At 40.3% G+C, this 121,139-nt stretch overlaps 2 protein-coding genes across 3 annotated transcripts; both read right to left on the bottom strand.

Annotated features, from left to right (window-relative positions):
* Nucleotides 1-6,714: 6,714 nt before the first annotated feature.
* On the bottom strand, nucleotides 6,715-12,486 carry CFL2 (cofilin 2). The gene is made up of 4 exons (XM_074909869.1): nucleotides 12,332-12,486; nucleotides 10,531-10,838; nucleotides 10,354-10,430; nucleotides 6,715-10,262 (listed from the first exon to the last, which is right to left on the bottom strand). The coding sequence occupies exons 1-4, from the start codon at nucleotides 12,332-12,334 to the stop codon at nucleotides 10,150-10,152; spliced, it is 501 nt and encodes a 166-aa protein (XP_074765970.1). The 5' UTR covers nucleotides 12,335-12,486; the 3' UTR covers nucleotides 6,715-10,149.
* A 14,831-nt stretch (nucleotides 12,487-27,317) lies between these two features.
* On the bottom strand, nucleotides 27,318-90,779 carry BAZ1A (bromodomain adjacent to zinc finger domain 1A). 2 transcript variants are annotated; one of them, XM_074909870.1, is made up of 27 exons: nucleotides 90,666-90,779; nucleotides 89,852-89,999; nucleotides 83,063-83,341; nucleotides 71,329-71,472; nucleotides 65,333-65,434; nucleotides 63,998-64,085; nucleotides 62,032-62,166; nucleotides 61,307-61,409; nucleotides 58,528-58,694; nucleotides 57,636-57,731; nucleotides 55,653-55,791; nucleotides 55,059-55,205; nucleotides 52,593-52,688; nucleotides 52,240-52,464; nucleotides 51,397-51,562; nucleotides 51,025-51,138; nucleotides 49,738-49,862; nucleotides 47,489-48,097; nucleotides 44,830-44,993; nucleotides 44,492-44,646; nucleotides 42,018-42,166; nucleotides 34,028-34,275; nucleotides 33,685-33,911; nucleotides 31,984-32,468; nucleotides 30,753-30,898; nucleotides 28,488-28,575; nucleotides 27,318-27,943 (listed from the first exon to the last, which is right to left on the bottom strand). In XM_074909870.1, exons 2-27 carry the CDS (start codon nucleotides 89,962-89,964, stop codon nucleotides 27,753-27,755), a joined length of 4,701 nt encoding a protein of 1,566 aa, XP_074765971.1. In that variant the 5' UTR covers nucleotides 89,965-89,999; nucleotides 90,666-90,779; the 3' UTR covers nucleotides 27,318-27,752. The 2 variants fall into 2 exon arrangements, with proteins under 2 accessions (XP_074765971.1, XP_074765972.1); XM_074909871.1 differs by lacking the exon at nucleotides 52,593-52,688.
* Between the last annotated feature and the right edge of the window lie 30,360 nt (nucleotides 90,780-121,139).

Genomic DNA, 121,139 nt, shown 5'->3' on the forward strand with positions numbered 1-121,139 from the left:
TGAGATTTGCCAGCAGAGACATGTATGACTATGTCTGAATCATTCACTACCAACCAGACATAAACATCCAATGTTCTCATCTATGTTACATATATTGCAAGTGTATATACAGGCCATGTAATATATGGACAGAGAATGTCCAATTCTTCCTGGAAGAGCCGGACTTACTGTACAAGATGTATGTAATACAATAGCCTGGTGTTGCCTGGAAATGCATGGAGCAACACACAGGAGCGCAGTGGCTGTCATGAACATGAAGTAAGTTTAGCTCCTCCACAGACACCCTGCATACCATATACTGAACTACCAAGACCATGGTTATTCTCAGAAACATCTGAAACATTTCAGACATCGTGCCTTCCTAAACAAGCAAAAAAATAACCTTTCCCCAAATAAGTGAGAAGTGTAGATTCCTAAATTCCCTGCCTGGGGAGGCAGAGTTGAACACTAGTGGGAAAGAGGGGGAGCATTCAGCCCAGCTTCTGCAGAAATCCCCTTCTCATCCCACATGTGTCATTAGATGTCCTCGCTAAATTGTCAAACAGCACCCTCAGACGGTCCTACTTCACATATCTCTTCATCACAGACTTTTTTCTTTTCTTTTTAAGATCAGGAAAAGGAAATAAATCCTCATGGCAATGCTGTCAGTTTCTCAAGTCAGTGCTCAAGATCACAGAGAACAACTTGAGGAGGTGAATTAAGTGTAATACAACGTTTCAGAAAAGGAAGCAGATTAAAACTGTCAAAAGATATTATATTAATATAAAGTCTGATTATACCAAAGGCTACTTCTTGACTTTTTTTGATTTCCTGAACATGTAAATCCTTGTGATAGTTTTCTATACATTTTATAGCACAGAGATTTTCTTGATTTGACTATGAAGTCTTAACCGATGAGCCACACAATTAACTTTCAGCTGTCTATGTTGATACACAGTGTATTTCACACTATTTCTACAGCTTCAGTTTTCAGTATACATAAATTCATGCATCCCTAGCAGCTCCCCACACTGTAAGTTCTTACCACTTCTGTGGAAGTTAACAGCTGAAACCAGATGCTTTAATGATTGCAAAAAAAAGACAGTTTAAGCTTCTGACATTGAAAAAAAAAAAGCATAAAATAACCCAGTATGGCAATTCCCCATCCAAACAGTGGAGCCTTGATTTCAAAGTAAAACTCCATGAGTGGAGTGAAACTGTTCAAATATCACAAGAGATTATTTCAAACTCTGACACTTTGGCAAAATGTAGACAAGTTTATTCTTTCGGCTATTTCTTCATAAGCATAAAGCTACATATTTTTAACAAAAAATCAAAAGTGTGGGGTTTTTTTCCTTGTTTGCTCTATGTTTATTATAAAGACTAAAGCACACAAGAGGAGAATCGGAGCTAGCAGGGAGTGAAAAGGATGGTGATATTAGGAGGTAGAAGTGAGGTAACAGATAAATGGAAGGATCGGAGGAAGCGGGTGAGCAATTTCTGCAAGAAGGCCGGATGGGGGGAAAATGCTTTGGAGGTGAAGGGACACAGAAAGCAAGTCAAAGAGAGGGGAAACACTCAATTCTGTCATTTTCCTCTTTAAGGAAACAAAGACACAACAGGACACTGGGGAACAAAATATTACTCTCTATGAAAATGACAAATTCTGATCTGAGAGTATTTTTTAATTCCTTTTGTATACAGCATGACTTGTATCTTCACTACCATTAAATGCATTTAATGTCAGTGATAACAGATACTATGGCACCACAACACCCTTTCTATACACTCTTTCACACTGTGCCCAATAGATGGAAAAGCAAGCCTGATAACATTATAGCCATTCCCCAAAATAGATTAAGTGAACTTCTTACTTCTATAAACTTCACTTTAATTTTCAGCCCCATAAAAGACATTGAAGAACTACATTTACACTAGTTATGAACCATCTTTTTAAAAATATAACATAGGTGAAAACATTGAAACATTCATCACAGGTATATATATTCTATTCTATATTTATCTGGAGAGCTTCAAGTTTATAACAATGGAAAATGACCTCAGACTAATATCATAAAAAAGCTAGAATATTCATCCCTCTCAAATGCTGATGCAAGGTTGATGAGATGCTTTATGATTATTTCAGGATTAAGCACCACAATAATAATCTCATTCCCACTGAGTGCTCCTACATACTCTCACCAAACCCATTCATCCCTTTTCCTTACTGTGATCCTATCCCTGTGGGAAAGGAATAGCTCCATAAGCAAACAGTTTACTCTTTTCTACAGTAACTGTATATTTTATATACATAATACCTCCTTCCTTTGGTAAGAATTTAACTGAGTCCATATTACACTGAAACACGACGCAGTGTGGGGAAAGTGAGAACATCAAAACCAAGCAACTAACAAACCAGACAGAACAGAACTTAATGGGCAACTTATAGCATAAAAAACTTGTTAGGAGAGAAAAATATAAGCTTTAAAAAGTTACTAATTTTTTTTACCCTGATTTTGCCCTTTGGTAATTGAAGGTTTTCATCTCATAGCTCAGAAACTTGTTCATGTTCGTATGAATACTGTAAAATGTGACTTACAAAAATCCTATGTTCTTGTTCATTAACCACTGAAGGTGGTCCAAACACTATTTTAAGAAGAAACTGAGAGGTTCTGTATTTGCACATGTAAGATGCTGATGATGATTTGCATATGTAAGATGCTGATGCAAAGTGAAATAACTCATCTTCCCAGTTTGCTATTACAGTGGAAAAACTGGTTATTAACACTTCCTAAAAAAAAATAAAAATAAAAATAAAAGAAGTAGTAAAAGCAGGCAATTCCAGGTTCTTTAAATATCTATACAAATAATATTTAAAGCATAAACATGAAAAGATGTTATATTTAAAACATAAACATGAAAAGATGTTACTGCATTTCCTGGATATTAATTACTAAACCTTTGGAAAAATCTTATCCTCACTATTTTCCAAAGAAAACAGCTGTTAAATTAAAGCAAGATTCTGAATTACTATCGGTGTAATATCCTGAAGATATCTTGAGCTGTTAGTCACTCTGACTTCTGAAGTAGGATAGAGCAGCAAAGTATGATTCCTAAAAGAGAAATTCCAGAGTAGGCATAGCCTCACGATGTTACAGAGACGTTGCAGGGACAGAGCTAGAGTGCCAGATATTTAGACTCTCACCACATCTTTTTTTTCTGGAGTCTACCAAGACATGTGCACAACTCAATTTTGGCAAGGTCAATTTTTGTACCTGCTACAACAGCCATGATAGCTGAAAACAGTTATGATGCCTGCATGTAATTCCAGTGCTGTATTTTGGCCTTGTGCTGCACAGTGCTATGAGAAGCATTCTTTTCTCCTTCTGGTAATCAGAAAAAAATAAAATTCATAGTTGAGATGGTTAACTGTCCTACCATAAGAAAGAGCTGTAATTGCAGTCTCTTCGTTCTATTCAGAATTTAAAAGGAGGTGAAATGCTTTAGACATTGATACCACAGTAACCTCAACATATCCCAGGATAGGAAATTTATCCAGCTATGCAAGAAAGCAAAGCAAACTGCTCTGGTGTGAATGCTACAACACTTCTTCAACCCTGTCATGAAGATCTATGGCAGGTGTTCAGTCAGGAGCTCACTGGAAGACCACTTGACTTTTAAGGCAGTTGTCATCCTCCTTGCAAAACAGACCAGACTATAGATATAAAATTGATTTAAATTATTACTAATCTTGATGATGATAACTTTTAAATGCTGTTTATGCTGTGTTGTGATCATTATATTGGCAATGCTGAACTGCAGGCAGTTAAAACTATAATGGAGTTGACGTGACTGAATCAAAATAATAATGAGACCAAAGCAAATACCAGAATTATCGAAAGGTTAAATATCTAAATATAGCTTGTCCTGAAGATACTTCCAACCATTACACCCATCAAAGTAAATCTATAAAACTGGCTAGAATCAAAGTGAGGTGGTTTTGTCTGAACAGGTAAAAATTTTTTTTAAAAGTGGTTATCACTGTGACCCTGATAGCTGTTTCACTCAGCCTTACCAGTGAACAAGGCATTCAGCCAGCTTGCAGTCTTTATCTGAGAAAAATTAAGACATTCTTCTCTGTTTCCACAAATTCTCTGGGTGGGGCTGTTGCACAGAAACCTGAAGGGGCCCAACAGTCAGAGATGGCACACAGGGCCAAACATGTCCAGTGGCCACGCAGTCTAATGCCATGCATTTGTTTCCTATGGGTGTTCTACAAGATGCCTTTCTACTTTAGTCACACAGAATAAATATTGTTTAGGAATTCTGGTTACTTGGAAGGAGAGTTCTGGGAACTGATTTTGAAGTGTGGATGCAGAGAAATAACGTAGCATTACAAAGGGAATTCACCAACGCAGAAGAATAAAAACCTTCAGGTGACAGATTCTGCATCAGTATAGTCAACGAAGAGCTAAAATTATGCTACTGCTTCTTAAAAGAATTTACACAGGCAATGAATTCTGTGGCCCAGGAAGTGTTTCATCTCTAAGTCACGCTTAAATAACAGGGCTAAGATCATCTAAAATATGACCATAAATTATATTTGTCACTTGTAGTCACCTAATTAAGAACTATACCCGTTCATCCTCACTCCCAATGTAATAAGCTTAATTACTGTATTTGGTGTAATCAAAAAATACACATTCTTAAAGGGTTGTTCAAATGTGGCTTAGGTCTATCACCTATATGATATTGCTAACCAAGACCCCCATTATAGCATGGCTTCATGTTTGCAGGAGTAAAACAAATTCCACTGATACAGTGCTGTATCTTCACATGTCATTGCTTAAAAGAATTTAGACAGTTGAGACTGGGAAATCAGCATGTTCAGGCAGGGCGAAAGATAACGTAAGCTCAGTCTTTACAGCTGCAAGCTCATGCTGAAATTAAAAGGAAACAAACCTTCTGCTGTAACCCTTCTCTCCTCACCCCACACCCCCAGATGTACAGGTCTCTATGAAAAACTGCTTCTTCTAAACCTTCCTCTGCTGCTCTGCACCTTGTTTGCTACACACACATTCAATTTTCTGTTGAAACAGCCAAAATGGAAGAAAAGCTTAGCTCTCACATTAGCCTTAACAGAAGGTCACAGATGAAAGCAGTGCTGCCACTAAGAGGAAGCAGACACAAATAAGGCTCTCTAAACTGGTTCTCAAAATCACATCTCTTTTTTCAAGCCAATGTATACCCTGCAGCTGTGCTCACCAGAGAGTAACCGATGCTTTTAACTTCCTGCATAATAGAAAAGCTTTTGAGGAGCATAATATTACAGTGTTTAGTTTTTCTAAATCAACCCCCTACAATCACAAACAAGAGAGGGGAAAAATAGATACTAAAAGGTACAAGTGGAGATTGTCCGTAAAGCGTTACAGAAGATGGCGGGCAGATGGTAGGGATTTGCAGTGACACAGCTGTTTTTAAAAATAAAGAGGTGGAAGAGGAGAGGCATGTTTACAGCTACACACACATTCCTAAGCCTGTTCACACAAGAGTAAAAATTAAGCTACCAGCGAGAAATTGAAGTTTGGGTTGTTTTCTTTTTAATAATCTGAATTGATATTTAAGAAACTTCTAAAAATAATCAGCGGCAACTTCAAGTTTTTTTTCCAATCATGAGTTTTCTAAGTAGCTACAAACCTGACAACAGGAATATTTACCTACAATGAGAGATAAAAAAAGACATCGAAATTACTTCGAGTGCCTTCAAATAGCACACATTATTGCTGTAAGCCTTACAATATAAAAAGATAATTCTATCAAATCATCAAATAAACAACATCAATTGTGTTATCTGTTTGAATTTCCTGTGAAAGGCTTTTTCACTTTAGGTTTGGGGTTTTTTTCCCAGATGTTATTAGTAGATTGCATAGATAAGCATGCAAGGAGTAGTAAGATGTACAGGGGGTTACTGCAGATTTAATGAGTGTCGGAGGTGAGGCAAGGAAGTGCCCAAATTCAATAGTATCCAGTATCAAGCACTGCATATACAGTAAGAACATTTTTTTAATTAAGCAGTAATTTGCATAAGAATACTTAATTTCATAGAGACCTTTCACTCATTTTTCATGCATATTCTCATGTATGTCCCCTACAGCCACACAGAAAGCTTATGTTAAGTAAACACCAAAAAGATGGTTAATCTACAGCGTAAAAGCCTTCTCTAAAGAATCCAAGGAAGCTGTTTCTTGACAGCATTGTTAACAAAGTTAACTCTTCCAGTTAAGCTATTCCTAGATCTAAGAAATTTTACATGAAGAGGAGAGATACCACTGATACCAGAAGGATAATCTTTCGATCATGTCCCATGGAGTCACCTTTTTCACATTGCATCAGCTCACTTTCGAGTATTCAAAATGGCTTGTCAGCGTAAACATACTTTTTGCTATCTTTTTAAAAAAGAAAGTCTAATTTTCTGTACGTACGCTGGGACGCAACACAAGAAAAAGGTTATCCAGTACCAACCCACTAAAAATTGCTACCTATCTCCAGAGCCAATGCTGCTGGCTTTTGCTACAGCTGGGTATTGAACTGAATGGGCTGTTAGGTGAAACCCATCACAAAAATGCATGTATTCCACACATCTCTCCTTTCAGTGGCTGGGCTCCCAATTCAAAGACAACAGCAAAGTGATTCATGTAGGGGCTGCCTAGCAGACAAAAACCCTCAACATCTGAAGACATTTAAATTAATTTTATTTATACCAGGTTTTCAAAATCAGAAATATTTCAAAGAAATTCAATACTTATAGACAGGTGCTACATTGATGATCTTTCATCCACCATTAGTGCCATGTTTTCACTCTACAATCATTAATTCGCCACCACAAACTAAGGGGAACTTACGGAAGTTTATAAAAAATAGGCAGACATGAAAATTTGGTTTATACTGGAATTGGCATAAGAGAATAAAGCTTGTTATCGAATTGTGGCAATTGCTGTATTCCATCACTTGTTCTGAGGGAATGGTACAGCAGAAAAAGGCTCTTCCACTTTACAAAACACTTTGGGTTTTAACTGAACATACTCAAAATCCATTTAATAATCTGATTAGGAGCGATTCTTACACTCAAGTCTGTATAAATTTAAGCTTTGCATTTCTAACATCACCACAAGCATAAACCTCACTACTCACCCTTGTCTTGGACCGATTTCCCTTTTTGGAGAAATCAAACCCGTATGTCTATGCCTCTTCCAGGATTTACCAAAACAAACAAAACAACTGCTGATTTTGATGGGGTTTTTTTAGAAGAAAAATGCCATTTCTGCACAAGCTATTCTCATGAAAATTTTATTTAACATTTCTTTATCAATAAAATAACTGAAGCCAAGATACCCAAAAGTCACATCTACACGGAGATACACAGAAGATACTCAAGAGGATTTTCCTCCACTTCTCGATCACAATGAGGCCCTCACCATTTTGCATAATGACAGAAAACAACAGCTGACAAACCATTTTGGAACAGATGCCAGCTGTCTCTCATTTGTTTTATCATTCAAACAGTAACAGTTCTGTAGCACTTTATTGAGTTTTTTTGTTTTTTAAAAGCAAGCCAACTGAATTGGACCTCACATCAGTCAGTCAGTCATTTCAAGAACAAACTGAAGGCAGGCTGATCCTTTCGGATCCAAAACTTGTTTTGGTAGGAATCTTAACATAAATACAGTTTGTGCTTCATTTTTATACCTACTTGGACTGAGTGAATATACACCTAAGCTAATTTTTTTTTTAAAAAAAAAAAGTAACCTTTAATATTCAACTTAGAAGCCACAGACATCTTTCCAGACTGTTTGCAGCAGAGACAAACAATAAATTTAAACACAGTACTGCTTAAAAAAGTTACTGTCTAAAATGAAATTCAAATGGTTTATTAAAATTTAACATTTTCAGGTTTGGCTTTTTCTAAAGAAACCATTTATACCTTGTGAAAAATCAGTTAAAAGATCATTTCATTATACTGTACTGAACTCAAGTCAAACATAAAGCACAAAGTAGATCTTTACATTAAACTGGGCTTTGCACACAACATGAATAATCAGAAATAGACTATTTTGAGGAATAAAAAGATTTTTTTTTTTAATCTAGACAACATGCATACCATCAGTTACTTCTCAACCTTAAAAGGTACCTGAAAGGAGAGTTTTGTAGAACAAAACCAAGACTCATTAATACACTTAGTAAGTCAGTGGTCATCATGCCTTTTTAGTTAAATGCTAGTAAAGTTTAGTCTACATAGAACAGCTAACACAATGAGGTGTGCAAGTCATAGGGATAGCCAGAAGCCTGAAACAAAGTCTTAAAGTTCTACAGGACAAGAGAGCCTAAACATAGTACCACGAGGTTATTTAAACTATTAAAAAGAAAAAAAGATTTTGATTATTATCTGTTTCTTTGTTGAAAAAGGGCTATGCACTGAACATAAAGGACCCATATTTAAAAGCTCCACAGTTCTACTCTACCAACTTTTTAAAGTAAGGTAATGCTAAAGAGCATTCCTTCTAGCAGCATGTACAGTTCAGCTGCAAGTGGCTCCCTAACTGCTCTTTTATGCATACCAGGAGAATCATGTCCAGTTTTGCCATTTGTGGAGAACGATGACAAGATACAAAAGCATGTGTTTGCCATAAATAGCTCTGGCTAACGGAGGATTGCTCACACAGAGCAGATCAAATTCTCTATAAGGAGAGCATTATTTGGCTCCCAGCCAAAACATGTCCCCAGTGCAAGCCTTGGTAGTGGCAAACACTTTCCAGTTCTATTTACATAGAAGCTAACAAGTAGAACGGTTCATTTAGGCTATTTCTTGTACCAAGTCTGTCTTAACTGCAACACTTAAGAAACAAAAATTATTTACCAGTTCATATTTTGCATGTCATTACACATCATCTTACCAAAAAAGATGGTGAGCCGTAAGATTTCACGCAAGGTTTTACTCTGACATGTAGAACTTTAAGAACATTCAGGTATGAAACACGCCGTGTGTTTAATTACTTTGTATTTTTACGTTTCTGATGCAAGTGTTTCATGGAACTAATGGTCTCTAGTAGTGGTAGCTTCTTCACTTTAACAGTAAACTAGGATCAGAATGATCAAATGATCAGAACAGAGCCACAAAGTATTGTAAAGCTGTGCCTAAATCATGATTAGGAATGAACAACTTGCATTATTTGAGATTAATGATTGTTTATCTTCACAATACTTTCCACAGAAGTTATCTGAAATATGCTTAAATTAAACATACTTAAAAACTATATTTTCCAATGAAAACAAGGCAACGTTCTGTAATAAGCCACAAGTTTTATTGCAGCGTGGCCATTTTTTGATCTCAAAAAACAATGTTCCATTTAAGGCTCTTTTTAATACAGAAATTGCCACTATGACTGATGTTTTACAAAACTTTAGTGTTTCAAGACTCACATGGTAAACAGGTAACTTCTACTCCTGTTCAGTAGTGTACATTCAATGGAAAACAAAAGGCATCATAACAGCTACTTCATTTATAAAGATATGCATGTAACAGGAATGAAACTGAGGTACTACAAGAATTTGATGACACAGTTACAGCAACTTAATTGGCATTCCTTTGGGGGGGCGGGTCAAACATATTACAAAAAAGTGCTTCAAATGCATAGTGTTGTGTGCTGCCATGTCACAAAAATAGGCTTGTCAAGGCAGGTGAGGTGTATGAATGCACAAGAGCCTCATGGAACTGCAATCAAGTGCAACTGTAAGTAATACTGTATAGAGTCTACCATCCGACCAGTGGACAATACTTTCAAGGCATTCAATTAGCTTACCCTTTGCTGTCTGCTAGACTATTCACATTAACTATCACATTCATTGTACATGTTGCAAGGAACGCCTGCAACGTCAGTTTTGGCTAAGAGTATGACGTGAAAGCATTCCTTGGATCCTACATAAAACTACCAGGATTAAACAGTCTAATGGCAATCACTGGTAGACTGCTTAACAATGACATCTCCTTCAGGGGCATTAGGGAAGGGACTTATTTTTTGAGGAGGGAAGGGGACGGGGAGACTAATACTATTCCAATTGAACGAGCTGCAGAAATGGAAGCTCCTTAGATCCAGATGGCACTTGTCTGTCTTTTTATAAGGGTTTTCCTTCAAGTGAAACTACCACGTTGCCTCCCAATTTCTCTCCAAGTGTTGAACGGTCCTTAATATCATCCAAACCATTTACTTGCCACTCATGTTTAATACCTGAAAGACAGACGGACAACAAGGTACCTGTGAGAACCTCAACATCTAAACAGCATTATAATCAATGAGCAAAACATTTTTAGGCCCGTACCTGTAAATTTCTTTTTAATGGCATCTTTAGAGCTTGCGTAGATCATCTTGCTTTTTAAAGGTGCACTTTCAGGAGCCCTTTAAAGGAAAGAAGAAAACCACAACAGAACAGTTAATCAGTCACCCAGTGTTAACTCCAGAACATTCAGTTTTAGCAGCAAGCTTTGCTATTACACACCAGAATATAAATACCAGGTCTTCTTTCTTAGATTCCTTTGTCTCGTATGTGGCATCATACAAAGCGTATCGGCAATCATTCAAAGGTAGCAACTTCACAAAGGCTGTATAGGGGTCCTCCACGGTATCTCCAATGTCACCAACCAATATCTGCTTTGACTCCTCTACAATTATTTGTTTTTTGTCATCACTTAAGCAGAACAGAACAGCTTTCTTTCTCTTTTTAATCTCTTCTGGGGTTGAAGATTTTCTTACTTTCATGTCATTAAAAACCTTTATGACTTCATCATTCACTGTTACTCCAGAAGCCTGTAAAATGAGATTAAAGGAATAATTTAAACAGCAAAAATTAACACTCACCAGAAGAGACGATAGCCCACAGTGCTAGATAAAGAAGTCTGCCTGCCCCCGTAAGAATAAAAATACTATACTCAACATGAACACACTATGAATTTAGTAATCTTTGCAGGATTGGAGCAGAAGATACAAAGGCGATGTAAATTCTGTACTCTCTTGTTGCAGCTCTCGGCATCTTCGCTGTGATTCTGGATAGCAGATTTTACAACGAGGCACACAACTGCACTACTCAAGCAGTTTTCCACTGCCTTATCACACATTTGGCTTATTTGAGGGGAGGGGGAGAGTAGGGAGGGTGGTAACTGAACATAGGAGAGGAGTTCATAGTTTTGGGATGGGGGGTGGTGGGGGTTTTTTTTCAGTGGAACAAATGCTACAGCAGCAGCTTACATCCAGCACTGTCATGACTCTCATTTTGCTAGGTGATGTAAGGCTCTACAAGCAGCAGAAATGTTTTCTGCATTGTGTCAGCTTCAGCACCGCGCTGTAGAAACTCCTGAATTTTACTTCGTGCTGCTGCACGAGTATTGTTTAACCGATGTTCCTTCAACACAAAAATACCAGTTACGATGTGTACAGCTCCCAGTACGGCTCTCAAGCCGTTCAAAACCCGAGCCTAAAACAGCAAGACAACAAAACACTGACAGGGCAAACGGGGAACTCACAGCAAAGAGAAAATAATTTAGCAAACCCCACTGCGAGCGAGCGAGCCCCGGATCTGCAGCGCCCTTGCTCTCGGTCCAACAATCCCCCCCGAGGAGGCGGGCGCTGCCAGAGCAGGCTGCCGGGCAAAGGCAGGTGCGCGGCTCGCTGGGAGCCGCCGGCTTTGTCCCGGGGGGAGCCCGCCTGACCCCTTTCCCCGCTTTGTTCGCGGGGTCTGCGGTCGCCTCCGGGGAACGGCCGTCCCGCCGCCCCGCGTCCTCCAGCCCCGCTCCCGGACACCCCCGCTCCGGCCCCAGCAGCGCCGGCGCCTCCAGCCGCTCGCTCCGCCGCCAGCCGGGGACACTCCTCGGCCCAGGCCCGGGGCCGGGCCCCGGCGCGGCCGCAGCAGCGGCTCCCCCGCGCCCTCACGGCCCTTCTGCCCGCGCCCGCCGGCGGCGGCCGGACCCCCGCCCCTCACAGGCGCCGACAGACAAACAGACACACGCACAGACGGGCGCCCGCCCGCCCGGGCGATGCCGCAGGGAGCGCTGCGCCGCCCGCCCGGCCCCGGCCCCCGACCCCGGCGGCCCGCCCCGCCGCCCGCTCCTGCCCCGCGGCCGCTCCCACCGCCCCTTCCCCCCGCACCCAGCTAAAATTAGACTAAAATGGCCGCCGGAGGCCGCCGGGCCGGGCCGGGCCTGCTCAGCTCAGCCCCGCGCCCCGCCGGGCCGCGCTGCCGCTGGCCCCGCGGGCCGCCGCCGCCGCCCTCCCCGCTCGGCCGCGCCGCGCCGCGCCACCCTTACCATGGCGCCGGGTCCCGGGGCGGCGGCTGCCTGCGGTGCGGGGCTGCTGCACGCAGGAGAGCGCTGCGCTGCGCTGCGCTGCGCTGGGGGCGAGGCGGGCGGGGACTCGGGCCGGGCGGGGGATGAGCCGCGGCGGCCGGGGAGGGCCGGTCACATGGGCCGCGCCGCCACCACGTGCCGCCGGGCCGCGCCGCGCCGCGCCGGGCCGCCCCCCGCGGGGCCGGGCCGGGCCGGGCCGGGCGGGGCTGGGCCTGGGCCTGGGACTGGGCCTGGGCCCGGGCCCGGGCCTGCCGGCGGCGGGGCCCGCCCGCGCGGCGCGGTGAGGCGAGGCGAGGCGCCGGCTGCGGCTGGCAGCGCGGTCGGGCCGCCGCCGCCGCCTCCCTGCGCGGCCGCCTCGGCCTGGCAGCCCTGGACGTGCCCCCTCGGCCGGCCCCAGGCCTACCCCGGCGGGCAGCGGGCAGCGGGGGGCGATGCGGCCGCTGAGCCGGGCGGGGAGCGCAGGCAGCCGGCAGTCGCGTCAGGTCGGGGCGCGACAGCGGCACGGGCGGTCCCTGCCCAGCCCCGCGCCTCCCGCCCGGCGCTGCTCCCTTTGCCAGGGCGCCTTCTGCTGCTCTAAAGCCACGATTTTGGCATCGCCGCCCCGCTCACGCCTCATGGCCCGGCGCTGTCCGTCCGTCTGCACAGGCCTGACCAGCCGGCGTCGGGGGCATTTTGTCCTGACTGTGTGCCATGGCTCCGTGTCCCCCCTGAGCAGGAGCGGGGCTGCTGCCACGGGCTGCGCAGGGAAAGGCCGGGCGGCCTGGCACAGAGGCAGCACCATTGATTTTGAAAGAGCTGCTCAGACGTGTAAGGCAGAAGTGGCAGCACTGAAGGACAGGAAGATGACTTACAGGAAAAGAAGGAGGGATAACCCTCCCAAGAGTGTGTCACTTGCCTGTGCTGAGCTGGACGGGGGTTCAGGCATGGGGCATCAAACTTGGAGCATTTTATCTCTAGCCCCTTCAAGTGGACAAAGGGATTGTCCGTGCTGTGCGGGCTTCTGCTCCCCAAACCGCTGTGTCTGAAAACCAGGAGACCCTAAACCATTCAGGATCTCAAAACAGCTGTTACGGGTGAGCACCCTGACTGTCTTGTGGCCAGTCAGCCATCTCTCCCTGAAACACCTGGATTGCTAATAGTACTGTGGTGGAAACCAGCAAAGTAGTGTTTGTCAGCATGCATGTATATATATATATACATCCATATATATACATCCATATATATACATCCATGCTGCACTGCATGAGGGATGTGGGATTTTTTTCCCCTATCCATTACTATATGCCACTATGCTGACCAGACAAGCCACTGTGTTTCCAATCTCCTTTTTGAGTTACATCCCATCCTCACTGTATGCAGAATTCAAGACTGAATTGCATTTATCAATAGTCAAAATTTGGCCCATCAGCCTCAAAATCACTAACCTGCAGCTATATTACCCCTCAGCTCCTTGCAGCCACACATCCAGGACTTGGCACTGCCACCGAGCTCAGAATGGCAAGTCTATTAGACTCAACTTTTTTCCAGCTGATGGCCACTCATTTACTGCCTGTTCAGTGCCAGTAAGGTGGGACTTGGGAAGGAGTATCTCTTGCATATTTGCATTTAAAGAGTCAGCCATTACCCAGTTCAGTTTTCAAATACCATATGTGCTGCTTTTTGATCAAACAAGTAACTAGTTAGGATAGATGAAAATTGTTATGGGAATTATTAGCACAAATCCTAAACCAGGTAACTCTCAAGACACAGTTTTTAGTTGGCTTAAACCAACATAAATCCACAAGAATATCCTGACAACCTCATTTCTGGGTATCTGCTGCTCTTGTGCAGCTTCATGGACCGGGGTGGACTTAAGCTGTTTAAGATCCTCATCGTCAGGATGGTTTAACGTATCCCAAAACAGCCTTCATGACACTGCAGCATGTCATGGCACACTGTGCGTGACACATGCCCTCCTCCGTGTCCCAAACAGAGGTCTGCGTCCCTGCAGCCATATACAATGTTGGGAGGCCACTGAGGCAAATAGCAGCATGGGGATTCCTTCACCTTTGTAAGTAGATGTAGCTGTGCACGTGTGCAGAACATCCACCGGTGCCAGTGACCGCAGTCACCACCATGGGCTCAGCAGGCTTCTTCTAACACTTGTATAATACCAGGAAACTGCTGGGTGTGAGTGCCCTGATCTCATGCCCTCGCAGCACACTGTCAGCCACCCACACAGGGCCTCTGCACCGCACATCCCAGGCTCGTAAAACAAAAGGTGAAGAAAGCATGAGCAGCTCCAGAGTTGCGTGGCCAGCTGGATGCTCCAGGGATGACAACTCCAAAACTGTGCATATCTCACCCTCCGTCTTTACTACCATGGAAACTGAATAATGAATCAGAAGTGTTTGTTACTCTCTTCACTGCGCAAGATACATACCTGAGGCACCCAGGCATGCAGGGCTGCTGCTGCACATCACCGACCTGGCAGTTGTCAGAGTACAGAAGCATGGGCTGAAGGAGTATTTTATGACTTTATAGAAATCTCTGAGAAAGAAATGAGTTTACCAGAATTGGAGAACATTTCTCAGGGATGAAAAACAGGTCGCAGGTAAATGGAAGGGGGGGTGTCTCATTTGCAAGAAAATGAATTATGGATTCCTGGTGACTGCAGCAATCAGAGAAGGGACTTGTGATAGAGCCCAGTGGTGACCTTGGAGGCCACAGAAATGGCCAGTATCCAGTCAAGAGCAATAATGACCAAGCAAATCTTGTTGCTGGAGCACACTCAGATAAAGCTGGTTCCCCAACTTGGCATCTCACTGCACTCAGGAAGCATTGAGTTTCACTATCCTTGTGCCACAAGACCTGCATCCCACCAGGCACCGCTGAAATAGCCCTATGATTCAGAGAGCCCAGCAGCAGCAGCACTAAAAGCTTTGTGAATGATACCCTATGCGGAGCGCATGCCTCTGAGGAAGCCCTCCAAGCCTCCCCTCACCCTCTGTGGATGGAAGCAATGACTCACCGTGAAGCAGAAGGCACTGTTTGTTTGGATTCAACTCCTGGATGCTCATCAGTGCAAAGTGATTATAATGGACTAAGTTGGCTTGTGCATTGAAGCTCTTTGAAATCATAGTCCTTTCCTTTCGTACGCTTATATCCCCTTTACTTCTCTGCAAACGTCATTAAACTCAGTGTTACCATTTCAGCCTCATTTCCCATGGAAGCAAGGCCTCTGCTTGGCCTCCCCGGGCATCCCCTCTCTCACTTGGGCTAGTCCTTGTCCCAGTAACTTTTTAACTTGTTATCTTATTTGAGTTAAATCTGGCAGAAGGATAGAGGTCACAAAAGTAATTAAGATCCTTAATTAAGTAATTAAGTTTCATAAAATAATTCATTTGAGATAAAAGAAAGTGGGGCTCTATGTCGACCAGTCAAACTCAGGAACTTGTTGGTTTCTGCTAGGAGACATCAGGTCTCTTATAGTGTAGCCGGATTACCTTCAGGAAGAGGACTACAGAGGGAAAGCAGAGGAAATTGCACAGGTGTACAATGAAATAACAGGAAGTCTTAATACCATTCAGTTTAAAAAATCAAACTGTCAAGAGAGAGAAATCCATAGGAAACATTTGATGAGATCTGTTGCTCAGGGCACTTCCTTTCTCCCTTTGCTCTCCTGCGTACCTCTGGAAAATGGTCGTTTCCCTCCAACAATTCTGTATTTTCAGTGGGAACGCAAAGAATGCCAGATAAAATAACTTATTGTAATGTAAGATAAAAAGAACTTCTTGTAATGTAACTTCTTGTAATGTAAGAGTGTATTAGAGAAAACCTCAGTGAAAGACAAACACTGAGTTTTTATGTCTTCCCTGCAGTATCACTGCAGATACGTTTCTTTTAAAAAATTATATGGTAAATATACTTGACTATATGTGGTAGGTCCCAGCACAATTTTGCTGCAAGTTAGCAGGACCTGCAGCATCTCCCATGTGTGCTAATCCTGGGAGCCCACAGCGAGGGGCAGAACGCGTGTGCTGGTGTGGAGCACGGATCCCCAGCAAGCCCTGCTGTTGGACCAGGAGACGCATTTCCCCCTAAGGAAAGCTCTGGCTTCACCATGCTTGGCAGTGTCATTTCTGCTGGTTTAAGCAGCCTCCTCCACCGCTGTGGTCCCAAAATCTCTCTGGGGCTCCGAGCTATCAGTCAACTTCTTAATGACTTGGGCATGGCTGAGGATGAGCGAGGTGCTGGCCACTGCTCCCTGAGGAGTCAGGCCGTGACTGCTGGCCTCTGCCCACTGCAGAGATGGGAGCGAGCTGTGCCCGTTGCGTCACCCTTGCTGGACACCCCAGCCTCCTCGTGCCAGGACATTCCTCTGGCTGAGTCACGGTCCAGGCTGCCGCCCGCTCCCGCCCTGCTCGGCGGTCCCAGCACGGCCCTGAGGGTGCTGCCTGCCTGCCAGCTGCCGCCCCAGCGTGGGAGGGCTGCTGCCTTCCCCACCGCCTTCCTCAGGGCTCCAGGAGTCCGACCCTTCGACCCTCTCGCTGCAGCGCCAAGGTACGGCTGGGCTGTAAGACGTGGGTAAGATTTCCTCGAGCTGCAATGCCGGCTTGAGTGCTGTGATACTTCAGTTGGTTCAAGCAGCCCCTTTCCCCTGCCAAGTGGAGCTGCTCTTCTGACGTGGCTGAAGAAAAGCCCCTTTGTTCTTTTTCCTTGGAAAGCTCTTCAGGCATCCGCGTTCCTTGGCTGGTCTCACCTTATGGCCAAATGCCAGGAGAGCAGGCAGAGGGAGGCAGGAGGAAGCAGCAGCGGTGTCAGCCCGGCACGGCCAGCACGGATGCTCGAGGCACAGCAGCCACATGCTTTTCAGGGCAGGGTGGAATTCCCCACTCTCCCCCTGTGACTCTCAGGGCCGTGCTGGTAAGTCACACGTGCTGGTGAATCATAACACCGGCAGCCACCAGCCTGTCATTGGACAATGGACAATAAAAGGCAGATTTAATTAAAATGTTATGTCTTGTAATGACATCATTTTAGGGATGGTATTTAACATAACAAAAAAGGAAATAAAATTTCCTCCTGTGAGAGAAACATGGAAACTAATGACAGAAAAATGGCTAAACGGAACAAAAATTTCCCCTTAAGTCAAATACAGGGAAACTTTGCTCAGCCTTTTTAATAAAAACAGAAGTTAAAAATTACTTTTAAGGAATTAGCACGTATTCTACATTCACAAAGGTCTGCATATTTATAGCACTAGAAAAGGTAACTACCATTTACCTTGCTAGACTTCATAAATACCTGTATGCCCTGTTTGCCATGAACAGTTTCTTCCCAAGTCTCTCTTCTTGCTGCCTCTTGTTCACAGCTGAGATAAATTTACACTATAACTTCAGGTAAGGAAGGATTTATAAGATCAGCCACTGACTATATCAATTATTCAATTTATTCACTTTTTTTTTTCCAGACAACTTTCACTTCTGTGGTAAAGACAGTTGGGTTTTTTTTTCACTTCTACTTGTAGCATTTTTATTCCATGGTCTCAAAGCTCTTTACTAAAATTCTTAATGAAGTATCCCTGCCTGATGAGAATTATTTACCCTGTTCGACTGGCTGCCTGGGGTCACTCAGGAAGTCTGTGGTGAGCCCAGGCACAGGGCAGGGAGGCTCGGATCCCCACCCCTGCTTTAAACCCCTGACCATCCCTCCTGCTAAGGAAGGAAATGTAGGTCAGCCAGAACAATTGTTTTCTTGAAACCTGTGTTTCAAGGAAACAGCAAAGTCAGACTTACCTTCTCAATAAGCATCCTCTGACAACATGGTTTGAGGAGTTTGATGTTGGTTGTTACCTCCAACTGCCGATGTGTCAGAGAGACACATATATCTGTACATACAGTAGAGCAGAACCCTGGCTATACAGCAGACATGGATGCAATATGGTAAATCCTATCTAAAGAGAGGAAAGGTAAAAAGCAGCATTATTTTGTGGGAGCACAGTAGTTGCTGTGCATCACAGAATAATGCTTATTACAGTGAAATGGCAAGAAGGGAGCCAATGTGACCTTTAGAAAACCAGACATATATAGCTGACCTATACGCTGGGTAAGTATATTAGGGGAATTGCTGCCAGAGTGCTTTGGAAGAATGGGCTGTAACACTAAACAAGTTATTGATTTTATTATTTAATTATTCTAATAAAACAAAAGACCAGAAATGTTCTTCAGGCAGCCAAAAAGCAATGGCATAATTTGCTAGATGTATCAATCACCTGGAAAAACCTCTTCTGGATAATCCATTCTGTCTGTGTTCTTCTTTTGTATATGTAACTTTTTCCTATAAAATGAGCTAATGGCAGGGTCCCCTAAAAGTGAAAATCTCTTACACTAAAAGCATGCCAGCTGAGAATCCAATGTGAAAAAAAACCACAACCAAATGGTTTCTGGTACTGCCAGCTTGTTTTCAGCTGAAGCACACAGCTTTAGTTTGGAATATGTTATTCTCACTACCTGTGTCTGCAGCAGCTCCTCTGCTGCACACAGGAGGGTGAGGCAGGGGAAGTCATGCCTGGGAGCTCCTATATAAGCACCTTTCCCCCAGCCCACGGCATGCTCTCACGCTGCAGACAAACTCAACAGCCTCATGCTCCTTCCAGGCACTATTCAAGGACACGCCTGGGATGCCATTAATAGTTTTGCTGGTTTCTATCAGGAATTTCTAGCAGAGCTATAAAACTAGGATGCCTAAGGTAACAGGGATGTTAATCAAAGCAACGGTCCCAGGAGGTGTTTCTTCAGTAGCAATTTCACCCCTCACTAACCTCTTCAAGTTTATGGCAAAAATTCCTGGCCTTTGCCACCAGAAAAAAGTTGTCTCTTACTGCAGTGGGTGTTCAGCACTGTTGTATGCCTTGTTCAAGCCACATGTCTCCTACTGCTGCTGTGTCCTTTTGCTATGTGCCTCAGCAGCATTCAGCAATTTTTGCTCTTTCTCTCATGTCTTACAAATCGAGTGATATTCCTTATGCTGGTGTTCTCCAAGTTTCTCCCTCCAAGCTTAGGAAGGCAAATTCTGCTGCCTCTTACACCAGGTTTTCAATAGACTTGCCACCGCTCAGAAGCAGAATTTTTTGTTTCTTTAAGAGTAGAGATAAAAATGTGTTCTGTTTTCTTACTCTGTGCTGTGGCTCATCAGTTGGTTCTTCGTTTGCTTGCAGTATGTAAAATTTAGTATATAAATATAGTAAAACTTATACAAAGAATAAGGACAACGGTAGTGTCACCAAAATAAAGTCCACATCTCCAACTTCCTTGACAGTGGTTTCATCTTGTTTAGGCTTTTGAAAACTTGTTCAGGCACAGAGCACCAACTCCTCTCAGCGGAGGAGCAGGACAGCTGGAAGGGGTAATTTCTTGAATGGCTTCAGCCTGGTTCGCAGGAGGACGACTGCCAAAAGTTAGGAAGCAGTCAGACATCTCAGCAGATGACACAATTTAAACTGGTGCACCTCCAGGAAAAGGTGGCAATGATTTCAGAAAGCTCTTTCCCTTCTAGATGCATGCAGACCTTCAAGACACTGGGGCTGGCTGGCACGTAAGGAATATAATGATTCAACTTTGTTACCCTCTTCTTTACAGAAGACCCCCCCAAAAGTGGGCCCCCTGAGACAGCCAGGGTGCATCCTTGTTTTCCTGTGGCTGGACAAGTGCAGAGCAGCGCTTTACGCAGATTGCACACAGATTTCAGGCACTAATCCCAATTTTTACAGCCTTGGCCTGATTCTGCTACTAACTTTCATTGCTCCATGCTTCCCCTCCTACTGGGGTTATGTCATCGCTTTGGAAGAGGGTCCCTGGAAAATGGACTGCTTCTAATTGTGATCAGCACTTCTATGACACTGTAGGTCTGATTTAAGGAGACATCTTTGCAATACAAAAAAAATAATCAGCAGGAAAGGATCAAATCTTCTCCAGCAGATGGAGGAAACCATTACAAAAGTGCCAAGACAGGGGACATTAATTCTGTTTAGACTGGAAGTTGCAAAGGCCAGACAAAAAGGAGGACAGACACCTTTGGTTCCAAAGTTTTAATACTATTAAAATTGCTCCAGACAGACCTAGGACTCAGTTTACAGCATTGCATCTGAAGGGAAGGAAATTCTGTTTGAGGAAGGTCAAACCCAAGGGCTGGTTCTAAGAAACCTCTTAGAAGCAAAGATGAACAACTATGGAAACAAAAGATGCACAGACTAAACGTATTCAAGCATTGCAAAGTCCCCTCACAAAGTATGTTGCTTAAAAAGTTGGTCTTGCCTTTTAGAAAGGCCAAGGTTGTGGTTTTTTTTTTTCACATAGCAATCTAAAAATAAAACATTAGCTAAGCCTAACATGCTAAATACATGAGTTGAGATCACTTTCTGGTGTTTGACGATGGGCTTTAGGATGACTGGAGCACAGGAATACTTGTAACAGTTGCTGGATCGTGGGACCTGCTGGTCAGTGCGAAAGTGTCCTCTGGTGACAGCAGCACTCTTGAGCGGTGCCAGAACTGCAGAGCCCAGCATGTGACTGATGGAGGGATCTGCACAGGAATGCTCGTGAAAGGCAACTATGAAGCCCTGATCCCACAGGCAAATCCCCATGCTGCCCGGAATAAAAGGCAGAACTGCCATCCAAACCCAAACGTTTCAACATCCTGGCTCACACTTGTGCCATTTCGAATGCGTGCTTCACAGAAGCCAAGCCACAGCACAGCCTGTCTCTTCAAAGTCCTTTCCTCTCCAAACGAATTTAATTTGTAAGGCACTTGAGAAGAAAAATCAGAAAGGACTTAGATTATTTTATATGTTCTTACAGGACTGTTAATCTAGGAAAAAGCTATACAAAGCCTAAATAAATTGGTAAGCTAAGAATAGCAAATTGAGAAAACTCAAGTTGGACTGTGTATTACCGTAGCAGAGCAGGAATACCCTCTATGAGACAACTTTGTTACAATGGAAATTATGGCACAAGCGTGCCCTTTTCAGTTCCTCCACATGGCACTGTTAAACCAGGCTGTACGCAGCGCCAGAATAATTCTGCACTGCGACACGATGATAACAATGGGTCACAGTACACAGTATACCACATGACAATGCAGTGGCACGCTGTTACTTGAATTGTTATCCTTTCTTTCGCGGTTCTTTCAAACAAATCTAAGAAAGGAAAGGCAAACGACTGTAGAGAAGAGTAAGTGAAAGCTGATCTTCTGTGAGCAGTGGCCAGCACTTTGGAGAGTATGCTGTCATCTAACATCCTTGTAGGAAACTTGGCCCAATCAAACGTTTCTATCATCAAAAGTGAGTGACCCGAACAGCTGGATATACTCTGTGAGCAGGGGGGAGGGTGCAGGAAGGGCGCCGGTACTCTCTGCCTTCTCGCCCTTCTGGCATGGGATGAGGGGAGCTCGCGTGGGGCCGAGCACCTCCCACCCCAGCCAGGCTCCCACCATGCCCAGAGCCCCCTGCGAGGCCACGGCTGATACACAGCTGTCTTTGGAGGCTCAGAAAACGGTTTTTTTTTCCTTCTTCTTTCATACCTAAAAATTTGAAAGATAGAGTTGAACCTAAAAAAAAAGTAATTTAAAATTAATTTCAGCAGTTTTCCAGAAAAGCAGCGCTACAAACCCAGAAAACTGATAGATTATGGTAGAGAAACAAATCCAAAGTTTGCCTCAGTGCACTTTTTGGCAAACATATGCAGCCTGTGACCTTCTGCCACTGGAAACATTTCAGGTGTAGTTTGTACTGATGTTTAGCAATTTAATGCACTCCAAATATTAAAAAGCACTTGTTTGGAAAAATACCTGTTTGCCAGAATGCAGCTGTGGGTGTGTCACCAAGGGTGGAGCATTTCACCACCAGCAGATCAGATTTGTTTGATTAATTAAAAAATAAAACCAAGTTTAAACACAGACCCAGCCACACTTTGTCACTGAAGCTCAGGCTTGCCTGCTGGGAGCTCAGGTGCTGCTGGGAGCAGGGGGAGGCAGGAGAAAGCGGGGCTTTGCTCCCAGCACCACTCATGGTCTCAGTAAATTAGTGTTTTACCAGCACTTCCCCAGGTATTGGAAATGAACTTTTTAAAGACATAGAAGTACAACATCGATGAGTGATAACCATTATTTTAATAGTCAGTGGCTTATAGCAGTTAAAAATACAAAACTTTGCACAAGTATATACATGTACATCCACAAATACACAGACACATTTTAGGGATGGTGCTACTTCAGCATCCCTATTAGGAATCAAGGTGATAACTTTACTCATCTGTCTTTATAATTCTTTTGATTTGCAGCATGAGTCATTTTACCTTTTGCATTGGACTTAATCCAAACATCTTCAAACCTTTGTGCCCCAAAACTTTCTTATCAGTGATAATTAAAGAGTCTTCAAGAGGGGCTGTTATACAGGCCTGAGACTGCACATATATACAATCAAGCACTTGAAGGCAAAATTTAATAGAGCACTGCTTAAGGAAGCACCGTATTAAAGGAAGTGGGTTGCTGATGAAGGGCGGGAGGAAGACGACATCACTTGGTCCAATGGTAGAGGGCTGAGAAATCTTAGAATACCCCCTTACAGCAAGCTGGGTAAAGCACAAGGAGCACTTCTGCAGAACTAGACCAAGAAGTCACTGCTGTGGATATCAAGGTGGCAGTTTAGTGGTGCTGGGGAGAGAACTGGATTACAGCAGGCAAGCCAAATGCTGTACAGAAAACCCCTGCAGTCATCTGGACACTGTTTTGTTTGGGTTTTTTTTGAGTGAGAAGGCTCTTGCAGGTAGAAATAGTCCTTGGTAGCCTCAAGAAGCATTAGCTGGAATTGTTGCAATCAGTTATGACAGTGATTTACACTAGGCAACATAACCAGTGTTAATTATTATTTATTTAAATACAAACGTATAAAACTTAGAAGATAGAAGATTGTTGTACAGTAGGTTAATTCAGTGGTTACATCAGTGATTCAAAAATCATAAACCACATGTGTAATCTCCTAAATCCTAAAGTACTAGATTACCAGTCCAGCAGCAACATGATGTTGGACAGGACTCTGGTATTGTCTGGTGTCCCTAAAGATCTGCTCCCTCCACACAACCGGAGCAGAATCTCCCATTTTTGGACTGTGATAGTTTCAGAGATTGTGGGTTGAGGCAGGTGGTGGCTACAGCAAGTTGGACTGTTCAGGGTCCTGCAATCTCTTCCTCCCCGTAATTACACATCATGCTGTTTTTTGGCTGCTTCGTGCTGGTTTCTAATGCCTGTATTTGGTAAGATTATGCTAAGGTCATCTTCCTTTACCATTAATACTAACATTTACGTGCACTCTTCTAAGATACTTAAAACTTCACCCTCCACACAGGAACCATTGAACACTGAGTGCAGGGGTGTTGGCCCCAGCCCAAACCCTTCACAAAAAGAGTGCTGGCTCACATCTGTCACACGGTCTGCCAGACCAAAGCAGCTGAAGCTTTCCAGCACCATTAAAGGGTTCCAGGAGTTAAACTTCCAGCAGGTGAATCTGACACTGGATATGCCAGTCAAGGTGATGACCTGCCTTCTAATATAGGTGAAGGGACCTGGCACAACAACTTCCCTACACTGGTGCTGCTAGCTGACACCTAAATGTGAACAGCCACTATCAGCTTGATTGCAGCCACCACACAAGGGTACATCCAGTATTTGAACAGGACTGCTCCTTCTGACCTCATCCTTCTTGAGTAGGAAGGGCAGCTTCCAATAACAGAAGCCACTACAGGGATTTGTCTTCTGCATCTTCAGCAGTCTGTGGCGGCCAGGAGGTGAGCAAGTTGTCTTTAAGGAAAGACTGAGATTTCCTGGAAGAGAGAGTCCTTTAGGTTGGAGCTTAATTCCTTCAAAGGAGCTGGGCCAAAGGTTACCAAAGAGTTACGTACAAAATGCATCAGAAGAAATTGCCTGGGGTGGTTAGTCAGTAATTCCTAGCCCTGACATGAATGAAAGGGACAGAATTTGCACAGCAGGAAAAACAGCTGGTATAGCAGTCTCTGGCTACCTGCCAGGGCTAAGGTATAGTGGACCTACCAAGAAGGGAAATACTTTCATTATTGGATCTTGTCAAAATGCTGCTTGGAGGACAGACACTAGACTTGGAGATCAAGGAGACCTACTGCCAGTTTTCCTGAAGTGTCTGGTAGAGCCTGATTAGTCAGGGCCTCTGAATCTGAGATGAAGCCGTTGACCCTATCCATTTCTGCACCTTTGTGAAACTTTGGCTTGGAGCCCCCTGCAGATACTGCCCATCCCTTACTCCGGTGTTAACAGCACACAGGATGGCTGACCTTGGTAAGACATGGGTTTGTCTGGGGGGAAAGATGGATGAAGAACACGAATATCTCAGTGTCTAAGACAAGGGCAGAGAGAAGAAGCAAGTCCCCATTTTCCAAAGGCGTATGTGTGTGGGAAATGAACAACCATAAAAATACATCTTGACATAGCTCAGAAAAAGCACAGCTGAGGTTTGAAGAAGCTGCAATGAAAGTACCAACTCAAGCAGTCTAGTGCCAGGAATAGAGGGCTTCGTTCATGCCCTGTGAGCACCACGAAAGCCAAGGACAGTCAGATCTGAACTGAACATGCAGCATATATGATTATTTTAAGCATGGCTGCTTAAAGGAGAAGTGGGTACTTTTCTGTATTTCACCCTCAGCATGCTTAAGTAAGGCCTTAGGCTGGCAAACTTAATGACAAACTGGTAACTTCCTCCAAGAAGAATACAACTTTGTAATTGTAATTTATAACTTTGTAGCACAAGCATACAAACACCACCATCACAAGCAGATATTTGGGTTAAACTGTTCCCACCTGCTCTACACAAACTCAAAATTATAGTTGTGTTGCTGAGGGGAAGCTACTGAAGGAAATAACATTGGAGAAAGAGTGATAGGAACGCACAGCTGGGAGTAGGATGGGGACAGTAACAATTTAAATCGCATCTGCCACAAATGGACTTGTTCAGCTCAGTGTGCTCCCTGCTCTGCCCCCCCCCCCCCAAAAAAAAAAAAGTATTCACATTTAAGTCAATGGGGACTACTCATGTGAACAAGAACTTGCACAACTGTTTGTGTAACCTGCTAGTCAGGATGTTGATATCCTCTTGGGACTAGACAGATGGAGGGATATCAAGTACAACCTACACCCAGCAAAGAAATCTTCTGCTGCTCATATTCCTTACAGAATTTAGCATTCTTTGTGGTGGGAACAAGAAATGCGTCTTTGATCTGGACAGGAGAGAGATATCAGCTCTGAACAAGGAAAAGCTTGCTCAGAAAACCTTAAGTATTAAGAGACATTTCTAAACAGTATTTTCCAACTGTTCTCATTCTTAGATTTTTTTTTTTTTTTTTTTTTTTTTTTTTTTTTTAAGGAAAAAACACCCAGCCAACCAAAAATCCAACACTTGAAACTGGTCAGTCTCCTACCTATCACCATGTGTTCCCTAGGCTCAAGGGAATGCCTATGCTGGCCACCTCTTAAGTCAAGGTAAGCACAACAGCAGCAAAGAAAACCCACAACTATGCAGCAAGTAATTGTTCAGGTCTGTAGCATGTCTTAATGCTACAACATAATCCAGTGCAAACAGGGAGAAAAGTTGGTGCAGCAGCAAGCCTCGTGTTTCAGTTTTTCCCACCCTCTTCACTCCTACCCTCAGACTTCTGCTCCATGCTGTTTTCTCAGAGTATCACATACCTTCAGGTTTTAAAAAGGTTTTAAAGCTATTGACTCCAACTGAGTTTAATAAACAAATAAATACTGAAAGCAAAACTATCAAGGATAGTAAGGATAGTTTAAAGAAGCTGGTGGTCAGCTAAACAAAGCTATGAGGTTTTACACTGTTAAAGGTCCTAATTAAAGAACCATACAGCTTATACACATACTTCTTACGTTACTCCTTACATACTGATGAACAATTGCATCACTCAGACCAGGTATCACACTGGCTGCAGCTGTCAAAAAGGTGCTGGTTAGGGTGTGGCAAGTGCACCCACACAATGAAAGCAGGGCTTCTTGGCTGAAGTGTAGCAGCTCCTGACTGCCTTTGCTCTCAGGGCCTCGTGGTATTTGGGGCCTTTGGCCAACGGGAGCCGCTACCGACCACAGGTCAGATTGGGCCTGGGTATCAGTGGAGGCCCCTGGGGAGCCATTTGGAGCTCGTCCCCTGGAGCAGCAGCTGCAGTCAGGACTCTCACCAAGGAAACTCCAGGTGACTTGGGTCGGGATGCTGCCCTGAGCAGGTCCTTAAGATTGAGATAGAGCATTTTGGGTTGTCATTAAACCCTAGGAAGTTGTTCTGTTCTCTCGCAGACATTCAAACCTGAAATTTGCAGAGGATGAGTTAATCATGTTGACAAATTTTTAATTTTTGGTGCTTGGTTGAGAGCCTCTGTAACACAGGGTACTCACATTGAAACCAAATTCTGCTGTGTTCTCTCCAGTAATTTAATGGGAAAGATGCTGTAGCGGTGTAACTCAAAAGGAAATGCCAGAGGCTCAAAATACTTTGAAAAATGCGTCATTTTATTTGTACACTTCCAAAGTTGTACGTAAAAACTTATAGTACAGTCCTGTAAATTTACTCATTGCTAGAAGAACTGCCAGGGACAGGGGAAAGTATTTATTCATCGATCATCAAGTTAGAGGGGAATAAACAAAAAAAAACCTGGAAAAAATTTTTAGAAGTTATGGAACTCTCTCCTTTTTTTTTTTGTTTGTAATCCCCAAGTACAAATTTTATAAATACAAAACAAATTCACAAATTACTTTGAATGCTAAATAAATATCTACTTAATAAACTCAGACTGAATACTTCCAGCCAGCACTGGTACAGTACTTAAAAGATATGCAGTTGTACTCATTCATGTGTAGTGTTGAGAAGATATGCTCAAACAAGTTTTAAACATACACACAGTTTCTTCAACTGTGCTACAGCAGAAGATTTTATCTGAGTTGATAAAGCCCTCAATACCACAGCTCCTACAAAATCTAGACAATGAAACAAGGTCATTTGGTGCAGGAAAAAACAATGTACTTCTGGAAGATATTTGGACACATGAATGTATTAAAAATGTACAAAACCTCTGTAAACCAGTACTGTATCCAGTACATCTATCAAAATTATTAGACACTGAATAAAACTGTAGCAAAGGTAATCTTTCCTACATTCTCCTGAGTGCTTAATATTACATTGAGAATATAGTGCAGGCCACACTTCAAGGTGGTTAAACGGTTGTTATTGCTTTATACACGTATGACAACTGCGTGATTTAACATTTCATTTTAATGAACATTAACAGATTCCCTCAAAAAATCCTTTGGAAGGCAGAGGTTAGATTCGTGACTTCTTTGCTGCGGGAGCAGCATGGTCCACATTACCAGATGTGATCGGAAGTCCAAGCTTTTGAGCCTGAATGTGGAAGAAAGCTTGAAGTCTGGTTCCAGCTTTTGCTTCACTTGTGTTACGAGGGTTGTATTCAAAGCAGTTCGAAAACATCAGCTCAATATCTTCAATGAATTCCGCTAGTAAATAAAAATTTAATTAATTTAGCATGTCTCAAGTCAGTATACTCAGTAGTATACTCAGCAGTATAATAAAGGAGTTTAACACCTCTAAATTCATACAATGATCCTACAGACATGCAACACAAAAGATGTCTTTACAATGTCAAGTTTATATCATTATATTAGTGAAGTGCCATGTAAACATTCTTAAATTTCTCTGTTTATTAATAAAGGAAATGCAAATCAAGCAGTAACAACAGTACCTTTCTAAATATTTCACCAGTGTCACTCACTGACATCAAGGGCTTGAGAAATTACTCCACTGCTCATTTCTTATCTATCTATACATCATATATTTTGGTAGTAAAAGAACTATGCTCAACGCATCTTATTTAAAAAAAATTAGTGAATGATGTTTTTAAAAAAAAAAAACAAAACCACACCACAAAACCCAAACCAATTACAGCTTTCTAATCCTCTGACACAGCCGTATTTTAGGACAAGAATATATTTTAAAGAGACAGACTGGAGTTCATTACCTCTTTCAATAAAAAATACTTACATGCTAACTTATATTCACATTTGTTCACTTTTTCACGGATTATGTTTAAGGCAATAGGTTTTTTGATGATATCATAGTAGTCTGGTACCTTTAAAAAAAAAAAAAAAGATTCAAAGATAAACAAATGGAAGCTTAAAATTCTACCTACGTAAAAAATTAAGCAAGTTGTGCATTAGCAGAAAGCATTTTGGGTTTGTTTCTAAATAAACAGGAGAAACCCAAGCAACCACCTCCATTTCCAGAACTGAATATTAGTTTTCAGGTATTGTTTTTCCATTTTTTATCTCATGAAAGTATCAGACCACAACAAACATTAGCCAGCAATTCAATTAATAAATCTAGTCCTAAATACACTGTGAACAACTGTAAGAAAACTGCATGAGCAGATAAGTATCATGGTGTTCCAGCCATTCCCATCTGTCAAGTGCAAAAATTATTTCCAAGATATTAAAACTTTTCATTTTCCTATAAGATATTACAATATTAAAAGCTCTTTAATCATAAGTAACAACCATTTGTACTCCACTACTATTCACCTTCTTGCAGTTTTGCAAAAGAAATGAAATCCTGAGATTCCTTTTAACTGTGTTGAAGAGAAGGTAGTGAACCCTTCTGTAGCAAGCAGGACACAGTGCACAAGTACCAGAGATAAACAGCCACTCAGAACAGTGTTTATGTGATAAAAGTGAAGTGAGGAAAAGGATTGCCTAACCCTTAAGGGCACTATCATTTGGATCACAGATTTTGAATTCCAGGTAAACACCAAGATTAGGGTTAATCTGTCTCACTCACGAAGAGGGACAGGGGGTGAAAGCATATCCAATCCAAATTTGACTTTTTTTTAAAAAAAAAAAAAAAAAAAAAAAAAACCAAGAAAAGAATAACCACATGCACCATCATCTATGTTTTAAAATCAAATTCTTGATTATGGCCTATAACTTTACTATATCAAGGGCAACCTGCAAACAAACCTAGAGAAAGAATTAGTAGAGAAATAGAATTAGATTAACACTTTTTTATTCCTTTCCCTTTAGGAGTGCTGTTTACATAAGTACTAAAAAGAAAGGTAATTTTCTCTTTCTGGCTTGCTGTGCACTGATCATTCAATGTATTCTTTACATTGTCTTAAAGGCAATGAAAAGTTTAAACCAAAATTTCTCTCACGATGGATTTTTCTTTCCTAAATATACAGAGACTATCCCTTAGTGATTGATTTAGGCAAACTAGAATGCACTGAACTCTAGCGGCTTCCTTTCAGGATCAAAACTAAGTTGAATTCTCCATCTCCCCTTAAGAGGCTTTCTTGCAATTCACCAGATTCTTGCACTTCCCAGTGTAATTCCTGTACTCTAGTAAGCAGACACTAGGCTCCATTTCATTCAAAATTCCTCTCCTCCTCCTCTGCACTTAGACCTTTCATTCATGTTTGTACATCATTCTTTTTGTCCAGATACATTAATCCTTCTAGCTATCTGTGACTCTGAATTCAGAGTTTTAAGTCGTCATTTAACAACTACCATTGTTAATTTTAATAGAGCATTTAAACGCTGAGCTCTAGATCCTGCCAGAATGCCTGTGCAGAGTTCCTCCGGAGGGTTTGGAGAGGACAGGCACTTTGTTAGGGTAGGATAGTTCCAGCAGTGCCTTACAGCTGACAAGCCAGTGCAGCCTGCAGAAAAAGCAGACACGCTTTGGGAACTTTTATTCTAATACAAGCTTCTAAAGCAGCGCTTACTTTGGGTACGTAGTTTACAATCAATTATTTTAAACAAAAGGGAAATTAAATTAAGAACTAAGCTAAGAAATAATCTTTTTACTGCATTATAGTTAACATCAGCATGAAGTTCTTCCTACATGGTTATTTTATTGCAGGTCTGTTCTCCAAATAGCTTGACATAAATTGAAAACTAATTCAACTACTTAATTAATAACCATAAGCTTATCTTTAGCAGTACTATGCTCTATTTGTTGTTGGTGTTTTGGGGGTTTTTTGTTTGTTTGTTTGTTTGTTTTTTGTTTTTTTTTTTAATCAAAGCATTTTAGTTTTAAATGCCTGATGGAAAACATATTTAAAGTTTTCCCAATAACATGTCAATTGGAAAAGTTATTTCTGGCACCAAGTATCTGAGCTGAGATGCGAGACTACTTCCGAATCCTATTGCTTAGCTGTATCCCTGTTCGGGCAATGCTGTAAAGTCCCAAGTGTTACCGGCAGCAAACAGGATTCTCAACTATTATAATTCCCTCTACAGTTCTATCAGTTACCTGGATTTTGGAAACCAGTTTCATGAAAGGCCAGCTGTCATCATGTCGTACCAGTTCCACTACGAGTTGCTCAAAAGCTGAGAGTTCATGCACTCCCCCTTGACGTCCTGAACTTCTCCTGTTCAGTGAGGTTTGAGGAGATGATTCTGGAAAAAAAACAACACCCCAGCAGATAAAAATAAAAACCTGACAAGTACAATAAAGAAAATAATAAGAAAAAAAGTGAAATATCAATATTCTTGGGTACTAAAACTGTAGTTTCAGGGTACAACTCATGTAGTTTGGCTTCAGGTCTTAACTATCCTACAGCCTTGTTATTAACCACTAAATGTCTCTTGCTGTACAAAATGCTAAGTACGAAGACTTAGCTGGGTTCCTCCTCCATTATCCTTCACTGCATTAATTTTGGAAAGGATTTTTTCACTGATTTCAATTTTAAAACAATTTGTTAAACACTTAAAGAAAAGCCCTATTAGAGGAAAACAGAATAAGCTGCCTGCTCGTAACTTTTACTTCCACAAAACCTCTATTCAGAGTGGTTTTATCTGCTTTCAAGAGTAGTCAGCAGGGTAGTTAGAGGATAAGACCAGAAACTCCCAATGGTGAAGGACAGAAACAGTGCAGAATACAAGGCTGCCACACTGGAGTGCAAGCTCTTTTACACTCTTCAGTCTCACACTGAGTCCTTTTTGTTTTTAAAAGGTTATTGTAGCTTTCCAAGTACTACCCTACCATCAAATACTTGTTAGTAGCTTAACAAACAAGGACACTGCTAGCCCTGAACCAGGTAGATGGCATTTTTCTTCTGGCAGGAGTTTCCTGTTGTCCATGTATATTCTCAGTTTCACTACCTTGCCTACATCTGTGTTCTTCACTGTTTAACTCTTTAATAAAACAAACCCATAAAAGCTGTAAGTAAACATCTGCATGGGCTAAGGCATAAATATCACTTCCACATTTTCTATCCACTTATTAGCAATTGGTCCTTATTGTGTACAAATATGAAATTTCAAATATGGATATGATAAACCTTGGAAAATTAAGTATTTGTTCTTTAGATGACAAATTTTCTTTAAGGTTCACTTCTGTCACTGCAAAAGGAGGGAACTGTCCTGCTGGAAGTCGTAAAAATGCCTTCAACCACCACTTCTAGTCTCCTTGCTCCACCACACAAATATTCTGGCAACGAACAGAACGTGTTTTTTGTTCTGGACAAACACATTTCTCTAACCTGTGGATTGTCGTTTCCTGCCTCTTCTCTTGGGTTCAGTAACAGGAAGAGAAAGCTTTGAAGCAGAAACTGGATACTTCCTAAGCCGTTCATTTGAGTCTCCGGTATCAACAATTCTAAATCCAAGAGAATTGGAGGGGCTGTTTTCCAGTGTGTTATCAGCACTCTTTCTTCCTCTTCGTCTTCTTCGAGGACTGAGTAATTCCACAAATACATCTGCTTCTAATGAACTTTGGCTCTGACGAGTGGTCCGGCTATTAAGTCTTAAAGAAGGCTTTGTCACTGATGAAGGGGCAGATTTTACCTTTCTTAAACCCCTTCTGGTAACTTTAGATGAAGATTCAGTTTGCTTAGGTGTGTTTTGCTGACTCCGAGAAGCGTATCTTGCCTGACGCTGGCTGTTCTGACTTGAGAATGGATTGTTGAGTTTGGCAGCTCTCATTTTTAGTGGAAACTTGACCTGGGGTCTTCCTTGCTTTGATGGGCTACAAAAAGTGAACAATTGTGTTTAAAGTTTATCCCAAAATTCCATTCTTCTCTTTTCCCTCATTTTTCTAATTATTTAAAAAAACCCAACCATTCAAGGTCGGACTGGCAAGCAGCTGGCTTTCAAGATGATACAGTCATTCAGTTACCATTATCTTAAACACTGCTCTGAAGTCCCTTAATCAAATATTATGCAGAGCACATACTTTAAAGAAATGCTCAGAATTCTGATCACCCTTGAAGCTTGTGCAATATGAATACACTAACTGAAGCGCCAGCTATCACTTGCTTATTTCTCACAGAAATTGTAATATTGTTCAAAAATCCTAGTAGTTATCACCTACATAAACAAACTGCTGTTCTAAAACACTAAGTATAAAAGTTATGCTCTAGACAGGGTTTGTTACTAATACTTAAGACATTCCTTCTGTTACAGGAGAGAAGGAAGATCCTAGAGATAAATTTACTTCAAGGAGATGCAAGTTCTCTCCAACTATTGAATCCCAACTGTCAGAGCTCCAAGTAATCTTGCTTCAGTCAATTCAAAATACTGTACCAAAAAGAAGAAAAATACTCAAGAGATCAGGAAAGTTTCCTTCGACTTTTAAACTCCTGGTATGTGTCAAATCCATCACTTTACTGAAATGATCACATTGGATTGTTTAGCTGTTTGGGATGGGTTTTGGTTGGTTGGTTTTGGTGGGGGGGTTCTTGGTGTGTTTTTTGTGTTTGTTTTATTTTTTATGAACAGCTACTACAAAAGTCCTCAAGTCCTCCCAGTGTCACATAGCCTCTGACAGATGACCTTGTCTTCCCTAATGTTCCAATACTTACTGTACGCACCTAGTCCCTCAAAATTCAAGACTGGACAAAAAAACCTCCAGGTTATCTCCAGAAAATCTTTACTGTTTGAAACTCTCTCCACTTTATATTCAAACAGTAGTTGTACAGACTGCAACTCTGATGGCCACCTCTCACCCATACATCCAAGGCTGGAATTTTCATCCTGAAAAGTGAGTCTAAGTCCAGTGCACCTAAATTTTGTTAATATTAAACCCATCAGTAAGAGCCAAATTAATGACAAGCTACCATTCTTTAAAATAAACATCTTTTTCAGACTGGATTTTCAAGATGTGTGCTTACATAAACAATTACTCCACCTAATAATCAAGATGATATTTCAGTAGGAAACCACTTTAACAGATATCTAGTTACCTTATCTCTTCTTCCTCTTGAGATTCATCCTCCTCATCTTGATCTTCTTCATAGTGCTCTTCCTCACTTTGTCCCATTTCATCATAGTTTGCCTCTTCTTCCCCTTCTCCTAGTCGTTCAGCAGTTTCTTCATCACTTTCCACAGAAGGTCTTTGTCTGGAGGAGAGGCGTCTAGAGCGTTGTTTTGGTCGGCACTCTGGACAAAACCAGTCTCCTTCAGGAATGACCTAGAAACAGAATTTTTAAAAAAAAAAAAAAAAGCAAGCATTAGTAATATGCAATTAAGTTATAAGAACTACTCAAGTTTTTTGTGAAAAGGAAGCACTTCTTTTTCCTCAAATACCTTCAGTTTGGGTCTGATACAGTAAGTATGATAGCCTCGATCACAGCCATCACACAGCACCATGCTTTCTGCATCACCTTTCTTTCGACACACTTTACAGCGAGCATTTAGGATGGACTTTGACCAGATGACACTTCGATCCAACGTAGACAGATGAAGGAAGATTTGCGACAAGCTGGTAGAAGAAAGAAGTGATTCTCTCCAGCGATCCAAAACTGTTTTATAGGACCGTCCACCATCACTGGCATCTTCCATGGAAGAAGAGGATTAAAACAAACAAACAAACAAACAAAGGCAGAATGATCAAACTTTTTCAAACATCCAGGTTATTCTGGACTATGAAGTAAGGTGCTTTCAAACAAACAGCAGTAGTAAGCTTAATATTATAAGCTTTGTCTTATCTCTTACAATACTTGAGTATTTCATCCTTAGTTTCCAAGCTGCTAAAGCCATAAGATTTTACTCTTCAATACCAATTCCATTTAGAACTTGCACATACATAGCACAGGAGTAAGATATAAAAGTCTTACTCAGATGTTAACCTGGAAACCTAACAATTTCATTCAATTTATAAAAGTATACATGAAGATTACTTAAGATTAAAAAAATAAAAACCACACTCCCAATATACTTTCCCTTGTAGGTACATTTTGAAATTCCGTAATATTTACATTTAAAGAAAGTACCTGCCATGAAGCAGAGATTTCACGGGAAAAAAACACCTTAAAGGACTCTTCTCATCTGCCCTTGCCTTGTATAGTTGAGCAGACAATCTGTCAGGCCTCTCCCCATGCCTCAATGCTTTTACTCCTGCCCTGCACTCTGACTTCACAAGAACCTGCACACCCGTGTGGTTAACCAGATTGTGTGACTGGTCTGGTTGAAATAAAACTAACTGTTTTCTTGATATTTTACAAGCAACGTAGCACCCATGAATCTGTGGTACACACCCAGTGGCAAGCCAAGTAAGACCTGGGATCCTAATTAAGTTATAAATAAATGGGTATGTATGTGTGTACAGAAATCATATTGTATTTTCAAACAGGTTTGGTTTGCAATCCAGGCCACTGAAGCAGCCACACAAATACCCACACAGAACAGTGCGAGGGGCGGTATGGAATGGGAATGAGCATCTGGGGGTTACAGAAGCAAATGGGCTGTTTGAGGAGCTAGAGAAAGGAGAAGGTAGAACTTGCATCCTGCACTGCTGCTACTGAGCAGAAAGGAAATTTCTTTATGAATGCTGAAAGCTATTTCTTGCATTTTAGAGCAAGAAGGTTTAAGGACAGGATGAGACAATATAGCAGTGCTTTTGATTACAGAAATATCCACAGATTTCCCTTGTAAAAGTGACAGTCCAGTTATTACTGTGTGACCTCTAGCTGATTAACAATTCACTCCAGTATAAAATACCACCTTGCCTGCTGCACTAGTCACAGTGGGCACAGGAATGGCCTACAATCCACCTGTCTGCCAAATGATTTCTCCTCAGGAATAGGAAGAGAAAATATCTAATAACAAATAAAAGAATAAAAATGAGCCTAATTGCTCTCCTGGCAAAGCCTTTGTGTCTTCTCATCAACTGGCTGCCAGGATTTGCCTAATCTTGCATACATTTGCATTAGCAGCAAGCAGTACAAGAGAAGCAATGGGAGAAGGCAGAGGATAAACAGGAAACACAGCTCCGTAAATAAAATATAGCCACTCCTGAACTGCAAATACAAATCCAGACTTCCTAAAATTTCCGGTTACATCGTCCTTGGGTTTCCTGTCTCAAGCTCCGTCTTACGAAGGATAGTGGATAAGCTCCTTTTCACAGCACTGCAGTATAACTCTCAATGTATTTTTCAAAATTCAGAAAGAAGAAAATGAAAACCACTTGTCAGGAAACCAGACTCTAATGTGAGACCCACTTAAGTTTCTACTCTAACTCTGGCAAAAGACATTTTATCTTAAGTGTATATATAGTTTGGTAAGCATTTCTTTTGCTGACAATGGCAGCTTGTACATTATTACCTTTTTTGATGGTTATTTTTAACCTGGATTGGTTCACCAATATAGCTCATCACACAACACAACAAATATTTGCACCGCAAAACTGCAATATAGACATAGAAATTGCTGACCACAACCTGCTTCAGCATGTCCTGCTGCTGAGAGAAACACACCAAATGACACCCGCTGTTTCAGGCCCCAATTTGTAAAATAAGAATAACACTTTTTTCTTCCATCCATCATCTTTCTCATTTATATTGTTAACTTGAAGGGGGAAACGGCCTCTTCTTTTGTGTCTGAGCAGCTCTACATTGCGCAGTGGGATACCCCTCTGTCAGCTAAGCCCTCCAAGCCTTGCTACAATGCAAATGAAGTTGTTTGACAGATCTATGCACTCATCTATCAATAGCTAATTGAGTTCAGGGAAGGGCTTTCCATTTTAGTATTTCTAGAAAGGATATGCAGTTGCACAATGCTGTGAAGTTTCAAAAAAACAAGGGTATTAAAAGGAAGGGGAAAAGAAAAGGATTATGTGAACATGCGGATTTCTGTTCCAAAGTGATAAAAAGAAAATTCACTTCTTTATCTCTGGTTGCAGAAAACTTAAAAAAATAACAACTATTAAAAAAAAAAAAAATCTTTGAGTTGTATTTGTTTTACTACCCATGTTTAAACCTTTGGCTAGGGTACTGCAATTCCTTCAATGTAAGGAACAGGCTACAAAATTATTGAAGTAAAAAAAACCCCAACCTGATAAGTATTCAATACACTCTAATTCTTAGCTATGCAAGTAGCATTTAAAATTTACAGTCTCTCTGACTAGTCTGGTCTTCTACACTCTACCTCTTTTTATCCCCCCAGTGGTACCTTTTATCAATCTTCTGTGTTACTGAAGACTAAACTCATAAAGTTATTTCAAATACCTTTTTGAAGCGTGGCAGATTATTTTAAAATTAATTTTTAGAATCCCTACTTGTGCAGTCTAAAAATGTAACTAGAATAGTGGTTCCCAACACGTGCACATGTAAAAATGTAGGCATGGAAGGATAAGAGAATCATGTGCATGGAGGAATTGCACATCCCAGGATTTACTTTGACTCCCACTACAAACCAAAGGCTTAAACTGAAAGCTCTTAAACCTACCCTCCTTTAACTTTCTGTCCATCTCTGGTACAAATGGCTACAGCAGCAGCTTACTGACCACAGGTTTCTCTCCCAAACTTGTCTGTTCTATGCTACCATGAACTCCCGCCATCTCAAAAATATAGTCAGTTTATGGGCACAATCCTCAAGGACGAAGAGAACTAGCTTGTTCTGTCCACATGAAACAACATACTTAAGACATTTCTGTGCATGAGTGTTCTTGAATATTAAAATGATGAAACTACTCTCCCAGGAAGTAAAGAGCTATAGTAAACCTCACCTGCTCCAAATACAAGGTACCTTCTCTGATTGTCTCCTCCGAATGATGAAGAAAAATTCTTCATCATAAAAAATGCCCAGTTCCATCTTTGCTGCCTCTGCTCACCAAACTCCACAGGGAAGTAATGAAAGCACAAGAACAAAGCATGTGTATAGACTAATCCTACCCCAGTTCACTGCTGGAAGATGCCTGATGCTATTATAAGGAGGACAATTATAAATAGAGAGGAAACAACCTTGGAGTAGAGGAAACAAAAATAATCAAAATCTAGAAAGAAAGGAATGAAATGAAGACAAGCAAAAAGGAGTGAAAAAAGTTGGGTTTTTTGTCTTAGAAGTAGTGCATGGCATGAGTTAAAAAGGAGGTAAATGGTTCCCAATATCAGCCACAAAGGTGCTCCCATGAATTAGAATCCAACCTTTCGTATGGAAATCTGAAGGATGCTTAATGACTAAAGTCCTGAAGTAGTGCAGAAGCCAAGGTTTTTTTCGTGGCTGCCTCAAACTCCAGGGCAATGAAATTGCTTATCATTTTATACCTCAATTTTCACATCTATGTAATAGAAATTATGAGACCTATGTCTCCACTGCAAAGTGTTTTGAAATGTAAGGAAAAGTAGTTTATTCCAAAAAAGCAGTAAAATCCACAATTAAAATTACATGTATTTCTTCCCCCTCAAACATAATTTTTATTTGAGAAGTAGAACTTAAAGAGTTTCCATCAGGCAGCTTTTTTTAATCTTAACTCAGAATTTTTACAGGAAAAACACGCCCTGTAAGCTGCACCCTGCTTTTTGTGATCTTCCCCAAACACTGCCTTGGGCTGAACTGAAGGAAACAAAACGAAATTTTCATAGCTAATGAGTAACGAAAGGATTTCTAAAACAGAATTCATAATTACGAAATGCACTCAGTTCAAGTCATGTTACATTTAATCACCAGACAACCAAAGATTAGCGGCCATCTAGCAGCTCTGCCAGGCAGAGGGTGCTGTTTCTGGGGTTTCTAGATCTCCTTTTGCATTGCTATCTTCTGTGTCAGCCTTTTCTTGCTTTTCCACTTGAATATTTGGTATGCACCTCAACTCTAAACTTATCAGAGTCACCAGGGAGGCTCTTGGCAGCCTGATAGAGCCTCAGAACAAAAACGGAGCGGAGGGGAGCAGCTGGTCCTTTTATTGCTGTACTGGGTCCCTTTGTCTGCTCTGCACCCTGCAGGCCGCCGGGATAAACTTGCCAGTGACTGCAGTGAATTTCACTGCGCTGTCTTTAGTACTAGAAGCTGTAAATAGAGTGAAAACTAAAAATTGTTAAGTATGCCTCCATTCCCTAGTAAGAACAGAGCACGGTGAAGGAGGGACAAAGAGGGAAAAGAAACTCCATAGTGAAGCCAACAACGGAAATTACGGCAAAGACAAAGCACGTTCAATTTGGTTTAAAGCAGAAATGCAGGCATACTCTTTTTACTAAAAGCATTCCCCTGTACTGCTTCCAAAACAGAACTCTGAACACTTGCTTGACTTCCAACGTTTTTACTTCAGTGGTAATTAAATCAGCCTAAATAGTTGGGTTTGTCAGGTTTCACATTAGAAACAGATATGCAGGCATTTTGTCTAGGGGATGGTTCCATTAAATAGTTGGAGCTACTATGAAAAAAACCTGTTATAAAAAAAAAAAAAGAGTGTATGGACACAATGATCTATATAAGAACAGGCAAACAAAACCAAAAAACCCAGTGGTTACAAACTAAAAGCTAATTTCTATCATCAGAGTACTGTTGGCCATTTTCTAGAGAGGTCAATGAAAGAAGGGAACAGTTTTGAGCACAAGGCAGTCCCCAGGCAAGCAGCAGTGTCCACTTTTTATTAAAAGGTTTATTAACACTACTAACACCTCCTTGTCAAGAACTTTTCTTTGCCTGTTACACACATGCAAGTTGCAAACTAAGAAACAGAACTTGCTGTGGTAGCATGTGAAGACATGTTTCCAACTGGGGAGCTTAAGCTGAACGTAAGACTATGCAAATGTTACACTCTTGTTTTTTTGAACATATCTGAAACATTGAAGAATTATATCCAGAAAGGGCTGCATCCAGAACTGCTGCTTGACCTCTAAAGTGCCTAAACTTGCTGGGTGCCTCTCAAACCCAAAGGTTTCCTTGACACTTCGCAGTTGCACCTTCTGGTCATGTCCAAAAGTTCCCAAATCAGCGTACCTTTCACGTAACTAGCTGCCTAGCAGTCAGAAAATTCAGCAGCGGATAGGTGTGTGTTTTAACCTTTCTTTACTAGAGCCACTCAAAGCCACAGCTCCTCCAAGAGCTCTCTAGTGACAAAACTGAAATACTGCCTTCATTCAGACTCATCTTCTGCTAAAAGTGGCCCATTACACAAACAAAAACGTGAGACACTTGGCACCAAAAAGTAAAGCAAGGAAGAGGGAACCTGACACTGCCACTTAATGTTTAGGGCAGTAAGCCAGAGCGGAGGAGACATGGGATCCTTCCTGCTCCCTCAGCTATGTAGGTTATTCTATACATTACAGTAATTTTACAGTAGTACCATTTTTCAGAGCAGAAAATATGCACAAGCACAGTATGGTAAACAAACGTAAGAGATTTAAGACATGCAAATCATGTAAGACTGCTTTCCCTATATACTTTGTCACACAGTATAAAGCATCTAAAGGAAAACAGAATTTCCAAATTAAAAACAAACAAGAAACCCACCATCACCAAAAGGTCAGGCAAAAACATGAACCGTTAGATTATGGCAGAGCTGGGACCACTGAAAAACAGACGCAGGAGGATTGCTAAAAAACTTTCTCTCCAATATTTCAGGGACACTTTTCTTCTTTTAGTCCTTTTCCTCTAAACTCAGGATGCCCGATCTCTGGCCAGAACATACTAATAGCCATGTTTCTCCCCTTAAGGGCACACTGTGGTAAGCTTACAGATGTCAGCAAGATGCTGTTGCCAAAATATTCTCAAGGGAGAGCTTGGAAATGAAGGCATATACTGAACAATGCATTTACAACCTGCACATGCAGAGTAAATATGACAAATGCTAGATGCACTGCCAATTAACTGTCCCATGCACATGCTGTCAATCTAGTCATATAGCAGGAAACAAGCTGTATCATGCCTGGCTTGGAAAGGGCAGACATACGCAAGTTGACCAAACACTTAGCCAAGGAAAGCTTTTAAACAGCTGCAGTTTACTCCTACGCTCTCCCCTTTCATCTCAATCATTTGCTGTGTTTCCCTTTTCTAGAGGTCATCACACTGATAATGAAAGCTTGTGGAAAGGAACCCATGCATGTGTGTCAGAGTCTCTGGCACAAATCTAGCTCTAAGTCATCTTCACAGGCAACCGATATCCAGACAACCAGACTCCATGCAGGAGCAGCCGAGATGCAGAAACAGTTTTAGGTCAACTGTGCCACAGAGCATTAACGCGTAGTGTTCATACAACAAAACCTGCGTTTTCCTCTTGAGCTACTGCAGCAAAATCTGCCAGAGCCTATAGATTTTTTAATTATCAATTTAATAGGAGGTGTAGCAGTTTGTGCTCTGACGGGCCCCTGGTATGTGCTGCACTGGTAAACCTTGCTGCACTCTTGCAGGCAAGAAATAAAGCAGTCCAGCTGCGCAGAGCTCATCCTCAGTGTGGCATCTGGAAGAGAAGCCTGGCCGGAACAGCTGCCTTGGGAACTACGAACCACCTTTACACAGTTCTCCAATTCAAAACCCCAGTTTTGAATTGCAAAAGGATCCTCAGGAATCCAGACCTGAGGGATCACGGGAAAACAAAGTGACTTTACACACTTTGGATCTCCTCTCTCACCCTTAGAGCACATCAGAAGAATTCAAGGAAGAAATACATGTTAAAGCCAAGCTACAATCATGCTTTGGTTTAAATGTGTCTTCCAACCTTTGATTTCTAAGTTTTGCAGCATAAACACAAATCCCAAAGATCTGAAAGTTTGCAATGTAAATCTTTACTATGTTTTACTGTAAATATTGTTATTGCCAGACAAGGTGATCCAGATAAACCAGGCCCATATTCTTTTTCACACAAACAGTATAAAAAGGAGCACACATTTTTACAGTCTAAAAAACACAGAAGAAACTCACTGTATAGTTAGTTGCATGATAAATCGGCCTCAACAGTAATACTGAATTACAGATTATTCCCCCAGAAAGCTCAATCATTTCTGCCTAAGGGTATAATTTGTCTCCCAGTGTATCAGTACAACCGTAGGGCCACATAAACCATAAAATGATCCAGGCTAAATAGGCACGTATATGCTATTAGTACATGTAATTTAGGACATGAAGAGTAGTAAGAAAAATATTAATATTTCCTTATGATCTACAGCCTTGTAAAGTGACAAGCTAACATTTTTTAGTTTTATAATTGTACACAGCAACAGGTTAGTTATGTATTATGTTCCCTGACATGTCCCTCTAAAGTATTCAGTCTTACAAAAGCACAAGTGGGTTTGGGGTAGGGTGTTTTTCTGGTTTTGTTACCAAATCTTACACAAAATTAGTTTCAGTTCTGAAAGCTTACCAAGAGGTGCTTTGAGAAACCTGCGCTCAATCCCTTGTTCTATCTGAAGCAGTGCAGATGCCAAGTAGTGGACCACATTATTAACTGGCTGAGGAGTACTTGTACTTGTTGATGCAGCACTTGGAGCTTCAGTTTTTAACCCAACGAGTCTAGAACAGAAATGTATTAAATTATCTTTTCTTTTAAACATACTTTGAATTCAACACCATAGATGTTTGTACAGTCTGTATCCACAGTTGATATTTATTTTCACTTCGATTACATGCATGGACTATGGATATGAACACATAACTAATCACACCTGTGCAGTACATTAGTTATCCCAGTTCTTGAGTTTGCTTAATTATTCTAGTTAATCTAGATAAATCATTTTAGATAACAAAGTTACCTAAATTTCAAGAAATCTGGATGACAAATTTCAATACAGTTATTAAGACTTCCAGAAGATTTAATGCAACATCCATCAGCTAGTTTACGATAGATTTCTGTGAAGAGCATAACCTGAAGTAATTCTTCAATGAAAACACTTCCAGTGGTGAGGTATAGTCTTTTAGAATACTTCTGTCTGCATAAGTTCAACTACCTATAGACCCACCATTAATAACATTATTGAAAATAAATAAAACCCAAAAGTAATTTTAGAATGTTAACAATCAAGAATTGTTCATTTATATGTTCTCGCCCTTGGAGGATTTTTTTTAAATACTAAAAAAAGAAAAAAAAATGGGGGGGGAGGTAGGTTTCCAATAAAACAGCCTTCTTTGATCAAAGACTAAGTAATCATTCCAAAATGTAGCTAATCTTCCTGGACCACAAACATTAAGTATAGTGTAGGATACCAACTCTCACTAACGAAAATAAAATTCAATTTCTACTTGGAGTTTATAAAAAAATAACTAATTAAGACTGTCTGGATTCTGCTTTATTCCATTGAATAAGCAATGCTTTTGGTTGTCCCTGTTCTTTTTTCACACTTAAAAGCTGTTCATTATATTTTGCAGTCACACACATTTTGAGAGCCTGAAAGCTAACAGAAAAAAAGCTGCATAGTTATTTACATTTCACTAGTCAAACTCCAAGGTCTTAATGAGATGTCATTCGCTGAGTGGATAAAAAGCCCAGCATAAAAAGCAATCTGTCACATGATTTCAGAATCCCATAGCCTCTGTTTTAATATGCAAGACTTTATTAGAGTAGACTTTATTCAGAAACTTTGACAGAGTCAATATCAAATGAAAAAAAAAAAAAAAGTAGTAACAAGCTTCTGCAGTTTAATCGAGAGTTGGCAAAGGAGCAAGTGTCCAAGGTAACTGGAGACAGATAAATTTTAGCTTCTTAATTAAAACAGGGGAATATTTCTATGTTGTGGTTTTCGGGAAGTAAATATCCGTAAATTGTGACAATAAAGAAGGATGACCCTATCCATTTTGCATGCAGCTAAAGAACTCAGATAACAAAGGGCAGTCTTATATGAAAATACTAATTCAGCAAAATTAAATAAAAAGGGAAAAAAAACTTAAAGAACTTGAAGTTCCTACATCCAACACTGCATTCAAGAATCCAGTCAGAAATCTAGCTTTCATAAAAGTCTAACTGCAGAAAACTTCATAAAATACATAAGCAAAGACATTGACCAGTGAATCTTTTTTCCTGCAATGTTTCAACATTCACATCCTATCAAGACATACAATTTTATATGTATTAAGTAAATTAAGGTAGATCTGTATTTCTGAAAAGTACGTAACTTCTGAGAAAAATTTAGAAATCTTCAGTTCCTTTTTTTTAATTTCCAACACATATGGATTTAGAGTCCCACATCTGCCTTAAATGCTTATTTTAAAAACACCACACTTTTACAGTTGAAACACTAGATTTGAGGTTTCCTCTCTTTTACTAAGTTGCAGTTTGCTCTACAGAAGTATCATAATTCAAAGGGTTATAAGATTATATCTCTGTTTTGTTGCAGTGCTAAAGGTTAATCCAGACCATGGTCTGTTGCACTGATGGTTCTCACTGTGACTCATGAAGAGGTACACTGGCCAGTTTCACCAGCAATATGTTACTATTCCCGTTTTCCCTTTTAAACACTCCTATTCTTTCCACAAAGTGGATTATTTTTTTTCTTCTGGAAAACAAAACAGAACTTGCCATATTAATGTTTCTCAGCATTTTAAATGATATTAAAATTAATTTCTGTATTCCTTATTTGAGAATTAAAGTCAACTTTGAGTACTTTGTAATATCTGAATAGTAGTTGTAAAACTTGGTGTCTTAGTCTTATATGGTAATAGAACAGTGCCATTTAAAAAATATAAACCAATGCAAAAATATCACATTCTACAACTCAGATTAATACATACCATTCCAAAAATGGTCAAAAAGGGTAAAAACAATTTGAAGGTTAAAAAAACCCCACAACAGAGCATGCTATAAAACTCACAGGGAAGAGCCATTATTTAAACCATAGCTCTTACCTGTCTTTCACAATAAATTTGTCTTGATCATCAGTTTCCATTTCTTCAGATTCTTCATTCACAGTTTTAATTATACCATTTTCTTTGTTTTCATCATTCAGAAACTCATACCGCCCATGTTCTAAGGCTGTTCTCCAAGACTGTCTGTCTGTAACCTGAAGCAAACATACACATCTGAAGTTTCTAAAGAATCAAAGGCCACAAACTTTTAGTACGAATTACTGTCTACAGTTAATTTAATTATGCTTTCAGTAAAACCCATAGTATGCAAGAGTTCTCATTTGAGTTACAGACTTGACGGCACCACGGTGCTTAAGTATTCTACAATTCACAAATACCTTAATAGCCCCCAATGTTCCTTGGTAGATTCTGTCTTCAATATCCAAAAGAAAGTCTCTGAGTCTCAGTTCAAGCTGCTTCTCTGCAGATACATGAGATCCATCATGGGCATTCTGCATCCTTCCCCGTCCTGAAGGAGGTCTGATGTCACTTTGAGGTTTGTCTGCAAAAATACGAAGTAACTTTATGTTAGTGGACTTTGTTCCCTAAAGTAGCCACTGGTGGTGGAACAACAGTAGTACAGGGCAGAACAAACTAAACACACAGGTTCAAAACTCCCTTCCTGCAGTGACCGTTGCCACCACTTACATCTCCATGACAGCCATGACAGTTAAGGCATCCAATCCAACCAAGTGGAGTATACTTTTAAGGGAAGACCTACAGACTCATATTCACTCATCCCAACACACAGGATGAGAAATTCTTATTAATTTAAAAGTCATTCTTTTGTCTTAAAATGTTTTCTGAATTTGTAGATAATCAACAATTCTCTAAGTGCAAGGAGGAAAAAAAAGCACCAAGAAAAGAGTCATATTTATAGTATTTTTCATATTTGATAGCACTTACTTTACAAAACTTCTCAGGTTTTTTTCCCCACATGGATCTTTATCATGGCAACATTTAAAACAAGCATGTGCAACCGACAATTGCAAAAACTAACAGAATAAGATAAAATCCCTTTTAAAAATCTAACTGCAAACCAAAACAAAACACATAAAGATGACACAGGCAAACTAGACTGTGTCCTCTAATTAAAGGAGGGGAAAAAAAGGAAAACAGCAAGATAATGAATTTAAGGCATCTCAAATGCAGAAACAACTCCCTCTAACTGAAAGTAACCATGCAAATATTCTCAAAATGTATACTAGCATACTCTGATGTCTGGATGTGGGAAACCTCCTTTTTGGTTTAAAAGAATTGAAATCTTTTTGTCTTGAGCAGAACTGAAACAGCAGCAATTGGCTTGCAAGTAATTGATGAGGAAAAGTTAATGGATACTGGAATAAAAGTCACATATCAGTTTTATTTCCATGCTCTTTTGAGTGGGAATTAGAAAACAGAGAAGAGCAGTCTACAACCTAAGAGAATCACAGAACAGTTCTCACTTGTCCTGCAAGTCATTTGAGTGAAGGCAATAGTGCAACAGTTAAAGCCCACTGCAGTAAAACTCCCTGCAAAGTACAGCTACACATGGCCACTTTTCACTGCTTATCACACAGGGAAGGCAGCATTAGTACTGGACCATTTGAAATTTCTTTATTAAAGCGAAGTTCAAAGTTGCCTTTTTTTAAAAAAAAATAATAAAAATCAATATTATTCCACAGCTGCAACACAGAAAGAAAAATCTATGTTTCTGTAAATCAAGTTGCTTCAGGGCAGAAAGCAGCACACAAAATACAGGTGCAGCAACTAGGAAAATAAGGAACCATCCACACAAACGTTAGTATACCAGAAAATTATATTCTCTCACCAAAAACCACAAACATAGCCGTAAGGCCTCCAAATAAAGTTTAATTATTATGCAGAAACTCTGTCCTGTGCTAGTTTCCACCAAAAGAAATGGTGGATCATTATGGATTTAGTACTATTTGACGTGTTTGTGGCATGTCCTGATACACACATCAGCTATGCTGTGAATAATTCTCCTTTGCCCCAATACAGATACACCGAAATTCTCACAGTAATGTGGCATAATTCAAAACAAAATGCAATTTCTTAAACATTACCCTAGGGAGTTTCATTTTGGTAGCATCCTCCACCCACCAACATGCCACAAACAAGCCATCTGCAGGCTTGTGTACACAGAATTTTACCAGTGATTGGAGCTGATGTCTTGGTAAATGGCAAAAGACTTGGCTAGGAGAAAAAAAAGAAAAAAAAAAACCAACTAAATCTAGGTCTATGATGGTTTTAAGTACACTCCTACATTTTTAAACTCATAAGAACAATACTGCTTTGCAGATGTCTCCTCCTCCTGTAATGATGCTCTGACAAAAGGGAAAAAAATGAATAATCAGAGAATCTACTGCACTGATGCTAACCCACATAACCACCAACACAGGTACACTATTTTTCCTCCCAAAGGTTTTAGCATGACCTGCAACATGCTATCATTCCCTTGTTCACAATAGGTCAGTAAAGGCTTTTGAATAATTTCATGTCTTATAATTATGTTATGAAAGAACATGTCCTACTCAACAAATCAAGGTAGCAGTCATTGCCTAACTATTTGGTGTTTCTGTCTCCAGTGTCATATCTTGTGTCTCCTTTCATCATACCAGAAATGAGGACTGGAAATAAGGATCAATACTATGATTTACTTTTAGCAGATACTAATCTTTATTCCCCAGTTAAACTTTTCCCAAAGCTCAAATTACTTCCTAAAGATGTTTAACAGCCAATCCCATTTTACTAAGCAGACATATCAGAAAAATGTTTTAACAGAACACCAGAAAAACATCAAGATCCATCAGAAGAAAAAAACAACAAAAAAGCAGAAAAAAAGAAAAAATTTCAAAACCCCAAACCTGTTTTCCATTGAGTGAAATAATGCTTAAGAATAATTCTTAATTTATTTGTAATTAAACGAGAATTAGAGGTTTCTATAATATTTTATAGTAACTAGAAGCAAATTAAAATCAGGAACCTTTCACTTACCTGGAATATGAAATTTTTCCACAGGAAAACTGCTTAGTTGTTCATATATTCTACTTTTCTCTTGTAAAAGAGTTTCTTTTAAGGCACTCTCCCTATGTCCTCGGGAATTGAGAGCCTCTAGGAGTTGGTCCAGTTGTTCCCGAGAATTGTAAAAGCACCAACGGTTTGGTTTATATACTGGCCTTGGCACCTCTACGACAACACTGGTGTGTGAATCTTGGTCAATATTGGAGGTAGATTCAGAAGATTTCAAAGACTCTCCAGTTTTACTGAATACCTGAGGTTCATTTGTGCAAGACTGTACACTATTCTGAAAGGAAGAGGTTCGAGGCAACAACATGTCTTCTGTGAGACCAGAATAGTCCTCTTCAATGAACAATCCAGGAACAGAGGGGAAAATCCAGTAGCGTCGGTACAGACGGTCACGACCTAATGGGGTGATATTTGTGCAGGCTGTTGCATTCTGAATCTTTTCTAACAGTTCCTTCTCTTTCTTTCGTTGCTCCTGTTTTAAAGCTTCTTCATCTTCAGCAGTAAGAGGTTCACTCTTTTCACAAGTGGTCTCTTCTTGTCTTGTAAATTCTTTATATCCATTTTGTCCTCTCCTTCCTAAAAGTTAAAAGGAAAAAAAAACCATAGCAATATGCTTATAAATTCTTTCTTTAACCGAAAACTCAAGTAAAGGGCAGATTTTGGTTCTGTCCCTTCCCGATTATCTAAACTTACACTGTCAAGGACCATCAGCTCAGTCACGAAACAGTACTAGATTTATTAAAGAAAAATTCAAGTGATTACCTCCCTTCCCTCAATAAAGAACCAGCCATCTTTAGTGTACTTTCACTTTGCAGGAACTAGACTAAGTCTCATTTACTGACTGTCATTTTTAACACCGTAAAAAAAAAAAAAAAAAAAAAAAAAAAAGAAAATTTTAAGAACTTGGAAGTGTGTTATAAAAGTTTCTTATCAGGATAAAGTAAAACTTTGTATTCAGTAATGAAATTGCTAAACTATGTTTCGGACTTAATTTATCATACTCAAAATGATCGATTTAAACCCCCAAAGACCTCAAGCAAAACCAGAATCCCTATAGAAGAGCTTTTATTGCAAACTCAGTTACTTTATCCATGGTTTTCAAAAAATATATATACTACTATTTTTTCCCCTCAACTTTTCCCAGCTGAAAACTATTCCAGTTCACATCTTAGCTTACCAATCAGGTCCTGACAGGCATCTAGAAAAGTACATCTTGCAATTAACAGATGCAACAGTGCAAGATGCTGTCAGCACTCAATTTCTACTGATTTCCAGTGTGACCTTTGGTTTCTCCAATTGTAGGAAAGAACTAACACTTGTTTGCCCTCCAGGCACAAGGTCTCAAACAGGGGCATTTAAGAAACTTGAAATTCTCTTTAAGACCTCATTGTTTTGCCATCATAAAGTTGTAGTAAACATCCAAACCTGTATTACAGAATTATTCAATTTTTATCACAGGTACTGTTAGAAACTGTACAAGTTTGCAACCTGAAGTCCACAGTCATCCAGACTTTCACTGGCATGGACACTAGCACAAAGCCTTCACAGGAGAAAGACAGATGAGCTAGCAACCAAAGCCATCAGCAATTCATCCTTCTGTGGCACTGTTTATGTTTAGTTACAAATAGCAGGCTGTGCCATTTACTGCACTACAGCTCCTACTAGCACACTGCCAAGGAAATAAAATCTGGGGATAAGTCTGGTTGCGTTCTTGTATAGAAGGCCTGCTGCTTCATTAAGAAAGGCAAACTAAACCAAAACACATAATATAACATTTTCTTTTAAAATACCTGTTGGTTTTGCAGCTTCTTAATAAGAAGAATCAAACCCACACCATACCCTAATTAGACAAGACTCCTACAACTCTCTGAGCACACTACTCCATAACTGTAATGGTTTGTCAGGTAACAGCCTGTTTGAGGTGGGTTTTTTTAAGACAAAAGAGGAATCCAGACAGCAAATATGGAAGACAAGAAGATACAGAAGTGTGAAAGAACGTACAGCTGACCGCTAGAACTACATCAGGCCAGTTCAATGTGGTTAATAGCCTATTATGATCATGTTTGGGTGTTTTTTTTTTCCTTTTCCTTTAAAAATTTAGAGGAAAGATTGATACTTTATAAAAACTTACTGTAAAACTCAAGAACTTCACAGGTGCATGCATGTGCGTGTGTGCACACATATTCACAAATGAACAAATGCATTAACAGCATTACCTCTTCCTCGCTTTTTGTTTGGTCCCAGCTCTTCTTCATCCTCCGTCACTGTGTCCATGTCTTGCTCTTTACGTTCAATTTCTTTGCTCTCTGTACTAGTATCAAGGTCTTCCCGTTCCTCCTCCCTGACACAATAAAATAAACAAAAGGTGACTAACTGACCAACCATGTATTAAAAGCTGAATGGAATTAAAAAAAAAAAAAAAAAAAAGAATACACACTAGAATATGGCATCTTCAACACAAACAGTATTTTTTCTCAGAAGTACTTAAGCTAGTCAAAGACCTATAATGCTCTTTAAAAATAAACTTTAAGTCACAGTATATATTAACACCCAGAAGAAACCCACTGAACTGTAAATGGAAAGTTCTATATTAAAGACTAAAACCTGCTCTTTGGTACTCATTCTTTCATTTAAAGAGTGTTGCTATAATCAGATCCTTTTTGGAGACATCTTAGTGCAGTTCTACTGACTTGAATTATTTTTCGCATGACCAAAAAAAATGCTTCCTCATCAAAATGGTATCCATTTTATAAAATGCTTATTACACATTTTTCCCACGTCTAGTAAAAGTAATTAAAAACCTACAGAACTACATGCAACCATTGCAGGATAACATTAATTTTATTATTTTTCTTCAATTACAGTTTCAAAAACATAGCACAAATTTGTCTTTGGCCCATGCTCACCTTTTGCAAACATTTATTTAACTAACTCCCTTTCTCAGGAAGGTAAAGATATAGTGTTGTACATACACTTTGCTTTTATTTCTGGAATCATATACAGCTTCATGTGCATGAATCTTACCACCTGAAACCATACAGTTTTCTTAATGGAACAAAACCCTCATTTTTTTAACTACCTGGGATAGCACAGCATTTTGTTAAAAAATGCTATTTGAGTCAAACTGTAATTTAAGGTCAGTATTATCTAGCTCAGATCAGACTAATTCCTCAAATTAGAAAATGAACTAGAATAGTCTACTATGAAGATATTCATAGATATGAAATCATTACAAGACAAAATGCAAAAAAAATACAAACTGGATGTTGCAAGTTTCTCTTGTCAGTGCGTAAAACTGTCAAACTTTCAATACAATTATAATACAAGCTGATTTTAAAAATAAAGTCACTTTCATAAAGCAATTCCAGAACACTAGGAAGACTATATACTTAAAAATATTCCTCTGTATATGATCAAGTCAACAGCAAATAAATTGCTAAGGTCTGGCCACATAACTGCAAAGTGCTGTATCATATGTACCACAGTAATACCATGTATCATACCCAACAGATACTTCTACAGCAGGATTTCTTTGCTCCTCTTCCTTCAGCTTTTCTTGTTTCTCTTTCATTTTTAACTCTTGTTCTTTTAACCTTTCTTCTTTCCTCTTACGTATCCTAATAGTAAGAAAAATGTAGAAAACCAGTTGCAATTATCTGATCTGGCCACATCTTTTCTTTAATACTGCAGCATCATCTAAAAAGAACAGTAGCATGAGAAATGACAATGCTTAGCACAATAAAATTTCACTCCTGTCTAGGGTCTCAAGAAACCAGTACAAAACACAAGCACTACTATTGTTTCTCATATGCCTTTTGCAATCGAGAAATAAAATTTGTAGTAACAAAATTTAGCTTTCCATATCCTTGTTTTACCTTGCTGCTGCCGCCTCTCGTTCTTTACGATGCTGTTCTGCCTTTAATTCTCTGAACTCCTGTTTTGCCTGTCGTAACACATCAACAGAGTCCTCAATGAAATCTCGAGTGGAGACGAGAGTCAGAAGTTTCCCACAGAGGGCATGAAGGATCTTCATCTTTTCTCCTAATAAAATTCAGACCAATTTTTATATTTCATTACACAACTGATAAATAACTTACTCTTACACATTTCAGACTGAAGACTGGTTCTCACTCAAGTGAACAGTCAAACACTTTTAATGCACCAGCTGCACTTGCAAAGAGGCATTGCCTGAAATACCTGCTTTGCTCAGAGATGCGAGCCTTTATTTTTAATTTAACTTTTAGCACCGAAAAAAACTAAAATGAGGTATTATCTTCAAAACTGAGATAAAGGAACAGTAGATAGGGGTTTTTTTCCTCCATTTCCAAATAACAAACAAAAGACCCTAACCAGAACAGAAATAAAAAGCAGGGGCTGAATCAAACACTCAGATGCTTCTCGCAGAGAGATCCCCTTACTGCAAGCAAAACAACATCTTTTTTTTTTTTTTTTAAATGAGATTTAAAAAAAGGTACTCAGAAGTAATGAGACTGCCTAGCTCTGCAATTTCTGATCTGGTGTGACCTGCTTGTAGGGACCAGAGCAAAGGGAGTGGGTGTTGGGGTAGGTGACCTCCAGATGTCCTTTCCAACCTAAATTATTCCGTTACAGTAAATTACTGATCTGAATACTGATTCTGTTACTGATCTGAAGCAGTTACAAAACTGATAACTTGATGAGCAATCTAGTAATCTCTAACATTTATTGTCTTTTATTACCTGGCAACAAATCATATACTGAGGTACTTGAAAGTTTCTTCAAGAGACCAGGATTACTTAATCTCAGCTCCATGCAAGCATCATCAGTAGCATCAAACCCTCCTCGTTTCTGGTAACGGTATTTTGCGTTAGCTGATGTTACATCAGCGCCTGATGCTAGAATGTGAAGTCTGAGAATCTCAGAAAGAGTGCAGCTATCAAGATCCAAGTTTTTCAAATTGCAGCCTACAGTTGAGAAGAACGAACAGTTATTTTATATAGACATTTAAATACATATAAATATTAAAAATGTGCTTTAAAATACAGAGCAAAATAAGAACAGTAACAAAACAAGAAGTGAAACCCACACATACCCTGATGTAACTGGGGCCATGCAGCTGCCAAAGTTGCAACTGCAGACAGTGCAGATTTTGTGGGGTCTGCATCTTCATCCAAAGCCTCTGTTAAATCTTTAAGGAAATAAACACTTTATTCTAGTGTAAATTAAAACTTGTACTGTGGAAGGGAGGAAAGCAAGCCGTTTTTTAAAAGTTGCAGACAAAGCAAAAAGAGGGCCGATATTTACACAGGCATCAATGTATTTCAAAACTCGATTCAACATCCAAATTAAAATTTACGTATCTTTAAATGCAACTAAAAATCCAACTAAAAGCTAAGGACATGCACCACATGCTATATGCTGTTCTCCCTACACATAAGCTGTTAAAGCAATCCCAATGCACAAAACATGCACAATGGCAACATAAAAGGCAGCAAAAACAAATCCATAAACACAGTTGAAAGCAAAAACAAACAACAGTGCCAGAACACCTGTGTTTCATTCCCTCAAATGAACTATTTCCTATCATCATTTTGTTTTTAGGAAAGACCATCCAAACCAATCAGACATTTTGACAGTGGTTATCACATTCACTGTATACTTTTAATCTGTAACTTAGAATCAGCCTTACTGTTCCGCACAAATACAGTTACTAAGGCATTACAAAGGAATCTATTTCACCAAAATAAGCATCTACACTTAATAAGGAGCATCATACATCAGCAAACTGACCACGAAAGTGGGCAGTGAAAGGGAGAAACAGCAAAATTCCTCTTTCTTAGGCAAAAGTTTCCTTAGCACTTACAGGTATTTCTCCAGAGGGTTGGCAGAAATTTTTCAGCCTTGTATGCTTCAACAATTTCACTTTATTCAAGTCCAAATCATTAAGAGTTACAAAGTCATCAGTCCATAAAGAGCCACAAATTAAAACTAAAACTATGTAAAAAGCAAATCCAGAGTCCTGTATGATGATTGATGTTTGAAAACTGTCAACCTGACACTTGCAAAATTAAACTCTGCACCTCCCCTCTCCTATCTGTATAACAGGGTTTGAGAAAGCACTGTACACACCAAAACCCCACACCTGTGGTGATCTCCATTGCAGAAACGCTGCCTGTACAGAACTTAAGTGAACAAACACCCAGACTACTACTAGTTTGGTTAGTCAGAATTACAAAGCTGAGAACATGTAATTCTTTTACAGGAAAGAAGATGGCTAAACAAGAGTGACAAGAAATAAACATTCAAAGGCAAGTAAAAGATAATAAAGTGCCCTACCCACAGCTCTTCTAAACTAGAAGTGAAATGTAGATTGCTGCAATTGCCAGCAATTGTGATGAAAGTTTTATCACATTTTTTCTGATCAGTTCTGTGAATAATAAAGACTCTAATCAACTATTATATTATTACCTGATAATGGAATCCTTGCTTATACTGCCCAAGCAATGCTCTCAGTAGTTAAAAGATACAGTTTAATTGATAAATTCAACAGTAATTAAACTACAATCTAAATTCTTTAACACCATATCAAATCTGTAACTTTATTCAATTAACAAGAGCAGCCCCTATTGCTGAAGACAGTGCCCATGTTTTATATAAAGATGATTTACAGACTGGACATAAGTATGAGAATACCCATAGTCTTCAAGGGAGGAATTAAAGGAACCTTCCTGTACCTCATACATCTGTCTTACAGGGGAACCACAGGATTCTCTTGACCTCAAATGGGGAGTGCTTTTATGTTTCTATCTACCTCTAATGAAATAAAGACTAGCAGGAAGGGTCAAAGCTTCTCCTTTAACTAGTCAGCAAATTTGGCAGTCCATAAACACAGGACCACATAAATTCAGAAGAAAGCCTGCACTTCCTTCTGATAGTGATTAGTGTACATCAAATGACTCTGAAAACGTGGGCAACTTCAGCCTTAGAGTGAAGGCCAAAGGCGGAGCGGCTGCAAGATCCTTTATTGGAAAAAGGGAGCCATGGTGGTATCTAGGAGCTGTGGATGCATACTTCTAAGTCTTGAAGGACAATAAATACTAAATTCTCCATTACAGTTGTGCTGGGGAGTTTAAGTTTTTAATCTAGTTAGGCTCAGATTTTTTTTTTTATAGTTAAAGACCTTTGAGAAGATTTAGGAAAATGCCTTGTTTCCTGACCCTCAGGAGAAACATCTAACAGTGCTGAAGGAAGAGGAGTAAGGTGAAGACAAGTTTCCCTCACCTCCAAGACATAAGCAGTGCTGTTAAAAACTTATTATGCTTTGCTGGATACAGTTGTAGTAACAATGTGCTTGCTTTTTCTCTATTCCCCCCAGACCCCAACCTCCATGCCCAGTTTATGGCTTTAATTTCAGATAAAAGAGAAAAAACAAGTCCATTTACATACAATATCCATGCATAATAAGACAAGGTTAAACAAAAGAATGCCACTGAACATGCAATTTAAAGTTAATTCCAGTGGAATTTCAGTTTTTCAGCAGTAAAATTAAGGATCTGACCTTTGGTCTCAGCATCAGCTATTTGATCTTTGGCCACTTCCTCTTCCTCTTCGGCCATTGCCTGAAAGATGGCAGTCAGGAAGAAAAACAGCAATTCACATAGTGGGCCTTCAGTGTCATTTCCTACAAGAGCTTCCTCTAAAACTTCTGTGAATAAAGTTTAACAAGCGTCACTTTTGCCGCAAAGTTGGAAAACGATTATGTACTGAAGAATGAAAACATTTTTTTTCCTTCAGGTATGATAATCAAGTTACTTTTCCATAATTTACTGCAAATATTCCTAAAGTGGTGGTATCAGAAAGAGTGCTGACAGAACAACATTATTTTCTTAATATATAACTGCAAGAGTAAAGGACAAATAGACATTCTAATAACTAGATGAACAACTTCTACATTAAAATCAATTTTGATTTTATAAACACTGCGGAAGTTGACTGCTAAGAGAAAACTGGACTGATATGCACATGTAAGCACTGACATGTTAAAGTTGCACAGAAAATTTTGTAGCACTGGTACTTGGGTGCACTTAAGTTGTTTGGTAGGAGAAGGGACACCACAAAACTGGGGCACCTTGCCACATAAATGACAACTTGCCTAAAGTAACTCCTTCAGGAAATTCATCTTGAAGATCAAAAAGTTCCCCGAAAGCATATAAAAACTCCAAAACCATCAGAGCATCACCAAAGATCTCAGGTGGAAGTCTTGTCTTCACTGGCATTGGAACAGGAAGTTCCTGCAATCCAAATAGGACAACTTAATATTGTATTCAGTTTCTATAGAGTACACAAGTGATAAAACCAAACAGTCTACAATTCTAGAGAGTACATCTGCTGAGTTTACATTTTAGTGAAAATAGTTCTGCAAGACACACAATCATCACTAACATCTGTGGTAGTACTAACTTTAAAAAAATCGAAGAGCATGGAACTTGGACGTAAATCTTTTGAGAGAAAAGTTTATTCGTGATCATGAAGTTGAGAGATTTTGTATCTTTGTTTAAAGAAACTCAAGCCCACTACAAGTTAAGAACACTGGCTGTCAAGATTTTTCCTTTAAACCTGTGTTATTTCACAAGAGTTTTCAATTTAAGTTTGCTGGAACTGTCCAGATAAGCAAAAACCAAACATATTCTTAAAAAGTTACTCATTATTGTTTGCAAAGACAAGCAAACAAAACCCCAACACATTCACATTAAAACACACCCATCTTATACTAGCATAGGCAAGATCATGTCTAATGACTGAGTGTTCTGTTATTTGGGTTTTTGTATTGGTAAGTCAGTTATGATAGTTTAAGACATTTTAAATGAAGCTGATGTGACCGTGTAACAAGATCACTTAAGAGACACCACCTCCATATCACAGATGACAGTGTCTGAGTCTGACTTCCAAATTAATAACTTGATGTAACTTTTCAAGACTTGTCTTCACTTAACATTTCTTAGCAGTCTCAAATAATTCCCAGGAAGATGGCTCCTTTCCAAAGGTGGTAGTTCAAACATTTAACAAGAAGAATGACAAATACTATGCTTTCAGAGGAACACAGTAAGGTATTTCACACGTTTTCTGAGAATGGAATTTTTTTAAAAGCCATCCTCACCTTAACTATTCTTTATTCATACTCTTGTCAATTTTCACCGTAGTGATGACACTACTTTCCCACCCCTTCCTTTTTCTTTTCTAACTGAAACACAGCAGCACCGTTTTGTACGGCTTCCTCTCGTTTTGATGAAGCTCTTACCTTTCTTCAGTTTCTTCTTTTCTATATACAGCTAAGTTGTCACTCTCATCTTCAAGTGTCTATATAGCTCTCCTTGCAATTACATCCATTCTCACATTCCTCCCAACAAGTACTATCACTTTAATTCATTTAACATTCTCCTCTATTCCCAATTTGTCTTCAACCTCTTCAAGCTTCTGTCATGTTTCCCTGTGTATCCCAAATAAACCCCTGTCCTTGTGTTTGACCATTTTGCCTCCTTTCGCTAACCCCGCCAAAACTAATCATAGTAAAATGTACATAAATGTGTAATATTAGACAATCTTCTGTTATGTACAGTCACACTATATTCTTTTTTAGAACATTCTTTGGGAGATGAATTCTTGTAACTTTCTATAGGTTTCCAGGATCATCCAGAAAGATGCCTGTTAAGCAAAGATACTGCTAGAGTTTAAATCAAAAGAATGCCACAGGGAGTAACAAGCTAATGTCCTACTTCTGCTGCCAAAAACTTGGTTTCCTCATCATCCAAATCTTTTAAGTAACTCAAGTTTATTCTAGGTGAGCTCATCTTGTATATTTAACAGAAAAGTCAGGCATATGCAATACTCTCCACTGAGTAAGGTCAGTAATTTAAAAATACAGTTCCCCATTAAGACTAAGAACAGCCTGTAAAGTTTTTGTGGAGGGTGAAAATGCAGATGCAGACAATCCTATTATCACCAAAAATATTACATGACTGTAGGTGATTCACAAGCCCTAGCATTCAGGTCACATCTAGATCTGCCTCTGGATTAGGGAATCTAGCTTGAGGACCCTGTAAAGTACAAACTGAAGCTATTCCAAATTGAATCACACCTTAAGATCATCACACTCCATATCTTCTCTAGGCTTACTCCATTGTTTCAGGTATTCCACGTATTTTCTTTTTTCTTCACGCAGCTTCTCTCTTTCCTGAAAAGAGTCACAATTGTATATAAGAAGTGGTCAGATCACCCTATTACAGTCACTAGAACAGCATACCTTATTTCAAATCACACCAAAAAATAAAACAAAACCATATTTAATTAGAATGAAATAATCTAATCATTTTTATTTTCTATAGAAAGATATTGGCAAAAATGTTTAGAAGTGAACTGTAGTGATACTTGGTTGGATTACACATGGGGTTTTGTTGCAGGATTTTTTGTTTGGTTGTTTGGAGGGGTTTTTTTTTAAATGGAAGCAGGTGACAGAACCCAAAATAAGAGTATTTATGACAAGTTGCCACAAGAAAAAGACCATCAAAATCGATAGTGCATATGGCTTTAGTAGAATATAGTGGAATAAATAACTTCTTCATATTCAAAGTGACAAAAAGTTATTTAGCAATTTCCACCCAAAAAGAAACCACAAGGAAACCCTCAACCATTTAATATGCTGTGAATCTGATACAGTACAGTGTCTTTAACACTTAAGTAGAAGTCAACCATCAAATCAAATACTGTAAAGCATTATTGGCAAAAAAACCCCACCCACCACATTACTTCAGATGTTCAAAGTGAACTTTTGTGAACTGAAGTTATAACAGAGTGTTATCCAGAAATACAAATCCATAATTGTATCTTATAACTGCCTATTCTTCAGAAGTGCATTTCTATGAACTGAAAACAGTTAATGGAAAATAAGTTGAAGCAGATAGCAACTGAGAAACAAGCAAGCTAGAAAGACCTACAGATCCTATATGAAACACAAACTGCAAATGCATTACTTTTTCTTTTTCTATTTTGAGTCTCTCTTTCTCTTCTTTCTTCTTCATCCTTTCTTCTTCCACAATCTTCTTTAATTCTTCTCTCTTTTTTTCCTTATCTTCTTTCTCCTTTTTCTTAGCTTCTATAGCATCTGCCTTCTCTTGTTTTAATTTAGCTTTTTCAAAAGCTATGAAGGAAAAAAACAAAGTTATTTTTTCTTTTCTAAAATGTTAATTTTATTTAACTGTGCTAAATAAACTCTTTTTATAATTACCATATGAAAAAGATATTGTTATGAAGACTGAATTGTTTCTATGCCAACCAGAAATTCAATCACTTGAAAGTTCTTTAGAGAATCAGAATTTTAAGCCTAAGTATTATGCATGTTTTACAAGGTTGTCATCACTGCAATAAAGTCAAATTTATTTGTTTTTATGAGTATACAGAAGTTTATTACTTGTTTATTGTTTTCCATCAAGTGACATACAAAGATGAGAACTGATTCCAACTGCATATAATTACAGCAACATATTTAGTAACGACTGCTTAATAAAAGCATGTCACAACTAGGTGTGGAATATAACCATTAAATAAGTGATCTTTAAATACTTATTACTGAATTACTGAAAAGTCAATACATTATATACTTATTGAGTATTTCAGTGGTTTTTGTGCAAGTTTCACTTCTGTTAGACAGTTTAATCTGAACTTTAATTGGTAATAAATGTTATTGCCCAAAGAGATCCAGATTTCTTTGTAGTTATCTGCACAAGAACAGCGGGATACAAATTTCCACTTTCTGGGGACAATGTCTGTCAACCCTCACACAGGCTAACAAATAAAAGGGGGTCAGAGGGCTTACCATTTTAATTGAATAAACAAGAAAGCTACAATCACATGTGAAGAAAATGAAAAAAGTTCCTTCTATTACTAAGTGGATGGTACTCAAAAAGATATTTTGATTACATTTTCCCATAAAATTCTGAAAGTGGGCTAGATTGCTTTTACAGATAGCTACTACACATAGCAGCAATGGCTCTCACCCAGCAAACAAAAGCAGTGAATCAGCTCATCCCCCACAGTCTTCTACTTACTGAGAAGGTTGATTTTTCAAGTTACTTGGTATTTTCCTACCTTTTCACATTATTAGTAAAGTACTATAGTAGCTATTTATAACAGACTTCATGAATGTCAGTAATTGCCAAATTATCCAAAATTATTTACAGATAAAGTGTATAGATTAATATTTGATTACATTAATATAGTATATTTGAAGGTGTACTTTTAAGTTTATTATATGGATGGAATCATACTTTTTAAACAACCGGTACAACATCTTGCCAGTTTCAAATTAAAGAACTGCATCTTTTAAAAAAAGAGAAAAAAAAAAGGGGGGGAATATTTATAATCATGGGACAAGACTGGGCCAAAAATGAACAAACAGAGTAAGTGTGACACCACAGTATTATTTTTTTAATTATTATTACTTGATGCATTCATCATCATTTTGTGTCACCAAGAACAGAAAACTGCTGTGACAGCTGTCTAGTGAGGTGGCAGAAAATACAAAGAATACATTTGGATCTCCATGTTATGCAACTTATTTCAAGGCTGATTGTTCTTTCATTGTTTGTAACTATATGTTTCAAAGCCACTGGGGTTTGTGGTACAATAGGATAACACAAAGTTAAAATTAAGCCAGAATGTGTCTTAACTAGCCTTCTAGAAGCTGCAGCTAACACCACACAAAATGGCTGCTTTGATGTTGATCAGCCATTACCTTGTTCCGTGCTGTCAGTTCCAGCACAAACAAATAGATGCTAGTTGTGCGAAGTGGACACACAAGTTTAGTGGAGCCCATTAGACACTAGTGTCCCCACCTCCTATGAAGAAAAGGCTCTGAGCAGCCTCAGACAACCTTGCAGTTATTTAAGCAGATGTTGGACTACGTAATTTAGAGACATCCCTGCCACCCTAAAACCTTCCATGGTAATGGAAATGAGAGGAAGTATTTCCACAGATTAAAGCCTTTCCTTAGGAAGGGCATCACTGCTTACAATACAGAAGAACATCTCCTTGCTGAGTTGTCTCCTCAAGAAGGTGTACCAGTTTACCTAAGTAAACCCATACAAAAGGAGGTCCCCTTACTCCCATTTGAAATCAAGTTTAAATAGAACAGAAATGGGTCAAAACTAAGCCAAAATAATTAAATCAGTCTAAAATAAAATCTCTTAAGTGATTTGTGCTCTTTTAATTAGAAAAATTTGTAGAGACTGTAAGTAATCTTGCAAAACATTTAGACACACCTTAAATATCTATGCACAATCTTCAGAAAGACTCAAGATTTCCTTAAGGATTGTTACAGGTTTAGAAAGCATTGCAGTTCTTTTCAATTTTGAGGTAGTTTTTCCATTTATGGATTTTCCTCATACAACAGATTGATTTGTGCTAAATGTTCATGGTTTGATGTATCTTCAGTTGGTAAAATTTATACATGACTTCAGAATCCAAACTTCCGAAGAAATTTATTTCGCTCTTCATTTATCTGAGATAGAAATCAACATAGCTGGATCACAAGCCTCCTATATTTCCCCAGTTTAGCAAAAGAAAAAAATAAATGAGGAAACAACCATTCTAACCACTGAAAGGAGCACTTTGCAATAGTGCTGTGGCACTGCACTCTTATTACATTTTCCCTTTGAAACATACAGCCCCCAAAATACTCATACTCTAATTATGGCCTGCTCTCAGACCTGCAAAAACTGGTTCTACTAGTCATCAGAGTAAACCTCAACTCACCCATAGCCTGTGTATCTTCTTTTTGTTTCTGGAACCTTGTCTTTTCCCTTGCTACTTTACTTCTGTTTCCTTGGGTACTTCGTTTAGCAGTAATCTCGTCCTCCTGATAGAGAATTCAGAGAGGGAGTGGGAAAAAACAACATAATATCTACAGTGAAATGATCAGCAACAGATATTTCAAATTTTCTCTAAAACAAGGATAAAAACAGGCTGCAAGAGTTTCCCACAAACATACTAAGTACTCAGAGATCCTGCCTAATAGTTGCATGGGGAGGAAAAGAAAATCCAAAACCTTTTCTTCCAGCTTTCTTTTGAAATAAAGGAGTTTAGAGCACTAAGCTTTGCCTGTATTTAAACACAGCAAGTGACATAATCCTATCTAAGAGTAAAAATTAAAGTTTTTTAGCAAATTATTTATTAATCATTGCCAAAAGGGACAAGTCCTCTATGCACCTTCACAACACACAGAAAAGCCAGTTTCTTGGCGGGATCTATGGCAAATAAAAATAAGAAGATAACGTATCAAGTATGGTCCCTTTTACCAGCTTAACTATAAAGAATCTACTTCAATAGCAATTATGCAGTATATCCCAATTCATCTTAAAAAAAAAAAAAAGCACATCAACCTTGCATTCCAACTGTTCTGAAAGTTCACAGAGTGAACAGAAGAACTTAAAGACTATGCTGATGTGTCTTCATCTGGAATTAAAAATGTTACTACTTACATGACTAGTAGATGCCCTCTTTGGAGGTCTCCCTCGCCGTCTGCTTGCAGGACTGAAGATAAATGTGGGTGGGTCATCAGGAAAGAAGTAGGAGAAATTTTTTTCTGCTAGATTGTATTTTTCAATTGATGTTGCCTTAGTAAGAAAGATGAAAACAGATATTCATTGTGAAATTCTGACATTTTCATAAATGTGAGTTAATTAATTAATCATTAATTCACAAAAAAGACAAGAAAAAGTAACTAGACTCACAACTGGTTAGCTTAGGATAAGAAATAGAACTCCGAAAGAGTCTAACTGCAGAGTTAATGCACCAATAGGGTAGTAATGTAAGCAGCACACATTTGACAATAGCATTTGGCCTCATTTGGTAAGATTTTATTTCTTTAGATGCCTTTTAGCAAACACAGTTGGACACAGTCTTCCAAGTAAGTTACTGAAATGTGTTGAAAATTACTTTTGAAGGAGAAAGCCAGAAAATAAATTTACTGAAGAATCACATAACTCTCTATCATACTTAAACATTTCTTGAGGATGAGAAAATTTAGGACTTCTCTCATTCTGAATGGTCAAATTTTCAAGTCGGCTTTCTCAACCTGGTGATTTCAGGAAGTATGCCCTTATCAAGTGATATGGATGAGGATACAAAGGAGACACTCCAAATAGGACATGTTCACATAACTGCTGAAAAGGGAACAAGGAGACACTCCAGAAATAGCCCAAACAAAGAGAGGATGACAAACACGCATATACAGAATGTAACAATTTTCCTAACACACCAGAAAGTATCACTAATAGATCCCTAGACCCAGCACACTGTATCATATCAAGGATAATGTGATCGCTAACTAGCCCAAGGAAGGAGGTGGTTTATCCCCTTCTGCTATATTTTCTTCTATTTCATTTTCTTTAAAAGAAGAGACAGACTTTAAAAGCTACAAACTTATTTAGAAATTAGTTGCCTTTGTTATTTTCCACGTCTTTCAGAGGCAAGACTCTCATCGATGCTGTCATGTCTTGGAGCACTCCTGGGCAGAATGAGCACACTGCTCATATAAAGCTGTATTAGGATTCCTCTTAAACACACACATAAAATACAAGATATAATAAACAAACATGCTACTTCCTAAAAACAAGATGAAGATAAGAAGGATTTCAAGGTCTAGGCTGCAATACGCAGTGGAAGAGTCCAGGATCTCCTGCAGCACAGCAAGCAAGGCAAGGGAAATTGCTGTGGGAAAAGCTGCTCAATTCCTTGAGCACAAGGAAACAGAAATTTTCAGAATCATCCTGCACAGATTAAGTTGTGAACTTTAGTCTGAACTTGTACTAAGTATCACCATATATCTCCACATAAGATGACAAAAATATGCATCTTAACATCTTCAACATCTAAGGCCTCATCATAAGTCCATTCCAGCCATCTGAACTTTTCAGTACTTCTGTCCCACTGAAGAACTGGAGACTGAATTCAAGCTACAATAAAATGTTTTCCAGCTAAAAGCATTACAACAGAATTATATTAGCTTGCTGTACCAAAACAGCAACAGTTAATTTTTATTTGCCTTAGAAGTATCAGCTGCATACCTTGAAGAATGAAAACAACTTGTGTTACACGAAGCAAAAACATATTATGTTTTAATAAATAACATTTTTCTAGGTAAAAGATCCTATTTTTATTTTGGGAACTTAACTGTAACTAAAGAAGTTAGAGAATTAAGTTCTGCTTCATGTACAGAAAAACTACCATCTTGTTTACAAGCAAAACTTAACAAAAACCTGTTTTTACAGAAGAAGTTCCGTACTCATCCTTTTATTTTGGAAGAGTCAAATACTAACTCAATATATTATACTTACAGAAAGCTAAACTTGTAGTTTAAAAAAGAAGCTCTGAACAGCTAGCGGAGAAAAAATAAGACTGAATAGGGTCAATACTCTATCCCACAAATTATTCCTTCTTATTTACCTTAGTTTTAATGACTCCATCATGTGGTTCACAGTGTTGTTTCAGAAAAAGTTTAAGTCTATCACGAGAAAAGAGATGTTTCCTCCGGCTGTTTTAAAAAAGAAAGATAGCATTATCAACTAACAATTAAGTACAGCTGACAATATGTGCAAGAACACATGTAACACATCATATGATTGACCTTTTTTTCACTTTCTTAATCATAAATTACACCCTTACTATTGTACCTAACAGCCACTCTTTGCAACCCCAATTCAATTAAAAATTTCCTTGTAAATAAAACAAACCCCAAGCAATACTCAAACAGTTGTTTTATACATCTGTAATTTTTGGTTTTAAGATGCTGGTATGTCCTCTTTTACACACACATACAGACAAACTCCACAGCCTACTATTTACCCCCACTAGATCCTCCAAACATTCCTTTCTACCACAGTAGCTTTTAAAATCCCCAAATAAAACTAAAGTCCAATTGTTTCAGAAGAGGGTGAAAAACAAGCAAAAAAGGACAGCAGAAAAGCAGCATTCAGATCTCTCAAACGGGGAGGTGAGACACAGAAGTCTCAAGCTAACGAGTGAGAGCAGTGAATTCACACACTGCTTTGGTCAGGCTGTCACTCCTCGCTACAGGGCAGTGTGTGCTCTAAATGCTTCCTGGCATCCCAGGTAACCCACACTACTTCATGGGAAGGAGAAAACTAACTACACAGGAATAGTTAATGAAAAAACTGATCTTGATTTCACCCCAAAACTGAATGGCTTGAAATCATTTAAGTTTTTTTTCCCCAAAGTATCCAGTTTATAAAGTTTTGGTGCACAATCTACCCTAAAAAAATGTTTTATCTAAATTCAAGAAAAAATTATGTTATTTAGGAAGAAGAAGAAAAAAATCTTTGCAGATCTAGCTTTCTAACCTTTCTATTTTAAACAGTAAAACAATGTCTGCTTGAACATTTCAAACAAGTAATGCTACCACAGAGAGAGCTCACAATGCCAGCAGTTCATCAATATTATAGAATAGGGTTCTCAAACATTTTTTGCACCTATTTATCAGTCACAGCAGTAAGCACAGGTATCAGAAGCAACAGCAGGTCTCATTTGTGTGCCAACAAAAGCAGAGACTTGCAGAGTTGGTATGTCTGTTAATACTAGTAAAGCTTAGAACCCATGCTACAGAAAGCCTATGAAACACAGTATTTTGTTCTAGTGTCTCTTATTACTAGTTCTAACATATTACTTTAAAATGCCATTTTATATCAAAAACCATCTAACAGTTATTTACACGACTCATACAGTTATGAAGTACAATTTCAACTTTCATATATTCATTTTTACCTTAGTTGAGATGCTTTAACAATAACAGTTTCATATAGTTCTTTCTTAACAGGTTGGACCTTGTATTTGAACAAAAGAGGATCAATTATGGCTTTCTTCTCCCTAAAAATATTTTAAAAATTAAAAAGTTAACTACAATCACAAAACATCAGTCTTCTATTGTACACATTTAATATATTTATATGCATACACAATGGACCTCTTGAAAATACCCAGACATATTTAATACAGGCTGTAAATTCCACTGGCACCAAAGAGGACCTATTCACTACTGCCAACTTCTCCGCCACTAGATTTAGATCCATATCAAACCCAGTTCCTGCAAGGAACAGAAAAAGGGATCGAGGATGTTGGTTTTCTTAGAAGGGAGATGGGAGAAGGGAAGGAACAACAACAAAGAGGGAGACAAGCAATGACACATCCCTATCCCTCAGAAAATCATCTCCTTAACACCCTCAGTACTCATGATAGCAACAGAAAGACAGGAAAAAGGAGAAAAAGATGATGAGGAAGGAGTCCAAAAGACAGTTAAATAAAATGGATTAAAAAAAAAAGTAGCCATAGAGCTACAGATCACATATCAAAATGAATAAAAAACATGTAGAATATTTTTCCAAAATATCAATTTAGAAAAAACACCCTCACCAACAACATTCTGAAAATAACAGGAATCATAACACAGTGCATCGACACTTTAAAATAAATGTTTATTGAATTACATTATTTTTTTCCCCAAAGTGTACTTCCCTTTTACAGCTATCATCTACAGAGAACTAGATTTTTTTCCCCATGGCAAATATTTCTTCAGTTTTAACATAACAGTAACTATTCTTCTAGGAAGAAATGTAAGAAAACAACCACCCCAAGTCTGGTGCGCTACCGAAACAAAATTCACTCCTTTAAGAAACAAAGAGAGGGTTTTTGCCATAGGCAATATACTTTAAATAGTGTGGCATATTTATGGACAGACTTAATGAACAGAGTTAAACTACTGACATTTTCTTTAAATAACTAACTTCTCCTAGGGTGGTAAGTTGTAATCAAAAGTCGTATTGCTTTATCGGGAAGAATTCAACTATCATCTTATTTCATCAGTAGGGGAAGGTGAATAAGTAATGCGGATGAACTAGAAGATTTCCAGCTATGCATTTCATCATCATTGTCAGTCCTTCTGGCATTTACAAAATGCTTGAAGGTGGAGTCTGTGACAAAACAAAGTAAGTCGATATACCAATGTGCTACTCTTTACCTCTATGAAGAATTCAGACAAGATGTAGTGAACTGTACTTTGCAAGGTAGTTGAATGTGAAATTTGCTATGATTCTTATGTTTTACCCACACTAACTGTGAAATAGAAACCCAAAGAAATGCAACATTCAGATGCCTACTAATGAATCCATTAATTCATACAAATGAGATGTAAAATAAACAGTATATATCCACAGTTAGTGCCATTTTAGATGAGAATAATTTCTGGAGAAAAATAGCTTACAATGATTAAACGATCAACATAGTTAAAAACAAACGAAGGGACAGAAGATTTAGACTTCTGTCTAACACATCTACTGAACCTACAGGTAAGTACTATGATACACACTGTCTACCTTGTATGATGCTATCCACATTAAAGTCTCAAGTTGAGCCACTCAGACCAACCCCAGTTTAAGAAAAATAATTTTTTAACCCCCCACCCAGCTAGTCATATTAGCAAAACAGAGATAAACTGTATAAACAAAGTAATTCAGTATACCCTCTGGCAAGATTTAAACATCTCTGCCTATATTTTTAAGAATGTTAGAAAGGGCTTTGTATTTTGGTCATACCATGACTTGGTCTTCCATGATCATTTTCAGTCTCAAGACAGGAAAGCTAAAGTAATGAAGGCTGTTGCTAGGAATTTCTGGATAGCAGCAATTACAAAAACTTGTTCCCTCACCATACACCCCTGTGTTTCCAGCCCTTTAGCTAAAGGAGGACTCAAACAGATAATGTTCAGATACCAAATAAAAGGCAGAGTGCCAATGTTATACCATAAGTGTATTAGCTTATTTATATGTTTTTAATTGAGTCTAAGCTCTGATTGTCTGTAATCAAAATCAGGGCCCAAAGAATAATCAAGCGGTTAACTCTTGTACATTAACCTTTACTTTTTAGTTTGAGTAAATCCTTTTCTCACCTTCAGTGGATCATATATAATAGACCCAATCTAATTTCCAAACACACAGTTTTCTCTGCTTAGTTTCTGAGTTTCCAATGATTATCCTAAGAAGGTTAATGTATTCCTGAAATCCACCTCTATAAATCCAAATCTAGTAAAAAATCTTGCTTAGTGCAGAAGAGGAAGAAAACGGTCATTCAGTACACATAGAAAGCTTTTAAAAATATATAGGTTATCTAGTCGCTTTAGCATAAGACTCTCATTTTTTGCTATATTTTACTTTACAAAGCATTACATAAACCACAAAGAGTTAGCAAAGGTTAGACCCATTTTGCAGCAGAAATCCCCTACAGCAAGTCTTCACAGGACAGCTTTGACAGACCACCAGATCCAGAGGAAAGAATAAAGAAAATCTTGTAACTTCAGAGGTGAAAACTGGAACTGACACACCCATATTTATACTACTTTCCACTGCCTTCAAATAAACATGCCTAGCACCTGGCACACTCTAGCATTTTTTGAATGAGGTTATTCTGAACCACCAACAGATAAAAATCTCATGGGCCCTTCAATTACTTTGGCACAATGACTACATGACCTGGATATAAATTTCTGCTTACAGTCCTGCTGCATTATGTTCCAACAGAATGGGCTTAAGCTAGCTTTACCAAGAAACTTTTGAGACCTTGTCCTTCTGAGTCACCTTGTGCAGGACACTACTATCTATACTATCTGGTCCGAGTCTTGCTGGAACTACCAATATCTTGTATTAGCAGAACTAGAAAAATTGCACAGAAAAATACTGAGAGTTAGAGGATCAAGAATGCATCTAAAATGAATGTTGTCCTGCTTTTCCAAAGAGGCAGTGACTTTTCTTCTTCTCTTTGACTAAGTTTGGGAATGGAAAAAGCTCCCTTGAAGAATGCTAGTTAAACAACACAACCATTTATGATCTCCTTATGCTCCAGCACCTTACATACCTGTCAGTATAATGATTCTGATAGAAAAGCTGGCCTCTGCACACCTTTGAAGGTTGGCACTGACAAGCTACTCTATACCGAGCAATTACAACTCCCCATCTAGAACTGCAAATATTTTCCGGAATCTGACTAAAACAAGGAAATGACTGCACTTTTTGACATACCCTATTCATAATTTCTTCTCCAAACAGAGGCAGAAAATTAGGTTGAGAATAGTAAAAAATCTGGATGTTAAGGTTCCACTGGCATTATTTCCAAAAACTTTGTTACCTCTGCTTGCATCCCAAAATTTGCAGGAAAAGTTAACCCTTCCACAAAATAAAGATGATACTTCACTTCAAAGTGAATAAACACCTCAATTTACTGCCATGAACTAGCCAGCAAGCCAAGGAGAATTTTTTTCTTTTAGTATTTCTGCTGCAGTTGATTGTTCACATGACTCATAGCCCTGGCAGGAAGAATGCCATGAATTAAGTTGCAGCTAGTATTGTATATATTTGGCAGTACAAGCCCCTCAATCTCCAGTCTGCTGCTGAGTGCTAAAGCCAATGCAAGAGTTCAACCTTACCCTTAAATATAGCAGTTCAAGGTATGAACACTGCTATTCCATGATGACCACTATCCTACAGTACCACAGGGTTCCAGGATATAGTATCAACAGTTTAAGCTCTCAGAAGATTGCTACCTTTTGCTTCACAACCCAGGCCTTACAAGGCATCCTGTTTTTCTGAGGGAGTGTATGAGTGAGAGCGTCCCGCCTCTTTCTCTCTGTACAACCTCAGCTTTTACTGCAGAACACAATGAAAAAGGTCAGCAGGAACACTTGTACAGAACGCATGGCTATTTCTGCCCCATGCAGACAGGAGTAGGGTCAGAGAAAGGCTGGGATCTCCAATGACATCTATTTTCAGTTAAGATGCTCTAGCCTTACAGATTCTTTAGGAAAAATATTTGCAGATGGTCCATCAATCTGTGCTGTGCTCCCCTCCCCCTCTCACAAACACACTGAGCATCTGCTGTACCATTGTTTAACGGCACTACAGCTTTGCACGAAAGCTGGGTCTCAAAACCTGGAGATTTGTGTGAAGAGGCAGAACTGTGGTTCTGCACATATCAACTTGACATTGGTCCCAAGGTGAATAACATTCATACTCTCCACATCCAAGTTCCTCCATAAACATCAAAGTATAGTTCCTGAAGGATAAGGGCTGCAAAATGATGTCTTTCAGTTCAGTGGGATTTCTTATGAGTAAGGGTATAAACAATCTTAGATGCCAATATACAAAAATCGACAACAATGCTCTACTTTCAGATAGGTTTTATAGGTACAGCAAATAATACTTTCCAAGTTTGCATATACTCGGAATATATCCAGAAATTGAAGCATTATTATGCTCTTGCATTTGTTATAAAAAGACTCACTTAAAACTTCCAGTAAACATTTTATAAAGCTGTAAGAGGTCTATTATTTAAGCTTGTAGCACAAATGTTAGTTATGCCACAGAACAGTGCTCCAAAGATTTGTATATTTTCACAAGATTTCTCTAAGAGAAATACTTTTTTTTTCTCTCACTTCTTCGCATTGTCAAAGTAAGTAATCAGCTGAGGAGAATCACAGATTGACTGGGAGCGTAAGACTCAGTCTTACTACCAGCTCTGCATGCATGGAAGTGACAGTGACATAAAGGGATCAATCCCACAGTCGGCTCCCTGCACACTTGCATAATTCCAAGAATAACCTCCTTTCAAATGCCATATGCCTTGTGGAACACAGAAAATGCATTCATTGTCTCAAAGATGTAGGGCCTCTTCAAGAACAACTTGGACACTACCTTCAAGAGACAGCAGAGAATCTAAAAAATTATTTATCCCATGTTATTTTCTCAGCCAAGTGAGGAGCTCCACCCTAGTTATTCAAGGCATGTCAGGACATGGAAGTCCTCGTGCAGTAATCAATGAGAATAACTTCTACATCCACATGACATCTCAAAGCCAATGACAGTTCATGTAACAAGCCTGTACGTTGCTGGATACAAGACTGGGGCCCACTTCAAACTTTCTTCTTTCATCAGCATTGTGCTTGTGAAGCACAGAAATATTTCTCCTCATTATACTGCTAGGATAAACTGCATATATAAGCTCAACTACTAGCCCATAAAAGGATTCTCAAAATTAACCATCACAATTATAGGCAAGAAGCTCTCTTATTCAGTGTTATTAAGCTACTTCAGCCTATAGGTAGTTCCTTAAGACAAGACACATGATTTCACTGCACCTAAAAATCATAATCAAATCCATTAAATAAAACGGTATATATTTACATGGACACATGCACAATGAAGAAAGCTTTGTACCTTTTTATATTTTGGACACAAACACATTAAGTCTCTGAAAAGTCATTTCAGAGAGTTCCAGTAAAAGTATGTCCTCTCACTGTAAGGCAATCTCAACTCTGGGCCCCATGATGGAAGTGAAGCAATACATCATGCTAAGTAGTACCAGACTGTAGAAATGCACAACACGAGTGCATTTTCCAAGCTATAGCAACACAGGTTCTGCAGTGCAGAGAGAACCAGTGATAGGCATACATGGCTCTTTCATCATCTCTTAACAGAAACACTGTCATTCCAAACAGATGAATAATGATTATTCTGTAGGTACTCCATTTCTCATAACACACAGTTCTATGTTGGATTACACATAGCATAACTGGCACCTGTGAATATTCAGCTTGTTACCTTCAGCTGCCTGAGCACTCACAATCTATACTGATCAAGTTTCGGATAGATCCTGCCACGTTTGCTTTAGTCCCATTTCCACCCAGCCCAAATGCTTTATACTGCAAAAGTATCATTTACCCATTTTGTGCAGAGCTATTGTGCGTTTCTGAGTCGTCACTGTCGCTGATGACAATTGTGTCTCCATCAGCACTGCTGGCGTGGCCATTCGCCATTCCATTGTGATGGGCTGGAGCTATGACTTCCAAAATTTTACACTGCAACCTGAAATAAAACACAGACATTTATTACCATCAAAATCTTTCACTAGTGCAAAGAGTCTAAAGTTGTAGCAGATGTTATTTTAAGAATACATATATTACTGAACATTCTATTGTCTACTAAGTAAGTAAATACTTAAGAGCCTTGCACTGAAATACTAGGTAAAATATTAATTTCATGAGTTCCACCTAATAAATGAAAAAATTCATGTGCTTACACAGCTATTGGTTTTACTACTTAGGAAAACAAATCAAGTCACTGGTAGAATTATTTGTGGTTGGTTTTTTGTTTGTTTGTTTTTCAGTTCTCACTTAAGTAAACTAAAAAGCTAACTTAATGTTACTTTAAAACTAGACACCAAATCTTTTACATTTATTTTGACAGCGATCTAAGAAAAGCAAAAGATTTTCAGATCCCAAAATATTTTTACTTATAAGAGATCATCTTCTACTGCTTCGATGACCTAAATAAACAAGGCTGAAATGATCACTATGCATCTAATCTTAATAATGGCCCATTTATCTGCTGACACATATTAAGGCTCCATCTGGCATGCACACAATTGACAAAACAAGTCTATCCCTTTGCCATCCTGAATAGTAGTTATAAAAGGCAGAATTAACTACATATTAAAAAGTATAATTAATTGACACTTCATGCTGGGTAACTGTATTATAGCTGGTTCTTAACCACTAACTTTCACCCCTTTCTGAAATTCCATGGTTCATATTTTTTATTTTGATTTCCTAAATCCATGTCTGCTTCATGAAAATTAAGTATTGCAATCAATGGATGCTGTCACATACTACCACTAAAAGCTCAAAGGGTGGGGGGAGAAAGAATACATAATAATTCTCTTCTCTAGGCACCAAACACTGTCACTTGAAATGAATAAAATGGAAAATACATGAAGTACAGGGCTTGAATTAGTGTGCCTAAATTAAAAACAAACAAACCAACCAATCCCAGCAAATCTGTGACTGACAAATTCTAAGTGTTCTTCTATCTGAACACTGGAAAAAAAGGAAACAATGTCAAAATGTTTCTTCTTAAACACCTCCTTCTGCAAGCAGACAGGACTATCCAAAATCTGCATACATTGATGGGAAAATACAAAGTGGGGGTGCACAGGGAGAAAAGTTGAACACATTAAAATATCCTTGGTCATATTCACTTGTGAATTTAGCTAGGACCAGCAACACAGCGCCTGCAGCTGTCCTCCCCAAGCCTCTCTCCAACAGGGAGAGCGCTCCAGGATGCTCTGATGGAATATGTTATTTTAAAAAATATGAAAATAATTAAAAAAACCCAAAACTATTAACATCCTTATACATTCTTAAAGACAACAATATGACCACCGCTTAATTATCCACAGGGACACCAGAGCTGCCTGCGTGCAGAGGCAGCCTGAGTCCGCTGGACTCGCTGACCACAGGCACGCTGCCATTCCAATGCAGCCGGTCCCATTTCCAAAGCTAGCTGGTTTGGGGCTGGAAGACACGTTTTCCTGGTGAGTGAAGCCCAAGCTAATTAACTGTGCAAATCTAAACAGAGTCTGCGTAAAGAACCAAGAACACCCAAGTATGTAATGAGACAGAGCCTAGTGTCGGTTCACAAACTAAGTCCAAGTCCAATGAGGCTTATTAAAGTCTGGCCCAGAACCAGACTCCAGCTGAGTCCTAAGAGAAGAGTCCATTATTACAGTATCTTGGTTTTCCAATATTCAGAACATCACTGCATCCCCTTCATACTAAATAATATGGAGCTGACTGCATGACAGAATGTGTATATTAGGTTGTTTTTTTAAATCCAACAAAGATCACCTGCTATAAAAGACTTCTTAGTGGAATTATTTGTGTTTCAGATTATAAAATATACTTCCTAGAGAATACAATTTAGTTTAAAAAACACTTTTAAATTGATTTCTGATGGAAATTGACCAAAAGCACCAATGCATACTACTGACACTTTTTCTAATTTGCTTATTATTTCAAGACCACTAGAGGGAGCGCATATACACTAAATTTGCAATCACGTAAAATAGCCACATGAAAGCTACACCGCGACCTACACTAGCCAATGCCATGAAAGGACAAAGAAACTAAAACACACACACAAGAATCAATCCTCCTGGACAAAAAGATGTAAGTATTTAGTCACTGAGTATTTACCAACACTTCATTTACCTGCTTATCCATTGGACAGCCCTGTAATTTACAGGGTAACACATCTCCTTCTGTAAGGATGGAAATGATATATTCTATACACCTGATTCAGTGAGTAGCAAAATCCCCAATAGAGGTGCCTTTTTAAAACATTTTATTATTAAACAGGGAGAATGACTAATGGAATAAACTATCACACAAAGCAAGTGATTCTCCATTCTCTATACCTTAATTCAAATAATTACCACAAATCTTTGGGGAAGGAATCAAGTGAAACACGTGTTACCTGGCTCAATAATAGCATAATCCAATGAAATTTAATGGTTTCTGATAGACAGGGGATTAAAGAAAGTGATACAACTATTCCTTCTGGCATTAAAAAAATAATAATTTACAAATGAAGACTTTTTTTTAGCCTTGCTACAGTCAGGTCATGGCTAGCAGTAATCAATTCCCTGGGCTAAGACAGGCAAAGACACTCTGCTTCTAGCACGAATGAAGGTCTGCTCTTCTCAATAACCTCATTCTCTGAGTTCACATTACAACTTAGATCATAAGGCACATGAAACAGCAGAGCTGAAAGCTCAAGTGAGACACTCAAATGAAGGATACTACTTGAAATACTTTCTAAAATGGATACCTTAAGATCTTTATGGAGTTTATGTCAAAGTCAGGTCATGCTCACTCACTATTTCCCATAAAATAAGAACTGGTGGTACCTCAATCTAAAGAGACAGAGGCATTAAAGTAAATAAATATATACCCCAATACCTCCCCCAGTCAGGAAGCACTTTCTTCAAATAACAATAAATGTGAAAAAGCTTACAGCCACACTAAGTGACTCCCAAAGGCCTTCAGAAAAGGATCAGATAAATTGAGAAAAGAGCCATCATGAACTTTTACACAATAGTCCCAGCAACTCCAGCTCACTGACAGCCAAAAGCTAGAACAGTAAACCTGCAAAAGGATTACCCCGTACTCCCACAGTTTTGCATACCTCTTTCTGCACTACAGGCTGCTACCATCAACAGGGTACAGGTCTTCTGACCTGTCCCAAGGATGGCCTTTACGCTCACAGCTTTATTTTTTGCTCAGCTCAGAAATCAAGCTCTTTGACGTTCTCTTAAGTTATGGGAAAGGTTCTAAGAAGAGCTCAGCCTGCATGATTAAATCTATTCTTTTTTGAAGAAACAGAACACCACCAACAGGAGCCCAAAAGTTTTAAACACAAAGCCAGAGGAGGTATCACCAATGTAATTTGCTTAAAATGCTTAAAGTACTAGTGCACATCTTCTCTCTCTCAGATGAAAAAAACCGAGATCTTTCACTGATTTCCATGAATTTTAGGTATGGCTGGTGAGCTGCACAGGTGAGAGAACATAACTGACTCCAGCAATCTGAGCGCAAGAGACACTGACTGGAGACTCTAGTACAGGAATTATTTTCTCCTGAAGCTCAGCTCCATCAGCCTCCCTGGAGAAGAATGATTCTGGGCTGTGCATTGAAGAGCAGCTTAACACAACTAGCAGAAAACTTTAAGGTAGGACTGAACCTTGTCACTTCCAAAACAGTAAGGAATCAGCAGGCTGAAGGTGTACAAAAGCAAACTGACCTGCAGCCTCAGGGTGCTACTTCATAAGATGCAGAGATGGCTTAACAGTTCAACACTGCCAAAAGTGAAGAAACCTTCCCTTGCCATTCCTCCTTCCAGCCACATACCTGGTGCAGTGCTTGCTTTTTGTAGCTCCAGTGCTCAGTATCATTTATTGATTTCCATTAAATTGAATTCACTTGCTAACACACACAAAAAAATGCAAAACCAATCCAACATGAAGAGCCAGGTAAGTTTTTGTCCTATCAGCTACTTCAAGCAGCTTACTGAAGGATCTGACAAGAACTAGAGCATGTGCAAGAGGCAAATACTGGCAACAGGCAAAAGCAGAGGAGGAAGGAGAAGCCGTAAGACCTCCCTCATTTAGAGGCCCTGTGACGCTATCATTTCTTGAGTAGCTCAGTGTTTTATCCTTCCTAACCAAAAAATGACATCTAGGCAAATGAATACTGGGTCACTAGGAGAGTCTGTTTCAGGGAAACCACACACCTAACAAGGGCAAGACATGGTACATACTTCAAACTTGCCAGTTCAAGATCAGAGTGATTCAGGAAAACCCAGAACAAAGGATAAGTATAACTTACTTGCCACATTCCTCTTTCATTCAGCTCAGCAATTCAAAAGCACACACACAAGCTATTATGAGTGGCAGGACAAGCAGGTATCTCCATCTACCTCTGCTGGAGCACTAGAAAGCCACAATTTGAGGAGGAGAAAGACAAGCTTCACTCCACTATGTAACGGGCCAAAACCAGCCATTGCAGGATGTCAAGCAAAAACCTTATTGGCACTTTGATTTAATTTGGAGAATTTCTTCCCAAATTCTGAGCAGGCCTTTACATCCAACAAAGGCTGGAGTTGGAAGCTGTGAGAGAAGAGACCACTTTTCACTGCCCATTAGCTGAGCATTCTGCACTACAGCTTTTGATCTGGCTGGCACTAAATACTGTGATATAAATAACAGTCTGGCAATCTGCTATGTTCTCATTACAGGTCAAAAGACAAGATCTCGTGAAGGCTCAGATGAGTTATAAATGTGCCTCTGTATGCTTTACAGTAAGCAGACAAAAACCATCCCTTGGATGCAGAAGGCTGTTTCAAATGGGGTGGGAGTATTGCAATACTTTTAACAGTATTCTAATAGCCAACTTTTAACATAAAGAAAACAATGTTCAGTAAGTCAGAAGGAAAAGGAAATTCACTTTTTAAAACAGACACCCAAATGAAAGTTTTACAAATGACAAAATTTAAAAAGCACACCTTTTTTAATAGTATGCAAAGTTAGTTGACTACAAAAAACCCCAAAACAGTCAGTAATACAAAAAGCTATAGTCACAAGAACCAAGAAGTACCAAAAATCCATAGACTCACTCTATTTTGTTAGCTTTTAGTAAGTTTTCAAGAAGTAAATGTCAGGTAAGTGCATTAACTCATATCCTTGTCCTAACAGTTCTCACACACTTGAAAGTAATTAGAGATAAAAGTGAGACAAGATCGGAAGGAATAAGTGACATCTTTTATGAAGCTAACTGGTACAGTTTAACGCACACACAAAACAAAGCACACAACAAGGAGACAAGTTTTATGCACATAATGGCTTCCTGAAGTACAGCAAGAGCGTTGTTTTCAAGTTTTAGCATCTTCATTTGTCTGTCAAGCTACAGGTAAGATTGCATGCTTCAAACAAACTAGTAAGAAGCATGGTTTTGCTTCAGACAAGAGAATCATATATACACAGTAGCTGCATCAGCTGTCTCTTGTGGAATTAGAACACCACTAACAGTAACACCAGTATATGCATTGTTTCGACTGTCCAGTCTTCCATTCATAGTATTCCACTGATTTTAAAAAACCCAGAAAAAAACATAAACCAAACCAAAACCTGTACTTTTAAATTTACACTTATAAAGGTAGAGTGGGCACAGAAGAGAGCTAACAGATTGGCAGTGCCCAAAAATAGTTGTAACAGCGACAGTTACAACTGTCTTTTCTATAAGAAAGGAGTTGCAGGTTCTCTCCCAGATACCATCATCTCATAGCTTCCATTAGTCAAATACAAATAAATTTATTAGCCAACAAATACATTTATATCCCGAAAGACTTAAGGGCAGTGGAAAGTGAATTCCTTAAACATGATTTTTCCAGGCCAGGAGCTGACTGATCCTTAAACAGCAATGCTGTAAAAATGCAAACAGTACTTGCTCTATGAATACGTGAGCTGCTCTCCAGTACTGTCAGCTATGCTGTTTCATAAGCACCACACTAACTTTGCCACCAGAATTCAAATTCACCTTTCAAAATAAAGCAGGAAACTTTGTCTGCAGGAACTTATGCTTAAACCTTAGGACTGAAAAAACACACTATAATTTTCTGATTCTGTAGACATTAGCTCTGATGCTTCTGGATCCAGACAGCTTTGAAGCCTACATGTCAAAGGGGAAAATTTGTTGGTGGACTAGAAAATAATTTGAATTCATTGTAACTTGTTAAATTCTAAACATGGAAGACACTGTCTTTTACTAGTTAGCGGTCTTATTTTATTTTACCCTAGTTCTGAGAATATATTACATATATAAGCAAGTAATAACCTTGTTGCCAGTTTGAGTGAAAAAAATGGGAAATCAGCTATAATCTTATGTCTTACAAGGATTATCTTCTACCATCCCAAGTCCGTATCAGCTAGGCATAGTCATGGCCAGCAACATGCTTCCTGTGCCCCAGTTAAGACTTACAGAGATGAAAACGGTATGCAAATCTTTTAATTGGCCTGATGCAGTGGTTAATCCACTATGAACAGTCCTAAAGCACTGGCACACCAGCCAAATAGTTGATGAGTTAAAAAAAGAAGTTTCACTTGCAGACAAGTTTGCTCCTTGATTAATCTGTTTCCTCCAGCTTGGCACTAGCCAACATCAGATCATTCAGAGCACAGAAAGAATGTTAACTGGATGCTAATTTATACCTAATGTATGATCAGATGCAGCAATCTTCCTAACAGAGAACTTCATCTACTAGTTCTGTAGAAACGTGCATTTCAAAAACACTGCATTCTCTTAGAGCGTTCTGGTGTTGCTTACTCACAGACATTAGGCAAATACTCTTTTGCAGTGGTGTCATCTAGTGGACAAATTCAATGAAAGACATTCCTTTTTTTATATCTGCCATGTTCTGTATGATTTCTTCCTTCTTATACACGATCTTTAAGCAATTTATTTTAGTCTGCAGGTGGTTGACTTTTTAATTAAGTTCCGTACTAACTGTTGGACAACAACTGGTTGTCCTCTACCCTCGATCGGGAAATGAAGGTACCCTCACATAAGCTATTTTTAAGGAAAGGGGGAGCTGAAGAACTAATAGAGTTGTCCAACCTGAATCCTCTGATCTTTTCACTGCTCAAGTCAGACTGCAACCTTTACAGATTAACTAATTATTGCATTGCTCACTTGTATACCCTAATAAAGACAGCCATTATTTCATGTGATAACATCCAGTCTCACAACACTGATGACAAATCACAACTCATTATTTATACATGCTTTAAATCTAGTTTTTCCTCTGATAAATTAAAATAATAAATTTTTAAAAGCAACACACGACTGACTGTAAGTAGAAAGGAACAGGTCCTACAGCTGTGAGAGTTATACAGGTGTAGGTTTTATTTGGTTGGTCTGAGGCATTCACTGAGGTTATTTCAGGTACGCCTTCCACACCACATAGTTCCAACTTCCAGATAACTGACTTCAGATGCCAAGATGTTGAAAATCAATTTCACAAGTACCAATAATACAACACAGTACTAAGACAGCAACAAATGGACAGGTTACTGCAAGAGATGCCACTACTTATGGAAAGAACAAAAGGCCAACTAGTAACATATGGGTGTTAAACTTTTAGTTTTGAAGAGCAAATATAAGAAGCAATTCCAGTGATGTGGTCAACATTTTTCCTCTGCTTCAATGAAATGTGAACTAAAAACATTAGTTGCTTATTTTACATCTCAACTGGGCATGGTTAACATGAAATATTGCTGTAATTTCCCCCCTCCAACAAAATCTCAAATAATTTCCATGCCTTTTTCAATAAACTACTTTCCATAAACAGCAATTTGACATTCTAAATCACAGTTCTTACAGTGTCAGCTGTGTTCAATTCCCTGGCAACTCAAACTTAATTTGACATTAAGTTTTCTGTCTGTATTATGTTTCTGACTGATGTTTCAAATAATAATTTTGTATTTTATGAAGGCAGTACTACAAAAATGTTACACAACAATGATTCTTTAACTGGGAACCCAAGCATCTCATGTTTTAAAGATAGCACAGCAGCCACTTTCAAAAGAAGTCAGCCCCGGTTTGTCTAAAAAAGCTGGACACAAACAAACCAAAAAAGCCAGCCATTTTTAATCAATACATCATCTGAAAGAGTTAAAGAGCAAGCATAATTATCTCCTTGTTGCTTCTACTAGATTATCAAATTGTACACATCATTTTCAGAGACTGCTTGAACAAGTCACATCACAGGACTGGGGGGCTTTTTCTGCAATTTCTGGTTGATAAAGGCTGTTGACACCAGACATACCAAAACAACAGGAAGACAGAGTATCTCCCAGACTCACTGAGTTCCTCCTACCAGACCTCAGCAACAAGGCAGAAGCAGCGAAATTCAAAACTGAGCAGCACAACAAAAGGCTAGAAACCAGAAGAGCCTAATAGGGACATAAGATCAGAAAAGCAATAGGACATCAGATTCTGCAACAAGCAGAATACACACACTGGATACAAGAACCACCAGTCTCAAAAAAACCCCAAACAAACCATCTTCTGTCTCACCTCTGCACAAAGCACTTGTCCCCTTCCTCTTTCTAGATCAGCAGTCCATTGCTTACAATGGACTACTGCATATGCTCAAGACAAAATTTACATTAAGCCAAAATACTATTCTAGTGTTTCTGTTCCCTCCCATTTACTTTGCTCAAAATATAGCAAGCTGCATCAAAGCAATCTATCCTACCAAAATATTACATGCCCAACATTAGGAGAAGTAAAATATTGATTCTTAAATTGCTTGAGCAACCCTTGGTTACACATGCGTTATGCCGTAGACTTTGCATTAAATGATCGATGCATGGAACTCAGATAAATGATCCTGCTGACGTTACATGTGCAAAAAACTTCATACATAAATGCAGTGGAAGAGTTTACAACACCATGACACAACTGGGTTTCTATGATCTGCCAAATTCTGTTGGTCTCATAGGATGCTATTACAATATAGATGGACTGTGACCATTTCTGATAGATAAGATCACAGAAACATAGCTGCACAGGACAAACACACACAAATCACTCTGTTGAACAGCCGTGTTATTTACAAATAATACAAGTTGGTATACTTCATCCCACTGTAGTACTTTAAAATATAGGTCAAAGTCAACTGTTAATTGGGCAGAAGAATAACTATGCCTCTCCTCCTTCCACTTTGTATTCTTTAATGATGTATCTCTACGCATAAAAATCCCTCTGTATTACTATGTTATTTGCACTGTTTCCTGGATTTAGTATTAAAGATCTGAACTAGCTTTCTGCTATACAGTTGTCTAGAATATCAGTGGCATACAATCTGCTAAGGCAAATTTTTTATGCCTCCTTTTACCAGACACAAATTTATACTTATGTAGTTTTAAAACATACCATCTCTAGCAGGTTAATTTTCGATGGAAATAGATTTTACCTAAATCTTCAGTACTTTGAATGATATTTAGCCCACCCCAACAGCTTAAGAAATTTAGCTTATATCCTATTAATATCTTGAACTGCAGAAGTGAAACAAACACAAAATTGTCAGACATATATTCTCAACACAATTTTGAATAGACAACAAGATTAAAGGCTGGTAAAAAAAAAATGATAGCATGATACTGATGAGATATAATCATCACAATTTTATCTGAACATAATTTAGCTTACATGGTAAGTAGAAACCATTTTGTTAGGGAAAACTTAAAAACCGGTTTATAGTGGTCTAAAAAGAAAAGTGAAAAGGATTCTGAATTTCAAAAGACAAAGAAAAAACCAAGACAGACTTGTATTTATTGCATATAAGCCTACTTTTCATTTAAGTTTCGAAAAGCAAAGATGCGGACACATAAATACTTTAAGGAAAAGTTTAGAAAAGGGAAAAGAGGGGTGCTTCTGGGGAAAAAAAGTTCTAAAGCATTCTTTTTGCTATTAGTTTGGAAACTGACAAGATTGTCAAAGATAGAAAACAAAGACATTTCACTGAGCAAATGAAAACCAACAGCTGAGCTACACAGACAGTTCATAATATTCAGGTTTCTAGTTAAAAAAGGAAGAAAATAAAACATTCTTTAAGCAAAATGACTGTAATAGTAACCTAAGTCTAGTCATTAGATGAGTATGAAGATCAGAAAGATAGAAACAAACTTTGGATGTAGGTTGTCTGTACAGAAAGCATCAACTCTGCTCCACTGTTCTTGTCCTGGCTTTGCTGACTGGGACTTCACTGGTTGAAAGGAATAGAACAGGGCAGAAATGGAAAGCTCTGCTGACACTATGTACATACTCATACAACTTAACTCCTGCAGTACATCAACATTTTTCTTCCTGGTGTAGCATAAAATTTGCTTTAAATAAGATCTGGATGAGTCACTAAAAAGTCTCATACAGAGTAACTGTGTTCTCCAATGACCATTTTGAACCAGTCTCCTCCTATCACTCAATACACACCAGATTACATGTCAAGACCTCAGGCTACCCACAAAAGACAATAGGTTGTGCCCCATCCACTCTGCAGTGTAAGCTGGCACCTTCCTCCTGAAAAAAGCAAAACAAAACAACCCCACAAACAAACAACAAAAACCCCAGCAACAGCTGAACCCACAAATTCTTTAGCACACATTCCACAGGCACTTCCAAGTTGAGCATGTTTAAGTCTTTCCTATTTTAAACCTCAGGTAAGACTGCAAACTCATTTAGACAAAATATGGACTTCTAGTACTCTCTCAGAAGGTTCTTTAAAGAAAGACTCAAGGTAGCTACATGTTGTAAAACAACATATTTATACTACAGAATATACGTACCAATGATATGAGAAAGAAAGCATCCAAAGCTCAAAATTCTTTCAAGTTTTTAATCAGTCTAAGATATCAAGAAAAACACTTGCAATATATACATCAGTGTAAGAGTAAATGCAACATAAACTCTGAGTGGGGAAAAAGCCCCATCACACTAAATCCCAGATAATCACCTATTACAAACATTTTATGATTAATTCCCAACTTCTGAGAATAGCCGCCACTATCTAAAAAGCAAAAATCGAACTTTCATCGACTCTTTAAGCTTTCACTAGTTCCTCCATTCTGAGTACAAAAAATACCGCATCATTAATTACATTCTGGATTATTTCATCAAAACTTTCATATAATTTAAAATTTATAGCTTCCTCTAGTTTCTCATTGTCTCATTTTACAAGCAACCCACTTTTCTCACAACAGGGAACTGACATTCCTTTGCAAACCCACCACACAGACCAAAAAACTGTAGCATCAAGACCTGAGAGAGCTGTCCTGCCTCCACAGCTGGCTCTAAACTAAGGGAAAAGACACCAAGCCCAGCAATACAATCCTACTCTTAATTAACATAGGGAGGAACAGTAACAGTATTGCTAGGTTAAGCATCACACCTCACTTTGGGTGTGTTTGATGGGAGTTTATTATCCTGATTTTTGGTTTTAAAAAGCACACACACAAGCCACTCACACCAAACAAAATTAAATATTTATTTTTAAATATACTTACCTTGCACCATTATTTCTAACTACTTCCACTGTTTCACCAACAAAATACCGGTCCTTGACATAAGCAAAGATTTCATCACAGATCTCATGAAGTCGGGAGCGATGGGTAAGGGTGGCCAAGTAGAGAACTGGAATGATGAGGGCCTCTGGAAAACTTTGAAGATTATGTCTGGCTTTCTTCTCTGATTCCAGTGCTTCCTGATATGTGAGTCCTGGTTTACCTGTGACAGCACAGCTCCACACAAGGCTGTTGCACAGAATGGTGCGTTCAAAAAAATCACTGAAAAGAAAGGGGGCAGGGGGAGAGAGAAAGAAAACAGTTGAGTTCTGAGTAACGTTTTCAATTTGCTCACAATTAATACAGCAGTCAATTTCTTTTACAAGCCTGAAATGCAAAAGCAGCTCTACTCCCGAACGGGTTATAGATAATCAGGGTCATTTACCACTTTTTAGCCACAGCATGGTAAACTGCTATTGTGAAAACAAAGTCTCTTCTCACTGCAGGCTACAATGACAGGATCAAGACCTAGCAGTGCTGCAAACAAATACTCACGTATAAGAGGCCTTATGTATAAGAATAATCACACTGACTTTAATAGGTGTCATATCCTCCTCACACCCCTCACATTTCCAAATATTTGCAAGAGGAGGGTCTAAAACTGTACAAACATAAAATAACCTTAAGATCATACAAGCATGTTGAAACTTGAGTTCAAGTTTCAGATTTTGAGTGCCCTAGCTCACAAATGAAAAGATGGAAGAAGTAAAAAAATTAATGTCAAGTAGTTCTCTAAATAGTTTTTATTCCTTCGCTGTTTGTATTGCTCTTAGAAAAAGCATTAAACTATTTTTTCCCTACAGATTCTTCTCCTCCCTTGTTCCATTAGCAAATATTGATTCTCCTCCTTCCCTGTATTTCCAATTAATGCTAAAATTACAGTATTGTTATTGCTGATTAGTTACTATATTGGAATCAAGAAAGAAGTTTCATTAGTCAATTTGACAAGGATCAGTAAAACAGCAGTTTGTTAAAACTGCTTCTAGATGAATCAGATGTAGCTATTCACAAAACCATGTTAAAACAGATCATATACTATAGATCAGCAATCAAACAGCAGAGTAATCTTTCAATATGTGCCAGTTCAGACAATTATTTTTATTTGTCTTCCTTTTAAATTCTTAATGGACTAGTATTGATAAGTATGCAACACAAAACATGACAAACTGAGTTTTGTTTTGCCTTGTATCAGTTCAACAAAGCTATTTCAAGGCAGACACACTGTACTTTCAGAACCCAAGGTACCTATACTGAAGTTTCATTCCTTTAAAAAAAAAATAAATTACATCGAGCAGTGTTCCCATTCTTAAAAGGATAGAACTGTTCAAATCATTTCTAGTAACAGGGTTAGAGAGTTCACACTAAGTTTTTTCTTGCAGGCTCCCTGCAAACTCAAGCTGGAAAACATGAAGCAGTTAGACTGATGGAGGTGACTATGTTCACTGCAGATGAACAGATGAACCATAACATTTTGTAAATTAAAATGGAAATTCCAGATAGAGGACAATGGAGGGTCCTGGCTCAGATAATCCTTTCTGTATGAGCACAGTATTCCTCTGAGTGAGAGAAAGATGCTTTAGGAAGAACATCAGCTGTGAGAAGGTGAAAAGGACAGACGAGGAGAAGATATGTTATCTGAATAATATTTAATAGCTGCAAAATTAGAGATTTTTATATCACTTGCATCTACTCAATATATTTGACAGTACATGGGTCTAACATTCATAAGTCATAACCAATAATTTCAATTTGCTTACTCTAAACAAGAAAAGGAGAAGAACAAAGGAGAGAGAATGAGATAAATTATTCTTCAATATACGAAGATGATAGCTGTCAGTCATCCTTTGTGCATAGGACAGAATATTCTTTTTTTTTCTTTTTCCCTGAAAACCACAGTGGATTAGTATCTTTAAGGTATAGATTAGTTACCTAAACATTTTAAAGAACACATTAGATAAAAATCTGTCTTTTTTTTTTTAAGGTGATAGAATACATAAAACATTATCTCCTCAGGTCTCTTCCTGCCCTACATTTCAATACTTCTGTATTAGATTCACAATAATTTTTAGTAGTCTTACTGACTGCAATGGATAAAGAAACATTTACTCAAATCTTCATGCAGCTGTGACTCTCTACATAAATTTTTGTGTCTCATCGAATAAGTTCTTGATAATTATCTTTAGCCAGGCAAAAGAAAAGCATCTTAAGAGTTATTTAAAAGTGTACCAGAACATAATTTTTTTAAATTATGAAGGGGGGGAAGGGAGAGAGAGCAAAGCAGGAGGGAGAGACTGACGTTGACACTGACAGTGTCCCTTTAAGAGCTGCTGTTATTCTTTGTGAGGGAACACCGGGCAGTCATGCTATTTAAAGCAACAGCATTGAACTTACAGGGAAAAAAACGTAACAAAAAAAAAAAAAAAAAACACCAACACCCAACAAACCCTCCTCTAAAAATTTTTAATCTATAATTATTACAAGTGCAATTTTCTAAGATTACTGTAACTGAAACATACTTGAGAAAAAGATTTTTCCATTTGCATACAAGAGTAGTTTGTGCATCTAGTTTCATTCTCCCTCATTTCCTCTTTTGTTTTGTGTGGATTCCTCCCTCCCCATGAACTTACAAGGAATAAAAAAAAAAAGTGCAAAAAAAATTACATTTTATTTTGAAAGCATTATGTCTTTAGCTAGTCATTACCTACAGCACATCAAAACCATCTGTGGCTTAGTCTGTTAACACAGTTTTATTGCAATGTTTTAACAATCTCACTTTAACTTGGTTTGAGAGAGCAGAGCAAACAAAATCCCAACAGTGTAACAGTAAATGTTATTTGTAGTACTCCTTCTGTCCCTGTCTCTCTCTGGTGCACGTCAGTTATCACAAAAAGATTTACAAACAGCAGACACAACAGCCACCAAACCAAAAGAAGGGTAGCAGCAGCAGTGATACCCTTTGTCTTTACTTAAAGAGTGGTAATGCACTTTATCATATCCTACATTCCACTTAAAATTCACAACAGCAAGGACATCTGCTGCTATGTCACATTTGAAGCCTTATCTACATCTTCATCTAGGGTATTACAATCTTCTGTTCTACAGTTACTGGTTCAAGATCTCTGTAACTCTTGACAACATGGAGAAGGAAGTTCATACAAAACATGTCCACAAAGCTCACTTTCATGGTCCCCTCTGCCTCTGAGAAGTCAAATGGGACTGCAGCACCCTGGTGAAGATGTCCACATCAGCTCAACCACTCAAGGAGCAGAGACTAAAAGCTGAGTTGTCTTTGTAGTAGTAATTAAGGCTGACATCTCAGCTGGATGCCTTTTTTTCATTTACATTATATAATTAATTTTCTATGCAAGGTAAGGAAAATGGCAAAATTATCGGCAAATCACCGAGAAGTAGTTTAATACTGCTACTTGGTAGGTATTTGGTAGGAGGCAGTTCATTAACAGAACCTAAGAAATAAACTACTTGCAATCTCTGTGCTGACTGCACTTGCAATTGATATAAAAATCCATCCTAGAAATGTCAGATACCTTTTGCGTGAACTAATCAAGTATTCCCCTTGAGTCCAAGATCTACTGTACTTTAGTGTGTTTCAAGAACATGTTCACTTCCAATCATTTACTTTCATTCATTTTCTTAGTATATATTGAAAATAAGATGGGGGGAGGGGGTTGTGTCTGTTCTTTTTGTAAACAGATTAAGTATATATTTTAAAATGTGAAATACAAGAAAGTCATGTTAAGTCATGAAAGTCATGTTAAGGACTGGTGGCAAGATCCCACTGGTTTAATGTGTTTCTCATGCATCCCATGCATCCCTGTACTTTCTTTTCCAGCTTCTGCAATGGATCTGGAGACTCTGTTGGTTTGTCCCTCTAACCAGGACTACCACCAAGCATGAAGAACATCAGTTCCCCCCAGTTCCTGTTACTCCTGATAAATACATTTGAACACTGCCACCTCACTGCACCCCCCTTTAAAGGGTTACAAAATTATGCGATGGTATTTCAGATTAAAAAGGAAATACATTCTTAACGGGAAAGCCACTTTACAAAATACAAGTCTTGCCAAATTCTCCTTGCATTAGCATAATGATTTCTTATACAGAGAAGAGTAATGCTAATGTATGATTTGTGTTCATCTCTACGAAAGCTGCCATGGGCATGAAAGCGGCTTTTCAACACTGAGCTTGTGCTCTGTAAAAAACCAAACCAAACCCCAACCAACAACAAGAAAACAAACAAGAAAACAACTTAAGTCTTAACCATTTGTAGTAATTAAAAGCATTCATATAGTTGAGGAAGGGGGTGAATTCAGATTACCATATATTTCTATACAGATCACTTAATCTATTCAGACTCTATAATTTTTAAGTTTTCCCCTCAAAAAATTTTAATTGCTATTGCAAAAGTAGATTCAGAGAAGCCTGATTTAGACAATGGTTTTCTTTCATGAAACAGCCAATACAATTTTTAAAGAGTGGGCCCTCCCTATCCCTATTAATCTAATTGCCCTTGCTTAAGCAAAGAAATGGGAAATGTTTTCAGAAGACATTAGCAATTTGAAGCATCACTTTGCAACCAACAGCATCTTTAAAACTTGCTGAAAGATGACCCTATGATCTCCAGTAGATTATGCCACAAACAACTAACAATCTAAATTTACTCATCTGTGCCAGGATACCTCGCTCAGTAAAAAAAAAAAAAAAAAAACCAAAACAAAACCTAAACTTTTTAATCCGAAACACAAATTTTACCCCACCTTACAAAAAAGCCAGAATTAAGCCCCCCACATACACAAAAAACAAGCGTAGCAGAGTTTTCCTAAATACCATATTCTAAGCCCTGACCTCTAAGCTAACCACCCACTGACATTTCTAGAGATCGCCTGTGTGAACAGAAGTCTAAATTTACCCCTTAATTTGTAAACTTTGGTTAAATATGGAATTTGGTCTTTCATACTTTTTCTTAGTGACATCTCTGCAGTGTAAATAAGTCTGTCAGAGTACTTAAAATATTCTACAAACTCTTTGAAAGCAGAAAGATGCTTTCAAAGGATACTTTTCATGCTGAAATTTTAGCAAGACTACACGTACCTGAAACGTATTTCAGTGCAGTGTCAACAAACACAGGAGAGTCATCTAATTATGTGATAATACTAATTGTAACCAGAAAAGCAGCTTTCAAAATATTGGAAGCTGGGGGAGGGGGACTTAATTCCTACAGAAACAGGAGGCTGTCAGCTCTTGCTCGTTAGGTTCTTATACACCCTATAATGAAAACACTCCTTGTTGAACTTCCAACGTTCAAGAACCCCCGTCACCCCCCCAAAGTATATCATCCAGGAAACAGTAAGGCATTACCCTCCAAAGTTACCTAATCCAACTGCCTTAAAATTTTATTAGGTGAAGTGTATTTGAGTAAGAAAAACAAGTCTAAACACGAAAAAGATCTAGGTGTGCTCTAATTTCATATGCTGCAAATGAAAAGTATTTCAGATTTAATCTCATTAGTCTGCATGTCTTTTAAAAAAGTTTGGATGCAAAGGCCTTTTTGTAGGCGGGGATGGTGCTGGATCAGACTGGGGGTGAAAACACAAACATTTATTGGCTTTTGAAAAACGTCTCGCTGAATACTTTCTGTTCATTGTTCTTAAAAACGAGAAAGTAAGCGGCAGCAAGTTCGGGACTACCCGTGCAATACGGCTTCAACGGTTAAGAACCATTTCACGATTACCGTTGGTCTTTTTACACACGGTGCCGAAAGGAAAAAAAAAAAAAATAAAAATAATGAGGAAGGGACAGAAAGAGGCCAAAATCCTGAGGAGAAAAAGTGCTCCTGAGGGGACAGGTGTGCCCGCTCGGTTTCAGGCCGGGTTTAACCCCTGGCGGGGACGCCCGGCCGGGAAGGGAGGGCGACGGCTGCGGGACCCGCGCCCCGTCGGGCAGGTGCAGCGGCCCCCGGGCCGCGCCGTGCCGCTTGGCAGGGCCCGCCAGCCATTTCCAACCGGGTCAGCCGGCGGCTCCCCGCGGGGCGGGGCGAGCGCGGCCCTGGGCGGCGCGGCGGCTCCGGCACCCCGGCCCGGCAGCGAGGGGTTAACGGCGGCGGGAGCCGGCCGGGCAGCCGGGCCGGGGTGCCGGAGCCGAGCCCCCCCGGCAGGCCGCTGCCACAACAATAGAGCGGGCGGTCCCGCTGCCGGGCGGACGGTCCCGCTGCCCCGCGGAGCCCGGGCCCAGCGCGGCCCCTTCCGCGGCGGCCTAGCGCCGTCCGCCGCCAACACGCGGCTGCCGGCGGGGCGGGGGAGAGCCCGGGCCCGGCAGACGGCTGTTACCGCCCGCCGCCTCCCACACGCGCAACTTTCACTTCCCCAGCGGGGGCAGGGGCACGGGGGCCACGCCGCGGAGGGGGGGAAGGAGCCGGGACCCCTCCTTCCCCGCGGGCGGAGGGGGCCGCGGGATACCCTGGCCGAGGAGGGGCAGGGATTCCCCCTGCCCGGGCGAGAGATCCGCCCTCTCCCCCCCTCCCCTCGGGAGGGCACAGGCTCGGCGCCAGCCGCGCCCCCCCTCCCGCCCCCCCCCCGGCAGGGCTCCCCGCGGCGCTGCCGGGGAATCCCCTCCCCGCCCGCCCAGGTGTCAGCCGTTCGGGGGTTAAACCGCTCCCCGCCCGCCGCCGGGGGGGGGGGGCAGGACGGACACACGGACACGGGGCTTGTCTCTTACTCGTAGTCCCTGAAGATCTCGTTAGTGACCCTGCAGTAGAATACGCGCTCGTCCGGCCGAAGGTCGGCGGGGGGCTTCTCCCTCACGAAGGGCTTTCGGTGCAGCAACGGCATCGCCCCGCTCCGCGCTCTTCCTGCCCCGGGACCCGCTTCGAGGAGAAAAAATAAAATAAGGAGGGTGTGCGTGCGGGCAGCGGCGCCCCCCGGCCCAGGGAGGAGGGAGCGGGCCCGGCGTGTCCCTCCCCCCCGGGGAGCCGGAGAAGGAGCCGGAGAAAGCGGCGGCGGCGCGGCGGCCTTTTGTGTGCCTGACACGCCGCTGCCTGCCTGGGACTGCGCGCGGAGAGAACGGCGGATCCTTCCTCCCGCCTCCGCCTCCCTCTGCCTCACAATGGGGCCATGACGCCGAGCGACGGGCGGAGGCGGCGCCCCCCGCCCCAGCCGCGCAACGTGCTCGGCTCGGGGATACCCCGGCCGCCGCCGCCGCGCTTTGTCCTCCCCGGCTCCCCTGCCCCCGGGTCACCCCTTCCCCCGCCTCTGACCCACACACGCCGGGCCGGACAGCAACTTCCACTCCCCGCCGCCTCCGCCTCCTCCTCCCCGCCAAGCAAACACCAGGAGGGGCAGCGCCGACCACCTCGCTCCCTCCTGCCGGGACGTTGCCTAACGGGCGTCCTCGCGCGGACCGGACCGAACCGGACCGGACCGGTCGCCGCCGGCTCCGTCGTTGCGGGACGGTGCGGGGGCTACCCACCCGCCGCCCGCCCTTCGGCCTGCGCAGCGAGGGGTTCCGGGGGGCTCCCTCCGCTCTTGCCCACCTGGTGCGGCCGCAGGCTGCCCTCGCTGCTCGGCCGGTGCGAAGCGCGGTCCCCCTCGCCGCGTTTCTCCCCTTTCCTCTGCCCCCCCCGGCTCCTGGGAAGTTTTTGATCTACTTCTTCAAGCCCTCAATCAGGAAGAGCTGCGGGGAGGAGCCTTCCCCTGCTCTCCCCTACATCATTATTGGCCGCTCGGTGCCTTCCAGCGTGTGTCACACAGGAAGACAGCGAGCTACATTATTAATTAATGGCTGAGAGGGCGCATCCTCCATTTTTGAATTATCAGCCGGAGATCTCCGGTGCGGGGGGTGGGCCCAGGCCGGCTGCCCGCGGGGGGGAAGGCGGCTCTTTCTGCGCGGTGCGGCCGGTTGTGCCGTGCCGGGCTACGGGCGGCGCGGAGGGGCGGCCCAGCCTCCCGCCGCCGGCATTGCCAGCGCTTCCGAAACCGTCGCCGAGGAGCCGCCGAGCCCCTGGGAGACCCCCAGCCCCTGGCGACCCCCAGCCGCTCGGCCCCGGAGCGATCCGCTGTCCTCAGTACCTGCCTGCGAGCGGGGCCGGCGGAGCTCTTCCCTGGGGCTGACCCACCGCGGCTGCGGCGCTTGACAGCCCAGTTCCGGAGACGTTTCTCCCTCAGTTACAGCCCAGGAGCCAGGGAGCACGCTGCTGTCAGCGTGCAGGGGCATACGGATGTAGTTTGCTCAAAGCGAGATTATATGTGATTAAAACGAGCATAAGAGCTGTACGCGGACCCTTTAACATTGCCTCATTTTTCTCCATCGAAAATGTGACTACATGGTTTTACGAGTGTATTAATTTTTCACCGTTTTCTTTTACACTAATGCATTTACAGTGCCTTCGGTAATTAAAACTGGGGTGTTAATTTAATCGTGTTCTTAAGAATGCTATCCAGCTTGAAGACATAAAACTACAGAAAGTCCACATCCCTTACAGTTCATCATTGCAAGGTCCAGCACTTACCTGAAAAAGCTACAGAATAACTGTAGAAACTCCATAGAACTATGAGGTGAATAATAATTGAAGGCTGATAATCTAAGTAGTCTAAGTTTACAACTTAAAAAGCTGTTCCTGCAAATAAAGGTCCTGCACCTGTGCATACGTGGTTTTCTTTACCTCTGCAAGTAAAGGCAACGATCAGTACTGCTGTTTACAGAATGTTTACATCCAGCCCACGAATTACTTTGCTTAAAAAATGATCAGGGTTTAATCAAAAGCACTGAGAAATGTTAATGCTGGCTTCTTCTAGTTAAGTTTACAATATATGAAGCTTGAGCTACAAACCAGGTTAACTCCTGAGTCCTACCAGTTTATTTTCATTTGCCAGCTGGCTTCATTTTCAGCTTTTAATTACTTTCTAGTAAAGGGCACAAATGCAACTTGAGTTAATGCACTTGTATCTAACATCTGGTAATTTCTAGTTCGTTTTGCATCAAAACTGTACAGTATGCCACAGTTATGACATTTAGTGTTGCCAGCTCTTATGATTACAGTGAGATTTTGCAACACTTAGCTTTGTTTTAAGCTCTAGCTCTTCAACAGATATGATTAAATTGGAACCTCAGGTCCCCTTAAAATAATTACATTTCTAAATCTCAACTTTGAGAGACAAGCTTGAATATGCAAACCCAAAAGGCTTACAAATTAGATGGAAAATAAAAGCTTTGAGTTTTGAATTTTTGCAGATCTCATTATCTTTAAGCCAGTATCATGATGTTTGGGAACTTGGCTGATTTTTTTCATGCTTGGATTGTCAGCACAGCATTATTTTAGCACCCATGAAAAATGCATGAGTTGATAGAACTGTGACATCAAAAGCAAATTCCCTTTTCCTTTTTGCTCTCTCTCGCCCTCTTTCTCTTTTCTTCTCACCTTTTCCTCCTCCTCTTGTTCTTCCCCCCTCATTATTCCCTCGGTGATTTTCCAGTGAGCAGATCCTCACTGACTAATAGGGTTGCACTGTCTTTTCATGTTCTTAGGATACAGAGGAGCAGTTCATTTATTTTTCACCTCTGAATCCAGCTCTGTTCTTTAAAATCTATGAATCAGGCTCTGATTCTGCTCCCAGTCAGGTCAGCAGGAACTAGAACAATTTTTTATGGCACCAGCTAATGCCTACTAAGTGGCCATTGAGAATTCAATTGAAATGAATTCTGATAAATCAGAAAAAAAAGTTACTTTCCTTCCACGGGAATATTTATTGTATTTTTACACTGTTTAATTTTTGCAATAATTTGGGGTTTTTAACACATCACTGAAAGTATAGTTTTGATTCAAGATGCAAGAATGGGATTATTGATAAACTTCAGAGGGGTTGTTGATCCGGATTTTGCCACAAAGCAGCAAAAAATAAGCTGCTTTCTTTTTAAAAGATGACTTATACGCTAACAGCTATACTAAATGGAGTTCCCTAGCCAGAGGGGTTGCAGTTCTCATTCTTAGGACTTTAAAAATAGTTGCATTTGGAACATACAATCTTATAAAATACTTGTTCTCTGTGCTTTACAAGGGTAGAACAATTTCCTAGGCACAGTGTAAGTCCAGGCTTGGGGCATCTGCTCCTTCAAAGTTCCTCACAATTTGCAAATTTTTTATTTCTTTTCACTTGCTCCCTACTTTATCAAAGATTTCTTCCCTTGTCCTATCCTATTTCTTCCTGTCTTTAAACCACCAAGAACTGCTTTCCACAAAGATACTCCAAAATATATATTCAGATATTACAAAATACCTATTCAGCTATATCCATTACCACATATTCCACATGTGACTATTGTTATTCTGGAACAAGTAGAGTACATGGAATTACTTTAAGTTCACACCTAACTTTATACTGGAATAAATAATGTTTAGCCAAATCATATGCTTGGAACCATGCAAAAGCAAAAGATGTACTCAGTTTTACCTGTATTATTACGCAATTGTGAGAGTTTCTTCTGTAGAGTATGTTTAGCCATTTGCTTGCTTGCCTTTTTGTTTTTATTTTTTTCCCCCAAAGTTGCAAGTTTGTTCTCTCAGGGTTTGGCTGAAGTCAGAAAAAGTTAATTGGATTTCTTCTTAAAGAACTTCCTTGGACTTTGAATGGCATGCTAGATTCTCAACTCTAATTTTTGTAAAAAACATATGATTGAAAACATAATGTGAAAAATGCACTTATTTGTCTAAATGATGGATTGCTAGTGTGTTGTTCAGTCAAATGACATACATCAATAATCTCTACCTTTTTCTCAGTTGACTGGAGCATGTAAAAATGGAGAAGCATAATATATATGTGAGCACTGACTCATTTTAATTTACAGAGTAGATTTTTTGGGGAATAGTATCATCCCTTTTCTTTCCAAATGCTGTTTTGAAAACCCTTAATTTCCATACTACAAACAAACCATAGATCACTTTTTTTAAAGCTTACAGTATCCAGCAAAACACCTTATTTATTCGATTATGCATTTTATAACTTACTGATATAGCTTTTTTTCACCTTTTGCCCTTTCTCCATCACCTTGCTGAGCCAATTTACTCTTTTGATCACGTATCTTTATTTAGACTTTAAACTATGTGCGCAAAGACAATGTGCTGGTTTTATCAATCCACTCCAGCTGTGGGTAACAGTAACATTTGGTCTATTGTCTTTTACTGGCTGTAAAGCGCTATGCTCAGTTTTTAATAACATACTCACTTATAAATAACATACCTCAGGAAAAAAAAAAAAAAAAAAGAGAGATACCCAGATGATTTTTCACAACACATTTCATTTTTCTTTCATTCTAGCTCAGTTGTAGTTCAACATGCTTTTAAAGCAGTTCTGTAATCACAAGGATAGGAGGTTCCTTATTCTGCGATTGCTGGATGCATTCAACACTTGTTGCTTTCACATGAGTCACAAATAAAGGTAAAGAAACAATCCCTGTGGTCAGTGAATTTTTGGTATAGTTGCATTTTTTGGTAGTTTCTTAACAGTCTTAACCCAGGCATCCCACAGTTGAAAATGCAGGCACAATTTTTTGGGTCTGTTGCTATCATGAAGGGCAGTAAGTCATGGCCGGAGTCTGCTCTGCCTATTGCTAAGGTTAATTAACACCCAATACAGCAAGGCCCATCCCTCAGCAAAGCCCTTGGGAAGCACTGAGATGTTTCTTATATCATCGGAGTTATTCCACAGAAAGGCATTCCATCTTAATTTTTTTCACAGTTTAATAGTGTTTAGACACACAGTTCTCACTGCTTTTAACGGACATTGCATCTTTAATTTCCATGCACTCCAGGAATTAAGAGATATGTTCCTTTAAAGTTCACTTTAATCATATCCTATTTTTTCCCTCTCAGAAAAGGCTCTTAAAGGTATTTAAGCTGATAACCTTATACAAGTGGGGAGGAACTCTGACCTCATCTACTTTGCAGCCATGACCATGTATGATTGGCCTCTAACCTGATTACAAAATGATAAAATGATGTTGTGAAACCACTATTCATTTCCTAATAGTGTCTCTGAAACCAGCTTAAATTCTGAGAGGATTGGTACTGCATTTTCTTTCTTACAGTTATAGCACACAGGATACAGAATATTGACACTACTGTAATTTTCTGACACTAAAATACACTGAATTTCTCATTGCTAACCAATGTTTAGAATGAATGATGACTGATGAATGATTTTGAATGAAAGATGGGTGAATTTACTATCTTTTGCTACACGTGCACATTGTCACTACTCAGCATTTTACAATAGATTTAAATATCCTGCATCAGCCTGCTTGAAACCTGGATCTGAATTGATAAGGTGTTCTTCATGCAGTCAGATTTAACACTGAGAACTCTCAAACTGCGTATTACTAGGTACCATTTACTAAGTTTGCATTCATCTTATTTGAATTACTTATATTGAACACCTCTGTCCAGTTGATGAGCAGAACCAACAATTTCAAGGATGTTACTTTATGATTTTGTTATATGACTCTACAGTCTTAACTTTTTTCAGTAATACTGAGATTAGACAAGCCTCCTTGCGTATTGAAAGAGATCCCAGGCAGTGCAGTTTCTGTTGAGGAGCACATGAAAAGAAGTTGGCTCAGTAGCTGATCTGGGTTACTTCGTCATTGATTACAGTGATGAGCCAATCTGAAACATATAATTCTGCTCGAATACAGAATGTGTTGGATTTTCATAGAGTCATTCCACAAATGCGATGGCTCACGACGGTGACTAATATTCTAACTTATTTATCCATTTAATATGAGCCTCCTTTGACCCCCACCTTATTTTCTGCTGTCCTGCTACTCATCTGTCGTAGAGGGCTTTAGGAAGGATAAGGCAAAGAGATTAACTACGTAGGCACTATTCTAATGGTAGATGCCAAATAAGAGCAGAGCTGAAGAAGCTGGTAGCTGGCTCAATGGGGACTCTGGGTGTCTGCCCACTTGACAGCACACAGGCGAGTCATGGTGTGTGCAGGTGGAACAGCCCTGTCACAATGCTCCTGCACATACTTAGACCCTAGCCACCACCTCAGCCCAGGTAGACAAGGGCTGGAGTAAAGCGGTAGCATGCTCTGGGCACAAAATAAGCCACAGTTTTGATTTCATGCTTGTGCAGGACACTGCTTTTCCATAACTGCTTGTATTAAAAGGGTGCTGTCAGAATGAACCAAGCCTGGTGTGCTGTATCCTAAAGCTGGAGGGAAGCCCACCATACTATGTCACAGCTGCAGAACATATTCCTTAGTGGAACACTATACTCAAGGGAGATCCTCCGAAAGGAGAGCTCCTGCGGCACAGCCTACACAATCATTCTCCCTCCTCTCACAGATCCAGGGACAAGCATGTATTAGGTGGCCCCCGCTGTCCCACAGTGCCTATGTTGGGGCCTGACACCCAAGAGAAAGTGAGATACTGACAGAATTTCTACATTTCTTAAAAGCCAGGCACTCCTAAATGTGTTTGGTTTATATAAAGCATGCATGTAGAGCAGAACTAAAGGAAAACCCACTTAAAAGTTGGTAAATCCAGTGTGTGCTTTGGTCTTGCTGGCTTTGGAATACTTAGGACAGCTGGAAAGTTAGTAGGATTGTTACTGTACAGTTGCCAAGCATTCAAAGCAAGGAAGAAAATTTAAACCTTTTGGTACTGGTACCAATTTAGCACAAAAATTGATAGAATTAAATTGTTAAAGATTCAGTAACGTGAATTAAGAACTGAAAATTATTTCAGTTGTCATTTCCAGTCATCCAAAAAGTTCCTAAACAAAAAGCAAAGACTAGACTACAATCCTAAAACCACCTTCACACATGGAAGTCATAGTACCTGAGACCTCATTCAGTACAACCCCACAGCATGGACGTAGATGTAATGTAAAAAATACTTATATCGACATAGGTTATTGTTCTACAGGAACACTTTCTAGTGACGCAATTTGTCGTTATGCATCTCTAAATGTACCCATGTTTAAGGTTGAACTGGTACAAGTATCTCAGGACCCTACTTATCATAGTTACAGGATGTCATAAAAAAATGTATGTAAATCCAGGTTTAGAGAGACAGTAACACTTAAAACAGCATACTGACCATCTCATTGTCCCCCAGAAATCAGAAAGTTACTTTTAACTGCAAGACTCCTTTAGGGCAAAACAAAAGGCCACCTACAACTCTGCTTAGTCCCTAGTGGATGCAACAGGTTAGGCCTCTCCTTCAAAAAAACCTTTCAGTTACACGCAGTACCACTGACTCATCTCAGGTCTAGTGACAAAAAATGCAGCTAATAATAAGAAAAAGGAGAAAGTGTGCAAGACAGTTCTTTTATACCTTATCTCAGTGAGTACCCCCACTAAAGTAGTACCAAGGAGAAAGGTGTAAAAGGTCAGATCAGGTATAAAAATGTCCATGCCTTCCCATCGCTGCCCCGAACTACCTTGATTTTCGTTTTCTTATGTCTGTGAGTGGGTGTGTTGTGCCTCTGTGACAAAATTAAAAGTTCAGTGAGAGAACTTCCTGCTTCGTAGATATGTTTTTAACCATGCAGACATACACATGACCTCAATTCTCCATTTCTTGCCTGTTGTTCAACTGAGAGTTCAGCAGCAAAAGGAGTTACAACCTCAGCATTATCTAATACGTGTGCATATTGCATGCGCACATGCTTGGATAAAAATGTTTAACAGCTGACATAAGTTGAAATAAAACACTTCCCCCCTCATCCACATAATACTTCATTCACACAGTCTGAAGGAATCTCCTGGCAGAAGCATCATTCGTCGTAAAAATCAGGAGGAGGAAAGGGAAAGGTATGCCAGGAAACAGAGCTCGGGTCTGTACCAATGGTTGGATTCTCGATGAGTTCCACAACAGCCTGTGACTACAGCCCATCTCTGAGGCCAACACATATGAATTCTTCTTAACGTTCACATAAAACTTGGTTACAAAAAGTTGTGACTTTCCAAGCAACTTTGCAGAAGCAAACAGAAGTGCTCTTCTGGCTGGCAAAGCTCGATCCCACTGTGTTAATAAGTAAATGCTGCCAGAGAAGTTTTCTCCGCTGCTGTCAATTTGTATCTCAGCGTTAGGCCGATGCTGCCACCAGGCAGCAGGCCGGCCTGTCAGTGGGACTTGGACAGAGTTTGCCGGTAACTGTGGGATCTGGAAGAAAAACACTTTCAGGAATTACATGTTTTCTGATGAGTGTGGAGGAGAGCAGAGCCGCTTCTACACCAGCCGGTTTTTAACAGCTGGGGCAGGGTGCAGCGGAGGGAGCTTCCCCGTGCAGCTCATGGCTTCCCTGAGGAAGGGCTGGCCGTCTGGCTGTTTTCGTGCCCCTTCACGCCTGCCTAAACTATGAGCAGTTTGGTCTTGGTGCGGGACGCGGACATCCATCCACCAAGAGTCCCTCGAGCTGCCAGCGCGGTGCGCGTCCGTGCGGCGGGCAGCAGGGAGGAGGCCAGGCCGGCAGGGCAGGCCGCTGCCTGAGGCTCCTCGCCCCCCGCACCGCTGCCCTGCCAGAGAGAGCCGGGGCCGGGCCCGGCGCCGGGGCCGGGGCGCACAGCGCGGGCAGGCGGCCCGGACGGGGCGCCCCCTGGCGGGGCGAGGCGCGGGGGGCGCCGCCGCCCGCGCTGGGGGTCCCCGCGTGGGCAGGGTCACCCCGGCGAGGAAGCCCGACAGCCCCTCACCCGGGGCGGCCTCGCGGCGGGCGGAGCCTCCGCGCCGTCGCCGGTAGCTGCGGCGGCTGGTTAAAGCGTAACCGCAGCAGAGGCCGAGGAGGCGAGCGTCGGCGGGAGGAGACGGTTCTAGGGAAGCCCTCGCCCTTCATCCCGCCCGTCTTCCAGGGCGTGCGCGGGCGGGAGGCTGAAAGTCGCCGCGCCCCAGGCGGGCCGCCCCAGGAGGAAGGCTCCCGGATGCGGCTGCTGGGGAAAGGCCGCGCAGGCCATCACCTCGTCCTCCTCCACGCATCCAGCGGCTGTCTCCAGATGGCGGGTTAGAAGCTGGGGCAACCGCCGGGGCACAACAGTCATGCACTGGCAGCCCACCATGAAGTAGGTCACCCCCTGCCCGAGGGAAGCCACGGCCCTCTCTGCCTTTTAGGCCTTTGCCGAATTTGGCTAGGAGGTGTCTTTTGGCTCCAAGCCACCAGAAAGCTTTGAAGCGTGTGGGTTACAGGCACTGGGTCTGGGCTCCCCTTTAGTCGGCAGTGAACAAGCAGCACTGGGTTCGGTGCTCTAAGCTGCGCTCTTCCTCATACACCAGCCAGATCACGTCCAGTGCTCGGCATCGGTGCACGGTGTATATAAAACCTCTCAGAAATTAAGAGGTCCTTCTGCTGAGAGTCATAAAACGTAATCAGTTCCAGTGGGGGGGTGTCAAACAACGAAATGCTGCTGGGAATCCTTTGGACTGTTTCTGTAGTTAAAACTATATATCTAGTCTTTAGTATTTCCATGGTGTATAGACCTTATGCATGTGACCATCCTGTTTTATAAAATTAAGTCTGTCCCTTTTGTCCCTTTATTTTGTAAACTATAAATTCATAAGGACTTAGGGAAGGATAAAAACCTCTGTAAATTGTTACACTTTCACGTCATTAGGGGATGCAGGAGGGAACCTCCCTTACTCCTTTTTTTTACAGACTAGTCCTCAATCCTACTCTTAGATGTATTGTGAGCTTTGCATGCAGACCAGACCATGAACTCGTTTAACTAGAGTTATTTTGGCATCAGTTTAGATGCCGTGTTGTGAACTGTCAGGTGGACACACTGAGAAACAAGGTGTAAACGGGGTCTTAAAGGTACTTAGTTAAGTAGGTGTAAAAAGTAATCTAGATGAGCCAGTTCAAGCTTTGTGCATAGACTAGTTTTAGCATTATTCGAAATGAAGTTCCTTTTGTCTGGAGTTTTCCTGTGTAGGAACTCTGCTTAAGCCAGTATTAGATGACTGATGTAAGTATATGTTTGTCCCACCAGAGGGGGATTTGCCTTGAAGTATCTGAAATACCTGACATAGCATGCTTTTCTCCTATAGCAGTAGTAAAGCTAAAAGTCCAGCCCTATTATCTGACTTACACACTGTTTTCTTTACACTTAAATGTAATTTATTAATTACTTTGACAGTCAATAGCCATGTATTTCAGGACGTAAGTATTTTCCCCTATACAAATCTGTTCTAAAGCCTTTGCAAAAGGTCCGTGAGAGGAAAAGCTCATTAGTGTGCTTGAACTTTTAAAGAAATCAGAGTGAGCAGTAAGATGAAAAAGTATCCAGAAGAAGGGAATATTACCCCTGTAAGTTCAACATACTAAAATTACTCTTTCTTTCATTATGAAATCTGATTATTTTTTCCTAATAAAAATAATATAGATGAATATGATCTGCAATTTTTCTGAAGGAGTAAGTGAATACACAGACACACAAACCCCTCTTCAGCAGATCTTTAAAGATTCAGCAGTGTTCAGTGTGTCAAAACACTTGAGCAGCTGTAAGATCAGAACCCGTAGGCCTACAAGCAAGGATGCAGCACCTGGGAGGGCGATTAAGGTAGTGAAAAATGCTTTACATGGGTCCTGTTGTAGTTGCTGTTTAAATAATCCTATCTGAACTTAACCATTGTACTAAAAATATAATGAAGTCTTGCAGGTTACTTGCACTTACGCAACTTGAAAACAAAATCTATCAGTTGAGCCAGGTCCTTGGCTCTGCTCCAATAGTTCAAAACAGGTCTAGAGCCAGCTTAACTACCCCAGCCATAACTATTTTTACTTCTCCAGGAACAGCTCTGAAGGGCATAGACCCACTGAGACAGCCTATACTTCCCCACCTCTGAATTCGAACTCCCAGAACATAATGCAAAGAAACAAATGGCATGGGCAGCGTGTACCAGCTCTGCAGTGCCTCTCTGCCTCGGGAGCGCTCCCCTGGGCTGGGAGCAGCTGATTAATTCTTTAAACAACAACAAACCCCAAGATAGTTAAACAAAATGTTCACTGTACTACTGTACTTCCTTTTTTTTTTCTTTTTTTTTTTCCTTTTTTTTTTCTAATTCTTCATCTTTGGAGATAGCATTGAGAAACTATTATTTTTTTAATGTTAACTGATAGGGTTTGGGCATGTTTGCTTTTCCTTGGTCTCTAGTGAATCATCCAAGGTATCATTTTAGAGTTCCTGTTGGCTGTTTTATACAAACGTGCTCTCAAGCTTCTGTCTGGTGAGGAAGTAGTGAGAATTTGTGGAGTAATAAAAAAAGAGTCAACATTTTACAATGTTGAAAACTGTTAATAATCAACATCAAAAGGCTTTAATCTGCTGACAGTCATATACTTGATTTATACAGCTGACTGCCCTACTGGCTCTTCTTTCAGGCTAACTGGAGGGTGCTCTGAGAGATGTGTCTTTGTACAGCGATAACTGGAAACATTGAGGTAGCAGCTACCCAAAGCAATGGGTCGAATCTGAAGGCCCAAGCAAGAAGTAATCCAGGCAGTACGTTTGATTTCCCCAGGTTGATGTGAATGAATTAAGAGCAAAGGCACTGCCTCCAGGAACAAAAAACAAAAACCCCAAACCCAAAACCGAGCAGAACAGAAAACCAACCCTCTGTCTAGCAGTTGCCTAGAGCAAGGGGACGGAAATTCTGTTTTTGTGTTCCTGTTGCCTAGAGTCATGTAAAACCTTTGCCCTTTTACAACTAGCTACAAATCCTGGGGCTGACTGAGTATTACACTGTGTGAGAAGGAAGAAGAAAGGAGAAAGAGCGAGCCCTTTGGGGCATGGAATGGGCCTGAGGGCCAAGCACAGGGTTTGGGGGCAAGAAATTGCTTACTGTCTGTTTATTTACAAAGACTTTAGAGGAAGGGCTAAAGCTGGTACTACCCCTTTGTCCCCATGATAAATGCACTAATACAAATATTCCAATAATAACTTCTAAAGCTAGGAGGAAAATGTTATTCTCCTCTTTTATGACAATTAGATGTTTAGTGGGAGGAACACTCAATGTGCATCCAAGAGATAGGTGATGCCAGTTACAAGGAGAAGAGGACTTCACACCCTCAAACTAAACTAGTTTGGCTGCCAGGACAGTAAGCAGCCTAAGCAGTGCAGATATAGGTTCATAGTCATTAAAAGTGTAGTAGGTAACATATAAAAACCCTTATCTAAAGATACCATAAACCTACAAGGCTTGCTTAGCAAAATGAAACGACAGCAAAGTTTCTCCAGACATGGGCTAGTCTCTTTCCAGGTTTGACTGAGAAGGGAACAGAACAAGGACACCTGAGAAAGATGCTGATTTCAGCCCATTTAAAGCTGCTTCACTGGCATAAGTGATTATCATGTTCTGTCCTGTTTCTGCAGGTGCGTGAAACCCTGTTTCAGAGAAGGATTTTCATCAGTACTATATTTTGGAAGGTCAGGCAGTGACAGTGATGAACACATGACAGCCAAAAAATTAAAAGGCAACACAGGTACCTGTTTGAAAGTACTCTTTTGATCATTTCAGCACTCACCTTCTTCTAATTAGTTCCATCTCCATGTGAACTTTGTCTTATGAAAAGATAAGAAAAAGATTATGCACCAAATGATTCAGCTGACTCCCTATTCTGATATTCTGCAAGGAAAGTGGTATATAAATATTATCTGTGTAAGGTGAATTTCACCTTGCTTTTTACTGCCCGATTTAAAAAATAGTAGATTTATAACATTTCTGTTAATGTTGCCCTTCTCAGCTTGCTGGGTTTTTTTAATATCTTTCAGCATGTTAGTTTCCTAGAATTTCTAGTTCTAGAATAATTTAGAACATTAGGAACAATAAATTGCTAGTGTTACTTTAAGTGCATCCTTATCAAGCAGAAACACAGCTCAGTGTCAGTCTGTCCATATCCAGTACAGCAGTAGTGTACTTCGAAAGTTAGTTTGCTCTGATGTTATAAAAAGATTTCAGGGGAGAAAGAAGTCACAGTTCCTTGGTGTATTTATAGTATTTAAGAACGCTTTTAAGTAAGTTGTAATGGCAGATGCTATTGGGTATTCTGTCATAAGTGGTTTTCTTGTTCATAACAGGTAATGTGTGTTATGGTATGTTTCAAGCTAGGCCCACATTAAACTTTGTAGAAAAAATGAAGACCATGTCTGTATTACTGTACGAATTTCACTTGGATTTTGTTAATGCCACATTGTATTTTTATTTTTGTTTTGAATATAGCTCTTATGTGGGGTTTTTAGCCATCAGTTTGGTAGCATAACACATGACGAACTTCAGTGTATTATGTTTAAAGTGCCAACACAGGTATCAATGGCACACGCTGAATGCTGTTACCATGGGGTAGAAAATAGACGTTACAACAGGACTAACCTTTGAATGGCTTGGGCAAGAGGCCCTTGGAGTGATATTCCTGCTCTTCCAAGTGCTGGTCCCTTTCTCCCTTTTACAGGAAGCTACCTCCTTCTACCTCTACTAGGAAGCCTCTCCCCAGGAGTGCATTCTCTTCCCCCAGGGTACGTGGTTGTGGATTGCTGCCCCAGCAAACAGGGAGATGGCTACAGCACATCCTGTCTTGGGTTAGAGGAGCAAGAGGGCTGTGGAGGACCACTGGGAACTCAGAAGGGCAGGGATACCAATTCTGGGATCTAAACAAGCTGCTACTACTCTAGAAGGATCCCAGATGTGGCGCTAACAGTTGGCAATGCACTGGAAAGAGAGTTTGGAATTGTTGACCTGTAAGTGATAGGATAAATATGCAACACCATAAGTCTTCCTAGAACAGGACCAGGCCACATTCTAACAAAAAATGCCACATTTGACCAGATTTAATGTTTCATTCAGGCTTCTCCAGGCTAGAAAGCCCCACTCCCTTGGAAGTGACGGTGGCCTTTCACACTAGGTGTGTGAGGCTCCTAGCACTACTACAAGAGCTTTTACCTTCTTGCAAACGGCACATTTCTGTCCTGTGTGACCCAGTCCCGCTCACCATCTCTGGCCTTACCTTTGCTTCCAGCTCTGTTCCCTTCCAACTGCTGCTCTTAATCATCCAGTCATGAACATTCCTTTAGAACATGTATGCTCGGCTGCCAGCTTGCTTTTCTTCTAGAATGGCTGTGGTTATTGATTACTCAAAGTTAGACTGTAATTGGCAAGTAACAAGTGATTTCACAGCTGTTTAAAAGCTTCCAAGAAAATAAAGTTGGAACTTCAGGGGTATGTAGATAAAAATATTTACAGTCATTGTTAAATAGGTTGAAAAGTAGGTCATTCTTTTATTTCTTCTCTTTCCTCTGCCATTTAACATTTTGTGTGAAGATTTTCCTTTTGTAAGCTACATAGCTACCTTAATCAGCACTTCTTCCTCATCTCATAAAAAACAAAGAAACTGGACTGGGAGCTTCTTGCATGTTCTCAGTTGAGGCCTCTCATCCAAACGCTATCTTAAGCACTGTTAGTATGATCCTCACTGGGAAGATGTAGTTCTGCTGATTTCTGAGTGGTTTTTTCCTTGGTTTTTTTTTTTTTTTTTTCTGTTTTAGTACTCATGTAGAACTAAGCAGATAAGTCTCTGCATGGTGTGTCTCAACATACTACTTGAGTCACTCTAGCTTTGTTGAAGGACTGAACTGACACCTGTCCTGGTTTACAGCTCTATTCATAGCTGCCGAGTCTTGCTTACCACAATCATTCCACAGCCTCATAACTCAATAACCTGTCCCTTTTCCTGTCAACACAGCATTTCTCTAAACAATGCTGTCGACCAAACAAATACCTGCAGAGAGGATGAGACTGCTATTGCATGTGTAACTTTTTTTAAAAGTCAGTCATCTGCTGAGGTGGTGAGAATTTGTGGAATTCTGTGCTATCAATACACAGATGTTTATAGTACATACATGTCTTGCTTATAGACAAAGCCAGCACTCAGGAGACTTCAGCATATAGACAGAAATATAAACAGGAGATGTTTTGTTATGTCCTAATAAATTGTGTACCAGACACAGAGGCTGGGGATTCTGGGGATTCATTTTGAAAAGTTGAGTGTCTGAGTCCTACACCATTCCTAAATGCTCTAAGTGAAGCAGGAACTGAAAGAAGAAAAGTCAGTTTCTGGTAGCAAATGAAATCTTTATATTGCTGCTAGCCTACAGCTTTCAGTTACTGCCTTTAATTATTCTTGAATTGTATCGTATTAGGCATGGCTTATTCAGGTGTTTCTCAAGGGCAATGCATGTTTTGTTTCAGCAAAGCATAAGGGTTACTGAAAGAGTGACTCCCAGCAAGTAATAATTCAGTACAGAAATGTAGATTTCATTCAGAGGAAACTATTTTTAAGATGTGTCATCACCGACAGAACAGACTTGGGTTGGTATAAGCTAGTTATTAATGGCTTTCTGATGTTAGGCACGGTATAGGTCTGAATGTGATTAAGTTAGCAGGAATTCTGCCACTCTTCGGTGACAATGACGTTGAGTCCTGAACTAAAAAACAGGAACAACATATCAAGAGAGTAGCGATTCTGAATAATTCAACTATGATATTACAAAATTTCAGGGTAAATGGAAAGAGCAGACCTCAGCATGAATGATCAAAAGGAACTACCGTTGTTAAGATCTAATTACTATGCAAAGACTGAGAAGCTTAAAATATCCCTAATCTTGCAGTTTACAATTATCAGCATTTTGAGTACCTTATTTCTAGGTGATGGCATGATTAACATCTAGCTATGAAGGCAGTGCAAATTCCTTATAATACTGCTTTAGCTGTTAGTAATACTGCCAGCCCTAGCGGAATCCTTAAACCTAGTTTTCAGTGTATTAGTACAGGAATAATTTGTTTCTCAACTGTTACTTTGAAACATATTGATTTTTCAGCCTGCACATGTTTTTACTTGTTTGTGATCTTATCTTATTCAAATTTCAGAACCACACAATTCACTGCTGAGATAAAGAATGCAAAATTATCCACCCAGTTTGGCTTCAGACAAACAAATGCAACTCGACACAAACAGAGTGAATTGTATCCAAGCATTATTTGCTTGTGTTCTTAATATTTCAGTACTTTGTGGAAGAAAGCATGTTGGGTAACAAGCTGCTTTGACTTTATATCCAGTACACTTTCAGGTTTCTCTAGTCTCCAAAGCCAAGAATCCAGTCTAAAGATGCCACAAAGCTTCAGTATGCTTAAGGCAAGGCAATACCATAGTTTTTTTCGATCTTTGTTGCCATACTCTGGAATAAAATAAAAGTTTTGCTGTAGATAAAAAGAAAAGTACATCTGAGACATTACCTAAATCTTTTCCACCTATTCCCTATATGTTTTATGCTCAGAGGACAGAACCCTGGGTGGGAGCTGGTTGGATTTGCTTTTTCTGCTGAAACAAGCTGAAGCGTTTCATTGGAAACAATCTGCTTTGATGAACTTTCAGCAATCAGAGCTGAACCCAAGCTCCCAAAACAGGGCACCGCTTCAGCCAGGTCTCCGGTCTGTGACCCACTGGCAAATGGTCTGTGGATGCAGCATCCATATCATCCATCTCAATATTTACTGACACAACTTCCTCAAAGAGCAATTTGTGACTTTTCCAGGAAAAGCTCAAGCCTCACAAATGTGGATGTTGGCATGCAACTGTTGCTCTTGCCATCACGTTGGAAACGGGGTCAGCTTTGTGGAGAGCAGCCTCTTGACTGCTCTAGGTTACTAAACCGGCAGCTTGGAAGCCAGCCTCCCGCAGCCCCAGAAATCTCCTCCCGAGAGTTAGCGAGCCTGAGCTGCAGCCCTGTGAAGGACTGTACTTTCTAGCTAAGTAAACCCCATTTTGATTCCTTGTCTTTTAGCACAGTTTAATTTTGGAGCAACTTGTTTGTCCCCATCAGTACCAGGGAAGACAGGACCTGACTTTTCGAGTAACTTTTGTTTGTCCCCAGCAGGACTTGACACTTCTTGCCTGTATTATGCAAGGCTGTCCTACCCTACGTGTGACAGAACTGTTTGGCAAGATCTACCACCACCTTTCCTTACAGACAGGGCCACTCTTTCAGTCCTGACTGAATGGAAGGTGTTTTGTCAATTTGTGTGTGTTTTATTTTAATTTCCTCTGCCCAGATCTGGAGAGTGCCTGCCTATAAATACCTGCTTAGAGGGTTCTTGGAGAAATACTGTTTTCTCCAGGGACTAGGTTGTGTTTTCAGGTCATGTCTTGCCATGGAAACAGATAGGTAATGAAGGATCTGAATTGGATTTCTCTGCATCAACATCTCAGTCATTCATTCAACCAGGTGGCAAACCCTCATTACAAAATAAAAGCTGCAATCCAAAATGATGGTCACAGTAAAAGCAGGATCCAAAGTCCAAAAGGTTCACAGTTTAATACAGATAAGTGACCTTTTCCAAATCAAATTAAGTAGTGCAGTGGTACCTACAAAATATGATAAGGAAATTTTCAGGTCTTACTACAAAAGCTTTCCAGTCAATTCTGAATGCATTTCAGACTGGCCTATGAATTAAAAAATGTATATTAAAACAGAGACCAGAACGTGTGACTGAATTCTGATTCAGTCTTTGCAACTGAATTCCAGACATCATAGAATTATTTTCAAGATGTTATTCAAAGCAACGGAATATATACTTTAAAGTGAGCTTAATCTTGCCCAGATTTTGCACAAAATCATTTGGAAATGCATGCTATTGCAAGTTTTTATTACACCTTAATCTGTTACAGTATTCGAAAAAGCTATTGGAAATTACAGGCTATGATCCTGCAAATATCACCACTAACCAATAAAACTACCAGCATGCTATTAGGGGCTGCTAAATACCAAGAATTAATAAATAAAACTTTTCTTAAAAGTCTTTGCTGAACCAATACAAAACAATGCGAGCATTAACAATGAAATTGTTCAGATTTTTTGGTATGTTATTGAAGTGACAATGAATTTCTGAATATGCAAATCTATCAAATAAATCATTCCAAAAAATGAGGGTTTTGGGAAAGACCAGACCTTTCTTTGACAATCTACCACACCAAAATGCATAGAACCCCTGTGATGGATGTAAAAGATTTGCCATGGAACATCTCTCTGTGCTTTTGATCAGAACAAGAGACAGAGTATTCCCAAAAAATTCACCATGTGTTTGACAGCCCTTAGCAAAGACTGAATAAAGCCTTTAGAAATCTGAGTTTGTCCAGGCAGAGCACACACTTTCTATCAGCTTTAGTAAACCTTGTAATAATAAGTCTCATAGTATTATTTTAAAGATTATTTAAGAAACTCTATAATAGTAGTCTATGATACTGTCATTCCTGGGTACAAATTACTAATTGTTCAGTACTGTTAATACACATTAGCTGGCTGGAAAGTGTTGTGGAGATCAGAGAGAACGTCAGTAGAGAAGTAATTTTCTTATCTTTTGCGTTGCTTAGCCCTTTTCCCTCTTCTATGTGAAAGATTAGTGATAGCATTTTGCTTTTTATCCTCATTACTCCATGAAATTACTACTTTGTGTTTGATCATTATTCAGCCCAGTTTGTACCTCACTGGCCCAGTAAAAATAGTGGTAGGAGCATTCTGCCAGAAGGTGAAGAAAACAAAGCCGTAAAAAAAATATCTAAGTGAAAATGTTTGAAAGTCAAAGGAAGGGCACATGTTTGACTTCACAAAAGAAAATGCTGGTTTCTGTTGCAATGTTGGTTACACAATCACATAAGGTTTTATTTTTAAAAGCAAGTAAAAAAATTATAGTGCATCAACTCCTCGACTGGTGTAAATCAACATAGTTTTATTGACTTTGATGGAGCTATGTCGATTTATACCAGATGAGGATTTGGCCCACTGTATGGAGATATTTTTATTTCTCTTCTCACTCTATCAGTTAAGGAAAGGGTAATAATCAGCAAGCTGGAAGCAATTATGTGTGTGTGAGGAGGGGGTAGTTTCATAATGGCTAACTTGATATTATTTCCTGTAAAATGCATCAGGAGAATAGAGCCTGAAGCCTGCTGACCAGTTTGTTTTGTAAAGAAATATTTGTGCAAATCTGTTTATAATAATTTGTCGAACGATGGGCAGACTCGGCTCAAGCACTTGCCTTCCACTGACACCAGAGGCGGCAGTTCTGGTGCTGACTAGTGCACCAAGTGGCAGCCGATGAGGAAAGACCCAGGCAAAATTTGGCTTTCAGTTGCATCTGTGTAAACCTGGAGTAATTCTACCTAAATCGGTAGAAATATTCTCTATTTACAACAATGTGCCTAAAAGCAAAATTTGGCAGCATTTTCAACAGAGCATTTATAAGCTGTTTCTGGCAGCAAATAAGAACGGGGGAGGGGAAGATTATTCATTGCAGATGCTTTGTAAGATTAACAGAGGCTTTCTGGTGACAATAAAGTCTATGAACATAGTCACTTTTGCAAAAAGCTTTTAAAAATGTGATTTGAGGGGGTTTTCTGTCATCCTTTAATTCTTAGAGCATTTCATGTGCTGAGACCTCAAATGAAATGATCTAAATTGTTCTCTTTACCCTGGCAAGGCAGATGAGTCCTGATCCTGTGATACCAAGTGGGGTAAAGCAACTGATGGGAAGCTAAGATTTCTAAGAAATAATTTTGGATAAATGCGTTTCATAAGGTTCAGCTTTAATTATTTTTAAGCAGCCACACATTGAGAAGGGAGCTGAAGACAAACTAGTCACAACCAAAATAAAATTAAAGATTTATCAAATTATTTTTAAGTTATAATGCAGATTGTTCTAAAGTACCAACACTAGCACTATTAACACTAAAGTATTCCAACCAGATCTTGCAATATAGCTCACTCATCTGCTATCTTTGCTCTCAGGGATGATTTAAACATATTTTTGTAATGTTTTTAACTTACAAATATCGTTAAAATTACTTCACACCTATTAGAGTGGATGCAGTTATATTAGGGTAACGGTGCTTCTATCACTGTAGCTTTTGCCCATATGGCTACCTCCCTCTGAACTGATCTACAGTTAAATTAATCCCAAAAATGGCATGTAGATGAACCCGTAAGCATTAGCAGACAACTCATAAAAGACTGGAGAATATACTGTTCAGAAATTATTCTGGAAAGATGCATAAGTGCTGTTCTTGCCCTGACTTTGGAAAGCCCCATGGATCTGCGCAGTCCTTCTTCCCCACAGCAGCCCTCTCCAGCCCTCCCTGCTGTCTGTGCCTGAGAAAGGTCAGGTAGCCTATTAATCACGCTCTTGTCTTTGATTTGCAGTATATATATGTGTGTCCACTGCTTCCTGGATCCTTTTGAGGCAAGGAACAATGAGCAATTTTCCAAGGAAAGAGTGGGTTTGCTTATTTTGGGATTCATTTTTTCATAGCTCAAATACAACCTCCTTAAAACCAACATAAGCTAAGGCACAGTTTCAGCTAGAGCAGGTGACAGCATTCTAACACTGAATTTAAATCCACTTTCCCATAGTGAATATGTAACTCTAGATAAAAGCTGCTAGGTTTTTTTATTCTGTATCTTGTTACAATGTATCTTTTCACCAGTTTTGTTACTCAGTTTTTCAGCTACTCATGGAAATTCACAGGGTGTTTTTTCCCAGTGAGTTTCAAATGTATATGCTGTTCTGCACTGGAAAAGACAACTGCAGGATCATTATCACCTTTTCAAGTCAGAACATAGAATTGAAAAACAAATGTAGTAATATAACCAGTACTACTTCTTGATTGATTGAATTTCTATGGTTATGTGTATCGTATGAAAGAATTATTTTTTATAAATACATGCACCCAGATCCTTTCTACTATTTAATATATCACACAAAATACAACTGCTTACAGTATTTCTAGAATCAATACTGCAAAATCAATTCACGCTAAGAATAATTTTAAAAGGATGAGAAAACTTTGAGCGTGACACATCAGTGAAAGGAAGGTAGGCTCTTTTCAATATTTTTCTGCTTAAGTTTTAGATCTTCACAGAAAACAAAGTGATGAAAAGATTGTTTTCAGATCTGGTATGTGCAGTGAAGGTGATGCCCCAGCTAATTTTGATATGGACAGAGATTATGACTGAAGTCAGGAATACACAGAAGATTAAATCCTAAACCATAACCCCGTTTTCATAGAAACGCATTAAGGAAACAAAATAGAATGACATACCTAAACCAAAGCATTTCCAAGTAAGGCATCTGTCAGATTTTTCCATGAGGTGTAGGCAGTTTAAGATGTGCTGTGACAGTATTTGAGATCATTGTGTTTAATATTGCTCAGCTTTCAGGTTAAGGGTGGTCCAAAGCCTCGAGATGAATTTCAGGGACAAACTGAACAGTAGTCAGGAAAAAGGTTAATATTACAGTAACTACCAGTTCATATGTGTCAGCTAATCTTGAGAAAACACCGGATGAGGTCATCATTAAACCAAGTGAAGCCTGAATGTATGAATAAATTTGAGTTTGGTGTTAAATTACATACAGAATCAGTTATTACACCAATATCTGACCCTGTACATACTACTGGAGTTAGTGCTTAGCCAGCAGAACTTAAGGCTGCAAACACAAGTTCTCACAGGCAATACCTGTAGGATGTGGTGCATCCCTGCTTGGTCTCGATCAGGGACCAAGATAATCCTGTCACCAGACAGAACTGTTGAGAGATCACTGAAAGACACCTCTCAGGGTCATGCAGGGACTGGCGCTAATCATCTGCTGCTTTATTCACTCACTGTTACCCAGACACAGGAGGGAAGGGACTCAAGGACCAGCTGAAGCCCCAGGCCAGGCAGGACTAGGGGAAAAAATGACAAACTACCACAAGTTCCTTTCCAAGTGCTCTAGCCTGATCTGAGAAGAAATATTAATCACAACTCTAAGTCTGAAATAGAGCTCAGCTATTCTGAGGTACATATTTAAGGTTCTGGAAGCCTCCTAAGGGTTTTTGTGGGCTGTTTTGGGGTTTTGTTGGGAATTTTAGTTTGGTGTAGTTTGTTTACACATGTAGTTAATTGATTTATTGGTTGGAATTAAATCTTTGGAAGCAAGAAGCACCCACCTCTTTTTGATCATCATGTTCCCATAGATATTATGAAGACTGGAATAAATAGGGCTGTAAGGGATCTCTGAAGGTCATCTAACCCATCCTCCATTCTAAGACAGGTTGAAACAGCAAAGATCAAATGGCTGGAGTATCTTCTCTCCCATTATCTGTTTCTGTGTGCAGCCTGTGTCTGACTTCACCAGAAGGTTTCACAAAAAGAATTGGTGTGGGACTTACAGTTCTCCAAGGAAAAAATGAAAACAGGAGTGGAAGTAACAGAATCCCGTCTAAAATTATGTTGCTCAGCTTGGCCTCCAATTGAGTGTCATTTTAGTAGAACTGTTAATTAAAAAAACTTAATTTGATTACTCCAGTTAGTCCTGAAATTTAAGAAGCTAGTGTCAGGGCCCACAGAGCCTGAGACCAGCTACAGTCTAATTACTAGGCTGGAATTTTTTAATTACTACAGATAAGAGTATTGGGGGAAAACTGTCATGATTCAGAATTCAGAAACCACATCCTCCCTATTTTCTAGCCATCCCACTCAGCCTCTGAGAGGGAGTGTTGAGAGTGTAGTAAGTGGAGGTAGATAACCACATCCCCAATCTGCTATCATCCTCAGACAGCAGAATTTCCGATGTGCCTTCTGCTTAACAAAGAGAAGTGATGAAAACAAAGAGGATGTAAGTAACCTCACTGGTTAACAGGTGCCTTCATAATAATTACTTGTAGTTGGCCTTTTGCCTACAGGCAAAATTTCCATTGGCTTTTTAGCAAATTTCTGCCATGACTCCACTTCAAAAACTCAAGATGAATCAGCTAAAGGTATGAAAACATGAACAATTTAAGACATCTTAAACCCTATGTAGATGTTCTTCTTCAGGAGCAAAAGGTCTGCAGAGCTCTGATGAATTTCCCCTTCTGAATGTCACCTTTGTCAAATAAGGTTTAAGATACCATAGTCATGAAAAGTATTGTCTCTTTTGCAAGGAAGCAGAGCAGGATTCAGGCAATTGTGAGAGACATCTTCATTTGCATCTTGATGCCTTAGCACAAGCCCATCCTTATTATTGGTTTTGGCCAAAACACTGCACTGTGAATGGGAAGGGGTGAGGTGCGGTACCTGTCCTGTTCTGTTCTGGGGGGAAGAGTAGCAAGGTATTAATGTATTAAACTGCCTAGCTAGATTTGGCAGAGGGTGCCTGTTCAAGCTTTCGATTCATTATAAGCAGACCCTACTAAATAACATCAAACTAAAGCCACTTGATCTGTAACGGAAACCTCCATCTTGGGACTGAATGCATTTTAAAAGCTCTGACAGATGGGCTCTGTTGGATTGAACAGAAGCAATTTTTAACGCTTTACCTCCCCCGTGTCTGCTGTAACCCTCTTCCAGTTCTGCCTGTCCCAGCAGCAGGGGAAACAAGAGCAGATGATGACAAGGGTGGTTTCGCCACTGAGTCTGGCCTGGGGACTGTGTGGGCCGAGGCCTGCAAGCCCTTGCTTTGGCCACCGCTGGTGAAGAGGCAATGACCCTGGCAGTGATGTGGGAAGTAAGCAATGTGTAGCTGTCACTGCTAAACCTGAGAGAGTCCAGCCATGATGTCTCACACTTGGCTGATTTGCCAAAACCTTCTGTAGCCACCTCAAGCTGGCAGCTTCTTCACATGCATAATAATCTGACCACAGTGAAAGTTTTTGCTGAAAGCAAAGCATAAGAGAGTGCTGGTGCAGTGCTGGCGGAGAGCAGAATGGATTTAAAAGCTCTTTCACAGCTTTGATCTGAAACTTTTTGGGTTCCAGTAAACCCCTTTTGCCACGCCAACAGCAATCCCCACAGGAACATGAACATGGGCCCTGTCTCCTCCCTCTTGCAACACCCACCCCCCCTTGCGTCTGGGCATACCTGCCAAGTTTTGTGCATCTCTGTGTCTGGCACCTATGCAAATTAAGAAATCTGTATCTAATTTATATGTGGTCATAAATATGGCTTCTGTAAAAACACTGGCTTTAGGGGTTGTTAAAAGTATTAGGCTGAGCCTTGGCTTTGCAGGGAGAGCTTCTTCAAGTATCTAGGTCCGAGTGCAGGGGAAATGGGAAGGATCGTTCTTGCTAACCAGCCAGGAAAGAGCAAGATTTTGTGGAAAACACAGCTAACAGATGAAGAGCAATGAGCACAGCAGTGGAAGGACAGAACATGAAAGAGGGCTTTTCCCCACAGAAGGAAGAGTGCTAGCTGCTATCCCATGCTGTGTCCACGTTAGGTGCTGCCAGTCCTCTGCTGGCAGAGCCCTCCCTGTCAACCAGCTCCCTGGCCTCTCTTCCCCCTAATCCACCTCTTCCCCTGCATTGGATGCCCAGTGCCTTAAAACTGCCCTGGGAACGGGGAGCACCCAGAGGAGGAAGGGAAGGCTGTCTGCCAGTTGTGCATCAGCCCAGGTCCCTGGGACAGACACAGAAACCACAGCCCACAGCAGCCGCCTTGCCTGGAGCAGTTTTCCCTTATTCTTTCAGAACAAGTCTTGCTGCTCCTGATTTCTCCTGCTTTTCCTTCTTGACTTGCCCCTCTCCCACCTCACAGGGAGGCTGGCTGGGAAGCAGCATCCAGGTGAACCAGTTTGGGCAGAAAGCAATCCCAGTCTGTTGACCTCTGTACTCCAACTCCCCTTACTGAGGTGCAGGGTAATGGGACAGCCTGTGTGCATTTCTGAAAACACTGTAGGAAGAGTAAAGGAGGGAATGTGATTGGGAGAGGAGGGACAGTTCTGCAAGGCAAGGGAGAGAAAACTGTCTGGGTCATGCAAGAAGCAAAGTAGGAAGCTACGGGCAGAAGTCCTGACTTAGCAAACCCAGTGGCTGCAGCAGGGTTCAGGGCTGTGAGTGATGGAAAGGGCTCAGCTACAGTGCAGTGCTAAACAGGGCTCATCCCCAGGCTCAGGTCATCACTGGAGTCATAGGCCTTACCTCTTCTCGCCTGGGCACCAAGCTACTTTCCCCACCAGACAACCATCAGGCTGCTCTGGACATGCTGAGACGTATGCACCTTGTTTCTCCCGTGCTGTGATCACAGCGGTGAGGGAGATCATTCCCATGGGCTGGAAATACTTGTGTTGGAGCCTAGATAGCTCTGCCAGTTATCTAGCCAGTGAGTGTGAATGTCACCCACACATACAGGATGCTTGCCAGCTCTCCTCTCTGCAGGGTCCTTCACCACCATTAAGGTCTGCATGGGGAGGGGGGTGAATTAGTTTCTGGCCAGCTGTGTGTCTTCTTCACTCCCTTCATGCCCTTTCAGCCACTTGCAGGAAGGACAAAGGAATAATCCCAAGTCTGGATACCATAACACTGTAGTTACAAGACAGTAGGAAAACATAAATCCATATTACTGAAAGACCAGTAGCTCTGGGTTGAATGGTCTGCTTCTAAGTCTCAGCAAAGTACCTCTTTCTAGCTATTAAATAAAAACTGTTATTTGAGAGCTAAGCCATATGTACAGTTATGATGAAATGTGGGTGCTGCAACTAACTTCTGTTAATTCAGAGCATGAATATCAACTCAAACCGATGAGTGGTAAGAGGAAAAAATAGTAAAACACGTAACAACATCCTTCTGTTACCAGAGAGTTTCAGGGTGGCATCAACTGTTCTGAAACAAAGTCTGGGCAAAATAGTTGACCAGAAAAAAAAAACGCCAAACAAAACTGAACACAAAAACAAAAGACAAAACCAAGAAGTGCAGACCACAGTGGCTCAGAGCAAAATGAATGCAGTGTTGGATTGTATGTCATACATGTACTGTAAAAGAGGATCAGTTCAAAAGGGGTTAGAAAATTTCACAGAAACCATCTTGTTATCTGTGTAAGTAAAAACAAATCTAATTCTTATGTTGTGCTCAGCTGTGCTGTTCGTGTGAGCAAAGCCCTCTCAGAACTGAGGAAGTCATTTTAAGGTTCCCCTTACCTGCAGGAAAGCCTGAGGATGATGTGAAGGAAGAAAATAGTAGCCTTAAGAGGTGATTTTAGCCTTCTAGACATTAGCTAGTAGTAGAGACCCTGGGATAACTGCTAACCCGCTCATATTTGGCTATTCTGCAAGTTAAAATATTTATTTTTTTAATGAGAGTGAGCAAAACAATACAGATATGGAAGAACTTCAAAGGTAGCTTAAAGTAATTTTTGTACTTTCTCCCTCAGCCCACACCTTTGGCTGTAGCTCAGGATTTGAGTATCTGTGCCTAAATAGGTTTAAAGATTCCTCTTCAGAAGTTTCAGTGCCCTGAGTTAAAAGTGGAGAGCCAGATATTAAACTGAAAAGAACCAAAGGAAATTCACTGAAGTCTTGCATGCATGGAGTTACAGCAGCAGGCATCCAGACCAGCACACTCCCTTTACTTTTATCTAACAATTTCCATGCTCAGCACCATCTGATAGGTCACAGCGGCTCTTGTAAAAGGAAGACACTTAAATTGTGCAGACTTCATCCTGCACAGAGATGCTTCAACTCATTTGGTTACCTGATGGGAAGGGATGAGTGGCCTGGACCAACCTCATCTGCTGGTGCCAGATGTCTTCTGGCACTCCAAGCTAGCAACTCTGCCATTGCCACACATGCCTCTGAGGCATTGGTTCCAAGGCAGCAGCACAGCATGCCTCACTATAGAGGTACACCAGCATCCGAGGTGAGGCACAGAGCAGAACACAGGCTAAAAACCTCTGCTAGACCTGAGCTGAGGCCCCTCTCCAAAGCTGGCACTCATGAGGAAGCAGTAAGCAAGAGCCTGGGGAGTTGGGGTTAGGAAACAGCCCTGCAGAGAGGCAGGATACATCAGAGATGGCAGTAGCCAGGGATGGGCAAAGAGGCAGGATTAAGCCAGTGGGTAAGAAGAGCTGGGTAGATAAGAGCCAGGACAGTGCAGCAGCAGCAGGAGGTGGCTGAAAGCAGGAGCTGGGAGGAGAAGTCACTGTACACAGAACCTGCATGAACAAAATAGTAGCTAATCTTAAAGGTATCTCCCCAGCTATATCCCACAACTGCGTGTGCACAAGTAACGCAGCAGAGGTAGCACTAAAAGCTGGTATAGCATCGCCACAGCTAAATGTCAGCAGTAGCCTAAAGAGGGAACTTCACTCTGAAAAATGCATAGCTGTGAAACCCATAGACAAAACTGATGTCTGCTTCTATTAGTACCGAAACAGCAGTCTGACCTAAATAGCAATTTCTGTTTGGCGTTGAAAGACAAACAGGAATAAGGTCCAAAATATGAGTCATTAAAAAATAAAAAAAAGCCCCAAAACATGTACTGTACTCCATAATCAACCCCTTCCTGAAAGAGGGCCAAAAGCTGTAGATATTTTGCAGTCTTCTCTTCCACAGAAAATCTTAGTGCAGCTTCAGAATTTTTGGCTGACACCTGGATGACACTGAAATAGAGAGTCAGTCTGTGAAGTGCAGATTTTAACTAGGCAGTGGATGTCCTTACTAATTCCAGTAAGTGCATTAGAATTACAGACTCACAGTATTGCAACACCACATGTTGTACTTAATGTGTGGTAGTTTTTATTATAAAATCCTTGAATGCTTACTGTGACCAACTCGTTGGCTGGCTCTGTTTTGGATTTTTTTGCTGATGACCTTCTGGGTTATTGCCCCAGCAGAAAGAGAGCTCTGACAATGACCTACGAGTCATTGGTCCAGTCTTTCCAACATGCCCAAGTGGGAAGGGATCAGGGAGAATGTCTGAGATGCTCCTGTGCAGACTTCTGGAACGCCCTTAGTATACATATATAGTAGTTCTATCATTTTTCCCTAATTGTCACAGTTCCTAACTGAAATGTACATACTACTCAAAATGCTTTCAAAATTACCAAGAAAACATACCAATTTATGCACATCCTCAGCTTGCATGCTTTACGCAGGACTGAAATGCAGGCATCTGTTCTCTCTAGTACAGAATCTGCTCCTCAGCATCCAACCCTAGCTAGTTGGCAAGTGCTTTTGCAACATCATGCTTAGTTTCATTTTAAGACACTAAGCCTCATGTTTTGTTAGCTTTCCATTTAACTTACTGCTAAAATCGTTAATTTTTCCTTTGTTTGTTTCTTTGTTCAAATAGTTGGAAGCAGGCAGCTCCACCCAAATTCTTTTCATTACACCAGTGCCCTTGCAATGTTTATCTGTGCGTCAGCTTGGTGCCTGTATTCTAGTGTCTTAAACGTTTTGCCAGGAAGCTGTCAGTGATGCTCCCCTCCCCTCCTCCCTCCTCAGAAAACTGTGTACTATTTATCTTTTTAATGGCATTTTAAAAATAGAGACTATTTATTTTAACAGCTATGTGTATATTTTCATGATCACAATAGTAAGTCCCTGAATATATTGACCACAAAAAGTACGCTCACCGATCCTACAGCAGACCATGTGCGTGCAACTACCTCATTTACACAATCACAATAACGACACAAAATTCAATGCCCCATCTGGAAGATAGGAAATAATATTTCCTTTCTTCTACCTTTGTCCATGTATGTAGCAGACTCTTGAGGATAGGCAGTCTCATTCCCTGGGTGGATATATATACACACATACACAATACACACACTCACACAATACTGCAGACAATCAGGGCCTGATCTCTGTTGGGGCTGCTACCAACTCTGGTAAAATACTCTGCTCCAAACTTTGGCATGAAATCTTCTGCTGACTTTCCCCATCCTTGCTATTTCCAGCCCAGGCTGACAGTTTTGGCTGGCTGCCTTCCACACTCCAGCAAACCTGGGGAAGCAAAGCTGAGTACAAGCAGGAGGAAAGAGGCAGAGCCTCCCCCCTCCCACACTTTCCCCATGGGCCTCCAGTGAGGCATGGGGCAGGTGATGGAAAAACAATCCCTCCTGGCCATTTTCACTCAGAAAGGGTCAGATCAGGAAAAGCCCAAGAGGATTCTGCTGCACCCTGTGATGACAAGTGAAAACTGCTTTCCTCTTCTTTCTGTCCCATCAAGTGGAAGGAGAGGAACCTCCCAGAAAGAACAAATCCAAAAATCTGAGATAAGGTCTACAGGTGAAGAAGTGCCACAGCTGCAGGAGGGGCTGGGACATCATGCAGGTCATGCTGCAGAAAAAAAGGGAGGGATGCAAAACGCGCAGCAGAAAAGACTTGTAACTGATAGGGAACTTCTGGGTTTGGGTTTTTAAGATCTATTTGTTGGCATTCCTGAGGAAGAGAAGCGGGGAAGGACTGCAACACGCATTTACATAGGGGACTCCTATGTTACAAGCTACAAGGAACTTTGGAGGTGATCAGCTCCAAGCCTTCAGGCATACGGCTACTTTGTTCATGTCGGAAAAGACTCATCCCCAGGTCCACACAAACATTTCATTTTTTAAATGTGGCAAGTTGCACTGAGTTGCAGGAATTTATATATATATGTATATATTTAAGCATGACGTTCTATCTCTCTTCCAACCACAAAACCCTGTGCCACATTAATCTGCTCTCAAATAAGTGGCAGTACAGAGATTTCCCGAAAGAGCATTTAACATGCATTCGTTGGCCAAGCAGAATTGCCTACTTCTCCGCTTATTTCTACAAATACATGGCCCTCTACTGCAGAGGGCTTGTGGCAGCCCAAGGGCGAAATTTAAGAGGCCATTTGTTAAATGCTGGCAACGAGCAGTGGCACTGCACATGTCGAGCTTTCGCTTTACTGCGGTGGGGGAGCCAGAGCCTAGGTCTGTTGTGATGTCTCAAGAGATGAGATGGAGCTGGTTCTGCCCATTTCTCTGGAATCCATACCAAGAATTCCTGGGGAGTGTGAAGCAGTCCTTTAAAAACGCTTCCATCGTTACTCCAGTCAGCACTGACCCTTAGCAGTCGTTCAGTTGAAGTTACTGGATACATGTGCTATCAACTGAGGCAACGTGCAGGCTACAGCCACGCTCAGGCGGAGCTTCGGTGTGCTTCCTGCTGCACCACGGGCTGGTCCTGGCGCTGGGAGCAGGGAGAGAGAAGGCAGCTGAGAAGAGACAACAGATAGGAGAAGCCTAAGAAAGAGAAAGAGATGAGGACATAGATGGTGAGGAATGATGGAGATGGATTTGGGTTTTTTCAAGCTTGCCCCACTGTCAAGTTTTCCAAAGCATGGTCATTAGACCCTTCCAGTACCACTTACTGGGAAAAATCACACAGGGGAAATGACTCACCTTTGAGAGCCAGGCTGTCCACACTAGGCATTGGATGGTTTTTTTTATAAAAACACAATCTTGAGTGAAAGTATTTGCAACATTTTCTGTTTGCAAAGTTAATCTATCATTCCTACCACCTGACAGTTTTTGCCCTACTACAGTTGATCCGAAAAGTCTTCTTTGGTTTACAGAAGTAGTCCTTGATGGATTTAAATTTCTGATAGCTTGTTCTGCAGAAGCCAGAGTACAGGGAAAGTTATGCTGTTAGGGAAGAGCAGAGCTGTTTTCTGTGTGTGCCAGAAACTCCTGGTGATTACAAGCACTGCAGATGCGCAGCTCCCTCAGACAAATTTGTTTTAATTCAGGCCTACAAACATGAAATTTCATGATTTGCAAGTTGTTCACAACCACAGGGTTTCAGTGTCATAGCTGGGGTTGGGACCTCCGTCAGGTCATACACAGAACTGTCTTTCACGTGAAGATGTAGCACACCAGCCGTGAGCCCAAGAGCTGTTCAGGGCAGCAAGCAGCTCAGGGGCTGGCAGCTTGCAACAGCCACTGTGCCATCTGCAGTAGCTGTCATGGAGCTGCCCTGCACACAAAACCAAAATCTGGTACGATGGAGGTTTGCTTCTCCCGCCTCCGCTCCTCGCAACACCAGTGGCCATTTAGCAGCAGGGACAGTGTAAAAACTGAGGGCACTAGGAAATAATTATTTATGCATTTTCAACACTGTAGTGTGGTTGACTTACGCTTCCTTTTCAATCTGTCTTGTGAAGAAAAGTTTATTTCAGAGACATATTGATATTTTCTTTGCCTTTCAG

The sequence above is a fragment of the Athene noctua genome, chromosome 6 (assembly GCF_965140245.1).
Source record: "Athene noctua chromosome 6, bAthNoc1.hap1.1, whole genome shotgun sequence".
Taxonomy (NCBI): domain Eukaryota; kingdom Metazoa; phylum Chordata; class Aves; order Strigiformes; family Strigidae; genus Athene; species Athene noctua.

Bases quoted from the DNA above. Each gene is read 5' to 3' on its own strand.
- CFL2 (XM_074909869.1), bottom strand. The intron at 10,431-10,530 runs GTGTGTAATAGC...TTTCCTTTAAAG, and splicing joins GACCTGGTATTTATATTCTG to GGCTCCTGAAAGTGCACCTT. The intron at 10,263-10,353 runs GTACGGGCCTAA...TCTGTCTTTCAG, and splicing joins CATTAAAAAGAAATTTACAG to GTATTAAACATGAGTGGCAA.
- BAZ1A (XM_074909870.1), bottom strand. From the start codon at position 89,964: ATGCCGTTGCTGCACCGAAAGCCCTTCGTGAGGGAGAAGCCCCCCGCC. The intron at 83,342-89,851 runs GTAAGAGACAAG...CTTTCTTTTCAG, and splicing joins GAGATCTTCAGGGACTACGA to TGATTTTTTTGAACGCACCA. The intron at 58,695-61,306 runs GTGAGTTGAGGT...TTTCCTTCATAG, and splicing joins AGAAGATACACAGGCTATGG to CTTTTGAAAAAGCTAAATTA.